The sequence below is a fragment of the Thamnophis elegans genome, chromosome 8, assembly GCF_009769535.1.
Source record: "Thamnophis elegans isolate rThaEle1 chromosome 8, rThaEle1.pri, whole genome shotgun sequence".
In the NCBI taxonomy this organism is placed as follows: Eukaryota; Metazoa; Chordata; class Lepidosauria; order Squamata; family Colubridae; genus Thamnophis; species Thamnophis elegans.
This window is the reverse complement of record NC_045548.1, coordinates 67,081,312-67,196,052: the sequence shown is the minus strand read 5'-3', so window position 1 is coordinate 67,196,052 and position 114,741 is coordinate 67,081,312. Positions and strand designations below refer to the sequence as shown.

At 42.9% G+C, this 114,741-nt stretch overlaps 2 protein-coding genes and 1 long non-coding RNA gene across 3 annotated transcripts; 1 reads left to right on the top strand and 2 right to left on the bottom strand.

Moving 5' to 3' along the window:
- Positions 1 to 18,206: 18,206 nt before the first annotated feature.
- On the bottom strand, positions 18,207 to 29,240 carry RNF139 (ring finger protein 139). The gene is given in 11 exon segments (XM_032222700.1): positions 18,207 to 19,274; positions 19,276 to 19,364; positions 19,367 to 19,466; positions 19,468 to 19,562; positions 19,565 to 19,596; positions 19,598 to 19,804; positions 19,806 to 19,866; positions 19,869 to 19,982; positions 19,985 to 20,075; positions 20,077 to 20,276; positions 28,766 to 29,240. Coding segments are annotated over 11 exon segments (1,980 nt in total). The 5' UTR covers positions 28,950 to 29,240; the 3' UTR covers positions 18,207 to 18,467.
- Positions 29,241 to 31,258: 2,018 nt separating this feature from the next.
- On the bottom strand, positions 31,259 to 37,342 carry LOC116512667. Its single transcript, XR_004255910.1, has 2 exons — positions 37,300 to 37,342; positions 31,259 to 31,640 (listed from the first exon to the last, which is right to left on the bottom strand). It is a non-coding gene; the product is annotated as an uncharacterized LOC116512667 (long non-coding RNA).
- A 10,152-nt stretch (positions 37,343 to 47,494) lies between these two features.
- Positions 47,495 to 71,663, top strand: TMEM65 (transmembrane protein 65). The gene is made up of 7 exons (XM_032222789.1): positions 47,495 to 48,142; positions 63,593 to 63,637; positions 64,266 to 64,333; positions 65,169 to 65,223; positions 67,033 to 67,075; positions 68,352 to 68,457; positions 70,091 to 71,663. Exons 1-7 carry the CDS (start codon positions 47,797 to 47,799, stop codon positions 70,187 to 70,189), a joined length of 762 nt encoding a protein of 253 aa, XP_032078680.1. The 5' UTR covers positions 47,495 to 47,796; the 3' UTR covers positions 70,190 to 71,663.
- Positions 71,664 to 114,741: the final 43,078 nt, after the last annotated feature.

Genomic DNA, 114,741 nt, shown 5'->3' with positions numbered 1-114,741 from the left:
CTCCATTCACAGCAAAAAAAAAGCTATGAATTACAAAGAGATCCTAACGACTGACCTTCTCCCTGCCCCTTTCTGCCAGAAAGGGGAGATATCTATAGATCTTATAAGATATACAGACCAGAACCCTGAGAGGAGCTCCGTTGAGCTCCCGACGGCGGCAGGGTCCTCCCCCCGAAGCCCTAGAATAGAATTCTTTATTGGCCAAGTGTGATTGGACACAAGGAATTTGTCTTTGGGGCGTATGCTCTCAGTGTACATAAAAAGACAAGATACATTCGTCGATAATAATAAGGAATAATCATAAGGTAGAATAGTTTATGTCCAGGATACGAGGGGTCTCTAAATATTTCCACAGCCTCTTTTCCACTCGTGCAGTGTACAGGTCCTCAATGGAAGGCAGGCTGGTAGCAATTGCTTTTTCTGCATTTCTGATTATCCTCTGAAGTCTTTGTCTGTCTTGTGTTGCAGAACCAAACCAGACAATTATAGAGGTGCAGATGACAGACTCAATAATTCTGTACTCTGTAGAGTACAGTACAGCAGAGCAGGAGGTCTCCAACTTTGGCAACTCTAAGACTTGGGGACTTCAATTCCCAGAATTCCTCAGTCAGTAAAACAAAGCTGGCTGAGGAATTCTGGGAGCCCAAGTCCCCAAGTCTTAAAAGTTGTCAAGGTTGGAGACCCTCTGTACGATACGGTATAGTAAATTGTGATAACATCATTAGGGTAGGGTTGTACACACATACACATAAACACACACACCGGCCAATACAAACGGAGCGGCCCATTGCTAGGAGGGTGCTGGGAGTCTGCTGTTATTAAACGAGACTGACTTCACATCGATAGCTATTTTAACAGAATTTCTTTTTTAAAATTTAGCTTTTGTCTGGGCGCGTTGTGCAAAACCAACTCGTTGGAATCCTGGCGGCAAGAACGCCTTCTAGATAGCGTCATAAGGCGGGCACTTCCTGCCCTGGAACGTTCCGTTTCCGGACGTTCCGTTTCCTTCGGGAGGGGGGGGCGGGGGAGAAACAGCCGTGGTCCCGAGGCAACCGGAAATGAGGGGCGGCGCGTAACAACTCGTCTTCCTTCTGCCTCTTTGGGGCCGTCGCGGGCTTCTGCCGCTGTCGTCATGAGTCGCTTCAAGTTCATTGGTGAGAGGGCGGTTGCCCTGGCAACTCGGGAACGGCGCGGCGTCCGGGCGGCCTGGGGCAGAATGCGGAGTTGGGTGGCCGTGGGAATGAATGACACGTGGGAACGCCTGCTCGGGCAACCCCTCCTGGGGAAGAATAGCAGTTGAGAAGCCCTTGGAGCTCGCTGGTCCCCGCTTGGTCTATGGAGATTCTTAGTCATCCAGTCATGGTTGTCCCAAAGGTGCTTTTTCGGGAGACAACTGGACTTTCTGGTTTTACTTTGAAGACGTTTCGCTTCTCATCCAAGAAGCTTCTTCAACTCTGACAGGATAGTGGGGAATGGAAGGATTTATATTCCTTGCAGACAGCTGGTCCTTTGCATCCTTTTAAAGTAGGGGTCTCCAACCTTGGCAACTCTAAGCCTGGTGGACTTCAACTCCCAGAATTCCCCAGACAGCTAAGAATTCTGGGAGTTGAAGTCCTTCAGGCTTAAAGTTGCCAAGGTTGGAGACCCCTGTTTTAGAGGGTTGGTGAACCACTTGGAGGTTTATCTGTGTCCTCACGGTCACCTGAGTAGTGGTCCTGATTCCTGTAGTCTGCCATTTTTTCCCCTCTGGAAATCTATTCCTTATTCCCACACCATTAAAAGGGTATTCCTCCCAAATTGTATGGCTAAAACATCAGCAGAGATTCTCAGCCATCCAAAGATGCTTTTTCAGGAGGAAACTGGCTTTCTTGTATTTTCTTTGGTTCTCATCCAAGAAGCTTCTTCAGCTCTGATAGGATAGGTTGGGGTTTCAAAAGAAGAAGAAAAAAAACAGAAAGTCCAGTTGCCTCCTGAAAAAGCACCTTTGGGACAAGCATAACCTGGCTGAGAATCTACAATTCTATACAATTTGGGACAAATACCCTTTAAATGGTTTGAGAGTAGGAATGGATTTCCAGGGGAAAAAGTGCAAACTAAAGGGATCAGGTACATCACTCAGGTGACCCTGAGGACACAGATAAACCTCCAAGTGCTTCACCGACCCTCTAAAAAGGATGCAAATGACCAGCTGTCTAAAAGGACTATAAATCCTTCCATTCCCCATTATCCTGTCAGAGGTGAAGAACCTGCTTGAGCCAATAGGGTTTTATTGAAGGCTCTCCTGTCAGTGTTGAGCTGCAGTGGGGATGCTTTGAGAAGATGCTGAAAAGCAAAGATTACCTTTGCTGCAGGGAGCAAAATTATATACCTGCCCTCAACCCAGTTAGCAACTAATCATTTTTTTTCCTTTTAACTAGATATTGGTGTTAACTTAACCGATCCTATGTTCAGAGGTATTTACAGAGGCACCCAAAAACATAAAGGTAAAGCTTTTTATTAGTTTATTCCCAACACCAGATGTTGGAGTATATAGATGCAGAATAATTTTAAGTAGGCCTTTTCATGCTGTATTTTCTCTGGACCCTGAAAAGGAAAGAAACCTCTAAGATGAAAGCCTTCATGTATTTTGTTTGATGTTCATTCACTTGATCACTGAAGAGAAAGCACTTTCTGTGCTATCAGTTGCTTTTTCAACTTCTTTCAATTTTTTTCCAAGCTTCATGGTTTTCTCCACTGACTTATGCCCAAAATATTTTAATTATTGCATTAGTGCCTCCAGAGGTTTGGTTTTATTTCATGAATTCAATTAGGATGCCCAAACTTGGCAACTGTAGGACTTGTGGACTTCAACTCCCAGAAGTCCACAAGTCTTAAACTTGCCAAGGTTGGACACCTCTGAACTGATTGATTGAAGGTTGGACACTCCTGAACTAAAATATGAAGTTCAAGGTATTCATAATTATTTTTGTAGCATATGCCACAATTCAGGGACATCCATTTCTCTTTCTTCAGCGTTCCTTGTGATCCAGCCATCACAGCTATGTAACTCAGTTGGAGAAAACACAGCCTTGACCAAAATGTACCTTTATTGTTAGTGTAATTTCTCTGTTTTGGTCTACTTCCTCTCGATTAAGAAGAATATTCATGTCTATGGTGAACATTGTTCTGAATTTTTGAGCATGGGAAGATAAATTCTGTTACTACAGGCAATTCTTAATTTACGGCCATTTGTTTAACAATTGTTTGAAGTTATGACGTACTGAAAAATGTGCCTTATGACCAAGTCATCACATTTAGAACCAATGCAATATCCCCACAGTCACAGTATCAAAATCTGGTGTTTGGCAACCAGCATGTACCAATAGTCCTCAACAATTGAACCCAAAATTTATGTTGTTAAATAAGAAATGTATTGAGTTTTGCCCCACCTTACGGCTTTTCTTCCCATATTTGTTAAGTGAATTGTTGCAGTTGTTAAATTAGTAACAATTGTTAAGTGGATCCAGCTTCCCCATTGACTTTGCTTGTCACATGACTCTGGGACACTGCAACCGTCATAAATGTCAGTCAGTTGTCAAGCATCTGAATGTAAATCACATGATCCTGGGTATGCTACAATGATCATAAATGTGAAAAATGATCATATATTTTGGTGCTGTTGTAACTTTGAACAGTCACTAAATGAACCGTTGTAAGTTCAGGACTACGGTATCTGTATTCATAACAATTGCAACATCTCAAGGTCATGTCATCACAATTTGTGGTCTTCCCAAAGGGTTCTCAATAAGGAAAGTCAATGGAGAAAGCTGGAGTTGCTTGTGATTTCAAATACTGCTCCAAATCCTTATCAGCTGTGATCCCATTCCATCAATTTGGAGAAGGCTCTTCCTTTGAAGTTCTGTTGGAAAATATATCAGCGCTCTACATATATTGCATTTGTACACAGCAATATTTTTCCTGTCAAAAAGTTGAAAAGAGTGGAATGCTACATTCAGGTTTACAGTTTAATTAAGATGGCATAAGATGATTGCCATGCTTATTGTTACGAAGCTTTGAAGAACAAGACACCCAAACCAGGAAATAGGAATTGTGAACAGTTATATGTTTGAACATCACTGCGTTTTAAAAATATGGATTTTTAATTTAACATATTTATATGTATGTCTGTATTTGCAGATGATTTCTTGGACGTAATAGACAGAGCAGTAAAAATTGGGGTTCAAAAGGTAACTTTGGCATTAAATGTTTTTAAATGTCTTCCTTTTTATTGTCTGAACTGTATTTTTCCTTGCTGTTGACTTTCAATTTATGTCCCCACACCCACAAAGCATATTAAACTTGGCATTTGGAAATTAGCATTTACATCTTTTTTCTTCATTTCAGCTCATCATCACAGCTGGAAATTTACAAGACAGCAAAGATGCCTTGCAGCTGGCCCAAACCAATGGTATTTCTTTCCTTATATCATGCGCCACCCTTAAGTGGAATGCTTGAATTATACCACACTTGCATTTGCTTAAAAGGGAAGTGAAACTTTTCCTGCACCTGCAAATTAGGAAAGGTGCTTATCTCACCCTCACTGAGAAAAGAATATGGAGAGGATACAGTTCAGAGGTGGTATTCAGCAGGTTCTGATCAGTTCTGGAGAGCCAGTAGCGGAAAATTTGAGTAGTTCGGAGAACAGTAAATACCACCTCTGACTGGCCCCAACCCCATCTATTCTCTGCCTCCCAAGTCCCAGCTGATCGGGAGGGAATGGGGATTTTGCAGTATCCTTGCCAGAGATGGTATTCAGCAGGTTCTGACTAGTTCTGGAGAACCAGTAGCAGAAATTTTGAGTATTTCGGAGAACTACTAAATACCACCTCTGACTGGCCCCACCCCCATCTATTCTCTGCCTCCTGAATCCCAGCTGATCAAGAGGGAATGGGGATTTTGTAGTAACCTTCCCCTGTCATGCCCACCGAGCTATGCCATGCCCACCAAACCACATCCACAGAACCGGTGGTAAAAAAAAATTGAATCCCACCACTGATCCAGTGGTCACATAATGAAAGCAAGGGCTTGACATGGGAGGAGAGAAATCGGGAGATGGCAAGTACAGGTAGTTCTCAACTTACAACCATTCATTTAGTGACCGTTCAAAGTAAAAGGACAATGAAAAATGTGATCTATGGCATTTTCCACACTTACAAACAATGCAGCATTCCCATGATCCAGATTTGGATGCTTGGCAACTGGCATGTACTTATGACAGGTCCCGGAGTCATGTGATCGATCCCCTTTTTGCCACCTTCTGACAAGCCAAGTCAATGGGGAAGTTAGATTCATTTAACAACCATGTTACCAATTTTAACAACCGCAGTGATTCCACTTGGTAAATGTGGCAAGAAAAGCCATACAACAAAACTCACTTAAGAAATTTCTCACTTAGCAGCATAAATTCTGGGCTTAATTTTGGTTGTATGCCGAGGACTATCTGCACATGTGTGTATTTGTGTAATGTGCTTGTATGTGGGGAGGATCTCCAGGAAAAGTTTGAGAGGCTGCTGACAATTGTCACTTCGGGCATCTACCTAGAGAGGAAAAGATTATCTAACTGGCGTTAATGCCGAAGAATGAATTGGTTGCAATTCCTACCCTTTCGTGTTACCTGATCCCATTTTGCAAACCTTCAGAGAAGCAAAGTCAAGAGAGAAGCCAGATCCACTTAACCATGTCAATTTAACAACTGAGGTGATTCACTTTACAACTGTGGCAAGAAAAGTTGCCAAATGGAGCAAAACTCATGTTCCCAAAACTCTCTTAGCAACAGAAATTGTGGTTCTAAGTTGAGGACTATCTGTGTATACAGACAGAGCAGGTTCTTATTTTCCCTTTATCTTTTAATAAGAGTCTGCATCAGTTGGTTATATCTACTCTTTCATGTGGTCTGATTTCAGAAATGTTTTACAGTACCGTTGGCTGCCATCCCACTCGCTGTGGAGCATTCGATGAGGGTAATCCTGACCAGTACTTAGAGGAGTTGCAAGATTTAGCTGAGAAGAACAGAGGGAAAGTGGTCGCAGTTGGGGAGTGTGGCTTGGGTAGGTATTAACTCCCTGGAGTAAGTGCATTGTTTGTTCATGGCAATCTTTTGAAGGCCTCTTCACTGTCTGTTTTCCTCTTTCCAGACTTTGACAGATTAGAATTCTGCCCCAAAGACATCCAACTCAAGTAAGAAATGTATTTATTTTTTCAAATATATTGTTCTGGCCACCCTGTTTTTTTAACCTCCACATTGTGTACTGTTCTATAGAGGATTTTTTCCAGGAACGTCCATCAGAAGCCGTAAAACATCTTTGGCCTATGTTAAGCTGAAGGAAAAGCAAAGAGCAGGTCAACCTTTCCACTGTTTATCCTCAGACTGAGGGTCGTAAAAGAGATTCTCTGTTTCTGAATCCCGTTATCCATCTCGACAGCGTAAGGGCTGCCTAGATTTTCATTCTGGATCTGGTGCTTCCGCTTAGTCTGATAAGACAGAAACGGTCGTAAAATTTCTGTATTTTTCGGAGTATAAGACGCACTGGAGTATAAGACGCACCAACAGGCAAATTTAAAAAAAAAGTTTTTGCACTCTGCAAACCTCCCCAAAACAGACCATTTTTTGTGAAAACGGCCCCGGTTCTCCCCCCCCCCCCAAAAGGGCATGAATAGCATTTAGGAAGCTTGTAGAGTACTCCTGGCGGCTGGAGGGGGGGCAAAATTGAGCAAAAAGTGGTCCGTTTTTCGCTCATTTCTGCCCTCCCCAGCCCCCAGGAGTACTCTGGAAGCCTCCTAAAGGCTATGCACAGCCATTTTGGTAAAGGGGGTGGGGTTTCAGGAGTCAAAAAATGCTGTATTCAATGTATGATACACCCAGATTTTCAGCCTGTTTTGAGGGGGAAAAGGTGCGTCTTATACTCCGAAAAACACGGTAGATAGCTGGGATGAGGTGACCAAGTTGCATCTCTGTGTGGGATGTGAAAGCCCAGAGGGCAATCTGCATTTCTCCCAAATGGGGAAATGTCCAGTGATGGGCTGGTTCAGACCAGTTTGGGCAAACTGATTGTTGTGACCTGCCATTCTATTTAGGCATGTTTTTGAAGCCGCACGCATGTGTGCAGGCGCGCGAGCAAAGCAAATGCGTGGAAGGTCATGCGCATATGCGGGTGGCACACTGACATTTCCAGTGCTGGGCGAACCGGTTGTTAATTTATGTGGCGCCCACCTCTGGAAATGTCCACATCATAGTGCAGATTGCCATTTTTATGTACGTGTGTGTTTGTATGTTTGTGTATCTTCCTCCCTCCCTGAAAGCTGTTGCCACAGAGTAAGACATTACTAAGAGGAGTGGATATCTTTGCTCAGGAATTAGTCAGTCAAGAAAAGTTAAATGAAATGTTGGGGGGAAACAGTTTTTAGGAACAAAAAAAGTAACACAAAAGAACATTTTTACTAAACTTCATTCACATGGATTGTCTTGCTGGATGCCTTTCCTAGGATTTGGCAAAAATTGATCAGACACTTTTGGATGCTCACAATAAGGGGATATTCAACATCTTTTTGGTCCTGACATTGCAGGCAGTCTTTGACTTACAACCACAATTCTAACCAGGATGTTTACTTTATCTTTTTTGCCATGGTTGTTAAATCAATCAGACCCCATGGTCACATGATCAAAATTTGGGCACCTGGCAACCAGCATGTATTTACGACGTTTGGTTTTAGCATCTTGGGAATCACCTAATCCCCATTTGCAACCTTCCCAGCTGTCTTCCATCACCTGTGGAGGCTTGTAAGCGCAAGCACCGATTGTCACCTTTTTCAGTCCCGTTATAACTTGGTCGGCTAAACGAAAGGTTGTAAATTGAGGACTACCTGTATTAGGCTAGCAAGATGTAGAATGTCTTGGTTACAAATATATGTAAACTTTTAAAATATTTGCCTCTCTGATGGAAGATCACAAAACAGACCTGTGTTTTCTGCACACCTCTGCTGTTTTGGAGACCTGCGTTAGTCATGGCACAGCTAAAACCCTTTCACAGTCCAGAGGTAATTGGGCTGTTTTCTTGGGCATTTCGGTCAGGACTAAGAACTCCTGTCTGTCTGGAAAAGGGTAATATGTTTGATTCCCAATTGCTGGCTCTCTAAAATGGTTTGAAGTCAATTATTACTTTGTCTCTGAAATCTCTCTTTTTTTTAAATGATGTATTGGCTTGTCATCCAGAATGACAATTGAGCAGCCGTATAAACCCTATAGATTCAGTGACTGGTAAATAAATTTTTTATTTTCTTTCAGGTATTTTGAAAAACAGTTCGATCTAGCTGAGCAAACCAAATTGCCAATGTTTTTGCACTGTAGGAATTCGCACCCAGAATTCCTAGGTGAGTTTTGTTAGGGGATTAGAAGAAGAAATGTATACTTTTGAGGGAACATAAGCTCTTGGGATTCTAAAATCAAATTCTTCTTTTCCATAGATATAATGAGACGAAATAGAGAGCGGTGTACAGGAGGAGTGGTAAGTGCAACACAGCTATAATGTTTTTCAGCATTACATGTATTTTGTGATTTAAACATCTATTGCTATATTTGTATTACAAATAGGTTAGAGATTTATCTTTGTGTCTGCATTCTTTGCCCAAACCTTCTAAAACTCTAGTGGAAGAAATAGCAGTTTGGATCTAGCATCAAGCCAATTTTTGTTTGTTTGTTATGAATTGGAATTTCTGTCATCTGAATCTTTTTGTTTTAAATTTGGCAAGTGTCCTTGCATGAACTGGTCAACCTTAAGTCATGTTAGCCATGTTTAGAAGTTGAACACGGATAGACTGGGATACCAGCGTCTGGTGGGGTAGTGTTCTGACCTAGGCTTCCTTAAAAAGCAAGAAGCAGAGTCTTGGTCCTGGCAAAACCCCTATTATTTACACGACTGTGAATTCCTTTCATTCACAGTCAGCAAGGCTTAGCAAACAGTCTTTCAGAGGAATGTTTATCAACAAGAACCTTATCTCATTTGGAGAGCTACCAAATAACTAGTTTCCAAACACAGGGCAAGGCAAAAACTTAGCACAGAGTCAAGTTACAAACAGAACTTTCCACTCTTGAAACAACTGACTAAACGAATTGTTTCTTGCAAAAGCTCACTCCTTTCGCTCTTTTGTATCCTATGGGAGGGGCCAATCACCTCCAAGGTGCGGCTTTACTCTTAAGTCGACCCTGCTTTCTTAGTTGTTCTTGTCTTCTGGCAGCTCTGCACATGCGCACACTGGGAACAGGCTCCAGTTGTTCCTCTGCCTCGCTGCTGTCTAGCTCCCTCTCTGCCTCTGGCACAGAGCCCTCGTCTGAGCTTTCCTCAGCCCCCAGGAATGGCCCATGTTTCTCCCTAACCTCCTTACTGTCCGACTCTGCTGCCATCTCCGCTGGCGGGCGACAATAGGTAGCACAAAGAAAAACACAGCTGTGAAAGAGAGAGAAGCCACACCTTCTTCTTAGGCGGAATTGTCAGTTGGTCTTACCTGAACTGCACGTCTTGAAGTATGGCGTGGGAGCAGTCACAGCTGGGTATTGTCATGGCCCATCTGCCCAGAGACTGAGGTAAATCTTGAGGCCATTCAGGTGATGCCAGGACCTCTCCCTTCTGCTGGGGGGAGCTGGACAAAAATTTGGGAGAATAATCTCCTGAGCCCTATGAGAGGGAGAATTGATCTTTGGCATGAAGGCAGGGTCGAGTCTTAGGACCACCCTGTTACTGTGGAAGATGCAGAGATCCGCCCTGGTTGACAGTGTGTTGATCTCTGACACCCTCCTGGCCGAGGTAATAGCCACGAGGAACCTTGAGCGTGAGCAGCTGAAGACTCACCTCCCTTAGCGGCTTGAAGGGTGCTTCCAGGAGAGTCTGGAGCACTATAGGTAGGTCCCACAAGGGGAAACGGTGAATTGCCGGGGGTTTGAGATTGGTTGCACCCTTGAGGAACCATTTGATGATAGGGAGTTGGGATAAGGACTGTGTGCCCACTCCCCTCAGGATGATGGCCAGGGCCGAGACCTGCCTTCTGAGGGTGCTATGGGCTAGGCCCTTCTCCAAGCCATCCTGGAGGAACTCCATGACTTGCGGAACGGTGGCCGCGGTCGATTCTACTTGAGCCGAGCAGCACCAGGCCGCGAAGGAGACCCAGTTCGTGTCATGGATGCGAGTGGTGGATCTTCTGGCCACCTCTATGGTTCCTATGACTTTGGTGGAAATTTGGGCCTCTCTTAGCTGTGTCCGCTCAATCTCCAGACAGTCAATTGGAGCCAGTCTGGGTCTGGGTGAAGCAGACTCCCCTGGGTCAGGGTTACCTCCCCCTGAGGGATCCTTCAATGGGGGGCGATGGACAGTTCTATCAGATCTGCGAACCAGGGGTGGACGGAAAGACTTTCCGCTTGTTTTTGTCCTTGACGACGATGGGGTCCAGGGATGGACCGACAGCTGCCCTCCTGTGTACTCTGTGCCTGCTAAATGCCACTTTGCCCGGAACTCCGCCTGCCAGTTATGCAGCCACAGCAAACGCCTGGATGCCATTGAAGAGGCCAGAGCTCTGGAAGAGTATCTTACCGCGTCCAGTGTGGCATCCGCTGAGAATTGGGTGGCCGCCATCACCTTTGTGATGTCCTGTAGGAGTCTGACGTCCGAAGCTGGGGTTCTGTCACGGAGCTGTTCCAGCCACAGTAAGGTGGACCTGTTAAAAAAGGAGGCTGCCATGGCAGCCCTAATTGCCCACGATACCGCCTGGAATGTCGTGCGCATGATTATTTCTGCCTTCCTGTCCTCTGGTTTCAGGCAGTTGGAAGTGTCTCCTGTCACCACTGGTGAGGAGGGTGCCAGGCTTACCACTGGAGCGTCCACTGATGGAACCTGCAAGGCTTGATCCAAATTCGTGTTAATGTTGTAAAACCTGCGATCATTGCTCCCAGGTGTAGGAAAGGTTCCTGGTTGGGCCCATTGTGATTTGAGCACCTCTAGGAACAGGACTGGGGTAATTTCCTCCTTCTCCACCTGAGGTCTGTGGAAAGGACCTTTCTTGGCTCCCCGACTCTTCCCAGCTTTGGCAGTGTCCTGATTGGTTACTAGAACATGCAGGTCTGCTGTGGCCTTAGCTTTATGCAGCAGGGAAATAAAGAGAGTGGGTGGAATAGGCCCAAGATAGATGGAGCCTCCGGGGTTTGGGCTTCATCAGAGAAACCCACCCTCCTTAAGCCCCCCCTCCTCTGACTCCGACCTCCTCACTAGCTGTGGAGAGGGATTCCTCTCTAGGTCTCTGGAGTGGAAGGACTGGGTTGGTCTAGATGACCTTGAGGTATCCTATGGACTGCCTTGTTCCTAGGCCATTGAAACTCTAGCTAAGACCTCCTGGAATCCCTGAGAGTGCTCTGGGTAGGCCGGAGATAGCCTGGGAGGCCTGTGCTGCCAGGCGTTGCCTTGGCTGGCTACTTGGGCAGTGGCCAAAGGGGTCTCCTCATGCTCCAGAAGGATGGGCTGGAGATAGTGGAGGGGGATAGAGAGCTACCCCCCCTTAGGGAGCCACGTGGCGAGGCTGGTAGGCCGGGCAGGTCCCCTGGTGAAGTGCCCCTGAATGGGGATCGGGACCTGACCGGGGAAGGACTGATCATGTTCCTGTTTCTCCTGCCTGGTGCCCTGGTCACCCTCGCTTCCTTTCTAGAATGCTCCCTCCGTGATTTGGGGGTGCACTTCCCTGTCGTGGCTCTGCCCCTCTTTGCAGGGTAGGATCCTCTGGAAGATCCTTCTCCTGGGTCTGTTCCCCTTGGGGAAGTTCTGCCCAGCCCCGCACTCCTTAAATTATCCGCCATCACTCTACTCACTGTTCAACGATCCCCCTCCTCTCCTTCGTTTCTTCCATGTTGCCAATCCGCAACTTGAGTCGGATCTGGCCTACCACCCGAAGCTGTGGCCCTCCCTGGTTGACGGTGGAGCTCAGACCGGTCCTCTTCTGGCTGGCGGTGCTTGCGGTCTCTGCGACCAGAGACCGGAACTGCTCTCCGAGCCTGCGCTCTCTTGTTCAAGATGGTGACCGCCGACCAGGGGATCCGATCATGTGAGCCGCTCCGACTTAGCTGCTCTCTTCCTGTGCTTGAAGATCTCAGTGGAGCAGCTTGCGTCCGGCCAAGCTGTGGGCGCAGGGCTTGGGTCTCCCTGTCCGCCGCCGGGCCGCTGCTTCTAGGCCTCTCAGTAGCGCAACCGCTACTGTGCCAGGCGGATTGCTGAGCACACGAGAGGAGGATCGTCCGACGAATTACTTGAAGGTAAATTCCTCGTGGAGGTACAATTTCAAAAGGTAAAAAGATTTTTAAGGTAAAGGAAAAAAAAGGAAAGGTTCACGCCGAGAAGAGCCAGGTATTTAGCTCCTTCTGGGCCGAAGACTGAGGTTAATCTGGGAGAGTCAGAGGAGGGGTAGAGGTGTGGCCTCAAGATTTACCTCAGTCTCCGGGCAGATGGGCCATGACAATATCCAGCTGTGACTCCTCCCACACCCCACTTCGGAGACTGCTGACCTTTCTCACAATTTTCATGCATGCACAGCTGCCAGATGACATCCAGAAAGATCAACAAAAATAATTAGAGGGAACTGTATAACTGAATACATGTAGTCCTCAGCTTATGACCCACTCCCATAGTAACATGCAAAGTTATGACAGACTTCCTCAGGGATACTTACGATCTGAACTTCTGATGACCATGTCTCCTCCCCATAGTCACATGACTGCATTTCAGGTGATCAGCAACCCCATGTCATGTGATCTGCATTTCCGGGTTTGCGGCAAAAATCAGCCCATAGCAAACAATGAGTTCCACTTAACACCCTACCACAAAAAAGATCATTAAGATTTGATAGGGTTACAAGGGTGACCCGCTTTATAACTTTTGCAATGATTGTGATGGGGCATACGTTGAGGACTGCCTGCATTAACGAACATTACCTTCCGTCTTATGATATGTATGCTTTCTAATTATTTTTTATAGGTTCATTCTTTGATGGCACCAAGAAGAAGCGGCAGCTCTCATAGATCTGGATCTTTATATAGGGATTAATGGTTGGTAAGTTATTTTAAACATTAACTTTCCATCGAGCATTCGTTTTTCGTTTGGTAGGTGTTTGTGACTTTAAAAAAAAATAAAATTAAAAGGTAGCTCATTACCACGTAGTGCAGATGGGCAGCTTATGACCTGTGGACTTCAACTCCCAGAATTCCTGAGTCAGCTGGCTCAGGAAATCTGGGAGTTGAAGTCCACAGGTCGTAAAGTTGCCAGAGTTCCTCACCCAGATGTAGTCTGTCTTGCCAGGGATATGAAAAATATAAAGGCCTTATTTTTTGAAGCTTGAGGCAGGAAACAAGGAGAAAAGATGCTCGTAGGCTGTCCATGCTGTGTTTGATGGGCCACATTAGCTTTCTAAAGCACTGCAATTATGTTAGGTTCCCCTCGCACATATGTACTAGTTGTTCCCGACTCAAGGGGGCGGTGCTCATCTCCATTACAAAGCCGAAGAGCCAGTGCTGTCTGAAGACGTCTTCGTGGTCATGCAGTCGGCATGACTAAACGCCGAAGACGCACTGTTACGCAGTGCTAGGGATTCGAACCGCCGAACTTTCTGACCCACAAGCTCAGCGTCTTAGCCACTGAGCCACCACGTCCCTTGTCAATAATATACAACAATCAAAATCTCAGTCAGTTATGCTAGTCTTAGCTCAGAAAAATCCTTTATCTGCAATTTTCAGATAAGGTATTCAGTTCAAGAACTTAGGAAATCCTCCTGATGACCAAAGGGTTAGAAATAATTTTGAATACAACGTTACTCACCTCAATCTCGCCCCCACTTTACAAAATACAGAAAATGAAAAGTGAGCAAAATATAAAGCTGTGACTTTAGAAGCCTTAGAGCTTCTGTGTATCGAGATGCAATAGAATTCAACTTTAATTACATTTAATGCATTGTTGCTCTCCTAGTTTTTAGTTGGGAAAAAAAATCACTCTATGTCAATTGGAGTATGTTCAATACCGTTCAAAAAACAAAAATTATGTATTGAATTTGGGAGCAGTTTCTTTTTTATGCTCCTCAACAAAAGTAAGTGATAGACAATTTCAGCTAACTAGCTTCTAATATTATTTCCAGTTCTCTGAAACGGAAGCCAACCTTGAAACAGTGAAGTCAATTCCAGCGAAAGGTTAATGATAGAGACAGGTAAGTCGCTTTGCTTTCACTAATTTATCATTTTCAAAACTCTTTTAGATCTGAGATATAGTTGGGTTGCAGTCTTGAGATGGTGCATCCAAATCACAGGCCAGATGCAAGGTTAGCTTAGTATGTTTATGGAGACGCTCAATCATCCAGGTCATGGTTGTACCAAAGTGGCTTTTCCAAAAGTCAAGTGAACTCTCTTGGGATTTTTCTTTGAAAACATTTCATTCCTCATCCAAGAAGCTTCTTGGGTAAGAACGGGAGTAGCTTCTTGAATTAAGAAGCGAAACATTTAAAAAAAAACAATCACCAAGAAGTCTAGTTGCCTTTTGGAAAAGCAGCTTTGTATTAGCTTAGCATGATTATCCAGAGAGCTAATTCATCAATAAAAAAGGGGAAATGCCCCTTTAAAAAAAATGTCAGTCCTTTAGTCATATTGCAAAACAGATTCAGGAACAAAATACTCCAAAGAAACCTGGAATCTTCCATTCCTGTTGTGGATCATGACATTCTGGGGACAGTTTGGTGGGATTTCTGGAAGCAAGCCTGGTGAATAAAAATGTGTTCCAGACAACACTTCCAGAAAACTCTGAACCAGCCTCAAAAACACAGCACGATGCAGAGAAGGAACTCCAAACCTATTCCTGCTCCCAAGCCTGGCATTTTGCTAGATCCACATCAAATATTGGATTATACTTTTCTCAGTTATCAGCAAAACCAGCCTGATAACCTTTGTGTGTATATTAGGCCTTAACTTTCATAATCCTAACAAGGCTGAAGTGGAGACTTGCATTGCCAAGGTATCTGGAAAGTACCATTTTGTGGGAGAAAAGTGGCAAAACCTATATCATCCTGCAAGCACAATCTATGTGTAAGTTGTTGCATCCGTTTTAATACATAATACATAAGGGCAAACTTTGCACCATGACATCACCGTGTGTGTTTTGACAACAATCTATGAAGGCGGCTTCTGAGGAAGAGCATAATACTGGTAGAACACGGTTACCCTTATGTGCTACTCACTCTTTCCCCAAAGTAGATGAAACCAAGGTATAATAGCAATAGCACTTATACCGCTTCACGGTGCTTTACAGCTGCCTCTAAGCGGTTTACAGAGTCAGCATCTTGCCCCCAACAATCTGGATCCTCATTTTACCAACCACGGATGGATGAAAGGCTGAACCTTCACCAACCTTGAGCCTGGTGAGATCTGAACTGCCAAATTGCAGGCAGCCGGCAAGCAGCAGAAGTAGCCTGCTGTACTACACTCTAACCACTGTGCCACCATGGCTCTATAGCTTCATCATGACCTGGTGGGATGTATATCTTTCCATCAATCAACTAGCTATGGGCAGCACTGCTTACATATGGCTGTAAGCTAGGTAAGAGCAGAAAAATATATCAAACGTTGTGCTTGGTAATCTTTTTTTCCCCTCAGAAACTGTTTACATAATAATACATTTTAAATGAATATGTTGGTGGAGCAAGCTTTACCAAATAGAGTGCCTTATTATTTATTTTATATGATATTGTCAGCAAATTCTAACGACTGTTCCAAAAGGGCTGGGTAATAAGATTCAGACAGGTTTCAGTGGAAGCTTAACACAGTATTTCAAACAATCTCTTCAGTATCTTATCAGTTACCAAAATCAGATACAATAGAACCTTAGTTTAATGGGTTTTAGATAAAATAGGCAGTTTCACTTGGATGTCACCAAGTTTTAACAAGACATCCTTTTCCCCCAAATGGTTCATTAAATCAGAGTTTTGAATATACCAACCTAAGAAGGGTGTAGTCTTTGGAATAATTGTATTGATATTGCTGTTTTATATTCAGTCTGCACTTCCAGCTACTTGTAAAAGCCACTTATATACAGATAATCCTCAACTTACACTATTGTGTTTCCTGAAAATAAGACAGTGTCTTATTTTCTTTTGACCCCCGAAATAAGCGCTTGGCCTGATTTGGGGGAGGTCTTATTATTTTTGAGGTGCAGAGACAGCGGAGCATGGTCACCTCATGGCTGCAGCTGTTGGCATATTTTCGGGAATGGCTTATTATCTGGGGAGGTCTTACTTTCAGGGAAACATTCAAATGGTTGTAGTATTCCAGGTCACGTGATCACCTTTGTGACCTTCTGACAAGTGAAGTCAATGAGGAAGCCAGATTCACTTAACAACCATGTTAGTAATGTAAAAACTGCAGAGTTTCAACTAACTGGCAGGAAAGGCCGTAAAATGTGGCAACACTCACTTAACAAATGTCTCATTTATCAACAGAAATTTAGGCTCAATAGTGGTTGTAAATCTAGGACTACCTGTATTTACCTGCCTGTAACAATGTTGAAGCAATCAAATGAGAATTTTAATTTTATTTCCAAAGTGCCATGTGAAAGATATATACTGTATATATAAGGAAGAAATGAGACAAGCAGGAATGTAAGACACAAGTGTTCAAGTTCCTGAAATTAGTTATAAAACTACTATTTTTTTTCTTTTATTCTCTGATTAGATGCTCCCTGGTGTGGAGTGAAAAACACCCACGCAGGCTCAAAATTTGTAAAAACCACATTTCCAACCAAAAAGAAATGGGAAGCAGGACACTGCCTAAAGGACAGAAATGAACTTTGCCATATAATGTAAGTACTGTTTGCTGTTCCTGTAGAGATTCAGTCCAGCAGAGATTAGTCATGATTGAAGCTGATCTAATGAGTTAGCCATGACAGGCTCAATTACAAAGCTTAAATGGGACGTGCTGGCATCTAACTCTATCTAGGTCGCAGCGGAAAGAATATAATACTTTATAAAACGTATTTCTGAACTTCCATTTCTTCAGTGCAACATAACAACATGAGATTTATTTTGCTGGAGCATATCTAGATATCATCTATTTTTGCAATTTCACAGCGGCCAACAAAATGGCACTGAGAAGTATTAATCTGCTATTATATCAATCCCACAAACTTAGGCTAACCTTAATTGCTTCAAATGGCTTGATAAAACATGCTTTTAAATTAACCACTATTACCCACCATTCTAGGCTTCAGTGATAAAACCTGGTCAGTCATAACCAAAACAAAGACTGAGAAGCATACAGGGTAGAATTCATTGCTGTTTTGTTAGATCATCATTTAGGGTGGCATTTAGTGAATGCAACTCCAAAATTGCTTTTTTTTTAAAAAAAAAAATCACAAATACAGCTTATGTATCTTTCATGCAATTTTATCAAAAGTTGTCATGAACTTCTATAAATTATTCTTTTTTCAATAACATTTGTTTGTTTCATTGTAGCCAGATACTGGAAATACTAGCAACAGTTCGTGAAGAGGAGCCATTAGAACTGGCCAATATTATGTATAACAACACTATTAAAACTTTCTTTCCAGATATGTAAATCCAGTTAATTCTGTTCATAAAATAAAATAATCTAAGTCTACTCCCTAATTCTGAAATCATATTTAAAAGTATGTTTGCCATATATGATGTATAAAAGATATGTGTGGAAATCCTTGCCTTTATTGGGAATTTTCTGGCATTTAGAAATGTTTTTCTTTCCCAGTAATTCAGATAATTTGATTGTGTAACTGCACAATAACCAGATTTCTGTTTTAAAAAGTTATAACGAGTTCCATAAATAAATGTATTTCCTTCATTTCCCAAGGTTATGTTTTCTTCTATAAATAAATACTAGAAGGAATGGTATCTTTTAAGGAAACCTAAGCTTTCATTTTTAATTGTTAAAATAGAAATGATGTTGTGTTATGGTTTTAAACAGAACATGTTAAATTTTTGTCCAGGATTAAATGAAGAAGGATTGAAACGTCCCTCTTTATATGGCGTTCAATTCTTATCTTAAAAGCCCCTGGCTTTTAAACTATCAAACATGAGAGGTTTGGATATACGTACACACTGTAATTTTATATTAATTAAGGAGTGTTTTGTTCGACGTCTTAAAAAAATAGGTGAAAACATTTTATTCCATGTACAATAATGTACATAAAGTTTTAAAGTGGTCGCAAAAGAGACAGCATTAATACCAGCCATATTTACAGTAGCACATCACAGTAAAATGACAACTCATTCACAGATTCAACAATTTTGGACATTGTGTTCTTGTGCTTAGTTGACGAAGTGAAGCTTTTTATTCCAATGCTGAACTCCACAAACACCCGCAGGGTTCGGGGATTTGCCATTTTAATTCGAGCACAGGGTCAGGATTGGTGTTCAGAGGGCTGTTCGGGTACTGCGGCACTGGACTGAGTCGAGCTCTCTGTCTCTTCTTCGCTCTCTGTACTCTCATCGTTAAGTTCATCTTCAGCAGGAGCTTCTTGTTCTCCTCCTGGGCGGGATTTTCATCGGGGTCATTGTCATCGGGGGCGTACGAAGGCGTTATTGTTGGGAGAGATGGGGTTCTCCTTCTCATCGATGTCAACTTTTTGATGGCACATGGGACACGTCTCCTGGATGTAGAGCCATTTCCGAAGGCAAAGCGCATGGAAGTAATGGTTACATGGAGTAATGCGGGCGGACGTGGTGAATTCATGATAGCAGATGGCGCACACATCGTCTATCTCCTGCAATCGCTCCCCTTTGATCTCCGGAAGGGAGTTGATCTTTTTCACAGCCATCCTACGATTGATGAACGTTTTCCAGCCGTTCTTCGCTTGCAGGTAAATGTTGAAATAGGCATGCAGGCACATCATACAGGCCCGGATTTTGCTTCCTGATTCAAAGACCATGGTGTAAGCACCGTTGCCGAACATTATTACTCCAAATATAAATTCAATGATATTGCCTGATGATCTAACATAGTAGACATAATCGTCCAGCTTTTCCCATAAAACATTATAGTAGCCGTCGATCATGAACAGTATGTATACAGTGATAGAGACAATGACCTTGAGGCAGAGCTCCACGCAGAAGGCTGTCACGGCAAACAGCCACGTATTTAGTGCATAGTGATGCCAGAGGATGTAGCTAAGCAAAATCGGGAGGAGGAAGAGGCAAGCGGAGACAAAAAAGCACGGGGAAGTGCCTGCGAAGCGAGGAGCCGTGGGAGGGCACTCAGAGACAGGGCACAGGGTCGGTCATCCCGTGGATAAAATGCGGACTGCCGTCAGCAAAAGGCACATGTTTCGAATTAACGCGACCAGTCTCTCCTCTGGCTTTAGCCCACTTAATCCAGTCTGGAGGGCTAAAATAAAAAATAAGGACCGGTGCCACAAAACCGAGCCTCCTATCGTCTTCATCTGTGGACCCAATAAAGGCCAAAATACCCAGCCCCAGATAGTGAGCCACAGATGAATTACCGCACTCATGCCTAACACGGTTAACGTGAATCGCATCGCTGATGATAAGGCTGCAAAGTAATTCCCAGAAACTGTCCGAAGAAATCATGTAGAATTTCATGCTCGGGTCCGTTTCGGCTGCTTTAATAACGTACAGCAGCACAGCAGCTTGAATTGCCAGTCTTGATAGCCAAAAAATCCGCAGCACGTCTGGAAAGCGAATCCTTTTCCACGTGTCTTCCAGCAACAACTGTATCCGTAAATGCGTACATATGCCTTATGAGGAGATAAACATACCTTGTGGAGTAGTAGACCCATTTCATTTAGTAAATAAAATAACCAAGCTGTGTAACGTCAAAATGGAACCTGATGCAAAGACTAAAATCTGCCTGAAGTGTAACGGTAGGTCGAAGATCAAGCCTGCGATGGGAAGCAATAATCCAAGACGATGAGCTGAGAATAGATGGATTCGATATTTAAGAGAGTGACATAACCAATCCCAAAGGCAAGCTGAAGAACAGAGAGTGCCATTCCATAAGGTAGGTCCTTTATGAGGAAGGAGCTGAACTCCAAAAGGTGTTGTGTAATAGGCACTGTGGAAGTTTATGTGCAAAAAAGCGTAATAGTTCACCAACACTGACGTTGCAGCTAACAGGAAAGCACAGCTGATCATATAAAACTTGAAAAGCGATCGTTGTGACAGAATCAGGACAACGCTGGATGCCAAGACTCCTGCAGAGGGGAAAAATGGAAGTAGCAGTTAAACTTAACGTGTGCTTTTTTTCAACAGTAATTATTCAGTTAGTGAACACTTAATTCACGTTGAACAAACGGAAGCAAATCCCAATAGACCAGAATCTTAAATTATGTATGGGCTCTCTCCAAACAACTCAAAGCATGCTATGATACTGACTGAACAACAAGAGTAGGGCAGCTGTTAAGTACAGTAATTGCATGTATTCCGCTGTGATACCCTATCCAACATGTCCAATGCTGTGGTAACAATGAGATAGAAGCAAACAGTTCAGGAGTTTGAATCTGGGACCTCTCTTTGTCCAAACTGAACTTGTCCAGAGTAAATTGGGAATCAGAGGATGCCTAAGTTAAACATATTTTTTTTTTAAAAAACTGACAAATCTTGTACAAATCAGTCAATATAGACAGGCTGCTATAATGCATTATACAAAACACAGGACACTTTATGATTCTACAGAAAGGTAAATAGAAAATGGGAACGATCGTCCAAGGCAGTAATTATACCGTGATTCATACTGCATCCTGTCAATTGCCTGCTACTCTCAACAGATTCTATATATTTTTGTGGGGCAGACATGTGTAGATTTGTTTCCCAGCTTTATTATGTCTATAAATTTACATATACAACGCTTTTTATATGCGTTCAGTCGGCCATCGGGCATGTCAAATTACTAAAGCATTTCCTTTTTACAATCTGGTTATAATCTACCTCAGAACTACTCTCCAAATCAAAGAGATCAGACACAAGAATTTGCTCCATGCAGAATCTCCTTGCAAAGTGATTGTAAAAATAACTATCTTTGGTTCTGGGAACAGAGGAGGGAAACATCTTGCCTGGGCCACAGTCCAGAGCCTTCAGATACTGGATTCACCCACTTCCTTCCTTAATTAATTGTTTGTTGTTTGTTACTGGACGTTGTTTGTTACTGATTTACTAGAAGTTAAGAACCTTCTATATGATAGACCAGGGGTCAGCAACTTAAGCACTCAAAGAGCCGTTTGGACCCGTTTCCCACAGAAACGAAACACCGGGAGCCACAAAGGGTCCTAACTGGAAGCCCCCTATTCAATTCTGGAGCTGACCGGAAGTTCAGTTCCCCCAACATAGAGTCTGCTCCTAGCGCGGCATACTTTTTCCTCTACCTGTCATAACCGACAGCCCTATCAATTGTGGAGACAACTGGAAAAAACCGTCCCCTTGCCATAGAATCTTTTTCTGGCGGACTGGCTTCTCTCTCCCCCACCCCCCACAAAGCTCCTCTCAAAATGTGGCGCCGACCGGTGACGGAGCCGCAGCAGAGGGAGGAAAGAGCCACAGGCGGCTCCAGAGCCACAGTTTGTTGACCCCTGTGGTAGACCATATGATGAACAACTGAGGGAACTATGTATGTCTTAAGTCTAAAAAAGAGAAGGATTAGGGGTGACAGGATAGTCTTCCGTAGTGGAGGGGCTGTCACAGAGAAGAGGGGGCCAACTTACTCTCCAAAGCACCTGAGGGCAGGACAAGAAGCAAAGAGTGGAAGCTTATCAGAGAGATATCCAATCTAAAACTAAGAAGAAATTTCCTGAGGGCGAGAGTTTATCAGCGAACAGCTTGCCTCCAGAAGTTGTGGGAGCTCCATTGCTGGAGGTTTTCAAGAACAGACTGGTCAACCATTTGTCCAGAATGGTATAGGATCTCCTGCCATAGGCAGGGGGCTGGACCAGAAGACCTCCAAGGTCTCTTCCTATTTATCCTATTTATTCTACTTCCGAAGGACATGTTTTAATGTGTTGGGGGAATCTCCTTCTACCCGGGATGAAAGAAGTGCTTTGTAAACCTAAGGATTTAAAAGAAAAGATTTAATTTTTGTAAAACAGAAAAGGAGGACTAGAATGTGGGAAGTTAAGGGACTAGGTGGACTTGAGTATTTTCTCAAGGGTATTAATTAAAAAAACCTACACAAAGACTTTGAAATTAATTGTAGGAAAATACTCCTGTATTTCTTTTCCTGGTTGGAAAATAAACCGATCGTAAGAGGTGGACTCTGAAGACTGTCTAGAAGGAACCAGAGAGAATTAAGTAAATTAAAGGAAAAGTGACCCATTAATACAATGAAGCAATACTACTAAACTGTAGAAGAAATTAGAGCTGTTTGAGAACAATGTACTGAGAAACTACTTACAAGATTGTCTGATATATAGGGTGTGTGTGTGTGTGTGTGTGTATCTATTTAGATTTACAACCCCCGGTATGCCCAAATATGGGAGGAAGATCACTACTTCCATTCTCTGTCCTTCGGCTCGTCACAAGAGACCATCCAGACAGAAATCCAATATTTTTATTGTTGCCTTTTGTTACGTGTTGCCTTTTTGTTACATTAATTGTTTGTTGATGTTTGTTGTTATCAGCACAAATACAACATATATATGTGTGTGTGTATGTGTATATGTATAACGGAGGATACAGAAGAGCAGATTTTATTAGATAAACAGAGACTGAGCTGATTTGAATGTGGATTTAGACTTTTAAAAACATGCCAGATTGCAAAAGTGACATGGAAAAAGATGCTGTGAATCTAAAAATGGATTTTAAATGCCAGAATATAAGAGTGACATGGAAAAGGATGACACAAGGGATTTACAAATGAAGCCAGCCGATGTCTGTATACTGTAATCAAAGAGGATAAAATAATAAATGGTTTGGAAAGCTTTCTTATCTTGGATTTATAAAAAGGGACATGTTAAACTAGTGAACTGCTGAAGCTGTTCCTGAAAGAAGAGGAGAAAATAATAAGAAAACTGTTTCTGGAATTTGATGGGATTAAAAAATCAAGCTTTTAAAAAAGTAAACAGAATGATTATAGAGTGAAACAATTTGACCAAGGTTAAAATAGATATGCTGTGATTTCTTGTAGTTATTAATGGGATTTGTTTTTGAGCAGAACTGAAAACAATGATGCTTAAAAGATCAGTAGAAGAAATATTTGTAGTTCAGGATTATGGGATCCTTGGTACTCTCTGAGTTGGTTGTCTGTTTGATGACGTTTCATTACCAAACTAGGTAACATCACCAGTGATGTTATCAGGTTTGGTAATGAAATATCTGCAAGAAAACAACCAAGATGGAGAGAATCAATGACGTCACAGCTTTAAAGATCTTTTTAAAATTTGGGAGGGCGGGGGGATGTCTTCCCCTTGATTTTATTAGAACAAAAACTGGTTCGTTCCATAGCTGGGTAAATGATCCAAGGATACCAGCTTGAAATGGAGGTGGCATTTATTTTGACAGCAGAAACACAAGACACACATTTCAGCTGATGAAAAGTGGGCTACTGAATTAGAACACGGAGAGTGTACTACTTATAGTAACAATGAATTTGATCGTGAAGTAATAGGCTTTGATATGAGTATGTTAAATGTTTAAATTGAGGAATTCCTGTCCTGGGGATGTATGAAGTTGCGGTAGGGGTATTGTTGTTTCTTGCCTTGTGGGATGAGCGATCACAGATTTCTTTCTTAGTTTGGAATTTTATGAGGATCTGGTATCAGGGTGCAGTATTTTGATAAAAAGATGCCCCCTATCTTGAGGGGATTCCTTTCATGTTTCCTTATTAGTTCTTGCTGACTTCCTGGAGAGACCAGGCTTAATCAATTGAAGCCCAACTAACAATGCTAGTAAAAATATTTCTTTGTCTCTTTATTTAAAGTTGCAGGTAGATGAGAGACGGTTGGGGGTGATTGTTTGACCTGGTTAAAAGTGTGTGGTGTGTGTGTGTGTGTGATAAGGTAAAGGTTTCCCTCGCACACATGTGCTAGTCATTCCCAACTCTAGGGGCGGTGCTCATCTCCATTTCAAAGCTGAACAACCAGTGCTGTCTGAAGAACGTCTCCATGGTCATGTGGCCAGCCTGACTGAACACCAAAGGCGCACAGAACACTGTTAACTTCCCACCAAAGGTGGTCCCTATTTTCTACTTGCATTTTACATGCTTCGAACGTTAGGTTGGCAGAAGGGACAAGTACTGGAGCTCACTCCGTTACGTGGCGCTAGGGATTCGAACTGCTGACCTTTCTGATCGACAAGCTCAGTGTCTTAGCCACTGACCCACCGCGTCCCTGTGTGGTCATAGGGACTTTTATTCTTCCTACAATTTCTTAGAGAAAGTAATAAATTAGATTGTAACATGGACTTATTTAAGATTAAAATATATATGTTACTATTTTGGTAGCTGGACTTTTACGGATTAATATTGTATGAGTTTTTATAATTTGATCATTCAAAAGATATGGAAGAAGATATATTTTAAAAATATTAGCGAAGGTGTTAAGTTAGTGAAATTGTTTAGACTTTATCTAGAGGGAGGGAAGTGACTGTAATCTTTTAGACACATTTTTCTTACTTTTTTTTTTCTAACTCTTTCCACTGCTTCTTTTTATATATTTTCCTTAATTTTGATTAGTCATCTATCTCTGTACTACTAAACATTTATAAAACTAGAACATAGGATATGAGAGTTGGAAAATGAAAAGAAGGAAGTGCCTCTTCTCACTTAAAATGACTTTCACTTACATGTTTATTTTTCTTTAATTTATGGTTACTGAGGATTAAGATTTTACATAAAAAACAAATCTAAAAAGAGAACTAAAAGAGAAAGAAAAACATGGCAATCATAAACTTACACGGGTTCAGGACTAAGCAGGAAGAATATATTTCTACAAGAGTTTTGCAATCCACTCTGCTGTAACAGGGCAAGGCTTGGCAACATACTCAGATTTCCTATAAGCCTTGAAGAGAAAGAACATGATTTCCTAACACCCAATTGCAGATGAAAATCTGGATCTTGCTTCAGAAGGAGGCATTTCCATTTTCGCTTTAAACTTGCCTTTCATGTATCTATTGAAACTACCAGAACACGTTTATGTTCCAAAAAGATACCTGAGAAAGAATTTGAATACTAGAGCAGGGGTCAGCAAACCGGCTCTGGAGCTGCATGTGGCTCTTTCCACCCTCTGCTGTGGCTCTGTCACCGGTCGGTGCCACAATTTTGAGAGGAGCTTCCAGTATGTGTGTGGGGGGGAGGAGAGCAGCACAGTGCGCCAGGAGAAGACTCTATGGCAAGGAGAGGGTTTTCCAGTTGTCTCCACAATTGATAGGGCTTTCGGTTATGACAGGTAGAGGAAAAAGTACACTGCGCTAGGAGGAGACTCTATGGTGGGGGAACTGAACTTCTGGTCAGCTCCAGAATTGAACAGGGGGCTTCTGATTAGGACCTTTGTGGTGTTTTCTTTTCTGTGGGAAATGGGTCCAAATGGCTCTCTGAGTGTTTAAGTTTGCCGACCCCTGCCATAGCCTATTGCCACCTCCGCAAGCCCCATGTTTCTCATTTGCTGCAAGGTAAATTGCTGGGAGATGGAGGCCAAAAATGGGGACCGGTGGGTGGGTGGAGCTACATTCAGTGTATAAGACCCACCCCAATTTTCACCCTCTTTTAGAGGCGAAAAGGTGCATCTAATACTCTGAAAAATACGTATCTTTTTGGTGGGGTGGGTCCATCGTAACTTTCAATGGTCGTAAGTCAAAGACTACTGGAACCGAAACATTCCAATTTAATTCCGCAGTGTCTTTTACAACTGGTTAATAAAGTCCAGGGATAACACATCCAAATCAAAGCTGCTGAAACATCCATAATTAGATGCAGTAGCCTTCAATTAATAATAATTGGGACTGGAATATCCACTGCTAAGCAATGCTGTCATGCAGCACATTACACAACCACAGCAATGGGGAACTAACAATCATAGCAGTCCCCATTGCTGTTGAATCCCATCCAGTCATTAGGCAAAGACCTAACCTGATCCCACCCATTCCCAGCTTAGACCGTCCCAGTCTTGAGCCTCAGTAAGGCCATCTCTGCCCTTTTGGCATTCCACACAGCAATGGCAGTACCTGCAAGGCTGGGGTTCAAGTAAGGTCCAACAGTCTTACCTGTCACTGACCTTCTACTTCAGCCCCACCACCACGACCACCACCGTGGTTCCAGCCTCTACCACTGCCAGCCACTCTGGCTGCCCTTCATCTCCCAGCTAACTTTTGCCACCTTCTTCTTCCTGCTTCTGATGTGTGCCCAACCTGGCCCTTTCTTTCTGAGGAAGCGTGAAGCCTTCTCCAAGAATCACATGTCCTCTCCTAGTCATACATGGCCTTCTGGTGAGGTTGCGGTAATCTTCTGAAGCCTAGCAAAAAGGCCACGTGAGACCTGGGGAGGGCTGTGGGTGTCGGCCTCAAGAAGTTATTGAACAGCAGCAGCTGGCTTGGGAGATCCAAGCCAGGTACATCAGCAGAGTAAGATAGTGAAGGTCTGCTGGGGGACAGCAGGGTGGTCAAAAGTGTTGGAGTCAGATAGGTGGTGGTGGTGGAATTGAAATATCCCTATGATTGTTAAGTGTGGGTGGGCTGCCAAGTGCCCAAATTTTGACCATGTGATCTTGTAGGGGACTGGCCCTTAGTACCATTTATTCAGCCCCACCGCAACTTCAAACAGCCGCTGAACAAGTGGTCACATGAAGACTAACTGCAGTACCTAAATGCAGTCTGCCTTTCGTTTCCACATGTTGAAGTTTCAGCAACAAAACTTGCCACGGTTAGTTTATAGATCATGATCTAAATACGGAGAAAGCTAGTCATGCTTCAGTCCCGCCCTCTTCATTTCAGAGGTAGCAAAACATGCTTCAGTTTTGCAATAAGACCTCTTACTGACACATAGTTTACATTCAAACACAACTGCAACCCACTGAACGTAGCAGTCCCAAAGAATCAGGGATGGTACTTCTGAACAGAACTGGTTAGTTTGTAATATAAAAGACATGCAGTGGTTTGATTCCACCTAATTCACTATAAGGCATATTTAGAACATTGTAGAGCTGGAAGGGACCTTGGAGGTCTTCTGAGCCCAGCCCCTACACAAGGCAGGAGATCTTATACCATGAGGGTTAAATGATTGTGCAGTCTATTTTTGAAAACCTCCATTGATGGAAGACCCACAACTCCGGGAGGCAAACTAATCCACTGATTAATTGTTCCCTAATTCTAAATTTGATTCTAAGAAGCTTCCACCCATTACTTTTGATCCTCCCCTCTGGGGCTTCGGAGAATAAACCAATCCCCTAACTCAAACAAAGTCAGGGTAAGAATATTTTGTGGAGTAAACAATTATGCCTTTCTATTTCCTTATGTAACTATCCACAATCTTTGCCTTCTAAAAAAAACAAGTATCAGTTCTCAAATACTCAATCTCAGGTCATTCATATTAAATTAATTAAAAAGGAAAAAAAAGGAGCAAATGAGAAGCTTCTTGTATTTACCTTTGGAACTTTCCTCTTACATGAAGCCTATATTAAATTGAATTATCAACAGCATCCATTTTTCCTTACTCACCCCCTCTTACAAAGGCTTTACAGATATTCCTAATCCTTTCAACTCATTTACACTGTGCTCCTAACAAAAATTAGGACCAAATAACGAACCCAAGCGTATATCATTTACCCCACAATTTGTTTCGAACCTCTTGTGACAAAGCTTCCTTAATGGTACAAATTACATATACGGATGAGATTTAAAATACTACTTCCTCTTCCTCCTTGGCCAATAAAACCATAACCAAGACACAACACATCTACATGTTAAAAGTGTTTCAGGCCTCAGCCACCCTTCGCCCACCCATAACTGTGTATCCTCCTTTAGTTAAAAACAAACCCAAAAACGGAAGCGTCCCAAAAAGTGACTATAGGGAGATCTGAGTTGCTTAAGAAAAGGTGGTTAAATGCAAGCCGCGTCCACCCCAGATATGTCAAAGATGAGGCTCCCTGGGGTTGTCATCCTCTGAGCGTCCTTGACATTCACAATCACAAAAGGCTGAACCCTTGACAGTCCGCCTGGCTTGTTTGTCCACTGCTGTTTCCACACCTATTTTTAGGGACGCTGGGAATGGGGAAATGCAAGGGGGGGGGATGCTGGAGCCAACCAGGCCGAAGGTGCGAAGGGGGAGGGGGAAGAAGAGAAGTGGGGAGGGGGGTTTCTGCAAGACTGCAAGGGGGTTCTCGCCCCCCTCCTCTGCCCCAGTAAAAAGAGGAGGAGGGCCAGCAAGGGTGGCTAGGGACGGACGAAATTGAGAGGGGAGGGGGGGGAAGAAGTGGTGCCCCAGTGAAAAGGGGAGAACGGTGCCCATGTTCACACGGGGCAGTGGAAATTGAGATGGCAGGGGAGGACAGATGGGGCATTCAGATGGGGGGAAGAGAAGTGGGGAGGGGGTCTTTCTGTACCCCTCCCCTAGTGAAAAGGGGAGGAGGGCCAGCAAGGGTGCCCATGTTCACAAGGGATAGAGGAAATTGAGATGGGGGGGGAGGACAGATGCGAAGGGGGGGGGCATTCAGGGTGACACCTCCCCCCTCCCACTTCCAGGAAGCCGGCCCGGAGAAGAGCTCACCCAGCAGCCGCAGGAGCCCTCCCAGGAAGCCGGCCAAGAAGGAATCCCCGGGGAAGACCGGGGGCGAGTTGAAGATGGTGTCGATGAGGAAGAGGGTGGGCACCCGCAGCATCACCTCCGCGGCTACCCGGAGCCGCGGGCCCAGCAGCTCTGGCGGCGGCTGAAGGGGGCCCGGGGCCGCCATCCCCGAGTCCCCGCCGCCTCCTGTCCGTCTCTGGGCGGCTGGCGGGGAAGAGGTAGAGAAAGGGGATGACGGCGGCGGCGGCGGCAGCGACGGCGGATTGCCGGATGCTTCTAGCGGCCGCTGCTGGCTTCGGCTTCCCCGCCAGCCGCGTGGGATCCCACCCGCGTGGTCGCCGTTGCGCGTGGGGTGGCCGGCGCCGCCATTGCGCCCGGCTCCTCTCCTTCCTCCTCCTCCTCCCTCCTCCGCCTCCGCCTCTCGACCAGCCAGCGCGCGCCACCTGCGGCAGCGGCACGAGTGACGTCGCCGGCGGCGTCCGACAGACGCCCTGCCGTGCGAGAGGGGGCGGGGCCTCGACGTCGTCCGTCACAAACATAGGCCCCGCCCTCTTTCCCAAGAGGAGGAGGGAGAGGAGGAAGGAGGGGGCAAAATCCAAGGTGGCCTTTTTCAGAATAACAGAATATTATTCCGTTTTTGTTGTTGTTGTTTATCCTTCTCGTTCCGGCTGTGGCTGCGCATGCTCTGCCTGGACCCGCGTTGAAAGTTTCCCCATTCCATTTACAGGGCAACAATGGGCGCTGGAGTGGTAGGGCTCCCTCTATCTGTGAACCTCCAAGGACCTGGGAAGAAGCCTAATGGAACTGCCGCATTACATACATACACATACACATACACACATACATACATAATACATACATACATACATATGTAATGGGGCAGTCCCATTAGGCTTCTTCCCAGGTCCATATATATGGCAGGTCGGCAGTGACCTCCCATTACTTGTCCCAGCTTCTGTCAATCTAGCAGTTTGAAAGCACATAAAAAATGCAAGTAGAAAAATAGGGAGTGATGGGAAGGTAAGTGTTCCCTGCGCCTTCGGGGTTTAGCCGTGCCGGCCACATGACCATGGAGAAACAGATGAGCACCGCCCCCTAGAGTCAGGAACGACTAGCACCTTTGTCCGAGGGGAACCTTTACCTTAAAATAGAAGTAAATAAAAACAATTTAAAGCACAGAATGGCAGCCAACAGTAATTGAACATTACCCAATATAACCAGAATGTTTGATACTGTTGTGCCTTAACGTGCAGTGCGAATTTGCCACTTGTGGTTGGATCAACATCAAGCACACAATGCATAGTGTGTAGTTAAACACAGCTTCAAACAGCTGTTATCCAACCAGAACTCTTATTATTAGATCAGTGGTTCTCAACCTTCCCAATGCCGTGACCCTTTAATACAGTTCCTCATGTTGTGGTGACCCCCAACCATAAAATTATGTTCGTTGCTATTTCATAACTAATTTTGCTACTGTTATGAATCGTAATGTAAATATCTGATATGCAGGATGCATTTTCATTATTACAAATTGAACATAATTAATTAAAGACCCATTTTGAGTCCAACCACTAGTAAGTCCAACCACATTTGCATCTACACAGTGAAAATCCAACAATCCAAATTGAGATATTTTGCCGCATTATTGCATCTGATTAAAGACAGAAAAGACAATTTTCATAAAAAGTCTGAAAGGCTCACTGTGAAGAATTTTATGACTTCTGAATAATGAAACCACTCAGATTCAACAGGAGTTGAACTTCAGCTGCACAGCATCAACAGATGTAACTGGCCCGTTTCACAGGTCACTTACATACTGTGCATGTATGCAGGAGCAGGCCGGCTGACACCCAGCCTTTCTTTTCCTGATTCAGAAGGGGATGCCAGGGGCTGTAGTTTGAACTCAGTCTACGCCGTTCCTAAAACCATCGAAAATATGTGTTTTTCCAATGGTCTTAGGCGACCCTTGTGAAAGGGTCATTCGACCCCCAAAGAGGTCACGACCCACAGGTTGAGAACCACTGCCTTAGATTGTCTTCCAAATTAGAAGTCTTGTCATTTCCAATTACAGACAATACAGAAGATATCTTAGCAATAGCAATAGCAGTTAGACTTATATACTGCTTCATAGGGCTTTCAGCCTTCTCTAAGCGGTTTACAGAGTCAGCATATTGCCCCCAACAATAATCCGGGTCCTCATTTTACCCACCTCGGAAGGATGGAAGGCTGAGTCAACCCCAACCCTGAGAGATTTGAACAGCCGAACTGCAGAACTGCAGTCAGCTGAAGTAGCCTGCAGCGCTGCATTTAACCACTGCGCCACCTCGGCTCTTAATGATTGATTGTGGTAAAGAAGAGTGTAACTGTTGTTGTCCAATTCACATGAAAGGACTTTTCTTAAATCTGAAAGTGCGTGTAAAAATCAAGCTAGTAAAATTACAAGCAAATGCATACAAATTAAAAAAAAACAACTTCTCATCTTTGAAGCTGAGCAGCATATTTGGAAATTCCCACTGGCTGGGGAATTCCAGGAGTTGATATTCACACATCTTAAAGTTGCCATGGTTCCAAAACAAAGTCTAGAAGACAACGCCTGTTTAGAAGTTACCCTGGGATTTTGGCACAGGAGAGCAAATCGTGTTGTGACTTGTTGCATCGCAATAAAAAGAAACAGGACTTCCGTTTCATTTTCCATCCCATCTAGTCAGCCTGGTCTTAGCAAAGTCCCTCAGAACTCTTTGCTCAGCATGTAGTGATCCTTGTCCATCGTGTGAATCACAACGTAACTGGAATTTTGTACACCATCCTGGTGCACCTGTTTCTCATAAATCCGTATAGAGGTCTGTATGTTTGTTTTCTGCAAAGCAAATTGAAAAGTTCTTGCATATGGGAAAATGTTGTATAATAGCAATAGCAATTAGACTTATATACCGCTTCATAGGGCTTTCAGCCCTCTCTAAGCGCTTTACAGAGTCAGCATATCGCCCCCACAATCTGGGTCCACATTTTACCCACCTCGGAAGGATGGAAGCCTGAGTCAACCCTGAGCCGGTGAGATTTGAACCGCTGAACTGCAGATAGCAGTCAGCTGAAGTGGCCTGCAGTACTGCACTCTACCCACTGCGCCACCTCGGCTCTTAGGGCATGAAGCAAACTCCTTGTCCTGACAAAAAAACCCTTTTATTAATTTACTGTGAATTCTGCTCATTCACATCCAGCAAAGTCTTTCAAGGGAGGATTTACAATCACAGATTTTATCTGACTTGGAGAGCTGGCAGGTAGTCCTTGACTTATGACCACATCCGAGCCCAAAATCTATGTTGCTCAGGGAGACATTTGTTAAGTGAGTTTTGCCCCATTTCCCGATCTTTCTCGCCACAGTTTCGAAGGGAGTCACTACAGTTGTTAAATTAGTAACACGGTTGTTAAGCGAATCAGGCTTCCCCATTGACTGCTTGTCAGAAGGTCGCAAAAGCTAATTATGTGACCCCCCCCCAGGACATTGCAAACGTCATAAATATGAACCAGTGGCCAAACATTCAAATTTTGATCATGTGATCATGGGGATGCTGCAACTGTCATGTGAAAAACGATAATCAGTCATTTTTTCACTGCCATTGAAACTTTGATCAGTCGCTAAATGAAGTGTTGCAAATTGAGGACAACCTGTATAGTAGAGAGGTTCTCCCAATCTCATACTAGAATCAAATATAATGCACAGCATATAATATGCTGTTCTATAATTAAGCTTCCTAGTTACTAGAAATGCAGGTTATTACAGTGGAGTTAGAAAACTAATAGATACTCTATAGCAGGGGTGTCAAACTCAATTTCATTGAGGGCCACATCAGGGTTATGTTTGACCTCGGGGGATCGGGGTTGGCGTGGCCAGGGTGGGCGTGGCCAGCTCGACTAAGGTGACCAGATTTTCAGATTGGTAAAGAGAGACACCATTGACGGAGGGGGGGGGGGTTGATTCAAAATTTTATATTTTGTCAAAAGGTCACCCCAGGACACTGAAACCAGCATAAATACGAATCTGTTGCCAAACAAAATTTTGATCACGTGACCATGAGGATGCTGCAACGGTCGCTAAGTGTGAAAAATGGTCGCAACGGTCACTAAGTGTGAAAAATGGTCATCAGTCACTTTTTTCAATGCCATGGTAACTTTGGTCACTAAATGTTTCCCCCCTCTTCGAGACACCTCACTTCTTCCTTCATTCCTCTTGCTTATCTACCTTCACCTTATCTGTCTTCTGCTCTTTCCCTCTCTTCCTTCCTTTCTCCTTCCATCCTCTCTTCTTTCCTCACTCCTGCAACCCTCTGCTAGTGAAAATGGAGCTGGGGAGCCTACATGCAGCCCTCCCGAGCTCCTTTTTCACTGGCAGAAGCACAGCGGGCCAGTCCTTTGCTGTTTCCAAGGCGGCACTGTGGGCCATATCTAAGCAATCCCCCCCCCTCTTGGGCCAAATCTGTCCTGTGGGTCTTTAATTTGACACCCCCTGCTCTACAGACTATCATTGCATCTTGTAAATGCTATATATCTATTTTTGTAATAAACACGTCTTATAACTTAAATGTTATGACTTCTTGTAAGGAGGAGAATGTCAAATGTTTTCACTATATAAACATCCTTTATGACGCCAGTGAATAAATCTGGAATTTTGAGAGCCTGTGGACACACTCACAAAATGGCTGCCATTGGGCAGGAGTGCCTATTCAGAAATGGTTGCTATGATAAGAGATAGCCAGGTCAGAAAGCAAATGGTTACGATTCTCTCTGCCACCCTTTCTAGCTCTTGATGATAGTCCAATGTCAATTTCTTACTTTTCCTGACAGGCAGGCACATTTCCAAACAAAACATGGTTTTCAGCCAACCAACATTTATTTTCCAGGAATGTCTGTTGGCCCAGAAGCACTTCTGTGAATAACAATTATGCTGAATGCTCGTTCTTTGCTTTCTAGCATGCCCACTTCCCATCTTTTTTTTCCTAATTAAAAAGATGTTTTTTTAAAAAAAAAAGTGAAAAAATGAAAATCAAAATATAAGAATTTGAAGGCCACCAAAGGAATAGAAAAACGAGCACCTTAATGTGCTTAAATTGTCACAAGTATCCCACGAGAACTAGTTCATCAATACAGCAGGCACAACACTGAAGCATCGTAATAAAAAATTTCTAGTGGATCGAAAATGAAGAGTATCACAATAAGTCATTAAGCAAATTATAATTTCAAAACTTTACTCCAGGGCAAAGTAGTGAAAGTAGAATGTTATTTGGTCGTTTGGCTGGCAATGCTTTTTATTAACCAGGACACATATCACTGTTCTATAATTTTTTTTCAAGATCATATGTAAGATGATACAGTCTAGAACTTCCATCTAAATTATACCTCTTTTCCATTTTCCTCACCAATCTCTCTTCCCCTCTTTTTCTGCTTTGATTTTGCATCTCTTCTCGTTTTGTTAGTTGAAACTTTTCCTCCCTCCCTCCATTTCTTTCTCCTTCCTTACCTTCTTCCTCCCTCCCTCATTCCTTATCTACTTTCTTCCTCCACCCTATTCCTCCCTCCCTCCCTCTGTTTCTCCTTCCTTCTTCCTCCCTCCCTCATTCCTTATCTACTTTCTTCCTCCACCCTATTCCTCCCTCCCCTCCCTCCCTCCCTCCTTCTAACCCTAGCCCAAACCCTAACCCCTAACCCTCCCTCCCTTTCTCCTTCCTTATCTTCCTCCTCCATCCCACTCTTCATCCCTCCCTCCTGCACAGAGATCTTCCTTATTCCTTACTTGCTCACCATCTCTCTCTCAGTCTTTGCTGAACGTTTCAAAAAAGTAGTTAGCCTCTTTCCAACTAAGAAATTTGCTTAGACTCCCAGCCCACTTCCTCTACCTCCGTGATGGCGAATGATACGGGTGCCAGAGGTGGCACACAGAGCCCTCTCTATGGACACGTGCACCGTCACCAGCTGCTCTCTTCTGGGCTCCAGTGCACACATGCATGCCAGCCAGCTGGTCTCCGCGCAAAAACCAGTGGCCGGTGCGTATGCGTGTGCTGAAACCCAGAAGAAAGCAGCTGGCCATCAGCTGGCCAGCATGCATGCATGCAATGAAACCCAGAAGAGCAGCTGGCTGCCACATGCTTGCACATATGCGCGGCAACTACCTGCTCTCTTCCGGGTTCCGGCACATGCATGCAGTCATGCACGCCCATGCTCTAGTTTTGACCGAAAACGTTAGCCATCACTGCCCTAGCCAAAGCTCACTTCTCTGTTGCCCCGTCCCAAGACCCAGAAGAAGCAGCAGCAGGAAATCTGAGAGCAGCAGAAATTCCCAAAGAGAGCTGCCTGCCACCACATCTTTCTCTTCCAGGAAGGCTTTCCAACTCCCAGCTTCTGCATCTCCGAGACTTTCAGTCCTTTGGCCTTATTAGACAATGTTCTCTCAGCACTTAGAAAGCATCATTGTGAGCCAGGAAAATGACTTGGAAGGCTATATTTGCTGTGATCCAGACTGCCCAAATGTCATTTGGCTTTCAGAACAGTTTCGGTAAACCTAATAATTAGGTGCCTGTCGTCACTTTCTAGTTATGATACATGGAACATTCAAATCCTCTTCAAAGTATCTTGTACCCATCTGTGCATTTTGTTTTCTGTTTAGCAACAAGAATTATCTCAACCACCTGGAAGCACTCTGGATTTTGGCTAATTTAAAGAAATGATTTTGATTTCTTCTCAGATTTGTGAATCTTGAATAATGAGCATATCTAGTTTAAGGGCGCAAGCTACTATGAATCAGGACATCTAGCTGTCTGGAAATAAACTATAATTATAGGCATCATAGTTCTGTTCAGTCGAAGCTGCTGACTCATGGTGACATTAATAACTAAGACCATTATCTCAAGAAATTTATTCATATTTGGTAAGGATGAAAAATCCAAATGTAGTTTGGGAAAGATTTGTAAGCATTTGTATCACCTTGGATACATGCCAATTAATGTGAAAATACAAACGGGGGTCATTTCAGTGTAGGTCAATAATACTGGGGTTGATTTGAGAATAGGATGTCTTGGATAAACTTACCTGAATATCTACTCAATTGCCAAAATAAACATAAGTCCATGATTGGACAGTCCTCATAATATCCATCTTGCGTTAGCAAAATCGTGTAAAAGTAGACCTCAACTTACAACCATTCAAAGCTTACAGTGGCATCTAAAAAGTGACTTATGACAGTGTTTCACATTTATGACCATTGCAGGAGCCCCATGGTTAACATGATCAAAATTTGGATGTCTGTCAGCAGTTCTTCCTTTGTTTCTCTTATATACCCATCTTAAGTGTTTCACATTCTTATTCTCAGGAATCTGCGCCCATTTGGAGGGTTTATTTTAACAGAACAGGGTTGGAAGAGATCTTAGAGGTCTTCTAGTCCAACCTTCTGCTCAGGCAGGAAACCCTATAGCAGTGTTTCTCAACCTTGGCAACTTGAAGATGTCCGGACTTGAACTCCCAGAATTCCCCAGCCAGCATTCGCTGGCTGGGGAATTCTGGGAGTTGAAGTCCGGACATCTTCAAGTTGCTAAGGTTGAGAAACACTGCCCTATAGCATTCAAACAAATGGTTATCCAACCTCTTCTTCAAAATCTCCAGTGTTGGAGCACCCACAACCTCTAGAGACAAGTCATTCCAGTGTTTAATTGTTCTGTTTACTTTATTTTCTGTCTTTTTATCTTGTTATTAGAGGCTGTAAACTATGTAGACTTAGGACTTGTGCATAGAGCAATTGTGTAAGAAACAAGCAAGTGAACAAAGGCAAATAATGAGCTCTGAGATTTTCCATAATCGTATTGTAAAATAATTTACATAATTCAAGTGCCCTTGGTTTTGTTTTTCTTCTTCCTTGCTTGCCACTAGATGGCAGGTTTCATTCACGTAAATAAATATAGTTTCCTGTTTATGAAGGCAGGACAAGAAGTAATAGATTGAAACTAATCAGGGAGAGAGAAACAACCTAGAACTAAGGAAAAACTTCCTAACAGTGAGAAGAATTAACCAGAGGAACGGCTTACTCTTACAGAGTAAGAGCCGAGGTGGCACAGTGGTTAAATGCAGCACTGCAGGCTACTTCAACTGATTGCAGTTCTGCAGTTCGGCTGTTCAAATCTCAGGGTTGACTCAGCCTTCCATCCTTCCGAGGTGGGTAAAATGAGAACCCGGATTGTTGTTGGGGGCAATATGCTGACTCTGTAAAACCGCTTAGAGAGGGCTGAAAGACATAAGTCTAACTGCTATTGCTATTGCTATTGCTTTTAGAACTTGTGGGTGTTCCATCACTGGAGGCTTTTAAGAAGATATTAGACAGGCATTTTTTTTTCCTATTTGAGCAGGGCAGTGGTGGGATTCAAATTTTTTTTACTACTGTTTCTGTGGCCGTGGCTTGATGGGCACGGTGTGGCTTTGTGGGCATGGCAGGGAAGGATACTGCAAAATCCCCATTCCCTCCTCACCCCACTAACCTGTGATGAAAGAAATGTCCTTCTGGGTTCGGCTCCAAGTGGGGGAAAAGACACTGGAAACATGGAGGCTGCTTGGAAAGATGGTTTATTGTTGGACAGGGCCACATGGCTTGAGCCCCGAACAGAAAGGTGATCACATGCTTCAATGTTGGTGGAGAAGAAGAGAAGGGCTGAGGGAGGGGCTTGCTAGGCTTTTTATAACCTGTTCAGTCCCACCTCTCTGTTTCCTCTTCCTGTGTAAGAAATGTATTCTGATTGGTTGTCAGACTCCCATGGGGCCATGCAGGGGCAACTCTCTAGGCTGTGTTTTGAATCCAGGTTTGGTTGAGTTCTCAGATGCCATGTGGTGAGTTGGGTAAAGTACCTTAATCCCACCCACTCCCTGTAGCTGAAGTGGAGAAGTCTTTATTATGTAAAGGGACTAGCTTGGCCTTCTTAATGGCCCATTGACAAAGGGGGATGGGCAGGAAGCTACAGGAAGCTATTCTGTTTCTTCCCTTTCACATCCAGAGAAATATTCTGCCTTTTCAATATTTCCTAGGATATTTCATTTTTCTGGGAGAGGGCTGGGTGTCCTTCCTCCTACACCTGCTTTCCAGCTCCGTTCTCCTGTTCAGGGCAACAAAAGATCGGCTGGGAGGCAGCGTGGGTGGGGCCAGCCTATTTGCCGGTTCTCTGAACTACTCAAAATTTCTCGCTATCAGTTCTCCAGAACCTGTCAGAACCGGCTGAATACCACATCTGGAGCAGGGGCTAAAAGACCTCCAAGGTCCCTCCCAACTCTGTTATTCTGTTTTATTGGGTGAAATCTCTGAAAAACCAATAAGCTCCAAGAACAAGTTATTGACTAATTCTGTCCTGCATGGATTGTGCATAAAAATTAAAGAGAAAATAATGTTTGCATATCAAATTCTTATTAACAGCTTTCCAGATTCTCCTGTGCTCTCTGTACTTGGACTTTATTTTTAATTATTAAAAATTTAAACTAATTAATTACATTTAAAATTTGAACCCCATAAAAAGAAACAGGCATCCATAGACCAGGAACTATAGAAATAGGAATCAACGAAGAAATTACGTATTACATCAGCAACTGTAGAAAGGTACTGAGACTTTGAAGAAAGTTTAAAGCACCATCACAAAAACATCAGCTTAGCCCAGAAAGACAGGAGCAGGTGAACGAAAAACTCACCTGGATAGAGGAGAGAGAAACATTAAAAAGCTGTCTAGTTGTCAAGAGTCTCACTAATTCCTATGGATTTCTTTTGCCTTCTGCTTCTGATCTGTCTTCCTCAAAGATTTGACAAGAACCAAAAGTGCATAACTCTGGATTAAGAATCAAAAGTGCATAACTCTGGATTAAAATTTTGTTCTGGATCTAAAACCTAAAGTTCCTATATAGCCTGTTAATATCTAAAAAGGTTAAATATGGCAACTAGACCAAAGTTTATTAAATGGAGATGTTTTGTTACTCATGCTAACTCCCGAACATCAAAAATGTCATCAAAAAAGCACAACAAAGAATGTTCTTTCTGCACCAACTCAGAAAGCTCAGACTGTCCAAAGAGCTGCTGATTCAGTTCTACAGAGGAATTGTTGAGTGTCATCTGCACCTCTATAACTGTCTGGTTTGGCTCTGCAACCAAACAAGACAGACGCAGACTTCAGAGGATAATTAGAACTGCAGAAAAAAATAATTGCTACCAACCTGCCTTCCATTGAGTACTCATGTATACTGCATGAGTCAGAAAGAGAGCTATGAAAATATCCCCTCACATCCTGGACATAACTCTGATAACCTGACTGTGGGGATGTTGCAATGGTTATGAAGTGGGAGGTCGTAATCCCCCCCCCCCCAGTGACTTTGAATGGTCTCTACCCAAATAGCTTTAGGTCAACGACAACCTGTAGGGACTATCACCATCTGGGAAATTTGCCAATGGGAAAGCAGAAGCTTTTTAATTAAATGTCTTAGCTGGAAAAGAGGCTACCAGACTCCTCCTGATTTCATGAGCAAATGTTTCAGAGAGGAAGAGGAGACTAATTCCATACCACTGTTGATTGCTATGCTTGCATCCATCCAAAGCAATCAACTGGGCCCTGCCTGCATTTCCACTCTTAAGGCCAGGGTCTACAGGGATTCAAAAAATGCTTAGGATATTGTTGGTTTCCTTGCTCTCGTGAAGCAGTTTAGTGATGGCTGAGCACATTCAATGATTAAACATAGTCCTTGACTTACAATCATTTGTTTAGTGACCATTGGAACGAAGTTACATCAGTGTTGTGGCCCAGCAGGAGCCGTTGGAGCTGCCACCAGACTCCGACAGCGAAGGGCCCTATGAGTCGGCTATGGAGGATGTGGAGGACCCTGGACACGGTTCCGATTCAGAGCAGGGCGCAGAGAGGCTGGTTGGCCACCAGGAGGAGCCTGAGCATTGGAGCAGTGGGGAGGAGCCAAGGGAGTTGTTCCTGGACGTAGAGAGCACCTACGCAGTTATCAAAGATAATTGGACCCAGGTGATTGTAATTAGGCTCCTCTCAAGATAGTATTTACAGAGAGACTGGGAGGAGCCTGGTTTTGCAGGATTCAACGTCATTCCTAACGCAGGAGAAGCTGTTATCTGTCGAAGTCTGAGTTGCTGCCAAGGTTCTTATCTGTTTGTTAATCTTGGCTTTCAGCCACCGAGGTTTTGGTTTCTTGCTAATAAAGTGCTGTGACGTTCCAGTTAAACTTGTCTCGGGATTCATTACTGGATGGAGGAGAGGGTCAGAACATATCAGCATTGAAAGAAGTCACTTATGATCTTTTTCACACTTACGACCGTTGCATTATCCCTGTGGTCATGTGATCAAAATTCAGGTGCTTGGCAACCGGTTCATATTTATGACGGTTGATGTTCTGCCTCGGCGTCGTAGTGGTTGCCCGAGGCAGGCAGCTAAACTCCACGCTTAGGATGTTCTTTTGATCAAATTTATTATCAGGCATTCTTAATAGCAAACTTACAGTTCAGTGTTAAGATAATTCTGACTTTCCATGATCTCTCCCATCACGTAGGGTAAAAAGTCTGTGGTTTCCTATATCCCTCGATTAGCGGAAACGATGAGGGGGGACACGTTCTGCCTCATCCCAGTTAACCAAGGGCGATTCAGAGAGTGACCGGTAATAAATCAATAAAACATCTTCGGACAGCGCTGGTTCTTCGGCTTTGAAACGGAGATGAGAACCGCCACCTAGAGTTGGGAACAACAAGCACATATGTGCGAGGGGAACCTTTACCTTTACCTTATATTGCCAAGAGAAATGTGGAGATGTATACTTCTTCATATTTCAGGTCCCACTGAACAAAATACAAATGACCTTTTAAACAAAGCAATCCTGCTATTGATGTGTTCTCTAGTACTTGCTGGGATTTCTGATGGAATTTCTATTTCCAGTTGCTTTAATAATTTGTCTACATGCTTTTAAAAAAAATTCCCAGAGGCTAACAAGGAGTAATGTCCTATACATTATTCACTTGCTCATTTTAAATGCTTCAGAGAGTCTCCAAAAAGCTGAAAGTGTAATCCTCCACTTGTCTACTTAAAAAAAATATCCACATATAAACTCTTACTCATAGGACATGGAGACAGAACAAATTTTTAAAAAGGCATAATAAAATGGATACAAAACTTTAAAGAAACAGTCACAACACAAACACAACAAACCCATTGTTTCCAGAAATTGGAAGTAAAAGTAAAGGTTACCCTCGCGCATATATGCTAGTCATTCCCTACTCTAGGGGGCAGTGCTCATCTCCGTTTCAAAGCCGAAGAGCCAGCGCTGTCTGAAGACGTCTCCGTGGTCATGTGGCCGGCATGACTAAACACCGAAGGCTCACGGAACGCTGTTACCTTCCCACCAAAGTGGTCCCTATTTTTCTACTTGCATTTTTTACATGCTTTCAAACTGCTAGGTTGGCAGAAGCGCTAGGGATTCGAACCGCTGAACTGCCGACCTTTCTGATCGACTAGCTCAGTGTCTTAGTTATTGAGCCACCGCATAAAAATAGTTTTGGACAAAAAAAATGTCCTAAATTACTCATGGGAAACTGCAAATGGCCATAAATGAGGGTAAATTGCTGAACACCCCAAATACGGTCACATTAATATGGGGGGAAGGACAGCTCCTGAAAGTTCAAATCCGAGTCGTAAGTACTTTTGGGATCCATCATAATTTTAAGCAGTTGCTAATTGCTTGTTATGTGAAGACTAGCTGCACGTCCAGTATTATTAAATATTATTTTATGAACAGGACCAGCAACAAAATGTCATAACATAGGAAGAATTTTCTGCTGGGAGTTCCATGGGTGACATTCCAGCCATATGTCCTTCAAGATCAGACAGTTTGCTATATCTACCGGTAATCCTTTTCTTATGACTACAAACATGTATGTTGCTAAGTGAGACAGTTGTTAAGTGAGACTTATTTAATAAAGCGAATACAGGTAGTCCTCGACTTATGACCAAAGTTGAGTCCAAAATTTGTCTTGCTAAGGGAGACATTTGTTAAGTGAGCTTTGCACCTTTTTACGACCTTTCTTGCCACAGTTGTTAAGCGAATCATTGCTGTTGTTAAATTAGTAGCACGGTTGTTAAGTGAATCTGGCTTCCTCATTGGCTTTGCTGGTCAGAAAGTGGCGAGGTGGCGCAGTGGTTAAATGCAGCACTGCAGGCTACTTCAGCTGACTGCAGTTCTGCAGTTCGGCTGTTCAAATCTCACCGGCTCAGGGTTGACTCAGCCTTCCATCCTTCCGAGGTGGGTAAAATGAGGACCCGGATTGTTGTTGGGGGCGATATGCTGACTCTGTAAACCGCTTAGAGAGGGCTGAAAGCCCTATGAAGCGGTATATAAGTCTAACTGCTATTGCTATTGCTAAAACAGGATCCCATGGCCCCAGGGCACTCAATCGTCATAAATGTGAGACAGTTGTCAAACATGTGAATGATGATGGGAATTATCCTGGGAATACTGCTAAAAGTGTGAAAAAGGTCATGACTCATTTCAATGCTGCTGTAACTTCGTTCGAAAGGTCAATCAACAAATGATTGTAAGGCAAGGATTATGTTTAATTATTGACTGTGCTCAGCCATCACTAAACTACTTCATGAGAAGAAACCAACGGGGTCCTAAACGTATTTTTTGAATCCCTGTTCATCTTCCTAGCTTGCTCGTCGTTCCCTAATTTTCCTTTGTTGGTGCCATTTCGGTTATGCAGTGGCCTTAAGAGTGGAAATGCAGACAGGTCCCAGTTTATTGTTTTGGATGGATTCAAGCACAGTTATGAACCATGGTATGGAATTAGTAGTACAGCCTTTATTGCAGAGGTGGGTTCCTACCAGTTCGCACCTATTCGGTAGAACCGGTTCGTCAAATCTACCGAACCGGTTAGAAGAGGTTCCACCAGTGGACCCGGAAAGCAGGCCACACCTACAGAAGAGGTCCCAAAATTTTTTGAAACCCACCGCTGGTCCTTGGATATGATTATTCTACACTATTACGCTCATATTGATAAAACTCAGTGCCTCTGTGGAAGGTAAGGATGACTACTGCGTTTGTGGTTCAATCGGAACATTGCGTGTGTTGAAGTTGTTTTAACGCAAACCAAAGATGCCTTTTAAAAAACAAGTTTACATCATATTCTTATGCATGCCGGTGCTGTGTGTGAGGTAATTTAAGGTGGTTCTGACAAGTGTCGTCGGCATCTTCATATCCGGTCACATGGGCGGCCAGCCACTCCCATCCGGTCACATGGGTGGCAAGCCACTCCCACAAAGGAGGCCACACCCACAGAGTAGGTTTGAACAATTTTTGAAACCCACCACTGCTTTATCTTCATTGTACAAAATAAATACAACAAAAATTGTTTATTAGTATTAGTTTCCTCTTACTGTCTGACACATTTGCTTACTAAATCTGGAGTCTGGTAGCCTCTTTTCCAGCTAAGACATTTCATTAAAAAAGCTTCTGCTTTCACAAGCTGCAACTCAGTTCATCAGATGCAGTAATGATGCTTCCGATTAATGGATCCGACGAAGTGAGCTATAGCTCAGGAAAGCTGACATCCTTTAATAACATTTACCTGACTTGCCTGCAAATACACCAGATGGAAGAGAAAAATAGGCAACAGGATCACATGGTTTGAGGTCCTGGGCAAAAAAGGGAAGAGATGCTGAGAGTGCCTGGGTTTTATGCCCTTTCTGGGCTTTTGAATTTGAGCTTGTATTCTGATTGGTTGTCAGACTCCCATGGGGTCATGCAGGGATAACTTTGTAGGTTGTCTGTGTCCCAGGCTTGGTTGACTCTTGCTGGGTGATGATGTAATGAAGGGGCTTTGGGCAATTCCTCCTATGACTCTGCCTGAAGGAAGTAGATCTTTGTTATGTAGAATAGACTGGCCCTGGCCTTAATGGAGCATTGGAAAAGGTGGGGGGAGCTGAGTTTCTGCCTCCCTTTTAGGGGAAATATTCTGCCCTTTTAATATTTCCTAGAATATTTCATTCTTCTAAGAGACGCGTGGGTGTTAACTTCCTACACTATCAAGAATGCAGAAGTGTAGATGCTCTATTATGTCTTCAGAAAAAAGATTGGACAGTCCTTTGTCTGGGATGGAATAAAGTCTTCTGCCTTGATCAGAGGGTACGACTAGAAGACCTTCAAGGTGCCTGCCAGCCAGTGGTGGGTTTCAAAAAATTTTCGAATGTGGGTGTGGCCTCCTTTGTGGGAGTGGCTTGCTGGCCATGTGACCTGGTGGGAGTGGCTTGCCGGCCATGTGTTTTCTTTCTCTCTCCTCTCTCTCTCTCTCTCTCTTTCCTTCCTTTTGTCTCTCTGTCCCTTTTTCCTTTTTTTCTTTCATCTCTCACTTTTTCTTTCTTTTTTTTCTTTCTTTCTTCCTCTCTTTCTCTTTCTGTGTAAGTCTGTGTGTGTGTGTGTGTGTGTGTGTGTGTGTGGTGGGTTTCAAAAATTTTTGGAACCTCTTCTGTAGGTGTGGCCTGCTTTCCGGGTCCATTGGTGGAACCTCTTCTAACCTGTTCGGTAGATTTGACAAACCGGTTCTACCGAACTGGTGCGAACCCACCTCTGCTGCCAGCCCTATGATTCAATAATAGATGAGTGATGCCTTATTTGTTTATAAAATATTTCTGTTCTGCTTTTCCTCATATTGGACACCAGGGTGGGCTCTTACACACACAATCAAATTACTTTAAATACCCAGAATTTTAAAACTTATTATTCAAGGGGTTTAATGATAGGTGGCTGTAATGTTTTTTTTTTAATGCAGAAGCAGATGAAAATGTTATACCAATTAAAATGCTTGACTGAGATGCATATCTTAGCTACGCTTCATTGGAGAGCATGTTAAAACTGGGATTGCAATGTAGGAAGTCAAAACCCACCCCTCTGCTAGAAAACTGAAATATCCTGGGAAATATTGAAAATATTATATTTCTCTGGATTTGAAAAGGGAGAAACATGTTTTTAAAGACAAGGTAGCTCCCTGCAGCTCCTTTCCCACCGCCCTTTATAAATGAGCCATTAAAGCCTGAGCTAGGCTACTTTACACAATAAAGGTTGGATTAGCTTTCTACAGAATCTCACCACAGGGCACCTGGGAAGAAGCAATGCTCAACCAAACTCAAAGCACAACCTAAAGAGTTGCCCCTGCATGACCCCATGGGAGTCTGACCACCAATCAGAATACATTTTCTTACACAGGAACAGGAAACAGAGAGGTGGGGCTGAACAGAGAGTATAAAGCAGAAGTGGGATACGACTGGTACGCCCCGGTACAGGCGTACTGGTGCCTGCTGGGAGCACCAGGTACCGTTCCGTTCTGGTGCTCTGGAAGGCCCGCCCACCCAGGGCCGGATTTTCCTATAGGCTAACTAGGCTTCAGCCTAGGGCCTCAAGATCAAGAGGGGCCTACATTCAAATTGTTAGCAAAATTAAAATTACACTATTCTAAAAACAGTGAACACTAAAACACTGAAGCGAAAATAAGGAGAAATTCTACGCATATGACTAATAAACAAACATAAAAATGTATTGGTTAAGATCGTTCCAGCGCCGTGGCAGTTGGGGAGCCCGCCCACGTTCCCGGCACCGGCGGTCAGGCGAGAGGCGCGGCCGCTCCCAGTAGCCGCCCTGTCGACGTGGAGCCCACCAGCGGCCAGGCAGATGAGGGCGAGGGGGCCGAGCCGGGCAGCTGAGCGCAGCAGGGGAGGCGGCTGGCCTCCCTGCCTTTGCCGCAGAGCAGAGCCGCCCTCCGTCAGGAGGCCAGCTATATATATCGATATATATTGATATATATCACAGTAATTATGTATTTTATTGTCTCTCATGCAATTTACAAAAATGGGAGGTGAAAGGGCCTCATAAGTGAAATAGCCTAGGGCCTCTTTTCATCTAAATCCGGCACTGCGCCCGCCCTTGCTCCTTACCTGTATTTGAGCTGTTCGGGGCTTACATGCGCAGAGCGTATGGCACCTGCACGACGCTCCACCGAGCAGCTGGAGCATTGCGGAGGCGTTGCAGAGCGTCGCAGGTGGTAAGTACTCATGCGCGTGCTGCACAAGTGCGTGCGTGCTGCCAGCGTTCATGTGATGGATGCCCGGTCCCGTTGCACTGTACCGGTTGCACCGGGATCCGGAACCCACCACTGGTATAAAGCCAGGAACTTTCAGCCCTTCTTTCTCTTCTCTTCTTCACCCAACATCTGAGAGCATGTGATCCCCACCCTTTCTGTTCAGGAACTCAAGCCATCTGGTCCTGTCCACCATTAAACCACCTTTCCACGCAGCCTCCATGTCTCCAGTGTCTTTTTCCCCACTTGGCGCTGAACCCAGAAGGACATTTCTCCCAACAGCAACAGAGAAAAAAAACTATTCCTTTGTAATGATATAAAGAAGACACTAATTTATAACAACTTTAAAAAACCCTAAGGAGATAGGAAAAGAGACAGACCTTGTTTTAGTACATTTCCAGATGAAAACTTTCTGAAAGAAAAAAAAATAGAAACCACTTTCCTACATTTGGGCAGCGTGGTGGCTCAGCGGTTAAGACTTTGGGTTTGTCAGCTAGCAGCCCACACGAGACCTGAACTCCATACGATGGGCTGAGCTCCGATCCTTGCTTCTGCCAACCTATCAGCTTGAAAGCATGCAAATGTGAGTAGATAAATAGGCACCACTTGGTGGGAAGATCACAGGGATCTGTGATGCTGGCCACATGCCCGCAGAAATGTCTTGAGACAGTGCTGGCTTCATGGTCTGCAAACAGAGCTGAACACTGCCCCCTATAGTTATGTACATGTATACAGTACATAAAAAGGTAAAGGTAAAGGTTGCCCTTGCATCTATATGCTAGTTGTTCCTGACTCTAGGGGGGTGGTGCTCATCTCCGTTTCAAAGCCAAAGAGCCAGCACTGTCCGAAGACGTCTGCGTGGTCATGTGGCCGGCATGACTAAACACTGAAGGCGCACAGAATGCTGTTACCTTCCCACCCAAAAGGTGGTTCCTATTTTTCTACTTGCATTTTTACATGCTTTCGAACTGCTAGGTTGGCAGAAGCTGGGACAAGTAACGGGAGCTTAATCCATTACACGGTGCTAGGGATTCGAACCGCCGAACTGACAACCTTTCTTATCAACAAGTTCAGTGTCTTAGCCTCTGAGCCACTATGTCTTGCCCTATGTGCGAACCAAGCAACCAAACTCTGCTTGCAGACATTGCCTTTATATTTTTAGCAGAACATCTGGGCCGCTCCCAGAGAAATAATATAGATGTTTCCATGAAGTCATCAAGAGCGAAGGAGAACAACCACACCCAAGGGAGAGGATGCAAGAGAGAATGTGCACTGAAGGTGGGGAGGCTGTCTTATTTAGGTAGCAAAGATCCGGATCACCCCATGATTGAGCCAGGAATTGGAGTTTTGGGCTGCCACTCAACGGTCAACCTCGATATATAATCAAAGGAAGCAAAAGGGGGCGGGGCGGTGATCTGCAGGGATGTGGGCGTGGCTAGAATATCATCCTTCCCCGCATCTAATTAGGAGCAGCGGGGGGGGGGGGGAAAGCGGAGAGGAAAAGAGAAGGCATTCCCATTGGTTGATAAGGCGTGGGAGGGCGGGGCCGCGGCCATTGGCAAAGTGAGGCCAGCGCGCCTGCGTGGCGCCTGCCGGCCACCTCCCGCCTTTCAGTCCAGCCTGACAGGCGAGGCGGGAGCTGAGAGGCGGATTCCTTCGCTGCCGCGGTTGGTTTCTGAGGGGAGATGCGGCGGCTGGCCGGAGCCGTCCTCGGGCTCTGAGTCGCCGGGACCGCCGGGCAGGGCGCGGCCAAGGAAAGGCTCGGGACAGACTCATGAGTACCGCCTTCCCCGCGGCCGGGCGTCCCCGCCACCACCACCACCGCCGCCGCCCTTCTCCTTCCCAGCGCCGGTAGCCGAGCCGGCGGGCGGGCAGCATGTCGTCGCCGACGTGGCTGAGCTGCCGGTTGGCGCTGCGCTTGGGCTCGGCCGGTTCCTCCGATCGGGCGTCCCGCCTCGGCGGGTGCCGCTGCCTCCTGCTCCTCCGACGGCGCCTCAGCGCCCTCCATCGCGCCCCCCGGCCCGGAGACGGACTGTGGCCGCCGGCCGCGGCCTCCTGCTTGGGCTCCCCGCGGCCGCTGGGCACACACCCCAAGAAGGAGCCGGTGGAGGCGCTCAACACGGCGCAGGGGGCCCGCGACTTCATCTACAGCCTGCACTCCACGGAGCGCAGCTGCCTGCTGAGGGAGTTGCACCGCTTCGAGTCCATCGCCATCGCCCAAGGTGAGGAGGAGAAACACCCCCCCCCATTCGCCACGGAGGGCAGGCGGAGAGAAAAGACCCCCGTGCACGTGTGAACCGACCCCGGGCGCCGCGCTTTTGGCTGTGGCTCAGCTTTGGGGGGGAGGGGGGTCATTGCGAACACGCATCTTTTGGGGCGGGGTGTCAGCGAGATCGTCGGTCTTGGAAAGCGGGGTCGGGGAGGGGTGCGGCGGGGGTGCATCCCCAGTGCCAGGCTGGCTGCTTTTCTTGGGAAGTCCAGTATAAAACACTTGAACGCGCGCAGTCAGTCGGTGCCCGCGATGGGATTTGATTTGATTTAATTCGGCACTCGTGTACAAGATAGCAGGGATAAGAATAAACGATGAATAAGAACACAGGAAAGGGGTACAAATGCATGGGGACAGTAGGACAGGGACGGTAGGCACGCTGGTGCACTTATGCACGCACCTAGCCACCCCCCCAAAAGGACCAGTTTGGGAATGTTGGCTCTTGAAGGCTGCTTTGGCGCGATTTTTGCTAGGAAATCCAAATGAATCAAACTGGGTCCTGTGTGTGTGTGTATGACAACTTCCCATTGCCAACTTGCTACTGGCTGCAGGGCAAAAGGGATGCTAATATCAAAGAAACAGGGTGATGGGATGGAATCATTAAAAAAAATTAAAGGATACAAAAAGGTGGGACAGCATTAATGGCAAACACTAAAACAGATTGTTTTATTTACTTTAAACCAGTGGCAGTTTTGCCCCACCTAAGCATCTTTAAAATCCTGTTGCCCCCCCCCCCCCATATAATTCTTACTTTACTCAAAAAGTGAACTCTACTCACGCATTAACTTGGTTTAAACAAGGTTCAAATTGTCCCCATTAAAAACCAAATTGCCCCCTTGTGGGGCGTGGGCCCCCTACGTTGGGAACCACTGCTTTAAACAAATACAATTGTTAAATTGTGCAGCACGTTGACCCATTCCGGGGTGGGGGGGTAGGGGGTTGCAGCGACTCTAGGATCATGTCATTCCACTTCTTGTTTGCATTGAAATAAGCCAATGCTTCCAAATCCCAAACAGGCGTGTGCATGCCTGCATTTTGCTGTAGGAAAATATTCTGCTCCCTGCTGATCCCGTGTGCTGCAGCTGATGGTTGGCCACGTGCAGTTGTTGGGGGAGGGGGGGTTGTTTGTTTTTTGCTTGTTACTTGCTTTTCCAGCTGAATCCCAGGCAGGATGAGTGTTACTGTACCAGCTACTGTGCCCTAAGTGACATCTGAATGGCCTCTTCTCATATTTTCCTTTAGTTGTTTCAGACCATGGTGCAAGAAGACTGTGTAACTTCGATTGCCTCTTCCAGCAGGTCTCTTTTATTAAAAAGTACAGAAACAATGATTTCTAGAAGTGTGGAATGTTTTCAGTACTGTAGAAAGTTTTGTTATAGAGTTGGAAGGGACCCTGGAGGTCTTCTAATCCAACCCCTTGCTCAAACAAAAAACTATACCATTTCAGATAAATAGTTAACCAATCTCTTCTTTAAAAACCTCCAGTGTTGGAGCACCTACAACATCTGAAGGCAAGTTGCTCCACTGATTAATTGTTCGGTGAGGAAATATTTCCTTAGTTCTGGGTTGGTGTTCTCTTTGATTAGTTTCCATCCATTTTAAAGTTGTTTCTGGTGCTTCAGCACGTGTGCATATCCCTCGGTTCCAATTCTGTCTGATGATTCATTGGTATGCCTGATAGTGTCCAACTGCAGCTTGCATGCAAGGACTGATAAGGTTTTAGCACAATTTTCTTCTCGGAGCCTCAATTGGTTTGTTGATGTTTTAATTTAAGCAGTGGAACTTGAACAGGTACCAATCTAGAGCATTTACAGAGTTGGCTTAATTTCAGTCGGGGATCAAAGCCAAATGAAATGGGAAAAAAAACTTGACATAGGACCTCGGAGAATATTGTGTCAAGTGTTACCAAAATATGCACAAAAATATAGGGGAAAGTAGTATTTTGACCCAAGATTTGTATACCTTTAATTTCTTTGATTTTTTTCCCCAGCACTCTGCATAATGCTGCCCACCCAAAAAGGGAATAACAATGTGTCTGTTCAAAACACCTGAGTGTTAACGTTCATTGCCAGTGTTGATTGTGGTTCTCCCTCAAATGTAATCAATTGAATTATTTACTATTTGTTTCTGAAAGTCTACGTAGACTACAACTTTCTTCAATAACTTTTAACCCTGATGAACAAAACTAGAACGGAGGCATACTTCTGTAGAGTGATACTAAATAACCATATTGCATTGTGGCAATACAGTTGCTAATGTCAGTTACTCCTAGCTTTTTTTTGGTGCTAATTAGCAGTTTGTAATTAGCAGCTAACAGGTGCACATGTCTCAGTGGAACTTGAGAGCTGCCACAGTATACATATATAACACATATATGATGTTCTGGAAGATTGCATATCCCTCAAGTAAAAAAGTATGTGATGTGGTGGAATATAGGTGTTCCTTGATTTACAACCACAATTGGGTCCAAAATTTCCATTGCTAAGCCAAGCAGTTTTTCAGTGAGTTGCACTGCATTTTATGACCTTTTTGCCACGGTTGTTAAGCAAATCATTGCAGTTATTAAGTGAATCACAAGGTCATTAAGCAAATCTGGCTTCTTCCATTGTCTGCTTGTCAGAAGCCAGCTGGGAAGGTTGCAAATGGCTCTCTGATATCATAAATAAATGCTGGTTGCCAAGCACCCAAATTTTGATCATGTGCTGTGGGGTTGTTGTGATGGTTATATGTGTCAGGATGGGTCATAAGTCAGTTTTTTCAATGCTGTTGTAACTTTGATAACTAAATGAATGGTTGTAAGTCGAGGACTACCTGTAATTCCTTTTGCTTTGCTGAGAACAATAATATCAATAGAACACTTGTATTGAATTGTGCCCTTTACAGGTAATCCTCAACTTACAACCATTTTAGTGACTGTTCAAAATTATAACAGCACTGAAAAAAAGTGACTTATGACTGTTTTTCACATTTACGACCATTGCAGCATCCCCATGGTCACGTGATCAAAATTTGGATCCTTCTCAACTTGGCATGCAATGCCCTGGGGGGGGGGATGTGATCACATTTTGAAACCACCTGACAAGCAAAATCAATGGGGAAGCCAAATTCATGTAACAACTGTCAAGAAAGGTTGTAAAATGGGGCAAAACTCACTTAAATGTTATGCTTAGCAACATGTTTTGAATTCAATTGTCATAAGTCAAGGACTACCTGTATTGACTATTAAGATGGATGATAGTTTATGAATATAGAGCAACCACTTTAAATTGTAAAGGAATAGAATATAAATATACTTGACTGAGTATTGAGCTTATTTTTAGACTTTAATTGTGCAGTTTGGGGCAGCATTATTTAAATATTATTGCACAGATTGAATTCATGTATGTTATACATCAAACTTAATTTGTTTTTGTTTTGACTTACAGTATTGCCTGAATTTGAGTTATTATATTTTGTAAAAGAAACCATGTTTTAAGGATCATGATTGAGTGCTTGAATTCAACATTGAATAACATTTTATAAAGAAGTAGAATGCCCATGTCTAACTGCTTACAATCTATATTATTCACATCAGGAGAAACAGAAAGGGAAGAGAAACTTAATTAGTATTAATAGAAACGGGCTAAAAAGAAGAAATCTGACACATTTAGATGTAATTAATTAAGATACATTAATTTATACCTCTAAGCTGTGTTAGTGTAGCAAAGATAGTCTAATGACATCTTAAAATGAACGAATTCATTTTTTGCAGAATATGGCTAGATATTTCCAGTGTCAAAGTACTTAAGTTGTGTTCACACCTCATGCTAAATCTTGCTTAATATAGTTTGCTTCACTTTGAAATAGCTTATTGATAGCAAATTATTGTGATTTATAGATTTGAATTATAAATAAAATGGGACCCTGCCTTAATCAACAAATGTTGGTTAAAGCAAATACTGGCATAGCATGGTATGTGAATTAATCTTAACTATGAGCAATTGCATTAAATTTCCAGTTACGTATGTGAGTTGCATCATAGTGCAAATAATGCCCACTCAGCTTTTTCCAAAACAAATGACAGCTAATTATGAGTTTCAGCCTGCGTGCATGTGATTGTGCTGAAGTCTAAAGTAGCTATGAGCCTATTATTATTTTCACATTAATTTTTCATTCTCTTTTTGAAAAAAATGGACAGCTGTCAGCCAGCTGATAAATTCAGAGCAGTACTTCAGCTATGTCAACCTTTGAAATGGAAAATATCAAAACTGCTTGCTTTGCTTTTTTTTATCTTCATCTGTTACAGACTATTAACTGCAAGCTATTATGCCTAAGTTTTGTATTTTATGCATTTAGGAAGTAGCTTGCATTTGACCTTGATCCATATAATGGTGTCCTTGAAGGAATTGAATGGCTTGAACTGTTCCTATCCTGGGGGATAAGAGACTGGCGTATTATTATTTAGTCTTGGAGGAATGCTCAATAGAAGAAATACTTTCCATCCCCTTCGTGCATATTTATGTGTTCTTATTCTCTTAATTACAGGCTTTTTAAACTAGAATCTTTTAAGTAATTTTCTTAGAGTTTAAAATCCCACCTTCATGTTTTTGCTAATATGCTTGCCAGTCTGAAGCCTATTTAAATTGGGGCTTGTGGATTGTTGGACGATGGACACAAATACTGCAACTTGCATCAGATACCAGGCAGCAAGTGCATAATTTGTGTGATGTACTACATGTGCACGTTGCTATTTTTTGGTGGGTTGTTGTGATTTATAATTGCTATTGCCTGTTCAGAGGGCTTTCATTTCAGCACTTCTGTTATGTTTCCTCACACTTTCCTTAGTGAGAAAATATGCAACAAAGGTGCTGGAATATGAAGACTCTTTTGAATACCCTAGAAGAGAACTAGCAGTAAATAGATTCTGCTGAAAAAATTGTGTCTGATTTTGCCTCAATCCTGTACCTTCCCCATGGTGGAAAGTCCGCATTTATTTTTTTATGGATATTTTTCATTCGCAGTGATCTAGAAATGTTTTGGGGTTTCAGCCTGTCAGTATTTGAAACTGCAGTAAGCCCTCAGTGCTATATATGGTATTAAAGAGGCCATTGGAAAACAAACTGTCTTAGGCATCCATGTGAGTATAGAAAACGTAAAAAATAATGGAGATCTTTTAGTTGCTTCATTCCTAAATAGTTTAGTCTAATCTGTGATAAAGAGCTGCATGCTTCTTCTTTTTTACAGAGGAATAAGAGCAACAGAGTTGTGAATTCAGTTCACAGTATTGAGTTATTTAAAAATAACAAAGGTGGGATTAAAAAAAAACACCTTATAAGTGTATTCATTCTCTTCTGTTGTGGAATAGATAGGAGAAAGAGAGCTGGTGGGTTTAGTGAGCCACTGTCCTGGATGAAGCCCAGAGCATCCATGAGTACACGGGTAAGGATGAGCTGATGGGAGAATGCCTGAGACAGCAGCAGACAAGGGAGGAAGATCATGCCAGGGAAGTGCCATGGCAAGACCAGACCTCTGCATAGACAGACAGCTGAGGTGGCAGACATTGGGAAATCCTACCAGGGGTTGGACTGTTCATAGCAGCATAAGACCATTCTATCACACTGGACAGGATCTGAGTGCAGACTACGCTAAGAGGTCTCAGAGGCAGTCTCAACACATAGTGGCAAGGTGTAAAATGCAAGCAGGCATAGCATACACTTGAATGGCACAACGAAAGAGCTGGCATTGTGTACAGAAACGTTTGCACAATGTACAGTCTAGATCAGGGGTGTCAAACTCAAGGCCCAGGGGCTGGTACCGGCCCTCAGGGTGCTTAGATCTGGCCCGCAGGGCCACCCTGAAAAAACCAAGGACCGCTCCATTCTGCCTCTGCCAGTGAAAATGGAGCATTGCAGGAGGCTGTCACAGCTGAAAATGGAGCTTGGGAGCCCATTTTCTCTGGCAGAGTGCTTGGGCCACCACATGTGCCCCCGACATGAGTGATGTCAAGCTAGCCACTCCCCCGAGGTCAAACACAACCTGTTGCGGCCCTCAATGAAATTGAGTTTGACATCTGTGGTCTAGATCTTCCCAACTCCAGATGGGAGATTCCACAGAAGGTTGGAGAACCAGAGAGCTAAGATTCTGTGAGTCTTCCAGATCCAGACAGACAGGTACTGGCCAATCAGCCAGACATCGTGGTAGCAGATAAGACTAGAAGGCAGCAGTGTTGATGGATGTAGCAATGCCAAGAAACCACAACATCAGGAAGGAGGAATATGAAAAACTTGGAGAAATGCCAGAAAGAGGAATTAGGACAGTGATGGGCAACCTTTTTGGCGTGGTGTGTCAAAAATCGGCAAAAAATCGAGCATAACTCGTGTTGTGTGTCACTTCGACAAAAACATAATTTTGCGCAATTTATAGTTTAAACTACAAAAATGTATAATTGCAATATATAATTGTATTTAATAAACCAAAAACAAATTATTTAACATACCTGCTTAGTAACTTCTTTGTTCATCAGTCGATTTCGTATGTTGCCCTTGATATTATTGAACTTGTTTGGGGTGCCGTGAACCAGGGCTGTGGAGTCGGCTGCTTCCAGCTCCACGTCCTCATCAACATGCCGCTCCAGCCCGCCCCAAGAGAACTCAGATATTCTCTTAATAATTGCATCTTTATTCTGCATATCGTGAAATAGAACTGGCGCACATCTTAGGAGAGTTTCTTTAATAAATTCTCCCTCATTAAGCGCTTTTGCATGCTGAGCTATGGAGTGAGCAATGCTCAAACTTGCAGAGTTTAAATTTGTAGAGCCTTTCATAAATAAACAGCGCACTGTTCCCGCGCTCCTCTCCTGCGGGTCCTCCCTCGCCGCGCTGATGATGTGTGTGCCCACGGCACGCACGCCTTACCAGCAGCCCCTGCGCTCAGAAAGGGGCGGCGGCGATACAGTAAGTGAGTGTGGGCGGGGGAGATCACACGTCCCGCCCCACCCCCCCGTTCCTCCAGCACAGATTCTTTCATCCTCGGCGGCCGTGCAGGAGCCGAGGATGAATCGCATGAAATCCTGTGCGTGTCACCCCAAATGGCTACGCGTGTCAGCACTGACACGCGTGTCATAGGTTCGCCATCACTGAATTAGGAAGTGGAAAATAAAGACCAAAATTGTCCCCATGGTGCTAGGACCAAGCCACATTGTGACTCCTAAGCTGGGAGAGTGGCTCCAGCAGAACACTAGAACTATATTGGAGCTCTCTGTCCAGCTGTTAAGGCACTGCACAGAACCCTCAAAAAACTCCCAGGCATCTGGTAGAGGACCTGAGATTGAGAAAGCCACAGACCATTCAAAGGGGTGAGAAGAGAATGAATATGCACACAACACAAATGTCTGTTAAGTTATTTTTTTAAAATTATTCCTTGTTTTAGTATCAGTCTGAATATTATTGAAACAAAAAGCATGCTAATTCTTACGTTACTTTTATGATCAGTCAAATATCATACAGTTCTGATTTTCAATAGAATTTTACATGGTAGAAAATCATTTGGTTTTATGCTTCCATTATTCCAAAGTATCACAATAATCCAGTAATGTTCCTGGAAACAGTAGTAGTAGTGGCTGGAAGATTTCTTTCTATAACTAAATTTGATTCAGCGATCTGTGCTTTAATGTTGTACCACTGTAATTCCTTTGGTACATTTACATGAAAGAATCAAAGTAGGTCATAAATGTTTCAAGTGTAAAACAGTTTCCATAATTTTCTCTCAAAGTGAAGCAGAATTTATTAAAGTAGATGAAATGAAGGTTTGGATTAGCCAATAAATGGCTTATATAATATATAGGCATAAAAATAGGACCAGCTGAACAGCTTTCCTGAAAAAGGTGTTATATGGGAGGACATGGTAGCGACTCAGAAATAGAAATTTTGATTGCAGATAGAAGTGTCCCTTACTTTGGTTAAAAAAAACCTCTTCAAAGCATAATCAGACATAATTCTTTTTAAATTAATCAAGTTATAGTAATTATGTGATACCAATCATTCTAGATTGACAGATGATTAAATGCTACACAAATCCACATGTGAATCATACCATAATATTACAAAGAATTACAAAAAATAATGTCAAACTACCAAGAATAATGTAGAAAACTACAGCGCTTTACAATTCCAACTTGCAAAAACATATCACTTGCTTCAGAAGTGTCCAACCTTGAGAACTTTAAGACCCGTGGACTTCAACTCCCAGAATTCCCCTGGGATGATTGGGGAATTCGGCAAGTTGAAATCCACGGTGTTAAACTTGCTAAGGTGGACACTATTGACTTATGTGATCATTTTTGCATTAGGATACATGCAGATCACAGATCTTGCAGCTACCGTATAATTTGCCTCTTCAAAACCTTGGTGCGTCTTATACTCCAAAAATACAGTAATTATTGTCCAAATTCCTGGAAACTTTCCATCATATCATAGGCATTGTAGGGAGACCAGAGTTATTATTTTACTTAATATCAGACCAGAAATCAAAGCCTCAAGAATACAGCTTTGGACTAAGAGTGTATAAAATGTAGTATATATTTACATGGAATTCTGTATTTTTTATTTTATTTTATTGGTTTTCTGTTAAATACATTCGTCAGTGCTTAATAAACATTGTGTTGTCTGGGTATTTAATTTGCTTAACAAAACAGATCACATTATTTATCTCCCCCTTTTTTCCAACCATTGGTAAAATAAATTCCATGTTGGATAATATCATCCATCCTCTTTCTGTTTAATTTTCAGTGTCAATCTATCAATTTCTGCACAATCTAGCATCTTCTTGACTATTTCTTCATCTCGCAGTATATCTTCATTTTTCCAGTACTGTGCGAAAATAATCCTCGTTCTGTTTACATGGAATTCTTACAAATTCATGTTCCATCTGGAAACTGAAGTTCCATCCTCTAAAGACTGTGATGGGCCAATATTTGAGGAGAGTTCTCTAGTTTGTATTCTGAGATTTTTAAAACCAAATACTCGCCAGTAAAATTGATGGTTGTTGTTGGTCTGCTGGCAGGGAATGAAAACACCTGTTTGCCTTGTGGACTTGTTGACAAATTACTGCTATAGGATTTTTCCCAACATGCAATGGAAACCTTTCTTCCTGTAACTTTATTATTCCATGTCTTGGAATGATGAAAAAGCTACTTAAAGAATCCAGGTACTTAAAGAATTTTCATTCAGAAGATCCAGACAAAGTACAACATAGGACTTAGTTTCCAGACTACAAATCATCCTAATTATTCTCCTCCGTCTTTGTTTCCATTTACTTGACTTTCCAGTCAGTCAGAAACTCTGTGGACTCATGGAAAATGAAATGGAGAAAAAGTATTTCCTGCAGTTTGGGAACTACACCGATGCCTCCCAAAATTTCATGTTCTGTTTGGTTTTTTGGGGGTTTTTTTTTGCATGTACACAATTGCTGATTCATTCACTTCATATCAACTGCTGTTCCCAACTCAGATTTAGCTCTTTACAATGCCAGTTAACTAGTTCTGAGGCTGCTGGGGAGATGAAAAGTGGCCTGTCTGTCTTCTTAGTCTTTTGTGCCAGTTTCTGCCTTTTAAAAAAAGAGAAAACAATTTTTCTCCCACCAGAAAGGGAGGGCTTTGTAATGACATGAGGCATTCACTGACCCCTCTGAAGATATTGATTCCATGTCTAAAGTGAAGAAAGTGGACTGAGTATCAGACAACTCTGTCATTGAATAGGGGTCAAGAGAGAATGCCTGCCGATTCACAACCTTTGCATTTGTTCTGAATTACAGGTCCCTAAGAAAGACAAAAATAAATAAATTACATGTATCTATCTAACAGTCTCCTGTCTGTCTGTAACCTTCAATAAAAGCAGAGGCCAAAATGTTTTGAATCCGAGTACCCCCAATCCGCTAATTTAAAAATACATTCAAAATCGGGGACCCGTTACTCCCATGTAATTGAAATTTCAAGGAACTTTACACCAGTTGTATTAACAAAATTGTGATCGCTGCAGTGCCACCACACCGCTGTTGATTTGCACGGCTAAATCATTTCCAACTTAGAAGTGCAGGCAAAATTGTTTTGGCTGCTTGCAGATTTTTTGTTATTTGATCAAAGCCTAATCCCCAACAACTCAAGGCATTTAAACATCTATTAAATAAAACCAAGAATAAATCCCAAAATAACATCTTGAGTGAACGGCAACCATTGCCCCCAAAACAGACAATGATGAAGTTCCCCTGCCAACCTAACTCAAGGGCTGGGGAAAGAGCCCTTTTTAGGCTCTTTTAAAACTGATAAGGCAGGGACGAAAGCTCTGCTACCTGAGTCCTGCAGGATGGCATTGCTGAATTGATGGAAGAAGGAATGAGCCAAGCGTCAGATTTATGAGATGGGCAAAAAAATAGGAAACAGGTGGTCTCCCAAATAACCTGGCCCTGTGTCAGGTAGGACTTTAAAGATGTCAACCCCCATTTTAAATTGCACCTGGAAGTCAGTCAATAACATGGGCATGATGCAGTCCCCATCATTGCTTGTGTTGCTGTGTTCTGTATCTTCTAAATGGTTTTCAAGGGCACATTGCAATGAAGCATCTCAAAGCGACCAAATCAATGATTGTAAGAAGTGCCTTCTGGTTCAGAAAAGGGTGCAGCTAGGGCCACATATCCCATGTGAAGGCCCTCCTGGCCACATCTACCTCCTGCTTTTCAAGCTGCAGCTGTAGAATCCCCAGATTTCACACAAGACCTAAACAAAGCAATGTAGCCCCACTCAGGAACACAGTTGGAGGATTCCGAACACCAAGGGGCCCAGACACCCACAGCTACTCAGTCTTGCCAGGTGGAGTTCGGCTTGTTCCTTCATGTCCAAACACTCACAATGTCTAAGCCAGAGGTGTCAAACTTGTGACATTACATTGTCGTCACATGACGTATCACGACTCCTCCCCCCCTTGCTAAACCAGGGATGGGCATGGCCAGCATGTGACACGTCCGGGGACTGCAAGTTTGACACCCCTGGTCTAAGCATTAGGACATGATTGCAACAGCATTGCTTGTCCAGTCAAACGACAAGATACATAAAAAGCATATTGATGCTAGTTGATCTTGAATCAGCTAATGGACTTAGTCAGTGGCTTCATGTACATGTAAAACAGATGTGGTGAGAGCATCAAGTTCTGAGGTACCCTGGGAGTGTAGATTTTGTGGGTAGCAGTTTTTTGCCCTACACTGTTGCTCAGTTGAATGGCGGACTGATGGTTGCACGAGTTGTTTATAACATTGCAAGAACGACATTGGTAAGGAAAACCAGGGGATACTGGGAATCAGTCCATGATGAGTTGGTGATACTGAAAATGGTATGTGAAAATGTCCCATCAACAACAAGATGGGTTGGAAGCATGAAAAAACAAACTCTACTGCCATTGATTGTGTTTTATTTTAGTAATGGACTAATACTGCCTTCAAGTCAAAGAATCTGCACTACCAACTAAGCTATTTCCTGCTGCAAATCACAAATATTTCACATTTTTTTGCATGAGAATTCATATGTTTGTGCAGGTGAATTTAGAATAACAAAGTTGGAAGGAACCTTTGAGGTCTTCTAGTCCAACCCCCTGCTTAGGCAGGAAACCCTGTACTATTTCAGATGTTTGTGCAAGTGTTTTTTATGAAGTGCAGTGGACCAGAGTAAATGAGAATATGGTTACATATTTAATTTGGTGAAGGTGGAGTGAAGGTTCGTTTTCAGTTTAATGTTCCATCCTACAGAGTAAATTCCATTAGTGACACAGTAAAAGATGCAAGATAAACAATATTTATAAGGGAGTAATATCCATTAAGTCAGTGACTGTTACTTCTAAATAAATAAACTTGGGATTTGAATAGTGAAAATTTAAAATGTTCATCTGAAAGCAAAATAACGTGATGTTTCTTTTGTATGAAAACTTTTTAGCATCCAGATTTCCTAAACCGCTGGTACCATTTAAGATGTCAGTGAAACAGGTAGCCTCAGCAGAAATACCTAGGGCTTTGGGTATAGTAAATTTTGCTATTTGTTGATAAATAAGGCATGGTGTGAATTAAATGGTGCTGGTCATATAACAACCGTACATGAACTTACTAATGTTTCCCCATCAAACGATCGGGCATGTTCTGGTATAAATGCTTTTGGTTATTTCCATCTGCATCAACATTTGATTTCTTTCAGAGTAACAGTAAGAATTAATTGCCGAGCTGGTCTAAAAGAATCACAAGCCAAATTCTTAATTAAAATTTGCTTGCAAGTTTAATTTAAACTGATCCCACTTTAATTAAAGGATTTACAATAATGTTTTAAGCAGGTACATTAGTTTAGATGAAGTGAGAATGGTCTGAAAAGCTTATACATTCTGATAAGGCCTCTAACATATGTTTTACTATGGGTTATTTTCAGTTTAATTTAGGACATTTTGACACCTTTGTCTTGTCTGGATGTAATAGCAAACCATGATTTGAAGAATTCTCCCTGGTCAGACCAAATAATCTGTCATTTTGTTATGTAGCCCTGCTCGTAATAGCTAGTTGAACTCTGAGAAGAGCAGTTTTTTCATGCTGCTTGCTTGCTTCCAAGACTGTCTTTATTTTATTAATACTGTTACTCTAAAAGATATTTTTGAAGAGGCGTTTGGCTTTGGACCACATCTAATGTTAGGCTACAGAAGGTTTTTTGCATGAGATTTAGAAACTCACACCAAGTGGCTTAATTTGCTGTTTTGCATTTGAAACAAACAGTTTCAGTTCCCATCCTTCCAAGGTGGGTGAAATGAGGACCCACATTATTGGGGTGGGGGGGCAATGTGCTGACTCTGTGAACCACTTAGAGAGTGCTGTAAAATACTGTGAAGTCTAAGTGGTATTGCTATTTCCAACAGGCAAAATCAATGGGGGAAGCCGGATTACCTTAACAACTGCAGCAAAAAACGTCATAAAATCATGCATGACTCACTTAAGGGCTGCATCACTTACTTAAGGAAGTTCTAATCCCAATTGTGGTCATAAATCAAAGACTACTTGTAAGAAAGCTTGAAAACATTATAGAAGATGATACATTTATTAATACATTTTGAATGTGGGTTACTTTTAATATTTAATATTACACAAGAAAGTACATATCTGATCTTCTGGGATTTTTTATCCATGTTTGAATGATAACTACTTTTTTGTGTTAATGAGGCCAAAGACAGGACGTTACTGATAAAAGTATGTTTTGATAAATATTTGCATATTCATATAAAACCTGCAAATGAAACATTCAATTGAAGCCTTTGTTGTCATAATCTGTTTGAGAGAATATTCCACTTATTGAAATAAGGTTAAAATATTGATTTGATTCCTGTGCCTCTTATCTAGCAGTGCAAACATTTTTTATTGTATTATGCCATTTTTAACGGATTCTTGAATAAAATCTTAGTACAAAGAGGGGGGAAAGCCTTTTTGTAATGCATTTAAGATTCTCCCCATCAAGCGACTTTCTGGCTTTGCCTTAACAGATAGATTGGAGAGGAAATGAATACATATTTATATACTCTGAAATAGTACCAGATTTGAGGCACAGAAGGTAAACTTGGGGAAGATAGAATCCCTCATTCTGTCTCTGTAGATTTCTTTATGTCATGTCTTCATTCTCTCAGAGGCTCTGAACTGGAATATATTTATTTTGCATTGTATTGTTTCTATTTCCTCCACTTATTCCAGGAGCTTTGCATGGCGAAACAGGTTAGATCAGCGATGGCGAACCTTTTTTGGCTCGCGTACCATAAGTGGAGGGAGCACAAGGGGGTTGTGTGTGGGCATGCCGCACCCATAATGCAATGCGCGACCCTCCCAGTGCGCATGCATGCACTACAGGCACGACCCCCCATTTTTGCATGCTTTTTTCACCCTCCCCAGGCTCCAGAGGCTTTATAGGAGCCTGGGGAGGGCGAAAACAGCCCCCCCGGAAGCCCTCCGGAGGCTTCAGGGACCTTCAGGAGGCTTCCCTGAAGCCTCCAGAGCAGTCAAAATGACCCTCCGAGCAAACAGGAAGTCCGTTCCTGAACTTCCAGTTTGCCCGTAGGGCCAGTTTTTTGCACTTCAGAGGCTTCAGGGAAGCTCATAGGGCCTCCGGGGGGGGCAGTGGGGACAGGGGAGGTTCACCCTCCCCAGGCTCCTATAAAGCCTCTGGAGCCTGGGGAGGGCAAAAAATGGCTTTAAAAAAGGGTGAACTCAGCTGGCCAGCGGGCGCATATGTGCTGGCCAGCTGACAGGGCAGCGCCTCGTGTGCCCTGACAAATGGCTCCACGTGCCACCTGTGGTACGCATGCTATTGGTTCGCCATCAATGGGTTAGATTGTGCTAAATAGTCACCAGTAAGAGCTAACTTTGATCCAATATATTATTGTGTGTGCACGTTACTCAAAAATGTGATGGACCCTGGATCTTGTTGAATGTGATTTGTGAATGCAGCTACTGTCATTTTGCAAACCAGGAGTCATAACTTAATGTTACCCATGACACCTGACTTGTTTGAAACATGATTAAATAATACCCATTTGCCATAATTCTTTGCCAGCCATGATCAGTACTTTTGTTAACTGCCTATAGGTTGCTTATCACAAAAAATGGATTTAGGGCGTATGTATATTAGTCAGGTGAATCCAAACAACTTAAATAGAAGTATACTGCACATTGCAAACAGAAATTAAAATCTTTATTTAATAACCCAGAAACCTTAAACTTCATAAAATTAAGATAAATTTTACCCTATGCTTGCCAGATACGTGCTCATGACATCCTTAATTCTCTATTTATGTCTGGTGAATATTAGTTACGCTGCCAATTTTTGGTGATCTACTGCTTAAGCAATTTCTTTCATTGTTAATTAAATCCATTTTTATTTCCTGAGTAATCCCTGAAGTCAGTGGAAATTGATAAAGATTTCTGTCATGGAACTGTTTGATAGCCATAAACTAATGTTACAAAATTATTCTGGGCAGTTTAATATTTTTTATAGTACTGGTTGAGATGTCAAAGTAGTTCTGCCTTTCTTGGCTAAGGGTGTGTTTTATCTAGAATAATGAAAATATAAATGATTCCCCCCACCTTCAAAGTCTGCATCTTGCCTATTACTTAAATACGATAAGCCATTTAAAATTGTAGGATACTGATTATAGTGATAACAAAGTTAAGAAAAAATGTTACGTCATATTTAGTGACTGAAAGGACAGGGTTTTTTTTTTAATCCCAGTGAAGTTTGGGAGAATCTACCTTACCTATATTTTTCTCATCAGAATTATTATTCTACATGTTCACATTTAAACACTGCTGTGTACAAAATAACTAGCCAAATATGTCTATACTTATAGATTCCTTTCTTTAAATTTAGAGAAGCTGGAGGTTGCACCACCATCCACTGGACAACTGAAACACGGTAAATGCTTATGTCTATTTTGTATTATTATTTTTTTTTAAATCAGATATTTCCAAGGGCTTGAAAGCCTCCAATAACTGCAGTGTTGCCACTCTTAGTATTTGGCTGTTAGTTTTCACATTTTGGGGGGACGGACGGACACTATTAGCCATGCTATTTTAGGCTCTACAACAGAGGTCTGTTCTGATGAGGATCTTTTGAATTCTTCCTCATATCTCTCTCCCAGTTACAGATCGGCTAAAATCACTTGTTTAGCTGTGTCCAGAGCAATTCCACCAGTGGCTGTCACTGATTCCTCTATGTATGTGCTGCTTTCTCCCCCTGCGTCACCCTACTGCAGATGGAATTATCTAGAAAGTACTCAGAATGGATCTGGTCTTTCAGAGATAGTTACTTTGGTGTTGGTGATTGCTGCATACAAATTGCTGGTGGTTAGTGGTATTCAAGAGAGTAGGAAAAGCCCCTTTTTGTTTTGGTTATTTATAAAAACAGAGTGGCGTGCCTGGGATTTTAAGTACATTTCAACCCTTATTTGGATAAATAACAAACAACGCCATATTTTTTGATATAATTGCAAACGGTGATTTAAAAGTACTTAAAACATTGTACACCTCTCTTTTTGTTCTAGTGTTCTTCCACAATGCACTACCTTTTGTAGGCTTTGGATTTTTTGATAATGCCATTATGATTGCTGCGGTAAGTCATCTTGATACCAATCTTTATATATACTGAAATATTTCTAGTATTGCAGCAATGCAGCATTGCTAGTTTCGGTTCTGTTTTAACACACCATTACACCAATGCAGTATCATCTAGAGCAGGGGTGTCTTACTCGATTTCATTGAGGGCCGCTTCAGGGTTGTGTTTGACCTGGGCGTGAGTGGGCATGGCCACCTTGATGTCACCTGTGATGGCCAGGTACTAAGGCAAGACTTTCCTCAGACTCTCCCTCACACTCATTATAATCTCCCTCCCTCCCCCCCTTTCTTCCTTTATCATTCTCCTTTCTTCTTCTTTCTCCTCTTCCCTTTATTTTTCCTTCCTTGCTGTCTTTCCTCTTTCCCTTTCTCCTTTCCTGTCCATTCTTGCATGAATTGCAAAAGGAGAAACATTTCTCCTTTTGTTTAGTTTTTAGTTTGTTTTGCTAGCTCTCTGCCAGCAAAAACACAGCCCAGGAGAGCTGCATGCGCCCCCCCCCCCCCCGGCTCCATTTTTGGCCGCAACAGCCTCCTGCAGCCCTCTGCCAGTAAAAACAGAGTTCGGGGAGGTCACGTGCAGCCCTCAGGATCTCTCCGTTTTCATTGGCAGAGGCACCATGGGCCAGTCCTTTGCTGTTTCCAGGGTGGCTCCGTGGTTCAGATCTAAGCATCTAAGGATGCGGGCCTTGCGTTTAACACCCCTGTTCTAGAGGAACAGGTGAGCAGGTGTGCGCCCCTCCCTCTTTTTACACTTGCATTGTTTCTTACAAGTGATTCCTGGTGCTTTGTCTACATAATGTGTGGTTGATAATGAAACTCTCTGTTATTTTTAGGGCACACAGATAGAGTTATCAATAGGGATTGTGCTTGGAATTTCTACCATGGCAGGCAAGTAATGAAGGCCATTTGCTGTTTATGTGGATATTTATAGCTGTTTATTTATCATATATGTTTCTATGCACAGTGAAATTCATAGAACTCCTTGCTGCTGTTTGAGGAAAGAATGTGCTTAACATCAGTGGAAACTTTTTATCACGAGATAAAATTAGGAACCATATCCATCTTTGTCTGAAGTTTCCTGATATTTTTCTTCTACTTCTTCCAACGCAATTTTGGGAAATTTTATCTGTAAATAATATAGCATTTCTACTCTTTAAAAAAATAGCTGTATCTGAGTGCTGTTTTGTATGGATACAACAATATGGGAGAATTTATTTTGTAGAAGTAATTGAAAGAGTATGGAATTGAGGGTTTTTTTTTTCCAAAGGGGAAATAATTATTACTTATTGTCTGAACAATAATTGGGTGATTTATTATTGTCTTTGGAGGAAACAATGGTTTGGTTTAGTGGCTAAGGCACCAAATTAGAAACCAGGAGACTGTGAATTCTAGTTTTGTCTGAGTCATGAAAAACAGCTGGGAGACTTTGAGCCAGCCTACAATAATCAGCCCCAGGTGACAGGTCACTTGATCAATTCTTGTTTCAACCAGTGGATCAACTATCAATTCATTTGAAAAGAAGCAGATCTTGCACTTTTTTTTGTGGGGGGGGGGGGAGTGAAGAAAATAAAAATACGTATTATTGGAGGAAAGGAGTTTCTATTGACCTGTCCACCTATTTGGACACCCCTTTTTGATTGCTTTTCTAAAAACAGATTAAAAGATGAGTCATTTGGCATCAGACCATTTTGTGATATTGGATTTTGGCTAAGGCTGCTGTTGCAGTTTAACGTACAGTATATACACCCAGATTCCCCAGATGACGAATTGGCCTCCTCATTTTCCTTCCAGCTTTTGAAGAAATTTGTATCATCTTTTATGTGTTGTTATTCAATAGTTTGATTTTAGAAAGTTTGATAATAATTTTGAGGAATAGAATATGCTTTCTTCAAATAAAATAAACATGACCGTACTTAATTTTAAATAGAATTTTGAATACTGCTTTATTGTAGATCAAAGTTTGTCATGATCTTGCTCTAGAGAATATAAACAGTGTATTGTTGGAGCAGATTAAATATCTGTCATATCAGCATTCCCTTCCCACAGAGGCCAGTGGGATACTTGCAGAAAATAACCCGTAGCTTTCATGATGCTTGATTTCTAATTTGAACTAATCATCCATACACATGTATACTAAACAATGGAGAGAATGGAGGTATAGTCATTGTGGGACATTAAATTGGTATCATTATATTAATTTCCCTGGTTTCTAAGTTGTTTCTGGGCTCAAATCAAAGTCCTTTTTTGATTTAAAACTCCTTCTTAGGGATTGCCTATCTAAAAGAATATTTTTTCCACAAGTTCCTCTTCTGAGGACTGTGTTTCAGATTCTCTGAGTAGCAAACAACCCCCCCCCCCCCCCCGGTTCCACATGAGACAGTTGCTTCACTTTTAATAGGAATAACCTAGAAGCACTTACCCTCCTAGGGATCAACCATGGCCAATTACTGGACAATTTTGTAAATTACCCTGCTAAATTTATGATGTTCTCATACTTTAAAAAAAATGACAGCTGACTGATTGATATTATATTTTTATTCTATGTTGAAAATCAGCTTTTATGAGGTATATAAATATATCCAATAATAATCTTAAGAAGAATTTTAGTTTTAAGCAATAATATGGTTATAAAGCATTTTCTGGGTTTTTCTGCAGTGTTACTAATGTATATAATACTGTAATTTTCCAACTATCTAGCTGCTGCCTTGGGAAATCTTGTCTCAGACTTAGCTGGATTGGGGTAAGTTTAATTATATTTTTTTTCATGAACTTGCAGTATTTTTCTATAATAGAATCATTTGAAGCTCAAAATGCTAGTCTCCGCTCAGAATGATAGCTGGAAAAGCACCATAACATCTTAAGGACTAACAACCTGATTTGAACATGGGAATGCTTTGCATGTTCCCTCATGTTTTTTTTAATTTTGATATACAGGTAGTCCTCGATTTACAACCACAGTGGAGCCCAAAGTTTCTGTTGATAAGTGAGACATTTGTTAAGTGAGTTTTGCCCCATTTTACAATTGTTCTTGCCACAGCTGCTAAGTGAATCATCGCAGTTGATATGTTAGTGACACTGTTGTTAAGTGAATCTGGCTTCCCCGTTGATTTTGCTCGTCAGAAGGTCACCAAAGATGATCCCATGACCTTGGGACACAGCAGAGGTCATAAATGTGAACCAATTGCCAAGCACCTAAATTTTGGTAAAAGGATTGTGGGGATGTTGCAAAGTTCATTACTGTGAAAAATGGTCATAATTCACTTTTTTCAGTGCCTTTGCAACTTTGGCGGTCACTACATGAACTGTTGTAAGTCAAGGACTATTTGTATTTATTGGAGTTTGAGGATAGGCTGGTAAAGAATAATATAAGCTGGAACTCCGCTTCAAGTTAGGGTTTGGAGCAAAGGGTTTAACTTCATAGATTAGTCATGCCTGCTGCCCTCAGTTGAGTTCATATTTCCTCATTCTCTTTTGAATTCTTACCCAGTTCTCAAGTCAGCTAAGAATAGATGTTTACATGAAGAAGAATGGGAAGTTCAAAAGTTGACATTGTAGTATGACCTAAAGAATCATCTAGCAGGGAACTATGTTTTTATTAAATTTATATTCTGCTTTTCCAGGGACAATTGGGCATTTAAGGAGGTTTAATAAATGTAGCATGATATTAGAATATAATAATTCAAAACAAAAATATTTTTAAGTATTTAAAAAAAGGCAAGAATATTAAAAACACTCAAAGGGGAAAGGAAGGCATTTAAGTGTTTGCCACCTATTCTATACCTAAATTAGAATGCATTTTGCACATATAAATGATGCAAAACAATATTACATTCAAGATTAAAAATGCTCCCTTTTCTACTGTATAGTTTATCAGTGCTGGGTTGTCATTGCAAAATTTTACACAGCTTGGCTCTTTAATGGCTAACTTTAATTTTCTACAGTTAATCAAAATTAAGCAAAATTGGCATGTTTCAGGGATTCATGTGCTCAATGTATTTATATTTTTTTCTCCCAAGTCTTGCAGGCTATGTTGAAGCTATGGCCTCCAGATTGGGCCTTTCAATTCCCGATCTCACCCCCAAACAAGCTGATATGTGGCAAACACGTCTTAGTGCACACTTGGTGAGTATGTGTATTTATGGATGAGAGCTCAAGGGAAACCAAGACGGAGAAAAATAGCAACTTCAATATTGCCTGAACACTAGAATTTGGACACCAACTATGTATGCTGTTAGATTGGGTAATGGAAAGGCACACACAGGCTAACAGTAACAACAGCTCTTTATTAACTCAGTAGCAACTATGTACAATCCAGCAAAGGTTGAATCTGACAGCAGCCCTTTTATAAGGAGCTGACAGACCCTTCAACCAATGAGATTAAACCTCTGTTCCCGCTGGAACAGAGGACCTTGGTGGAAACCACTATAACTGAAGCAAGTATCTAACATATGCATTATTATCTGTTATTCCTGTGGGGATAAAAATAGAAACTGAACCTTTTAGTGTAGATTATGCATCATAATCTGCATACAACTGATTCTAACAAGAGGATTTCAAATCTACTTACCATATTTTTCAGAGTATAAGACGCACCTTTTTCCCTCAAAAAGAGGGTGAAAATATGGGTGCGTCGTATACACTGAATACATCATTTTTGGCCACCCGAAATCCTGCCCTCTTTGCAAAAATGGCTGTGCCTAGCCTTTAGGAAGCTTCCAGTGTGCTCCTGGAGGCTGGGAAGGGCAAAAATGAGTGGAAAATGGGCCGTTTTTTGCTCTTTTTTGCCCCCCCCCACAACCTCCCAGGAGCACTCTACAAGTCTCCTAAGGGCTATGCATTCCCTTTTTCTGACAAAAAATGGCCCCATTTTCACTAAAACCAGGCCATTTTTGGGAGGTCTGCAGAGTGCAAAAACTTTTTTTAAAAAACTTGCCTCTTCAAAATCTTGGTGCGTCTTATACTCTGAAAAATACGGTAATTGCATGTTATTTCCTGTGCAAAGTGCTGAACTCCTAATCTGAAAACTTCAGCCTGAACCACATGTAGTCCTCGACTTACAACTATTCATTTAGTGACCATTCAAAGCTACAACAGCACTGAAAATAGCAATAGCAGTTAGCAATAGCAGTTAGACTTATATACCGCTTCATAGGGCTTCCAGCCCTCTCTAAGCGGTTTACAGAGTCAGCATATCACCCCCACAGTCTGGGTCCTCATTTCACCCACCTCGGAAGGATGGAAGAGTGAGTCAACCTTGAGCCTGTGAGATTAGAACCGCTGAACTGCAGATAACAGACAGCTGAAGTGGCCTGCAGTACTGCACCCTAACCACTGCGCCACCTCGGCTCTGTAAAAAGTGTGACTTATGACCATTTTTCAAAGGTACAACCTTTGGTGCATCCCTATTATCACGTGATCAAAATTCAGATGCTTGGCAACTGATTCGTACTTATGACCGCTGCTGTGTCCCAAGGTCACATGATCCCATTTTGTGACCTGACAAGCAAAGTCAATGGGGAAGCCATGCTCGCTTAACAAGCAGGTTACTGACTTATCAACCGCAGTGATTCGCTTAACAACTTTGGCAAGAAAGATCGTAAACTGGGGCAGAATTCACTTAACAAATGTCTCGCTTAACAACAGACATTTTGGGCTCAATTGTGGTCGTAAGTCGAGGACCACCTGTGCATAAATGATGTTTAGTATCAGATTTGATCCTAAATGAATATCTCATTCTCTTCTTTCTTTCTTTTAGGGTAAAGCAATTGGAGTGGCCATTGGCTGCCTTTTAGGAATGTTTCCCTTGTTCTTCCTTGGAGATGAAGAAGACAAAAAACTGGATGGAAAAAAATAACCTTTTTACAATGTTTATCTATACATATATAAACTAATGTACCTCAGATATACAACTATGCTGTCCACGTATATAGGAATTTAGAGACAATAAGCAGCATGCTATTTTACAGAAGCACTTAACTTATTGTGGCTGTGTCTTAGTAACATCTTTTTTATAAGGGGTTTTTCCTTTTTTTAAATGTAAATTGTTGACATGCGATTTCACTTCAACACCAATGGTTGATCTTTACCATATCTCCCTCTTCGTAGGGTTCCTTCACCTGGATTGTTACTTAACTACCTGTCATTGATGCGGTGTACATCTTTTGGGTTCGCATTTTCCTTAGCCTTCGGAAACGCATGCCACAAATTGCCCCTGGATATCCACAAAATCTTCCGCTCCAGACTTCAGTGTAGTTAGGTGACAGCTGCCCTAGGAAATACCATGCCGTAACTTTCTGGCTTTTATTTGTCTTGTGGCCATATTTGTACCCAGGTGCCTGAAGCAAAGCTGGTTAGAACAAGTGTTGACTTGTGAAAGGAGTGATGGAGAGATATTTTTGGCGAGGCCAATGTACAGACCCATTTTGTGATCAGAGTTCCTCACACCCCCTAGACCGAGTGTATCACTAAATTAGCCAGGTCGCAGCTTAGATCAAAGTTGATATCGCCAATAATAGCTAGCATGCAATGCAGCAAATTTGCAATGTGTCTAAAGCATCTTGCTTCTGCAAGATGCTTTAGAAGTATTGGCCATCTTCATTCTCAGATTTCCGGTACCGAATCTTCTCACCGAATTATTTGTGTGCATGTTTGTTTTGCCATAGTATATTTGAAAATCGGGCTTAGTCTCCACCCGACCCATTTGTCTTTCTAAACAAAAAACAAGCATAATATTAATCAGGCCAAACTCCATTCCTGATCTGAAGGCATTCGGAAATGGGAAAAAGTTTCTGTTTGATGCAGAAGAGAATTGGGCCGGTATGATGCCGAACAGATGAAGCGGTGTGAATGGGAGCAGTTGACAAAGATGAGAGCAAAGAAGAGTTTAGAAGAGAAATAAAGCAAAATATTAAGCCTTGACATATATGGCTGTCTATCCCCCCTCCCACACCCCCAAAATGCGCTGATTCTACTGTAAAACAAATTTCTGCAACTGTTGCATGTTTTCTCTGCTTTAGCAATTCCAGAGTACTGATATTTGTGTCCTTGTCTGTAAATGTCAATGGAAGAGAATGGTAATCAGATGGTCTAAAATTGATCCTGTCAGGACGAGTGATTAGTCTGTGCAGACTTTAATTTCCAGAAATAAAACTTGTTTACTTTTCATTTAATAGAGTTTCTTTTCATCTTGCCTTGTGCTTGCAGTTAACTGTGCAGTATTCAAACGGACTGAAACTTCCTAACGAGCATTATGTTTTCTTGATTATGTGGTGGGTATATTCTAAAGCATTTTGTTTTTATTAAATAAAGAGGACCATTTGTTCATCTGACGTTTCCAGTGAAATGTATTTACTGAACAACCTAAATAGCACGTTTGATCACAAAAATGCAGGTGTTTCTGATGTCTAGAAATTTTGCAATAACTCGGAATTGGCAAAGGATGGACCACATGCAGTTCCCAGCTCTCAACATCAAGAATTGCACTGCTAAAATTACTGAAAAATTACTACATTGGAGGAACACTGCAATCCATTGCTCATATAGGAAGGAACCAAGCCCTAAAAAGGAGAACAAGTTGGGGGACATTATTTGGGTTGGTTTTAAACATCCACAAAAATGGAGAAAAACAACATTGAAACCTACTCTAGTCCTCTATAAATCATTTTGAAGATACAAGCACTTATTCTAAATAATGCCAATCCCCATCTTAAACTTCCTTATACTGTAATTCCTTCTAGTGGGTGAAACTACTTATCATCTACCTTTACTTTCTGGGTGAAACTAGATAAAATTTTGATAAAGGTAGTGGGAAAAAAGAGCATTGCCTTGAAATAAAAATGGAAATCCTTTACCTTCCCCTCTTGCCTCTAAACATGTACATGGACAGAGACTCAAGTACTGAGCTCGAATGTTGTACATTTAGCATTTTGGAACAACTGAGGGCTGTCATTACATGATCTAGGAAAAAACAGATGATGAATTAACACTTGTAGACAGATATGGAGATTCCTGTGTGGCCTAAGGCATCTTTTGGCCTTTGAAGCTCAAGAACTGTACACCTCTTCAAAGCTAATTCATACATAGTAGTAGCACTTAGACCTCAGAGTGCTTTGCACCCCATCTAAGTGGTTTACAGAGTCAGCCTATTGCCCCCAACAATCTGGGTCCTCATTTTATAGACATCGGAAGGATGGAAGGCGGAGTCAGCTTTGAGCCGGTGAGACTCGAACTCCTGGCAGTCGGCAGAATTAGTAGCCAATATTGCATTCTAACCACTCTGGAAGCACAGCTCTTTAGTGAATTGTACCAACCAGCTCCTGTGGTTTGGTTTGTTCAGTAAGCCATGATTAATAAACCAGCTTAATGTGATTAAATAATATTCCTTTCATCAGTTTGTCTTCAGAATGTTCAGACATGGACATGTAATAGTAAATACAATTATTTTTGGTAGCTCGATGCATTAATTTTACATCAATACATGCATTCATTATTAAATATATATTCCTTGTTTCACATTGAATTTTCACCGGTTTCAAGAAGTTGCATATAGATGGTAAGTACACATTTAGTGATTTTTATTTTGATGTCTGTTGAAATATTTTGCTCCTTTTTACCTAACTTTTGGCTTAACTTTTGTATCATTTGAATGAATTGGAAATATCCTTCAAATAGACAATACATTTATATGAGCCGACAAACTGATTGAACACAACATCCAATCCCATCTCCTTTACACAAGAAAAGAAAACCTACCAAACCTGGCAGCAATATTTTGTGTTCATAAAGTATGTAACTTCATCTTTGTTTGTGCATTTTATTATATTTAGTTACTGTTATGAATCAATTTATTGAAATGGAAAGCATTTTTAACGAAGAGAAATGAACTACTTAACTGATACTGCACAGCACATCTGGGCATTTTATGGCCACATAAAAGGGCCACATCCAGCCCTTTGGCTATCCCTGTCGAGTTCACATGAGGTCAGTCAGAAATTGGAAATAAGATATAAATGTGTGCCATGCATGCAATACAACTGCATTTTATTTTGAAGACGACTGCAATTTTTATTCAATTTAGTATGTTCGTGCATGCGTGCCTACGCACCTTCACGGTCCCTATTTATTTGGCCTTCCACAGCAATCCCCATTTCTCACATGACACCTTGGGAAAATTAATTGCCCACTTTTGCACAGTATGTATTCTTGTATGAAATGCTCCTTGCTGTCATACATTATAATGAATAGTGCCAGTCATCATGGTGGGTCTATTAAGTAATTTGAATTGTGCTACTAAAAATGTGCCATCGTTCCAAACAGGAAAGTAAAATCAGGCTCACAAATTTAACAGTTGACAGAAATTCACTATTCCAATTAAATTTGGCCAGACTTTTAATCAGCACTGCAACAGATATAGGTCTCACAAATATGCAAAGCAGGGGCACACAAAACACAGCTAAAAGTTCTAGATTTAATCATTTTGGAATGTAAACTCGTGGCACCCCAGCAGAGCGGGTGACTCAGACAGTGAGGAGGTTGGGGAGAAACATGGGCCAGTCCTGGAGCCTGAGGAAGGCTCTGATGAGGGCTCTGCATCGGAGGCAGAGGTGGGGCCAGGGCCATCAGACAGTTATCAGCTGCCTTCGGAGTTGGAGATCAGTGAGGTAGAAGAAGAATTGGAGCCTGTTCCCGATGTGCGCATGCACAGAGTTGCCAGGAGAAGGGAACAGCTAAGGAACAAGGCCGACTTGGGACTAAAGGCACAGGTGGACGGTGAATGGCCCCTTCCATAGGAAATAAAGAGGAGCGAAAGGGGAGGGGAGTTTTCAGGAGGCAAATAGTTCAATTCATTAGGGTGAAAGTCTGTTCCTGACTTCTTGCCAAGTTATTGCTGCCACAGAGTGGCATTTGGAAATTATCGGCCTGGCAACTCTGAGGTTGTGAAATCTCCGTGGCACGACATAACCGCGAACGTCAAAAGCGCGCCGACAACAGCGCGGCGCTAAAACCGGGATGTCAAAAGCGCGCCGACAACAGCGCGCCGACAACAGCGCGCCGACAGAAGCGCGATTTAACTTAAGGTAAGGTTTAGGGTTAGGTTTAGGGTTAGGTTTAGGGTTAGGTTTAGGGTTATTTTTAGGGTTATGTTACAGCGGGCTTCTGTCGGCGCGCTGTTGTCGCACGGTTTTGACGGTGCGGTTTTGTCACCGCGCTTTAGTCACACGCGCTTTAGTCTACCGCGGTTTTGTGGTGGAACCGAAATCTCATGAAAGACTGCTGGGACTTTGCTGGAGAGGAATTCCCTTTAACCTAAATAAAAGAGATTTTATCGAGACGAGGAGGAGTCTGCTTCATGATCTTGGGAAGCCTTGGTCAGAACACTCGTAGGTAATCAAAGCCAGCAACCGTTGACTTTAGGGAGCCTTTCTCTAAAGCAATATTTGTACTTCTAGATATGTTTTTTGCTGCTGTTCTGGATATGAAGATGGAACCAAGCCAGTGGTGGGTTGCAGGCGGTACGCCCCGGTACGCATGTACCGGTGCCTGCCAGAAGCAGCAGCCACCATACCAGAACGGTACTTTGGAGGGCCCGCCCACCCGCTCTTGTTCCTTACCTGTATTTGAAAGAAATGGGTCATATGCGCACGCACGGGCAGTGTACGATGCCTGAGCAACGCTCCACCAAGCAGCTGGAGTATCACAAGCGGTGGGCGCGCATGCATGCGCAGCACATGTACCCCTGATGCACGCCCGGCTTCTGTTGCAGTGTACCGGTTGCAACGGGAACCGAAACCCGTTACTGAACCAAACCTCTGGAAGTTAAGTTGCGTGTTGATCCTTCAGTGTAAACCTAAAATCAGAACACAATTTCTGAAATCTGTATTGTAGATTGTTCTCATTTGTGATTTGTATGCTAGGGATGGGCAGAGATTGGTGGAGTTTTGATCAGTTGAGAGCAGTCGCTCCGTTTCCATCTGGACACTAAAAGGGTCTGAGAATATAATCCTAGCATAAAGCCAGGGAAGCCTGTATTTATGATACTATTATCTAGGCACTACAGATGCTTCGATGGTTGGCAGCAAACAAACAATTCTATTCATTGGAACAGTAATCCTTGTCACACAGAAAAATGGATTCCTCTCCACCGTTTTCACACAAAAAAAGGGCTAAAAGTATTACACGTTTCAGTGGTTTTGCTGTTTGGAAATGGGGCTATGGGAGCTTGTGCTCTGTTTTCATGAAGTTATTAGGTAAGCTCCCATCTGATTTTATAAACACTTTTGCCATGGTTGTTAAGCAAAACACAAGGGGAACGTGAGGTTGTTAAGCAAAATCCAGCTTCCCTGCTTGTCAGAGGCCAGCTGGGAGGGTCAGAAATGGCAATCATATCACTCCCAGATGGTGGAACTGTGGCAAATACTGTACATGTTAAGCCTTTGAATTGTTGCAATGGTCGTAAGTATGAGGACCAGCGATAAGCACATTTTCCAGTGCTATTGTTACCTCAAATAGTCACTAGACAAGTGTTTGCAAGTCAAGGGTTAACGATATCATTTCACATTAAATATCATTAAATATATTTCAGCCACCCCTTTCTGGGCTCAGAAGCTAAGCAGGCAAAGGCCTGGTTAGTGTTTGGATGGGAAACCTCAATCGAAGATTAGGTTACAATCGAAGATTAGACTTGTAACATATTCTGGAAAAAGGCAAGGATAAAAGCACACCACTCCCAAACTGTACCAAGAAAACTTTATGGATGTAAAGTCACCTGGAATGAAGCTTTACCAAAGAGCATAACTTTTTATTATAGAATAATGTTCTGCCCCCCTCCTCCGTCCAGTAACGACTTCCGAGACAAGCTTAACTGGAATGTACTTTAATAGCAAGAAACCAAAACCTCGGTGGCTGAAAGCCAAGCATAACAAACAGATAAAGACCTTGGCAGCAACTCAAACAAACTCGGGCAGCAATAAACACAGATAAGGCTTGGCAGCCTGCCAAGCTCACAGTAATGTCCTCCGACATTCAATCCTGCGTTGACTTCTGCAAAGAGGGGCATGTGCATAAATGGCTTTTTATAGTCTGGAGAGGAGCCTAATGACCATCAGCTGAGTGCAATCACTTCCTGTAATTGCATAATTGTTCCTGACGCCTATTAGCTCTTCGATGGCGTGCATCCAGGAACAACTCACTACTGGCTTCCGGCTCACTCTCCTTTATCTCCTCCCCACTGGTCCAAGGCTCAGGTGCCTCTTGGTGGCCAACCAGCCTCTCTGCGCCCTGCTTGGAGTCGGAACCCTGTCCAGGGTCCTCCACATCCTCCAGAGCCGACTCACTGTTGGGAGTCTGGTGGCAGCTTCAACGGCTCCTCCTGGGCCACAACAGAATAATAATAACAGATGAAAAGGAGGTCTTCTAGTCCAGTGTTTCCCAAAGTGTGGTACGCGTACCCCCAGGGGTACGAGAAGAGTTTGGTGGGGGTACGCGTTGCACCGGAGTTTGGCATCTCAGATTAAAATTAACAACCAGGGAACCAAATTATGATGATCTGTCATCTCAACATAAACAATTTCATCCTTCTCATTGAATCAAATAAATGTTCTTTATAATATAACTTTTGTTTATTTTGCGTATGTACCAAAAAAAGAATATATATATATATATATATATAAATAAAGTCACAAAACCCTGGTATGCCCAAATATGGGAGGAAGATCACACTTCCATTCTCTGTCCTTCGGCTCGTCACAAGAGACCATCCAGACAGAAACCCAATATTTTTTACTGTTGCCTTTTTGTTACATTTGTTATATTTGTGCTGATAAATAAATAAAGGGAGACTAGTATAGATCTATTTCAAGCTATTTAGCTCTCATCAGCTAGCCATACCCAGGTTCAATTCCCAGCAAGGGTATGGCTAGCTGATGAGAGCTAAATAGCTTGAAATAGATCTATACTAGTCTCCCTTTATTTATTTATCAGCACAAATATAACATATATATATATATATATGTTATATTTGTGCTGATAAATATATATATATATATTTATTAAAGCATATGTTTTTTATGAGGGGTACTCAGTGTTACGAAAATTATAGAAGGGGTGCACATATGTCAAAAGTTTGGGAAACACTGTTCTAGTCCAACCCCCCAGTCAAGCAGGAAACCCTACACCATTTCCGACAAATAGTTGTCCAATCTCTTCTTAAAAACTGCCAATCTGGGAGCCCCCACGACTTCTGAAGACAAGCCATTCCACTGATTAATGATTCTCACTGTCAGGAAAGTCCTCCTTAGTTCTAGGTTGCTTCTCCTGTTGATTACTTTCCATTCACCACTTCTCCCTTCTTCTGGTGCTTTGGAGAATAGGTTGACCCCCCCTTCTTCTGTGTGGCAACCCCTTAGATATTGGAACACTGCTATCATGTCATCCCTAGTTCTTCTTTTCATTAAACTAGACTTACCCAATTCTGCAACAGTTCTTCCAATCGTTTTTATCATAAAAATCCCAAGGATCAAAAGAATATTGAATTGAAGCTAAACGATGCCATCTTGGAGACATCTCCAAAGATAATACATCTCCCCCAGAATAATTACATAGGGAATCACATTGAACAATAATTATTGTTCATTAAGACACATTTCTGCCATGCACCTATTCTGCCTGAGCATAACATTTTAACCTTGGTTTCTGTTGCACGGAGCAAGGTACGCATGTCACACTTAAGGGGGAAGGCTTGTGCAACTTTACAAGTATACGTTGGTATACTTACTCCTCCTGGGGTTAACTAGAGGTTATTGGTATCCACCAGGAATTGGCTATTTTGTGGCTGCTACGCAACCTGCCAGTTGGGATTGCACATCACAGCATCATTATGAACGTATATGCTTCCACTGTCGTCTTTGATTGCTGTCTGTACTAATGACATGCTCCAGATTCCTGGTTGTTGTTGTTTTTTACCTTGGCAACTTTTAAGCATGCTGGATGGGGAATTCTTGAAATTGGAGTCGACACATCTTAAAATTGCCAAGGTTGAAAAACGCAACTCTGGATTTTGTTTTTGATGAGAGAGAAAAATGCTGGAATAAATCTCCATAATCAGAATAGAATAGAATGGAATGGAATGGAACGGAACAGAACTGAGTGGAGTGGAATGGAATAGAATTAGAGTAGAATGGAATAGAATAGAATAGAATAGAATTATTTATTGGCCAAGTGTGATTGGACACATAAGGAATTTGTCTGGTGCATAGCAGAGGTGGTATTCAGGTACTGACCAGTTCTGGAGAACCGGTAGCGGAAAAAATTGAATAGTTCAGAGAACCAGTAAATACCATCTCTGACTGGCCCCGCCCCCATCTATTCTCTGCCTCCCGAGTCCCAGCTGATCAGGAGGGAATGGGGATTTTGCAGTATCCTTCCCCTGCCATGCCCACCACGCCACGCCCATCAAGCCACACCCACAGAACCGGTAGTAAACATTTTTGAATCCCACCACTGGTGCATAAGCTCTTAGTGTACATAAAAAACACATTCACCAAGAATCGTAAGATATAACACATAGTGATAGTCACAGGATACTTTCAATATGTTTGAAACATCCGAACTCTGCTGAAAATGTTATCTAGCTTGGTTACAAAATATTCGAAAACCAAACCAACCCACAACCTCGGAGAGTGGACATTCACCCTCATCCTACACCCTGAGCTACAGATAGTTGCCACCATTGTATATGGAAGCTGCTTACGATATTCTTTTAAACTCCCAAACGGATTGTTGTGGCACTACTGCCAGTTGCGAAGCATCCAGAAGTGCAATCGTGTGTGACCATAGGATAGAATAGAATAACAGAGTTGGAAGGGACCTTGGAGGTCTTCTAGTCCAACCCCCTATTCAGACAGGAAACCCTACGCCTCTTCACACAAACGATTTTGTCATTGGATGTTTGGGTTGCAGAGGTGGGTTCCAGGGGTGGGTTTCTCGCCCCGTTCCAACCGGTTTGGTTGGAACGGGGCCACTGGCGTCCTCGTGCACGCGTACAGTGCACGCATGCGTACTAGCGCCTGTGCGATGCTCCAGCTGCTCCTGGAGGATCGCGCAGGCGCTGTATGCGTTCTACACATGCGTGGAAGCGCAGAACTCGTCAAAACCGGGTAAGAAACACGGGCAGGCGGGTGGATCCTTCGGCGTTCCCGGAAGTTACTTACTTCGGGGTTCACCGACCAACCGGTTCGCGGGGACCGCCGCGAACCGCCTGAAACCCACCCCTGGTGGGTTCCTACTCGTTCGCACTGGTTTGGGTGAATCGGTAGTGGCAATTGCGACTGGGTTGCCGAACCGGTAGGAACGGCAGGCTCGTCACGCCCCCCTAACCAGTTTCCCGGTCACCACGTAATGTATTTTTAAAATTTTTAGTGTTCAGCACATGCACAGACCTATTTAAAGGCAACAGTGCATGCGCACGGAGCAAATCGTATACGCACCGAACAGGGTTGGGTTGGTCATAAATGCAAGGATTGATTGCAAAGCTGGTGGCTATTTTTTTTTAACACCGTTCTAACTGAACAATTGCTGAACAAGGCAATCAGTAAGTGAGGACCGCCTGTACTAGCAATATTAATTGGAGTAATTATTCAAACTAATTGCCTGCATCATAAGTTATTTAGCTGTAAAATTAGTTGGACTCCACCTCAATTCAGCTGAGTTTCATTGCAGGAATTAGCTGCCGCTTTCCAGACATTCCCTGCCTGTAGGCCATTTACTTATCCCCTTTCCTCCTATGCCCCCCTTCTTCATTCTAGAATGGAATAGAATAACAGAGTTGAAAGGGATCTTGGAGGTCTTCTAGTCCCACCCTCTGCTCAGGCAGGAAATCCTACACCATTTCAGACAAATGGTTATCCAACATCTTCTTAAAAACTTCCAGTGCTGGAGAATTCACAACTTCTGGAGGTAAGTTGTTCCATTGATTAATTGTTCTCATTGTCAGGAAATTTCTCATTAGTTCTAAGTTGCTTCTCTTCTTGATTAGTTTCCACTCATTGCTTCTTGTCCTACCCTAAGGTGCTTTGGAGAATAGATTGACTCCCTCTTCTGTGTGGCAACACCTCAAATATTGGAAGACTGCTATCATGTCTCCCTGTTGTGGCCCGGCAGGAGCCGTTGGCCACCAGGTGGTGGCAGAGCATTGGATCAGAGGGAGTGTTCAGGGAAACACTTGGGAGTTGTTGCAGGATGCATCCCGTCGAAGGGTTACTCGAGGGAAGGAACAACTGAGTACTTACAGGAGATGATTGCGAGCAGCTGTTGCTCATTGGGATCCTCTCCTGAGTATAAAGAGACTGCTGGTGCCACGCCCTGATGGCAGAGGTCAACGTTCCATTCCCGTTCTAGTGATTGTTCTTGTTCGTGTTCACAAACCGAGAGAAGCCAACTTGGATAAGTGGTTTGAAATAAGAGAAGCCGGGTTTGCATTTTGGTGTGAGTTATAGGACTTTCTGCCAGAGCTAATTATCTTTGTTTATTTGGGCTTGCAGCCAACAAGAGCTTGGACTGATTAAAAGAAACCTTTTTAGTTACGTGGCTTTTGGCTTTCATTCCTGGATGGAGAAGGGGGATCAGAACACTCCCCTAGTCCTTCTTTCTATTAAACTAGACATACCCAATTCCAGCAACAATTCTTCATACGTTTTATCCTCCAGTCCCCTAATCATCTTTGTTGCTCTGCACTCTTTCTAGAGTCCCAACCTCTTTTTTACATCATGGCAACCAAAACTGAATGCAGTATTCCAAGCGTGGCCTTACCAAGGCATTATAAAGTGGTATTAACCCTTCACGCGATCTTGATTCTGTCTTAATATTTGTTTTTGTAAGCTAAGGGCCTGTGGTAAAGATGCCTCTGGACATTGCAATGTCCTTGAAAGTGCCTGGATTTGGCTCAATTATTTGAAGCATCTGGAACACCAGCAAAATATGGAAGCTTTGATCTTTCAAGGAAGGGAACTTTCAGCTTAGGTCAATATGTTTTCCAGAGATTCTCCTTGCTCAAGAAGATACAGACAATCCTTGATTTACAACCCCAACTGAGCCCAAATGAGCCCAGTTGGGATTGTAAGGTGAGTTGTAAATCGAGGACTATGTGTAAGTCTGGCCCAGGATATAGATCTGTGTTGTGGCCCGGCAGGAGCCGTTGGAGCTGCCACCAGACTCCAACAGCGAGGGGTTTTATGAGTCAGCCCTGGAGGAGGTGGAGCACCGACTCCAAGCAGGGCGCAGAGAGACTGGTTGGCCACCAGGTGGCGCCTGAGCTCTGGATCAGTGGGGAGGCGATAAGAGAGATTGATCCAGAAATCAACAGTGAGTTGTTCCAGGATGCACGCCGTCGAAAGGCTACTCGGCATCAAGAACTACGTAATTACGGGAGGTAATTACGCTCAGCTGATGGTCATTAAGCTCCTCTCCAGATTATAAAAGAGACCGCTTGTGCCACACCCTTCTTGCAGAAGTCAACGCTTTGACTAAAGAGAAACAAACTTGGCAGGCTGGATTGCTGCCAAGGTTTGTCGGCCTTGCTGCCAAGGTCCTTATCTGTTTGTTTATTTGGCTTTCAGCCACCGAGATTCTGGTCTTGTTATTAAAGGACATTCCATTTTACGCTTGTCTCGGCTTTCGTTACTGGATGGAGGAGGGGGTCAGAACAGATCTGGAATAGAAGTAACGGTAGAGATGGATTATTTTTCCCTTATGTGTTCTTAATTTTCCATTAAAATCCCAAGAGTAGCCATTTGTGATTATTGCTAAACCAAAGCTGCAGAGAGTTGATCAGTGTTGGTGGATTAGAGTTTAATCTTTGGTCTCCCCCCACCTCTCTTGAATGGAGTAATTTGGGAGTTTATTTAACCCTTTATTATACAGCCTCTCCCAGAGGAAATATGGGGCAGTTTAAGAAACTAAATTGATGATTTAAGTTTCTGATAAGAATGTAAGCATCTGCTTTTCTCCAATTGCCCAGAATTACTCTCTCCAGAAAAATAAAGCAAAAAATATATGCTTTGCCAATTTGGTATATCCAGATTTGTCCACCATTGCCACAGTAGAAAAGGATGAGTATTTTTTTTCTTGGGGTTAGAAGATTATCTTTATTGTAGAAGGCTTATAAACCAGAAGGCGTTTTTCTTGGGTTTATTTGGATTAAGAAACTTCTGCCTCTGAAAGATAATGACAGATTACAATGCACCACAGCCCTTATTGCAACAAAAGTTCTCTCTATTCAGCCAATTAGAATCCATGACTCATCTTCTTAACAAGAACTTCATTTCTTTTGTTTAAAGATTTATCATTTGTAATTATTCTAATATACCATGTATAGATGTGAACAATTTACTCCTACTTTTAAAAATCACTGAAAAATGATGGTGATGGTGGGCGTGGCATGGCTTGGTGGGCGTGGCAGGGGAAGGATACTGTAAATCTCCATTCCCACCCACTTCCGGGGAAGGTTACTGCAAAAACCCCATTTCCTACCGATCAGCTGGGACTCGGGAGGCAGAGAATAGATGGGGGCGGGGCCAGCCAGAGGTGGTATTTACCGGTTCTCCGTACTACTCAAAATTTCTGCTACCAGTTCTCCAGAACTGGTCAGAACCTGCTGAATACCATCTCTAAATGACATGTACAAGTTTCCGCAAGATAGTTTTGTTTTTTCTGGTTCCTATACTGGAGTCATTTGATTCCACACTAAAGGCAGCCTTCAGTCACCAAAATTAATGGGATTAAGGAGGCAAACATGTCATTTCATTGAAATCAATGGCCTGCTTACCTATATTATCCATCATGGTATATATCAGGGCTTAGTGCTGTACAATTAAATCTTGACTATAGAAAAATCATGAGAAAACTCTTTCTGGAAAGACTACAGCTACTTACTCAGTCTTAAGAATCGAAGACGCATTAAAACGTCGATCTCCACCATCTGGAGTCTGGTGCAAATGTGTATTCAGAATTTTTTTAAAAAAAAGAAAAACTGAGCCAGGAAATTAAAGTGGGGTCCTTGAGCCATAAAGAACTGACAATTTCATTTCTTGTTAAGCCAAATTGTTTATTTTTTTTCCCAGCGGACTCATTTTGGGTTGGAACATGGATTGAAATCCTTTGGTTGCTCTTCATAATGGAATCAGAAAAACCTGTCGATCTCTTCTTGCTACATGTTCATCCTACACCTACAGACTTGTAGTAATTTCATTGCATTGCATGGAAATTATATCCTAGTTCTTTTGGCTGGCAATCCAGCTTATTGGCTATCCCCAGGGGTAGGATTGATATTTTTTTTTAGCAACTGGTTCTTTGTCTGGTTGCTGGGTGAGCGTGGCCTACTCGACCTCCTGCATCACGGTGGAGGGTCGGGGGTGTTTTCACCTTCCCCAGGCTCCGGAGGGCAAAAAAAGTCTACCCTGAGCTCCAGAGGCCCCCCAGAGGCTCGAAACAGGCCTGTTTCTGGGCTTCCGGAATTTCTGGGAGGCCTGTTTTTCGCCCTCCCAGAGCCTCCATGCGGGTCCTGCACTTACCTGGCAGGATGAACAGGCCGTGTGGAGACTCCTGGAAGGGGCAGAGCAGCGTGGGCGGGGCCAGCCACTCCTTTCAACTACCGGCTGGGTGAACCAGATGTAAAATTAGCAACTGATTCGCCCGAACTGGTGTGAACCGGCTGGATTCCACCCCTTCCTACCCTGGTTCAAGAAACTGGTAGATGTAAATCATTGTTGATCTTGCCTACAGTTTCCTGTAGCATCATGCCAGCAAAATATCCCCTTGCCATCTTATTGAAATAGCAGAGTCTGGATGTAAGATATCAAGTGCAGCTTGAGAATATATTCTCAAGATGGGTGTTCACCAGCCTCCCAGGAGTTTCACACATATATGTGCAACATCCTCGCCTCCACACACCTATACAGCTCAAGGTCTAGCGGGCCAGGCTAATGAACAGCAAGGATTTGAATCAATTAGAAGCATCCCTTAGTAGTAGTGTTTTGAAAACTGGAAACTTTAGCGGTATTTTTCAAACCTGGCAACTTTGTGATTCATGCTGGCTAGGGAATTCTGGGAGTTGGAATCCATGCATCCAGGCAATTGTTACAAGACTCTATTGTTGCTTTGATGTCTTTACTTGCTGTGTAGCACCCAAAGGCAGAATCTGATCGGTTACCATCATACTTAAATTATTGGATAAAGCAGGGGTGGGTTTCAACCGGTACGGACTGGTACGGCCATACCGGATGGTGAAATTTAGCATGCCTTCCCATACCCGGTGGTCAGGAGGCCCCGTACCAGAATGCTCCCTCCCCTCGTTCGCTCTTTCACTTGCACCACCCATCCCCACCATGCTGCTGAAAAGTTCTCAGAAGAAGAAAGAACTAGTGAGTGGCTGGGGTGTGGGGGAGAGAATGTTGGGGGAAGAGGGAAGAGCCAGAGAGGCTAGAAGTGTGTGTGCTGTGCACAGGCTATGAGTTTTAAAAACATCTGAGTGAATCCAGGAAGAGGGAAGAGGCAGAGGGGCTGGAAGATACTATAGGAACACACGCTTCCAGATCCTCTGCCTCTTCCCTCTTCCTGGATTCACTCAGATGTTTTTAAAACTCACAGCCTGTACACAGCACACAAGCTTCTAGCCTCTCTGGCTCTTCCCTCTTCCTGGATTCACTCCCACCCAGTCATATAACTGCCAAGCCACTGCCACTCAGTCACATGACTGCCAAGCCACTCCCACCCAGTCACATGATCACCAAGCCACTCCCACTTGGTCACATGACCACCAAGCCACTCCCACAAAACAGGCCACACCTGTAGAATAGGTTCCAAAAATTTTTGAAACCCACAACTGGGATAGAGAAATACAGTATTCCATTGATGCTAGTATCTGAAAGTTGTCAGGAAGGTACAACTGGACCATATGATCCTTTAATAAATACCCGTGGTGCACACACCCAACTCCCATTGCAGCGTACCGATTGCAACGGGAGCCAAAGCCCACTACTGGCGCTATTATATAGGTTTGGCCTGTTCTCAGTATTGGCAATAGTTCTATGGCAGGGGTGTCAAATTCAAGGTGCAGGGCCCGGATCTGGACTATGGGGTGCTTAGATCTGGCCCGCAGGGCCGCCCTAGAAACAGCGAAGAACTGGCCTGCAGTACCTCTGCTAGCAAAATTAGAGATTGGGAGGGCCACGTGCGGCTCTCCCAGGCTCTGTTTTCAGCTGCGACAGTCTCCTGCCACTGTCTGTCAGTAAAAATGGAGCTCAGTGGGAAGCGTGCCCCCCCCACTCCATTTTCACTAATACAGGGTGGCAGGAGGCTGTCCCAGCTGAAAAGAGAGCTCAGGAGCCCTTTCTCGCTGGCAGAGCGCTCGGGCCACCATAGATGCCCCCGACACAAGTGATGTCAACTTGGCCATGCCCACCCAAGTCACCCCCCCACATCCCCGAGATCAAACAGAACCCTGATGCGGCCCTATATTTGATTAGCCATCTGCATGAACAAAAGGTGGGGTTCACACATTGAATAATACCACATTAGCAATGGACAATCCTGAATAGGTTTTGAACCTCACATGGCGTCTTTAAGATGAAGATCAGAATAGAGCTGGAAGGGACCTTGGAGGTCTTCTAGTGCAGCCCCTTGCTTAAGCAGAAGACCCTATACCATTTCAGGCAAGTGACTGTCCAGTCCTTTCTTAAAAACCTCCAATGAAGCACCCACAATGTTTGAAGGCAAGCTGTTCCATTGGTCAATTGTTCTTATTGTTAGGAAGTTTCTCCTTCATTCCAAGTTTCTTCTCTCCTTGATTAGAGAATCCATCCCAGTGGTGGGTTTCAAAAATTGTTCGAACCTACTCTGTGGGTGTGGCCTCCTTTGTGGGAGTGGCTTGCCACCCATGTGACCGGATATGAAGATGCCAACGACATTTGTCAAAACCACCTTAAAATTAACTCACACGCAGCACTGGCATGCATAAGAATATGATGTAAACTTGTTTTTTAAAAGGCATCTTTGGTTTGCGTTAAAACAACTTCAACACACGCAATGTTCTGATTGCACCACAAACGCAGTAGTCATCCTTACATTTCACAGAGGCACTGAGTTTTATAAATATGAGCATGCTAGTGTAGAATAATCATATCCAAGGACCAGTGGTGGGTTTCAAAAAAATTTGGAAGCTCTTCTGTAGGTGTGGCCTGCTTTCCGGGTCCACTGGTGGAACCTCTTCTAACCGGTTCGGTAGATTTGACGAACCGGTTCTATCGAATAGGTGCAAACTGGTAGGAACCCACCTCTGATCCATCCATCCATTGTTGCTTGTCCTGCCCTCTGGTGCTTTGGAAAATAAATTGACTCTTTGTGGTAGTTATTTTTGGGGTGTGTGTGTGGTAATATTTGAATATTACCAAATATTTCTTGCAGAATAAAGAAGATACTGCTTTAAAGCCTGCTTTAAAAAAATAAATAAAAAGGTGCTTAAAATGCAAAGTGCTCCCTTCCTTTCCATGAGGACTTCCAAGGAACCACATTAGGCTGACAGTGTGATTGAGGTCTGTGGCCACTGCATTCCTCCCTGGAGGTGTTTGGTTAAGTTTAATGGAGAACAGCTTTAGCACATTGGAATGCTGCAGCTGTATATGTGGTTTGCCTCAACAGGAACAGTGAGGAAGTGGCAATGAAAGCAGAGTCTCTTGATCAGCTATTGTTGATGGTCTTACAGAAAATCAATGCACCAAAATTAATGATTCTTTTATCCAACAAGAAAAGGAAAAAGAAAAGAAGAGGTTAGGAGAAAGGATATCAGAAAGCAAATTAAGCAAGAAAAAACCCCAGAGAGGATGTTGATGTTGATGTTGATTTTATTTATATGCCGCCCTTTTCCCCCGAAGGGGACTCAGGGCGGCTCACAACTCAACTAGGGAAGGGGGATACAAACAAGAATTTAAACGACATAAAAAAACAATGTATGATTAAAACACAACAGTCATACCAATTCGAGGCGGGGGCAACAGTTCTTTAGCCCCAGGCCTGTCGGAACAGCAAGGTTTTAAGGGCTTTGCGGAAGGCCTGGAGGGTGGTGAGGGTTCGAATCTCCACGGGGAGCTCGTTCCAGTGGGTCAGAGCAGCCACAGAGAAGGCTCTCCTCCGGGTAGTCGCCAGTTGACACTGGCCGGCAGATGGAATTCGGAGGAGGCCTAATCTGTGGGATCTAATCGGTCTAGTGGAGGTAATTGGATAAGAATACCATTTTCAAAATGGTATTCCTACAAATTAGAGTGGGTAACCTCTTCAGGGAGTAGATCCAGAATTAATGATGAATAACAAGATAATAATAGCCCAGATTTAATAATTAAACCCCAAGTTTAACAATTGTCAATAAGAAAGACAAAAACAGTGATGGCTAACCTTTCTGTTGTTGTGTGCCAAAAGTGCACACATTTGCACAACAGCACATCCTGTATTCGAAATGCAATGCAAGCCCCCCCCCCGTGCATGCACCACCACCACTGTGCATGTACTGTGCATGGGTGCCATAGGTTTGCCATCATGGGGCTAGATGATGGACATTGTAGAACCTGGAGGCAGCAGAAGAGAAGAGAAACACTGGAGAGAATCACAAACTATAAAGACCTGCAAATAGAAGTAAAATGATTATGGCAAAAATAAAGCAAAGTTAGTACCCATAGCGACAGGCTTCTTGGGTGCAAATCCTCCCCCAATTCAAAGCATCATTTTGGACACCATCGGTATTGACAAAACCACCGTCAATTGCAAAAGGCAGGGTTGGAAGAAATGTCCTTCTGGGTTTGGCTCCAAGTGGGGAAAAAGACACTGGAGACATGGAGGCTGCTTGGAAAGATGGTTTTAATGGTGGACAGGACCACATGGCTTGGAGCTTCTGAACAGAAAAGGTGATCGCACGCTTCAACGTTGGTGGAGAAGGGAAGGGAAGGAAAAGGAGGAAGAGAAGCTGAATCCCTGGTTTTATGCCCTCTCTGGCCTTTGATCTTGAGCTTGTATTCTGATTGGTTGTCAGACTCCCATGGGGCCATGCAGGGGCAACTCTCTAGGCTGCGTTTTGAATCCAGGTTGGGTTGAGTTCTCAGATGCCATGTGGCAAGTTGGGTAAAAGGGCCAATATTATCATGCCTTAATCCCATCACTCTGGAGCTGAAGGGGAGAACTCTTTATTATGTAAGTGGACTAGCTCAGCCTTTAATGGCTCATTGACAAAGGGGGATGGGCAGGAAGCTGCAGGCAGCTATTCTGTCTTTTAAAACAGGTTTCTTCCTTTTCACATCCAGAGAAATATTCTGCCTTTTCAATATTTCCTAGGATATTTCAATTTTTCTGGGAGAGGGCTGGGTGATAACTTCCTACAGCAGTTTCACTGAATCCTGCAACAATACCTTTAACACCCTCAAACAACAGTATTTACCTATCCAAAGTATTTGAGAAAGACTGAACAAGTGGATCAGAATGCCAAATTCAATGTAAACAGCTGGCTGGTTCTGCAACCAATCATAATGCCTACGTTTCACAAGGTAACAAAATTTTGTGAACACACAAATAAAGAACCATTTGGAAATAATGCCCCGTTTTCTGCTCTCCAGAGCAAAACAAAGGAATCTTCAAAAGCCAAGGAAAATTAACTTAAAAGAAATTTCCCTCTAAACTTCAAAAGGTGTGTAGAAAGTTAGCACCCAGCCCTCTCCCAGAAAAATGAAATATCCTGGGAAATATTGAAAAGGCAGAATATCACATTTCCCTGGATGTGAAAAGGGAAAGACATGTTTTAAAAAGACAGAGTAGCTCCCTGCAGCTTCCTGCCCATCCCCCTTTATCAATGGGCCATTAAAATACCCAAGCCAGTCTATTCTACATAATAAAGAGTTCTCTCCTTCAGCTCCAGGGATTAAGGCATTGTAGGAAGTTATCACCCAGCCCTCTCCCAGAAAAATGAAATATCCTAGGAAATATTGAAATGGCAGAATATTTCTCTGGATGGGAAAAGAAAGAAACACGTTTTAAAAGACAGAATAGCTGCCTGTAGCTTCTTGCCCATCCCCACTTTCTCAATGGGCCATTAAGAAAGCCAAGCTAGTCCCTTTACATAATAAAGAGTTATCCACTTCAGCTCCAGGGGGATGGGATCAAGGCATGATAATATTGGCCCTTCACCCAACTCGCCACATGGCATCTGAGAACTGGATTCAAAACGCAGCCTAGAGAGTTGCCCCTGCATGGCCCCATGGGAGTCTGACAACCAATCAGAATACATTCCTTACACAGGAACAGGAAACAGAGAGGTGGGGCCAAACAGAGAGTATAAAACCAGGAACCTTCTGCCCTCCCTCTTCTTCTTCACCCAACGTTGAAGCATGTGATCACCTTTTCTGTTCAGGAGCTCAAGCCATGTGGTCCTGTCCACCATTATACCATCTTTCCAAGCAGCCTCCATGTCTCCAGTGTCTTTTTCCCCACTTGGAGCGCAACCCAGAAGGACATTTCTTTCAACAGGTGTGCACATATATCATACACATATATCTTCTCCAGCAGGTTGTACTGCTATGTTCATGAATAATCAGCTTGGAAAATATTTTTATTTCCTTTTAAACTTAAGTTTGTTTGTTTGTTTGTTTGTTTGTTTATTTATTTATTTATTTATTTATTTATTTATTTATTTATTTATTTATTTATTTATTTATTTATTTATTTATTTAGTATGCCGCCCACTCTCAAAGAGACTCAGGTTTGATTTGACTGCTAATGTCAATTTTCAGAGAAGTACCCAACTTGTGAATTGTGCATGGGATCCGTTAGGTTATAAGACATAATGGTCTCAGAATAATAATGCTCGTGTCATGTTATTGTGCAAAAGATCCAAGATCCAAGTGAAGGACAGGAAAAATCATGGATTCTCAAGGCGCTTTGTGGCCCAACAGGAGCCGTTGGAGCTGCCGATGGACTTCGATAGCGAGGACCCCTCTGAGTCTGCTCAGAGGGCAGATGTGGAGGACCCCGGGCAGGGTTCAGAGCAGGGACCAGAGAGACTGGTTGGCCACCAGGAGGCGCCTGAGGCATGGAGCAGTGGGGAAGATCAAAGAGAGTTTGTCCCTGACGCCAGGCAATGGAGGGCAGAGAAACGGAGGCAGCAGTTATGGAGACAGACTCATAAGAGATAATCAAGCCCAGGTGGTTGTGGCTTGGCCCCTCCCAAGAGAGTATATAAGAAGAGAATTTGGGAGGAGTCCTTTTGCAGGACACAACCATTCGTACTAATCTGGAGAACTCCTTGTCTGGTCTGTCCTGTGTTCCTGTGTCTGTTGGAGTCTGGGTTGCTGCCAACCTCTTGCGAGTGAGTCGTGTCTGGGCTTTTAGCCAACAGGATTACAATTGCTGTGAATAAAGAGTGGCAAACAGCTAAGCCTGTGTCTGCGTTCATTACCGGATGGAGGGGGCCCAGAACAGCTAAGTAACAAATATATGTAATGTAATGTAATGCATGTAAAAATGGAAGTAGAAAAATAGGGACCACCTTTGGGGGGAAGGTAACAGTGTTCTGTGCGCCTTCGGCATTTAGTCATGCTGGCTACATGACCACGGAGATGTCTTCAGACAGCGCTGGCTCTTCGGCTTTGAAACAGATGAGCACTGCGCCCTAGAGTTGGAAACGACTAGCACATACGTGCGAGAGGAACTTTTACCTTTACCTTTTAAGTAACAAAAACTACTTAATAGAATACATAAAATGTGATCTGGCAAATATCCAAGTACACAGGGGTATGAAGATTGTGCTATATTTTAGGTTCAGTTCGGAAGAAGTGTGTGAATAAGTCGCACACAAGTGTTGCTTTCATATTCTTGTGTGTTCTCCATCTTCCAAACTCAGTTCACAGCTTTGCATAATTTTAACAGCTCTCAATATTTTGTGTTGTTGTTCTTAAACAACATTGCAAAGGTGTTGTCTGGGTTGAAAATGAATTTATGAACTCAACATTGGAATGACAATGATGAGCAGTTATGAAATCTTCTATCTGAAAACCATGATACAAAGCTGAATCAAATGCTGGTGGCTACTTCATTCTCTTACCTGCAGTCCCACTTAAATCTTCATTAAGCTGAAACTGAAACCAACAGAATATTCTAAGTGACATTTTTTTGTTTGTTTAACATCTTCCCTATCTGGTTCAAGTTATCCACATTGCAAGGAAGTGAAGGTCTGGCAGAGTTTTAGGCAGAAACGCAAGAATTTGGTGGACAAATAAATCGGCATTCTCTACAAGGCTGCCACTTGGGATCTAGGAACAAAGTTAGAGCAAATGAAGTTTTCATTTGGATAGTTTATTGTTTGTTTAGTGATGACCTCTCAATGAGACAAGCAGTGATACCAAGACAAGTGATGAAAGAAATGTCCTTCTGGGTTCGGCTTCAAGTGGGGAAAAAGACACTGGAGACATGGAGGCTGCTTGGAAAGATGGTTTATTGGTGGACAGGACCACATGGTTTGAGCCCTGAACAGAAAAGGTGATCACATGCTTCAATGTTGGTGGAGAAGAAGAGAAGGGCTGAGGGAGGGGCTTGCTAGGCTTTTTTATAACCTGTTCAGTCCCACCTCTTTGTTTCCTGTTCCTGTGTAAGAAATGTATTCTGATTGGTTGTCAGACTCCCTAGGGCCCTGCAGGGGCAACTCTCTGGGCTGTGTTTTGAATCCAGGTTTAGCTGAGTTCTCAGATGCCATGTGGTCAGTTGAGTAAAGGGCCAATATTATCATGCCTTTACTCCCATCCCCCCTGGGGCTGCAGTGGAGAAGTCTTTATTATGTAAAAGGGACTAGCTTGGCCTTCTTAATGGCCCATTGACAAAGCAGGAAGCTACAGGCAGCTATTCTGTCTTTTAAAACATGTTTCTTTCTTTTCACATCCAGAGAAATATTCTGCCTTTTCAATATTCCCGAGGATATTTCATTTTTCTGGGAGAGGGCTGGATGATAACTTCCCACACAAGCAAGCAAAACAAATAAAATATGATCCTGAACAAATGAGTGGAAGTGAAGATTATCTGGGATATCTAAAATATATCACCTGACCAGGACTGAAAATCAACTCAAATTATTGATAATATAAAAGAGAAGAAAAGTCATTTGGTATCTAGACTAGAACTCACTGTCTCCTGGTGACTGACCCAAGTCACTCAGATGGCTGTCATGTCTAAGCCAGGACTAGAACTCCCAGTCTCCTGGTGATTGGCCCAAAGTCACCCACCTGGCTTTCAGGTCAAAAGCAGAACTAAAACTCACAGTCTCCTGGTTATTGACTCAAAGTCACGCAGATGGCTCTCATGTTTAAGCCAGGATTAGAACTCTGAGTCTCCTGGTGATTGGCTCAAAGTCAGCCAGATGGCTGTCACCTCTAAGCCAGGACTAGAACTCACCATCTGCTGATTGGCCCAAAGTCACCCAAATGACCTTAACCAAAAGTGAATTAATTTATAAAGGAATCAAGGCTGGAGAATCGGCAGTCCAGAGGGCGTTATAGATTTGGTAAGCATTCTGATGGGCTGCCTGACAGGCAGTTTATGGAATCACAGGGGTTATTTTAGAAACGTTTTGATTGGAACTTTATTGAATAGGAAAGAATTGCATTCTCAAGATCTTATTTTCAAGGCTCAAATGTCTTTTAATTTGCCATTATACTTGATCCTCAAGAAAAAAAAATATTCGTTTCTGTCTCCAAATTCTTTTCTTGCTGCCCTTGATATATTTCACTAATTTATAATACAGGACTTTTGTGTCTTTTCTTCCTAGGCAGACTGAGTTATTTATTGCTCCACTACACTCTTAATCTGCAACCCTTATCGGCAACCAAAAAGGTACTCAGGTATGCAAGTTTTCCTCTGGAACATATGAAAGAAATAATTTTTTCTCCTTTGCACCAAAAAGAAAATTATTTAGAAAACCGAAAAGACCTCTGGTGAACTCCATTTTTAATTATCCAGTGCAATAGAACACAACGAATAATAAAAATCTGTTTCCTTCTGATAATAAATATAAATTGCGTGCAATTACATTTCACAGCCTAGAATGAGAGGAATCAGCTAATGCACCATAGATATTTTCCTTTTATTACATTTCTAATTTACTTCTGCAGGGTTAGGATTTAAAGCATGATAAGATAAAATTTGGTGGTGATGTAGTAGTGATGATGATGATGATGATGATGATGATGATGATGATGATGATGATGATGATATCTGTCCAGTTGTGTCCAACTCTTGGGGATTTTAAGTCTCTCCACATCTTCTGATCTTAATACTACTTCTTTAAGTTTTTGCTTTTGAGTTTTTGAGATTGCAAAAGACACACACTTCCTTATAGGATTAGAGAAGGGAATTTTTTTTAGCTGGCCCTTTCATTAATATTAAATACAAAGATGCACTTAAAAGGTGGTGCAATGGTTAGAGTGCAGCACTGCAGGCTACTTCAACTGACTGCTAGCTGCAGTTTGGTAGTTCAAATCTCACTGGCTCAAGGTTGGCTCAGCCTTCCATCCCTCCAAGGTGAGTAAAATGAGGCCCAGATTGTTGGGGGGAATAGATTGACTCTGTAAACTGCTTAGAGAGGGCTGTAAAGCCCTGTGAAGCTGTATTTAAGTGTAAGTGCTACTGCTATTGCTATTAGAGTAGAATAGAATAGAATAGAATAGAATAGAATAGAATAGAATAGAATAGAATAACAGAGTTGCAAGGGACCTTGGAGGTCTTCTAGTCCAACCCCCTGCCTAGGCAGGAAATCCTATACCATTTCAGACAATGATTAATGCCTGATTATTAAGACAGGGAAACGAAAGTCCCGTAATGAAGGATCTTTCACATATTCAGCCCTGACAGTGTAATTAGGCGGATAATAAAGAAAGACTTTCTGGTTCGTTATATAAAATGGCTCATTTGATGTTTGATATTTGATAGCTAGCAGCATAGATGGCTTTAAAAATAGACGAAGCAAAGGCACTGTGAGCATTTCGTATAATAACAATGAAACTTGAGCCCTCAAATTCATAGTAGGCAATAAAAAATCTGGTGAATTGGTGCTGTGGGCAACAATTATGTGGGACCCCAATGGAAGACTCTGACACTGGAGGTGTTGATGCAACAGTAAATCCCACACAACCCCACTCATCCTGCTCCGACCCACCCCATCTTATAGTCATAATTTGTGATAGTATTTTTATTGCAGCTAGATATAGGTGTCTGTATGATTTTATTCCTTTGTTGAAAGTCACCCAGAGTCACCCTGCAGCAAGATGGGAGACAAACAAATATAATAAATAGGTAAATACATTAGAAATAATCATGCTGTCTCTGTAAGCCTTCCAAATGCAGCAGGTTGATTGTTCATTAGTATGGATAGTCCTTGACTTATAACCATTTGTTTAGTGATCGTTTGAAACTACAACGGCACTGAAAAAGGTGACTTAGGACTGTTTTTCACTGTTATAACCCTTGCAAATCACCACAGTCACATGATCAAAATTCAAACGCTTGGCAACTGGCTCATATTTATGACGGTTACAGTATCCCAGGGTCATGTGGTTATTTTCTGTGAACTTCTGACCACCAAAGTCAATGGGGAAGCCAGATTTACTTAACAACCGTGTTACTAACTTCACAATTGCAGTCATTCCCTTAATAACTGTGGCAAGAAAGGTCATAAAATGGGGCGAAACTCACTTCCCAAACACTCTCATTTGGCAAAGGAAATTTTGGACTCAATTGTGGTTGACAATTGAAGACTGCCTGCAGAGGTGGTATTCAGCAGGTTCTGAGCAGTTCTGGAGAACTGGTAGCGGAAATTTTGAGTAGTACGGAGAACCGGTAAATACCACTTCTGACTGGCCGTGCCCCTATCTATTCTCTGCCTCCCGAATCCCAGCTGATCAGGAGGGAATAGGATTTTTTCAGTATCCTTCCCCTGGAGTGAGGTGGAAATGGAGATTTTACAGTATCCTTCCCCTGCTACGCCCACCAAGCTGTTGTGGCCCAGCAGGAGCTGTTGGAGCTGCCACCAGATTCCGACAGCGAGGGGCCCTATGAGTCGGCTCTGGAAGATGTGGAGGACCCTGGACAGGGTTCTGACTCCGAGCAGGGCGCAGAGAGGCTGGTTGGCCAACAGGAGGTGCCTGAGCCTTGGACCAGTGGGGAGGAGACAAGGGAGTGTGATCCGGACGTCAGCAGTGAGTTGTTCCTGGATGCCCGGCACCGAAGAGCTGATAGGCGTAAGGAACAGTTGCGCAGTTACCGGAGATAATTGCACTCAGCTGGTGGTAATTAGGCTCCTCCCAAGACTATAAGAGGAATGTTTGTGCAACGCCCCATTGCAGGAGTCAACACATAGACTAAAAGTTGGAGAACTTTTGTGGCTAGCTTGGCAGGCTGGATTGCTGCCAAGGACCTAACTGTCTTTTAATAAATTCCTTAAAGTATCTTTGGTTTGGCATGCGTTGGTGTGGGACAAGCGGGGTCAGAACACCAAGCCATGCCACGCCCATCAAGCCACACCTACAGAATCAGTAGTGAAACTTTGAATCCCACCACTGCTCAAGGACCACTACAATCAAAGATTAGGCGTGGAAGTGGAACATATTTTGCAGTAACCTTCCCCTGGAGTGGGGTGGAAATGGAGATTTTACAATATCCTTCCCCTGCCATGCCCACCAAGCCACACCCACATAACCAGTAGTTTAAAATTTTGAATCCCACCACTGACTGCCTGTATATAGAATTTGCTGAACCCAGCAAGGCAATTCTTAGGACCCTATAACCAAGCTCAATTGAGGAGTTGCTATCCTCAATCTTCTGTGTTCTTGGCTAATGTTACACCTATACTATACAGCTATTCAATCAAGTTTATACATACAAAGAGCTGATGCGGCTCACTCAGCCTTTCCAATGTGCTGGAGGAGAGCTTTCTGTCAAAAGAAGCAATTACAGGAAAGAAAAGGAGCAATTTTAAAAAGGGTAACAGTGTCACTTATTCAGGTGGATGCAAACTCAGGAGCCAGGAACAAGCGTAGTCTAGAAGTCGTGAGCATGGCTTCTAAAACTTGCCATTAAAATATAAATTTTATTGTGAGACAGGAAGAAAAATATGGAATACATGGGGGAATAATTACACACAAGTCCACGTAATTGTGAAAAAAAAAGGTTTATTCAATCAAATTCTAGTTCTTCCTGGTCCTGCCTATTTCTTTGTGTTGCTCACACCGTGTGCTTTTGGATACAGCCTCTTTCATACTAGGTCCTCTAGAACTCATCTTTGTCTAAATCACGAGGTTCAGTTTGATGCTGCGATTAAAGGCACCAAGCTAGAAACCAGGAACAGAACCAGTGGTGGGATTCAGCCGGTTTCCATCGGTTCACTAGAACCAGGAGCTAACTGTTTGTTCGGTTTGGAGAATTGGCTGAAGCATCGCTGGGCTGCTCGACTCAAACTTTGGGTGAGAGTACCGAACACACGTTCATATTCATCCCTTAGGAATGAAAGCCAGGTTGTGACTGTGCACCAGTCACTCTCTCAACACATCCCAACCCACGTCACCAAATTGTTGCTGGGGAAATAGGAATTGGGAATATTAGTCTGGGCTTGTACAAAATAAATGTATAGGTCTGTGGATCCCACTTTTCCGTAAAAAGCAGGTTTGAACCTTGTTTTCTTTTTTAATTTTTCAAAATATAGAATAACTGAGTTGGAAGGGACCTTGGAGATCTTCTAGTCCCATCATGGCGAACCTAAAGCACGTGTGCCACAGGTGGCATGCGGAGCCATTTCTGAGGGCATGCGAGGCAGTCCCCTGTCAGCTCCAGCATGTATGAGCATGCTGGCCAGCTGAATTTCGGCCTTGATTTTCAGCCATTTTTCACCCTCCCCAGACTCCTAGAAAGTCCCTGGAGCCTGGGGAGGGCAAAAAACAGACTTAAGGAGCCCACCAGAAGTTGGAATACGGGCCATTTCCGGCCTCCGGAGGGCCTCTGGGTGGTGGGGGAGGCCGTTTTCACCCTCCACAGGCTCTGAGAAAGCTGTGCGCACATGTGCGGGGCTGGGAGGGGGTCACGCCTGCATGTGCAGATGGCATGGTCGGGGGGGCATTAAATTATGGGGTGGGCATGCGAGTGTGCGTGATAGCATGCCCACGTGTGCTTTTGGCACCCAAGGCCAAAAAGGTGTGCCATCACCGTTCTACTCCGATCCTGTTTTCCAAGCAGGAGACACTATAATATTCTGAACAAATAACTGTCTGGTCTTCTTAAGAACCTCCTGTGATGGAGCACCCACAACTTCCTGAGGTACCTAAGCAGTTCAACTGATTAATGGTTCTCTCTTAGAAGACATTTGTCTTTAGTTCTAGGCTGATGGGCATGTTTACAAGCCCTCCAAAGCACACATATATTGATTTTCAGCAGCATATTATGTATCCATTTCTCTCATTCTGTAAGTTTATTGTTAGTGGGAATCAATACCTTCTAAGATCCCATTCAATGTACCCCTAATGCTACCTGATAGTACCTTATAATTTAGATCATCAGCTGGAATTATACACTTCGTTATGTGGCATGCATTTACCATAACTGAAACATGCATATAAAGGACTATTTGAGTGTAAATGAGGTGGCAATCAACTTCAGAGGACATCTTCCTTCTCCCTCTGTGTGTGTGTGTGTTTAAAGAGATGGTGATTTATGTAGACTACAAGGTTGTTTATTCAGATCTGGTGTTATGTTGCTTGTGATGAACAAGGAGAGAGAGGTAGCTGTGAAGAACTTTGATTACAGAGTTTTTTTATATTAAAAAAACAGGCTGCTGTTCTCTCTTAAATCTTAGCTGGTGGCAGCAGCTGTCAAAACTGCATTCTTGTATTCCAGTTTGTCATCCTATTAGGAACAGCAATTAATTTGACAACTGTCTTGAGATGGAAACAGTTATGACTAATGGCTTAGTCTGGGTAGTGAGCAGCCACAGAGAATATACTTTGAAGCAGGGTGGGGGCATTATGGCAATCCTTAAATGCTTCCTTGAGCACCTTAGAGAAAATGCAGGGTTATAAATTTGTGACAAGTAACTCCTGCTTTGTCTACTCTTTGTTCAAACAAGCTAACATCCATGGCATGGAAGGATACCTCACATCTAATACAACAGAATTCTCTGTACCTTACAATAGAGGCCCAGAGAACGTGCTCACACCCAGATCCAGAGGACACTTGACCTCTTCAGTGGTCAGTAATGCACACCTCTGCTTCATCATAGAAAAACACAAAAACCCAGCCTGTCAATGATAGGTGAAGGAGGATCATATCCTTGGGAGAGGTAGAAAACTCTTATTCCCTTAAGTGTTGTCATTCATTGTTGGAATTCTACAAGAGTAGACAATGGGGACTTTGGTGTGAGAATTGTCTGGGCAGGCTAATCAACCTCATGGAGCCCAACTAGGCTAGAGCTCATTGATGATATGAGAAAGGATGTCACACCCAAGGATGCCTGAGGAACATCTCAACCAGAGGTGGGTTATCAGTTCGCACCAGTTCGGTAGAACCGGTTCATCAAATCTACCGAACCGGTTAGAAGAGGTTCCACCAGTGGACCCGGAAAACAGGCCACATCTACAGAAGAGGTTCCAAATTTTTTTGAAACCCACCACTAGTCCTTGGATATGATTATTCTACACTATCATGCTCATATTTATAAAACTCAGTGCCTCTGTGAAAGGTAAGGATGACTACTGCGTTTGTGGTGCAATCAGAACATTGCGTGTGTTGAAGTTGTTTTAACGCAAACCAAAGATGCCTTTTAAAAAAGAAGTTTACATCCTATTCTTATGCATGCCAGTGCTGTGGGTGAGGTAATTTAAGGTGGTTCTGACAAGTGTCGGCATCTTCATATCCGGTCACATGGGCGGCAAGCCACTCCCATCCGGTCACATGGGCAGCAAGCCACTCCCACAAAGGAGGCCACACCCACAGAGTAGGTTCGAACAATTTTTGAAACCCACCACTGATCTCAACTTGTCCTAAACTGCACATTAGGGGAGGGAAGGTCTAGTGGGAAGCCATCTCTTCAAATGAAGAGCCAAAGTCTGGAACAAAAAAATGTGCGACTCCTTCGGTATAAACTGGAGGAAGAAGGACAAAAAAGGTTTCTTCGTATAAATTTCTGAATCAGCTAGATAATTTCACAGCTTCTACAGAGAGTCCTCGATTTATGACCGCAATTGAGCCCAACATTTCTGTGCTGAGACATTTGTTAAATGAGTTTTGCCTCATTTTATGACCTTTCCCCTCACATTTGTTAAGTAAATCCCTTCAGTTATTAAGTTAGTAATACAGTTGTTAAGTGGATTTGGCTTCCCGATTGACTTTGCTTGTCAGAAGGTCACAGAAGGGGGGTTGCCTGACTCTGGGGACACTATAACCGTCAAAAATACAAGGCAGTTGCCAAGCATCTGAATTTCGATCATGGTCACATGATACTGCAATGGTTGTAAGTGTGAAAAACAATCATGTCATTTTTCTCAATTGTAACATTGAACGGCCACTAAATAAATTATTGTAATCACGTATCTTGGAGAAGAGGTGAAGTTTCCCCTGTGAAACTATCATGCTTCTGGGAAACCTGTGAGCTATGCCAGCCAACCCAGTAACAAATTACTTTGGAGAACTGTATTCTTTTGATGCAAAATTAGCAATAGCAATAGCATTTAGACTTATATACTGCTTCATAGTGCTTTTACAGCCCTCTCTAAGCGGTTTACAGTCAGCATTTTGCCCACCTTGGGAAGGATGGAAGGCTGAGTCAACCTTGAGCCTGGTGAAATTTGAACTGCCAAATTGCAGGCAGCTGGCAGTCAGCAGAAGTAGCCTGCAGTATTGCACTTTAACCACTACACCACCGTGGCTCATATAGCTATTTATGTAATAGTGTCCAGTCTTGTCCAATTTCCTGTTTAATTCTGGTATATTATACCTAATGGTATGACAGTCTTTGTTCACCCAATTTCAGTTTTGGCCTTCTGTATTCATATGTATTCAAGAATACATATGAATAAGTATTCATATTAGAATATATTGAACTGATACACATAAGGAACATAATGCACAGTTATGGAGAAGTGACATTTAAAATCTGCTTACGATCATTATCTCCTGAGGCAGGCAAATCTTATTGGATTTTCATCTGGGTAAGGCAACAGATTAACTAATTGAATATCAGTCAAGTATTAAAGGATTTACAGTTCTTCTCTCTTTATAAACATTGGGAAACTCTCCTGAATGTTGTTGTTGTTAGTTGCAAAGTCACGGCCCCATGGGCAACGTTCCTCCATGCCTTCCTGTCCTCTACCATCCTCTGGAGTCTATTTAAACTCATACCTAGTGCTTCGGTGACTCCATCTAGCTACCTCCTTTTCTGTTGTCCCATTCTTCTTTTGCCCTCAATCTTTCCCAGCATTAGGCTCTTCTCCAGAGAGTCCTTCCTTCTCATTAGGTGGCTAAAGTATTTGAGTTTCCTCTTCAGGATCTGGCCTTCTAAAGAGCAGTCAGGGTTGATCTCCTCTAAAACTGACGGGTTTGATCGCCTTGCAGTCCAAGGGACTCGCAGGAGTCTTCTCCAGCACCATAGTTCAAAGGCCTCCATTCTTTGGTGCTCAGCCTTTCTTATATCCAACCTTCACAGCCATACATTGCAACTGGGAAAACAATAGCCTTGACTATATACACTTTTGTTGGCATGTGATGTCTCTGCTTTTTAGTATGCTGTCTAGATTTGCCACAGCTTTCCTCCCCAGGAGCAAGCATCTTTTAATTTCTTGTTTGCTGTCCCCATCTCCTGCATGTAAACAGTGTCAAATCTAGAAGTATTTGTTTGGACCAGGCACTCATATCAAATAATGGGAATTTTGTCTTTATGCAATGGTTCCGTTACTAATTGTCACATTTCTCTGTTCTCTGTTCCTGGAATACGTACACAAGGAAGCATAGGGGAACAAGCAGCACTTTCTTGTATAAAAAGAATTGGTGAGCTATTTTTGGCAATGGTCAATCAACACCTTGAAAGAAGATAGAGCAGCCCTCTTCAAATATCTGAAAAGGTGCCACGCAGAAGAAGGTCAAGATCAGGTCTTGCTTGTTGCAAGGGTGCAAGGCATAGAATTAAAGAATTAAATTATAGGGATATTAGAGGAATCGCAGTGCACAGTTTGATAGTGGAATCCATTATTTTGGGACTTAGGGAGGAGAATGTCCATCATCAGAAGGCTTCAATGAAAGCCTGGGCAGCTGTCTGAAAAGGTTTAATTTGGATATTTTTTTAATAGGGGAGGAGGAATTTGATGGTCTCGATCAGGGGTCTCCAACCTTGACAACCTTAAGCCTGGCGGACTTCAACTCCCAGAATTCTCCAGAATTCCTGGCTGGGGAATTCTGGGAGTTGAAGTCCATGAGGCTTAAAGTTGCCAAGGTTGGAGATTCCTGGTCAAAATTGCTCTATCCTGTCCTATCCTATCCTATCCTCCTAGTTCTATCTTGGAGAAATTCACACCCAAGGTATGAAGGAAAGAATAACTGGAATGGTCTGCTTTCTTCTTTTTAATTTAAAATCCTTCGATCTTTCCTTTTTTTTTGGTCCTTTAACATCTAACACTGTAAAGATTCATCAATACAGGTAGTTCTTAATTTTCAACTGTTTGTTTAATACCTATCTGAAGTTGCAACAGCACTAAAAAAAGTGACTTATGACTGTTTTTCACCTTTATGACCGTTGTTGCAGCATCTTCATAGTCACGTGATCGAAATTCAGATTGCTTGTCAACTGGTTCATATTTATGACGTTTGCAGTGTCCCGAGTTCACCTTTTGTAACTTTCCGACAGATAAAGTCAATGGGGAAGCCAGGTTCACTTAACAACCATAGTATGACCTGAAAATTCCAGTGATTTATTTAGCAACTATGCCAAGAAAAGTTGTAAATTGGAAGAAGCTCACTTAACAACTGTTCTTGTCTTCATGCCTTGGTTGTGAATTTTGGGTTCAATTGTGGTTGTACGTTGAGAACTACTTGTAAGGAAGTTCCTCCTAAAATTAATATATATTAGGCCTGCTTTTGCTCTGCTTTTATTTTTTGCATCTTTTTTTAAAGTCCCCAAGCTAATAGCAATAGCACTTAGACTTATATACTGCTTCACAGAGCTTTACAGCCCTCTCTAAGTGATTTACTGAGTCCACCTATTGCCCTCAACAATCTGGGTCCCCATTTTACTGACCTCAGAAGGATGGAACCCTGAGTCAATCTTGAGGCAGTGAGAATCGAACTGCTGGCAGCTGGCAGTCATCAGAATTAGCCTGCAGTACTGCACTCCAACCACTGCATCATCACACATACTTTATAACCAGTGTTCCAAGTAATAAGCCCATAGAAAGCAGAACTCCAAGGTGGGTAGATTCCTCAATGAACAGTTTTCTTGGAGATATAATATTGGTGAAAACTGACTCTGAGAATTCCCGTGGTTTTCACCTAATTAAAAAGTGAAAGTTCCCCCTTTCTCCAAACAATCAGTCACATTGTCCAATCGAACTGCTGGCCAGTTGCTTGGTTACTCCACTCCTCCTCTCTCCAGCCACCTGTTGGAATGTCCTTGGTTTCCACAGGAAATTATTCTGTTTTGACCACAAAACTCCAGCTATCTATGTTCCCCCTCTCCCTGACCCTTTCTTCTGCATTGTGGCAACCCCGAAGCCTCAAAGAAGGCCTCAGCAATGTTAAATTCAGAGTTGACGCATTATTCCAATTTTGTTAATTAATTAATGGAACAGCTTGCCTCCAGAAGTTGTGAATGCCCAACACTGGATGTTTTTAAGAAGATGTTGAATATCCATTTGTCTGACGTGGTGTAGGGTTTCCTGCCTAGGCAGGGGGTTGGACTAGAAGACCTTCAAGGTCTAGAACAAGAAGCAATGGGTGGAAACTAATCAAGGAGAGAAGCAACTTAGAACTAAGGAGAAATTTCCTGACAGTTAGAACAATTAATCAGTGGAGCAGAAGTTGCCTCCAGAAGTTGTGAATGCCCCAACACTGGAAGTCTTTGAGAAGATGCTGGATAGCCATTTGTCTGAAACGGTATAGGATTTCCTGCCTAGGCAGGGGGTTGGACTAGAAGACCTCCAAGGTTCCTTCCAACTCTGTTATTCAATTCTATTCTTGTTTTTTTAAAATATATCTGTGTGAGAGGCAGAACTTTAACCAAGAAGGCCACCTCAATATGTTGATATTGTAATGCTGAGATGGTCAACTGGTGGTTTGCTAACCATCTTACAGTTGTTAAAGATTCAGGATCCATGCCAGGAAAATGAAAAGGCTGTAATTTAAGAAAGTTCGTAGACCTACAGAAGAAAAGGTTGATGGACAGAGCAATCTGTATCCCTTGCTTAGGCTGGAGTCATTCCTGGGAGATGTTTTCCAAATGCCAAGGTCAAACATACACCAACAATTAAACAAGTTTTATTTGGATGTTCCCAAAAGGCTTTATGACTCATATGGATGAAGAACAGGTCATTAAAAAAAACAACCCTAAGTAGTCCTCGACTTATGACCACAATTGAGCCCAAAATTTCCATGGCTAAACAAGATAGTTATTGAGTTTTGCCCCATTTATCACCTTTCTTGCCATCATTGTTAAGTAAATTACTGCAGTTGCTAAGTAAGTAAAATGGTTGTTAAGCGAATCTGGCTTCCCCGTGGATTTTAGCAATAGCAATAGCAGTTAGACTTATATACCGCTTCATAGGGCTTTCAGCCCTCTCTAAGCGGTTTATAGAGTCAGCATATCGCCCCCACAGTGTGGGTCCTCATTTCACCCATCTCGGAAGGACGGAAGGCTGAGTCAACCTTGAGCCGGTGAGATTTGAACCGCTGAACTGCAGATAGCAGTTCAGCTGAAGTGGCCTGCAGTACTGCACCCTAACCACTGTGCCACCTCGGCTCTATTTTGCTTGACAGAAGGCCACAAAAGGGGATCACAGGACCCCGAGACACTGCAGCTATCATAGATATGATGTAATGCCTTGGTAAGGCCATACTTGGAATACTTCATCCAGTTTTGGTCACCCCAATGTAAAAAAGATGTGGAGACTCTAGAAAGAGTGCAGAAAAGAGCAACAAAGATGATTAGGGGAGTGGAGACTAAAACATATGAAGAATGGTTGCAGGAACTGGGTATGTCTAGTTGAATGAAAAGAAGGACCAGGGGAGACATGATAGCAGTGTTCCAATATCTCAGGGTTGCCACAAAGAAGAGGGAGTCAAACTATTTTCCAAAACACCTGAGGGTAGAAAAAGAAGCAATGGGTGGAAACTCATCAAGGAGAGAAGCAACTTAGAACTGAGGACAAATTTCCTGACAGTTAGAACAATTAATCAGTGGAACGACTTGCCTCCAGAAGTTGTGAATGCCCCAACTCTGGAAAGTTTTAAGAAGATGTTGGATAACCATTTATCTGAAGTGGTGTCGGGTTTCCTGCCTAAGCAGTGGGTTGGACTAGAAGACCTCCAAGGTTCCTTCCAACTCTGCTCTGCTCTGCTCTATTCTATTCTATTCTATTCTATTCTATTCTATTCTATTCTAGTCAGTTACCAAGTTTCCTAATTTTCACATGACCACAGGGATGCTACAATGGTTATAGGTGCGAAAAATGCCATAAGTCATTTTTTTAGTATCATTGTAACTTTGAGCAGTCGTTAAATAAACCGTTGTAAGTTGAGGACTACCTGTATTGTTTTTCTCGTGTGATTGGGATGAAAATTAGATTTGTGAAAGTGAATCATCAAAGATTAAATATTTGCATACAGGAGGTACTCAACTTACAACCCTTTGCTTAACAATCATTCGAAGTTGCACTGAAAAAGTGCCTTATGCCTTCACACTTAACAGCCACTGCAGCAGCATCACAGTCATATTATGCAAATTTGGAAGTTTGTCAACCAACATGTATTTGCTACAGTCATAGCATCTCACAATCAAACTCAAGCGGGAACTGAGATTCATTTAGCAACTGTGTTTTCTAACTTAAGAACTGTCGGGATTCACTTAACAACTGTGACAGGACAGGTGGCAAAACGGGGCAAAATTCATTTAACAAATGTCTCCCTTAGCAACAGAAATGTTGGGCACACTTGCGGTCGTAAGTCGAGGACTACCTGTACAGACTTCAAGATCTCATAAATGTCCCAATTGTTTGAACAGATCTGTAGTTAAAACCCACCCCTCTCCTAGAAAAATGAAATGTTCTGGGAAATATTGAGCGGCATACAAATCCATTAAAATTGAAATTGAAATTGAAAGGGCAGAATATTATATTTCCCTGGATAAGAAATGGAGAAACATGTTTTTGGGCAGGAAATAGACCCCCACATTTGTCAATGAGCCATTAAAACCTGAACTAGTCTACTCTACATAACAACGGTAGGATTAACCCACACAGCACAAGGCACCTGGGAAGATTGCCTCAGCCAGCCCTGCAAGGCCCCATGGGAGTCTGGCAACCAATTAGAATACAAGATCAAAATCAAAGCCCAGAGAGGGCATAAAACCCAGGGACTTTCAGCATCTGGGCACTTTTTCTTCTTCACCCAACATCTGGAAGCATGTGATCCCCTTTTTCTGTACAGGAGCTCAAGCCATGTGATCCTGTCCAGTGTCCACCATTAAACCATCTTTCCAAGCAGCCTCCATGTTTCCAGTGTCTTTTCCCTCACTTGGAACTGAACCCAGAAGGACATTTCTTCCAACAGATCTTAGGAAACAGAAATCAGCTCATGCGGAATGTTTTTGTAAATACCAATTTACAGGCAGTGCCGAAATGTCCCCAGTATTAAAAAGAGCTGACTCTTGTTATTAGTACTTGAGCCAAGAGGCTGAATTAGCCTGGAAAACCTGGTACTCTTTCTGAATCTTTACAGCCCACAGTGTCGTAGTTCAGCTTCAGTACCCCTCTCCAGTTTAATTTATTTCGGCAACTGTGGCAGACCTGTTTGAACGATTCTGATTCTATTTGTTCCTGGGCTCAGTTCTGTCCTTTCGCCTTCCTTCTGTTCTATTTTTAACCTGAACCAAATCCCATCTATTTGTAGCAGCCTGGTAGGAATTTATTATCACTTTCTATATATAAACTTACAGAAGACTTTTTCTAAAACTCCTTGCCACAATGGCGTGACAGGTAGCGTTAACAGTGTTTTAACGGTTTTCTCAAGCTGCGTTATTAATTGGAGAGATGTGTGTGTGTGTGTGTGTGTGTGTGTGTGTTTGTGTGACATCTTTTGGAGATGACATTCATCTCCAGACTTGGAAAAGCCGATGAGAAGTGGGGGGTGGGAATGGAATAACAACACTATATTGTTAAGCATTAATTCTAATGGATTTCGGATTGCAAATGTTTGTTACATTCTTAAAATTAGTTCATTCTTAAAATTTGCCCTCTACTAAACGTTTACATTTGTTGGTTTGCTTGCTAGTTTAATTGCCTGCATTGTGCTCCTCCTCATATTTTTCTCTGCAACCACAACCCTGCGAGGTAGACAGGATTGAATTAAAATCAGCCAGGGAGCTTCTATGACTAAATATGAATCAGAATCTGGAGTCCTCTACTCCGAATTCAAAACTTTAACCACTACATTATACTGGCTTTCTAATTAGTAACTAATTGATGGGATTAATTAGCTAATCAACAGTGCATCAATTCATTCATTGATGTGGCTAATTAGTATCTAATTAGAGATGATTTTCAATGTGTGAAGTTTTTTTTTTTTCTTAAAAGTGATAAGGCATTGAATTGCGAAGTGTTATTTAGCATTGCCTCAAAAGTCCACGTAGTATTTGATGTGTAAGACTTTTCAGCAGGGAAATTTAAAAAAAAAAAAATTAAACAAAGTCTACATTTCAAATTCAGGTAGTAGGACCATTTACAACGCCACAGAATCGTTTTTTTACAGTTATGACCTTTGCAGCATCCCCATGGTCACGTGATCAAAATTAATATGCTTGGCAACTAATTCATATTTACGACGGTTGCAATGTCCTGGAGTCATGTGATTCCCTTTTGCAAACTTCCAACAAGCAAAGGCAACGGGGAACCAGAATCACCTAACAACCAAATTACAAACTTAACAACAGCAGTGATTCATTTAACAACAGTGGCAAGAATGGGCCAAAACTCACTGAACAACTGTCTCCCTTAGCAAGGGATATTTTGGCCTCAATTGTCGTTATGAGTCAAGGAATACCTGTACAAAACCCAAAGTTAAATATTAACAGCTGGTTTATTTGGACACGTTGAAAATAGATAAAGGTAAAGGTTCCCCTTGCATATATGTGCTCGTCGTTCCCGACTTTAGGGGGCAGTGCTCATCTCCGTTTCAAAGCCAAAGAGCCAGCGCTGTCTGAAGACGTCTCCCTGGTCATGTGGCTGGCATGACTAAATACTGAAGGCGCATTCAACACTATTACCTTCCCACCAAAGGTGGTTCCTATTTTTCTACTTGCATTTTTTACATGCTTTCGAACTGCTAGGTTGGGAGAAGCTGGGACAAGTAACAGGGGCTCACTCTGTTACGCGGCGCTAGGGATTCGAACCGCCGAACTGCCAATCTTTCTGATCGACAAGCTCAGCGTCTTAGCCACTGAGCCACCGCGTCCTTAACCATTGAGTAGGAATTGCAAAGAGAAAGAAGCCATTATATTAGTAACTACAAGGTTCAAAGCAATGCCAATGTAATAAGTACCTTCCAGACTGATGTACCAAGGTCCTGTCAGCATCTGCTTATCTCTTCACATACCTCTATAAGTTAAAAATAATTTTATTTTCCATGTGTTCATTTGTATTCTGCACACTTGAATCATTGACTTCTCCTTAGTATCTTAGAGGATTCAAACTTGATTTCATAGTGGGCCGCATCAGGGTTGTGTTTGACCTCTGGGGCCAAGGTAGGCGTGGCCAGGGTGGCCATAACCAGCTTGATGTCACTTGTGCCTAGGGCACCTGTGGTGGCCCAAGCGTTCTGCCAACAAAAATAGAGCTCGAGCGGGCTATGCGGGGGCGCTGTTTTTGGCCACGATGGCCTCTTGCAGCCCCCTGTCAGCAAAAACAGAGCTCCGTGTTGGAAGTGTCCTGGAAACAGTGGGGCGGTCCTTTGTTGTTTCCAGGGCGGCCCCACCGGCCAGATCTAAGCACCCCATTGGACGGATCGGGCGCTAGAGCCTTGAGTTTGATACCCCTAATCTAGTGGGTCCTTCGGAGAAGATGTTGGACCACAATGAGCCAAGTTTGATTCAGCAGGGTTGCTATTATGCTCACCATGAACAAGTGCACCATGCTGACAATTTATTACAATGGCTTTATGCTTCAGTAACCTCTTCCTGGCCCAACCCAATAAAACACAAATGACACAGTTAGCCACGCAGCACAGCTCCTGATCAAAGGAAAAGTATTGGTTTATTCACTGTGCAACACAACCTTTTTTGTATTCACTGTGCAACACAACCTTTTTTGTATTCACTGTGCAACACAACCTCTTTTTAATGGCAAGCGTCATTATTTGAGCCTTGGCACCCATGAAAAGGACACTAATGTTTCCTTCTCTTTTTAGTTCTGCATTTCTTTATCATTAAAACACAAGGCATTTCTTCGTTTGCCATTGCAAGAAATCTATAACATCCTGAAACGCTTTGCGCACTTAGTGGGCCTCCTCTTGATCTCGCATTTCGCGGAATTTCCAGAGGCAGGAAAATTCAAATTTATTGTGTTTCTGTGGCTGCGTACATTAGGCAGAGTTGTTCTCGCCAGAGGACAGCATTATCGCAATTTCCATTGGAACGCCATTTGCTGTTGAAAGCTGATAGAGCAAAAGGATTAGTTGAAAGAAAGCAGGGACTGTGCTATTCTTTAGTCAATGATTCCCACACAGCAACAACATACCGAATTTTTTGGAGTATAAGACGCTCCGAAGTATAAGACGCACCTTGCTTTTGGGGAGGAAAACAAGGGAAAAATATCTGCCTCTGCCACCCAGCAATTTGCCTCCTTGCAACCAACAGCATAGACAATATACACTGTTGGTAGTATTATATTTCAGACTAGTACATTCATTGTTAAAATTGATGTGCTTCCTGGAAGTATAGTTATTCTCTGCTATTTAAAAGAATAGCACTTTTTAAAACAATAGCACTGGGCCCCTTCAGATCAAGCATTTATTTTAAAAAGCTTCTTTATTTTGTTAAGTTGTCTAGAATAATAAAACAGTGTTTAAAAAATAAGTCTAATAAGTTGAACATTCTATAGGAATTTATAGTTGTTGACTTATCTCTTTGCAGCAAACAGCTTGATTAGCACAAGAAAAAAAAATCTGTCTCTGCCTCCCTACAATTTGCCTCCTGAGCAAACAGCAAGTTTCACTGTTTCAGGCTGCAGGGATTGCTATATTGAAGCCTCCCCATTTGCTGCAAAGAGGTAAATTGCTGGGAGGCAGAGGCCAAAGGGTGGGGGACGGTGGGTGGGTGGGGCTACATTCACCCACTTTTAGGGGGGGGGGAAAGTGTGTCTTGTACTCTGAAAAATACGCTACCTTAGGACAGGAGTGTCAAACTCAAAGTCCAGGGGCCGAATCTGACCCATGAGGCCACCCTGGAAACAGCAAAGGACTGGCCCGCATATAATTTATCATGATAGGGTGCCTCATACAACTTGTAAAGTCAATAGTTGGATTCCCAGAACAGACTGAGTCCCAAACTTCCAACTTTATTTTAGATTATCCAAATATGTTTGTGAATTATATTTGCATTAGTAAATTGAGGTCACCTCCCTTGATACTCTGCATTAGAAGGAATAAATCAAGCTTAGTGTCACCATTGTTTCATTGAGGATCTGCAGCAATATTTGTGCACACATGTTTTGTACTACTAAGAGTTACAACAGAGGAGACTTAGAGTTGCTGTTTAAAATAGCTGCTTTGTGTTTTCAGGCATGTTGTACCTCTACTTCTAGCCACAATGTGGGGAAACAAAGCCATTCCTTCTGTGCATATTTGAAAAGAATAGAATATAGATCATCAAAGTTGGAAGGGACCTTGGAGGTCTTCTAATCCAACTCCTGCTCAATCAGAAGATCCTACACCATTTCAGACAGGTGGCTGTCCAATCTCTTCTTAAAGCTTCCCATGTTGGAGCACCTGTAACTTCTGACGGCAAGCTGTTCCACTGATCGATTGGTCTTCTGTCAAGAAATTCCTCAGTTCTAGGTTGGATCTCTCTTTGATTTATTTCCATCGGTTGTTTCTTGTCCTGGTGCTTTGGACAATAAGTTGATTTCCTCTTCTTTGTGGCAACCCTTCAAATATTGGAAAACTGCTATCATGTCTCCCTTGACCCTTCTTTTCACTAAACTAGCCATACCCAATTCCTGCAAAGGTTCATCATACGTGTTTCCCCACAAAATATGGCTTGGGCCTTATTATCAGGGGAGGGCTTATTGTTTTGGGGTTGCTGGGCGGCTGCTCCCTTGTGAGTGGGCTCCCGAAGAGCCAGGCACAGCCTCAGGGGTGAAGCAATTCTCCCAGCAGCGGCCGCTCTAGGAGTGCACTCGCAGAATCGGAAGCCGAGTTCCGGAGTTTGGAAGCTGGGGAAGAGGTTATGCTCGGAGCGTGGCGGTGCCAGCGGCAGCAGTGCCCTGGCCCTGCATGGTGAGGCTGGGAGGCATGCGAGCTAGGGGCGGAACAGGCGCTCGCGCAACCACCCTCCAGCCAGGCAGAGCCCCATGCACTGACCTAGGGGGTATCCCGAATGTGCCAAGCTGCGGAAGCTGGGGGGTGGGCAGAGCACCACGTGGCTTGGCACCTTAGGGATACCCCCTAGGTCAGTGAATGGTGCTCTGCCCGGCTGGAGAGGGGGTTTGCTGGGCGGCTGATCGTGAGCGTGATGACCTCATGACTGCTTCACCCCTGAGGCTGTGCTGCTGCCTGCTTCTCCCCCCTCCGGCAAGGCAGAATGCCACACCCCAACCTAGCAGTATCCCGAAGGCGCCAAGTAACGTGAGCTCCTCTCCCCGGCTCCACGGCTTGGTGCCTTCAGGATACTGCCAGATCAGTGGTGCTCTGCCTGGCCGAAGGGGGGGGGGTTGTCCAAGGGGCTTATTTTCAGGGGGGCTTATATTTTTCCCATGTGAAAAATGTGGCAAGGCCTTAGTTTCAGGACAGGTCGTATTTTTGGGAAAACACAGTATGTTTTCGTCTCTGGGCCCCAATCATATTTGCTGTTCTTCTTTGTACTTTTTCTAATGTCTCAACTTTTTTTATGATGTCCAAAATTGGATGCAGTATTCCAGGTGTGGACTTACTAAGGTTTGGAAACGTACTTCAAGTGATTGTGGTGCTATCCCTCTATCACTGTATCCTAGGATTGTATTGGCCTTTTTGGCAGCTGCTGCACATCGTTGGCTCCTATTTAAACGGCTGTCCAGCTATAGATAAACAGATAAAAAGCTATAGATAAATTTTTCTGAGCAGTGAATTCGATATTGGTTGGCTAACTATCCTGTTTGGGAACAGTTTTTTCTTTGAAGACATTATTTAATCAAATAGCTGACTAGTCAAAGTCCTCAAATACTTTGGCCACCTAATGACAAGGAAGGATTCACTGGAGAGGAGTCTAACGCTGGGAATGATTGAGGGCAAAAGAAGAAGGGGACGACAGAGAATGAGGTGGCTAGATGGAGTCACCGAAGCAGTAGACCTGAGTTTAGAGGACAGGAAGGCCTGGAGGAACGTTGTCCATGGGGTCGCGATGGGTCGGACACGACTTCACAACTGAGAACAGCAAAGTCAAAGTCCACTTGAAATTTATTTATTCTTCTTCTGTTCAGTCGTGTGCACTTCTCAGAGGGTGCCTGAACAAGTCCCTGCAGGTTTTTAGCAAGTTTTTTCAGAAATGGTTTGCCATTGCCGTCTTCCTGGGGCTGAAAAAAAGTGACTAATCACCAGTTAGCTTTGTGCCTAAGATAGGACTACGGTAGAACTCAGATTCTTCCAATTTCCAGCCTAATGCCTTTACCACCGTGACCCCACAAATGCGTGCACGACAATAGCGCTCCGACGAAACCGCGGCGAGAGAACCACGATGTCATAAACGCACCCACAACAATGCGCCGGCAAAACTGTGCCCACAAAAGCGCGATTTAAGTTAAGGTAAGGGTTAGATTCAGGGTTAGGGTTAGGGTTAGGGTTAGGGTTAGGGTTAGGGTTAGGGTTAGGGTTAGGGTTAGGGTTAGCGTTAGCGTTAGGTTTAGGGTTAGGGTTAGGGTTAGGATTAGGGTTAGGATTAGGGTTATTAGGTTGTTATTAGTTGTTTGTTGAAGGCGCACTTTTGTCGGTGTGCTGTTGTCGGTGCGCTTCTGCGTGCATTCGTCAGCATGATTTTAACCTTGTTGTTTTCTTGCCGCGGTTTCGTTGGCGCACTTTTGTCGAGCGCGCATTTGTCGGTGAACCCTTTACCACTACACCAAACTGGTAAGTTTAAAAATAGGGAACCCCAAAGATGGAGGAGAGGATTTTGAATCTTCCTTTCCATAGTCTACAACCCAGAGGTGGGTTGCTAATTCTTTTACTACTGGTTTGGGCGTGCTCCAGTGCTCACTCCTGGGTGTGTGTGATGCTGCTGCACATGCGCAGAAGCATCCAGGCAGGTATCCTGAGCCTCCCACCACCGCTACTATCAGTTCAGCCGATCCGGGCCGAACCGGCAGCAACCTACCTCTGTTACAACCAAATAATAGTTTGAGCAAGAGTTGTCCTTTCTGATTTATATTAGTCTGATTTGATTCCTGTCCTATCTCCCATTATTTCTTTTGGCTAATGCTTGTATCAATCCATAATTTTGTGTTTGCTAGTAATCCGTCATACCCATATAATTTAGATCATGTTTTGAAGAGTGAGCATCTCATTCCTGAAATCACATTGTGTCAAAATCAATTTTTCAGGAAATTCACTGTGTGATCATTCAGCCATAAAAACGATTACAAATGTGAAGCATCACGATGGGTTGTTGTACAGTAATAGATTGATTTTTAAAAAATAAAAATGCTACCTCCAATGCACAGAAGTAGAAAGAGAATTATATTAAGGGGACTGGAGATTTAGGAATCGTGAATATACACAAAAATGCACACAGTTTGTCTTTCTTTTTCAAACAGACCATCCGAAAGAAATCCAAATATTTACAACATATCTATGCATAGCAAACCTGAACCCTGCAAAGTTTCAAAATGAAACCGAGATCCTTATGCAGGTAGCCCTCGACTGACGACCACAATTGAGCCCAAAATTTCTGTTGATAAGTGAAATATTTGTTAAATGAATTTTGCCCTATTTCACAACCTTTCCTTCCTTCCGGAGCCGTCCCAACTTCATCAGCCAGGGGCTGCCTGTTTACCGCTGGCTTGAAGGCTTCCCTTGGGTCAATCAGGGACTTTGCAATGTCCCTGAGACCAGCAAGGCTTTGTCTTCCTGATCACAGTCTCTGTGGGACGGTTTAGGTCCAAATGGACCATCCAGTGGCAAAAGTATCAAACGGCGGTCTCGGAGTGTCAAGACCGCACGTTGTATCATTGCGACGTTGTCTTCTCCTTTCCTCTAGTTCACCACCTTTCTTGCCACCTTTGTTAAGCGAATTACTGCAGTTGTCAGTGTCATGGTTGTTACGCAAATCTGGCTTCTCCATTGACTTTGCTTGTCAGAAGGTTGCAAAAGGGGATCACATGGGATATTGCAAAGGTTGTAACTCTGAAACATAGTCACATGTCACTTTTTTCAGTGCTGTTGTAACTTTGAACGATCACTAAACTAGAAATCAATTAAATCGGAGCTATTCTATTCTGTTCTGTTCTGTTATTCTGAAACTTTTATGGGCTTTTTATTGAAAATAGAAAAATGTGAAGTGATGAATAATGGATTTGGTCATTAAAAAGGGATTAAATAAGGGACTGAAGAGATTTCTGTAATACCAAAGATGGAGGACGGATAATGAATTTGTTTATATCTGTGAAAAGGCTGCAAGTTGTTTATTTTTTTCTGATTCATATTGGGGTCTGGGCTGAGAATAACTCTTATCACCAGGGTGAGTTGCTACCAGCATTACTGCCGGTTCAATGCAAAAATATTTTTGCTCCGCGGCGCGCATGCGCATTTACACCAAAAAAGTTCTGTGCATGTGCAGAATGTTAGAAAAGGGGGGGGAGTACATTTCTGCAATGGAGATGGTTCTGCCCATGCGCAGAAGTAAAAATCAAGGTGGCGCCA

Coding starts and splice junctions, on each gene's coding strand:
- TMEM65 (XM_032222789.1), top strand. CDS start 47,797: ATGTCGTCGCCGACGTGGCTGAGCTGCCGGTTGGCGCTGCGCTTGGGC. Junction 63,638..64,265: donor CACTGGACAACTGAAACACG/GTAAATGCTTAT, acceptor TTTTTGTTCTAG/TGTTCTTCCACAATGCACTA. Junction 68,458..70,090: donor CACGTCTTAGTGCACACTTG/GTGAGTATGTGT, acceptor TCTTTCTTTTAG/GGTAAAGCAATTGGAGTGGC.